The sequence below is a fragment of the Globicephala melas genome, chromosome 12, assembly GCF_963455315.2.
Source record: "Globicephala melas chromosome 12, mGloMel1.2, whole genome shotgun sequence".
In the NCBI taxonomy this organism is placed as follows: domain Eukaryota; kingdom Metazoa; phylum Chordata; class Mammalia; order Artiodactyla; family Delphinidae; genus Globicephala; species Globicephala melas.
The window spans coordinates 3534120-3676574 of NC_083325.1; the positions used below are offsets into that span (position 1 = coordinate 3534120).

The 142455-nt window shown below is 39.9% G+C and overlaps 1 long non-coding RNA gene across 4 annotated transcripts; it reads right to left on the reverse strand.

The window, feature by feature from the left end:
• Positions 1–22601: 22601 nt before the first annotated feature.
• On the reverse strand, positions 22602–115976 carry LOC132598235 (uncharacterized). Of its 4 annotated transcripts, none has more exons than XR_009566220.1 (5): positions 115812–115976; positions 39327–40341; positions 29483–29546; positions 26023–28739; positions 22602–23986 (listed from the first exon to the last, which is right to left on the reverse strand). It is a non-coding gene; the product is annotated as an uncharacterized lncRNA (long non-coding RNA). The 4 variants fall into 4 exon arrangements; XR_009566221.1 differs by adding an exon at positions 40456–40575 and having other exon boundaries at positions 22602–28739; XR_009566219.1 differs by having other exon boundaries at positions 22602–28739; positions 29483–29526.
• Between the last annotated feature and the right edge of the window lie 26479 nt (positions 115977–142455).

Below are 142455 nucleotides of genomic sequence, written 5' to 3' on the forward strand. Positions count from 1 at the left end.
CTATCCCTTCTTTTTAACTTCCTTTTCCATGTAGTTAGGAAGGAAACCAAGAGCAGGTGAGAAACAAGCTTATTCCATAGCTTTTTCATAGCTATGAGGCATGTGAATAATTTCATATTTACCTGCATTTACAAAAATGATGAAGATTGGGCAAGTCTGGGAGAATATTTGGATAGTGGGAGAGAGATAGGTACGTGGGATCTGGCGCACTTCTATTCACAAAATAGACATTTTTCAAATTTTAATAAGGGAATGCATTTTCTATTCTTAAGTTCAAAGCTAAAGAAGGCATAGAGGTAGTAATATTTGCCCGATTTTACATTTATTAAAAGCCAGGACAGACAGGGATAATAACATACCTCAATATTTATGAAGCGGCAGCTTCTGCACAAATATTAAAATTAGACAGTTATCATCAGAACTATTTGTCGTTTATATTTTCTTTCAAATTTTAATGAACACAAATGCTACTTATGTGGTAAAGTTCAATATCTGAAAAAATAACCCGTTTGTCCATTCATGAAGCCCACCAAAGAACTGTCATGGGATAAAGTCATTTTAAAACTAAATAATAATTTGAGGAGGCATCAAAAAATACTTCTGCTTCCGGGAAGATGGAGTAAATGTACTTTTCCCTCCTCCTCCTGCTGAGGGCAATTGAAAACCGTGCACATTATATATGAAACAAACATAAAAGCACTGCAAGGTGGAGAGAAGGCAGCAGACTAGGGCCTGTGGACTGAAAAATGACATGTCAGTGAGTTTTTTGGGGTTTCTTTTTGCCTCATGAATCCCAGACCAGATACTGGAGAAGCCAGCAACCTGGAAATGCCAATGTGTGCATCCGTGAAAGCCCCAAGAAAAGCCACAGGATGGGGAAAGTGGTGTCCCAGCCGAGTCACACACAAACCTTTCAAATAATTAATGTTCTACTTTCGACAAACACCACAGAACATGTGTGGCCCCATCCCTCCCGTCAGCAAAGACTGAGGGGGTATCTAGACTTCCATGCTCATGAGGCTGCAACAAGATGCCCCAACCCCACCCCAGTTGCATCAGACAAGGCTAAGGGGAGCCATGCATTCATCCCAATTGGTGGTAATGAATGACCCCATCACAGACACACTCCCTTCCTCGCGTTAATGACTCCACCCCTACCCCATGCACTGTTGGGAAACTGACTGGGGAGCCTTGACCCCCTGGAAGTAAGGAGGTGCCCATCCCACACTCTCAGGACTGTCATCACCACTTAACAGTAATAAGGCTTTTCCCCCAGCCCCCTTTGGTGTCAGTGGAGGATATGTGGGGAGTAGTAAACAATGGCCTCTGTGCCTCCCAGCCAGGATGGTACCAGCAGAGGCCCAGTGGGGAGCCTGAACGCCCACACTTCTCAGCAGTAAAAAGGAGCTCCTCCTCCCTAGGTGTAATTGGGGGCCCAGTGGGGAACCTGGATGTCTGTACGCACCTACCAGAAATGAGGTGGTGTCAGAGGAGGCCTTCTAAATCCCAGGACTGAAATAAAAAGAAGAGTCTTATAATATCCCAAATTTCCAGGTTTCAATCTAAGATCACCTGTCATAATAACTACCAGAAAGATTACAAATTGAAAGAGAAAAGAAAATCAACATTTTCAAATGCAGAGATGACACAGATGTTAGAATTATTTGACCAGGGTTTTAAAGAAACCATCATAAAAATGCTTCAATGCAGAATTACAGACATGTTTGACATAAATGAAAAATAGTCTTAGAAAAAAATAAGTTGTAAAGAAGAACCAAATGGTATTTTAGAATTGAAAAATATAATAAGTTAAAAAAAACCCTCAATGGATAGAATTAAACTCAACAGCAGATGGTGTGGACAGAGGGAAGAGTCTATTGACCTTAAAGATAAGTAAATAGATAAAACTTAAGCTCAAAAACAGAAAGAAAATAGACTGTGAAAAAAACCCAGAGTATGTGTAACTATAATTAAAATCTAAAACTTGTGTCATTGAATTCCCAGAGGAGGAGAAATAGTCAACACTATTAGGTTTTAATAAGTTAAATATATACTAAAATCTAAGACATCCATTAAAAATCTTATACAAGGCAATATACTCAAAAACACTATAGGTAAATCAAAATGGAATTCTAAAAAAAAATGTTCAAGTAATCCACCAGAAGGCAGGAAAAAATAAACAGAGAAACCAAACACAGACAACAAACAGAAAATGGAACTTAAAAAGACAGATTTAAGCTTTACTATGTCAATACACATATTAAATGTAAATGATCTAAATACACAAATTAAAAGACAGAAGTGGGCATACTGAGTAAAAATACAACCCAACTATACACTTTTTTGTGTGTGTGTGTGTGGTATGCGGGCCTCTCACTGCTGTGGTGTCTCCCACCGTGGAGCACAGGCTCCAGATGCGCAGGCCCAGCAGCCATGGCTCACGGGCCCAGCCGCTCTGCGGTATGTGGGATCTTCCCGGACCGGGGCACGAACCCGTGTCCCCTGCATCGGCAGGCGGACCCTCAACAACTGCGCCACCAGGGAAGACCCCCAACTATACACTTTTTCTGGGAAACACATCAAATATAATGATATATAGAGGCTGAATTAAAAGGATGGAAAAGATATACTATGTAAACTTTAATCAAAGGAAAGTATGAGTGGATTTATTAATAATCAAATAAGTAGATTTTAAGGTAGAGAAATTTGACAGGGAGAGGGACATTACATAACGATCAAAATGATTAAATATCAATCCACCAAGAACATATAGCAGTATTAAATGTATGTGTATCAAAAAATGGAGTGGCATAATACACATCCATAATTATAGTTGGAGATTTCAAAACCTGCTCTAGCTTCAAAACTAGACAGAAAATCGGCAATATAGAATAATTGAACAAAATACCCCATTGAAAGAATCCAACTGACATTTACAGAACACTCCATACAACAGCAGCAGTATATGTATATTTTCCAAGTCCTTCTGGTACATATATAGAGTAGGCCATATACTGGGCCATAAAGCAAACCTCAAAAATTTAAAAGAACTGAAATAAATAAAAAAATAAAATAAATAAAAAGTGTGTCCTCTGTCCACAAGGAAATCAAATAGAAATCAATAATAGATAACAGAAAAATATCCAAACACCCAGAAACTAAACAATACATGTCAATTCATGGGTCAGAAAGGAAGTCTCAAAGGAAACTAAACACATCCATTGAACTAAAAGAAAATTAAAACACAGCATATCAAAATTTGTGGGAAACAGTTAAAATAGTGCTAAGAGGGAAATTTATAATATTAAATAATTACATTAGAAAAGAGGAAAAGTCTCAAATCAACAGACCAAACTCCTACCTCAAGAATCAAAAAAAGAAAAACAGGATAAACCCAAAGAAGAAGGATGGAAATACTAAGTGTAAGAACAAATATAAATGAAATTGAAAAAATAAAAATTTATGAAACAATGCTGATTCTTTAAAAAGATCAATACAAGACAAGATAAACATACAACATGTGGCCTTGCTCAACTCACTAATTAGTTCTAAAAGTGTTTTTGTACACCTTACGAGATATTATGCATAGACAGTCATGTCATCTGCAAGTAGAAAGAGCATTATTTCTTCCTTTGTGATCTATTGGGTTGGCCCAAAAGTTCGTTCAGTTTTTCCATAAGATGGTAGGGAGAAACCCGAAAGAAACTTTGGGCCAAATCAATATATGCATTTTATTTCTTTGTCAATAATTTCTTTTTCTTTGTCACAATAAGTGCTGGTTGGAGTCCCAGTACAATATTGCATAGCAGTGATGGCTCAGAGGTCCTTGCCTTCATAGCAATTTTAGGGGAAAAGTATTGTCTTTTACCACTAAGTATTATATTAGTGTAGGTTTTAAAAATATGTTATTATGATGAGGACATCCTTTATTCCTATTTTTCAGAGAGTTTATATCATACACAGAGCTGGATTTGTCAGATAATTTTTCTGCAAAAATTGATACGATCATGTGGATTTTCTTCTTTAGCTTATTAATATGGTGGATGACATTGATTGATTTTTGAATACTGAACAACCCTTGCATTCCTGGAATAAACCCCACTTGGTCATGGTGTACACTCTTAAAATTCAACTAAAGGCACCTCAAATAATTGAATTATAAAATGGGCTAAAGTCATGAAGAGTCATTTCATCAAAGAGGATAAACAGATGGCAAATAAGCACATGAAAAGATGTTCAGTATACTTAGCCATTAGAGAAATGTAAATAAATACCATAATGAGATATCACTACACACTTACTAGAACAGCTAAAATAAAAAAAAGTGAAAATATCACATGCTTGTGAGGATGCTGAGAAAGTGGATCTCTCACACATTGCTGGTGTAATGTAGAATGTAAAAGGATACAGCCACTCTGGGAGATTAGCAGTTTATTTAAAAACTAAAATATATTTACCATATGACCCAGCAATAGAGAATTTATGTCCATACCAAACAGTGTACACAGTTGTTCATAGCAGCTTTATTTGTAATATCCCCAAACTAGAAACAACCAAAATGTCCCTCAATAAATGAATGTTTAAATAAACTGTGGTTATTCCATAGCATGGAATACTACTCAGCAATAAAAAGGAACAAGTTCTTGATATACATATCCACTTGAGTAGATCTCCAGGGCATTGTGCTGAGTGAAAAAAGTCAAGGTCAATATGTCACTTACTGCATGATTCCTTTACACAATATTCTTGTAATGATGACATTATAGAGATTTAGGATTTAGGGATAGTGGGGGAGAGGAGTGGGTATGATTGCAAAGAGGAAACAGGAAGATGGTGATAGATGAGTTCTCCATCCTGACTGTGGTTATAAGAATATGAAATGGGCAACATGATAAAATGACATAGAACTATGCATATGTGTTGTACCACTGTCAGAACTATGCATATGTGTTATACCGCTTTCAGTTTCCTGGTTTTGATATTGTGATATAATTATGTCAGATGTAACCTTTGGGGGAAACTGGGTGATGAGTACACCAGACCTCTGCAATTTCCTGTGAACTTATAATTATTGCAAAACAAAAATTAAAAAAAAAAATCACAGAAGGCAAAAAGCAAAACAACAAGACCTTCTTAAATCCCTTCAAAATAAAAGTAGAAATTCTATACATGAGCTGACTCTATTTTTACTTCTGGCATTATCATCTCAAATTATAACAGAACCAGAATGGCTGAATGAATGAATGATGGGAGACGGGAGAGTTGTCCTCCTTGTAATTTGCTGGTTTTTAAAAATTTCAGGTTCTGAACACTCATTTTTATTTAATGTCTGTTCAATTTTGATTTCACAGCAATTACAGCTACCAAAACATGCTAAGGAGAGCTGCTAAAAGAGAGAAAGGGGACCCGGCAGCCTCTGGCTAAATGCTCCGAGGGAACATCCAGAAGTGAGATGCACAGAAGCCAGATGAAGCCCATTTGGAACTCCACATAAGGATAAGGAATGTACCACCTACAAGAATAAGGAATCTGAAAACCAGCTCGAGCTGATCGCTGCTTCATCTATGTATGAGGATTCCCTAAAGGGACTGAGATGCTCGTGTCTTCCAAAATACACCTACTTAAAAAGTCTTTTCAAGTGCTGCTCTAAGGCAAACCTTCCTCTTTTATTCCTCTTTCTTCACAGCTATTCCAAAGCCTGGAATGGGCTGCTCATTTTTTGCCACCTACACCAACTCATCTGTATCTGAGACCAGTAGCTGCGCCCAAAGGTCCCACCTTCCGAGAGGTCGCAAATGTTTTCCTGAGCAATTCTGTGTCCCCTTAAAATCACGCCGCCCTGGCTTATATGTTACACAGCCTTCCATCCCAGGGCCGGCCATACCGCCTATCCCTTAAGGCGCACACGTGTACGTCAGCAAAAAGGCCGTTACTCCCTGGGCCGAGACCACCTCCCTGTGGTGTCAATCAAAGAGGCAAGTTCTGGAGGGTCACGTGTTCACATCCTAGAAGGCTTCACGTGTTTCCAAATGGGACTAGGACTCTATTCCCAATTTGTGATTTTTAAAAACGCAAGAGATTCTCCTACTTGATCAACTAGCATTAGCTTGCGAGGCTGCTGTCCTACGTAACAGACAGCATGGGAAGAGGAGGCAAAGGAAGACAAAGCAATGAATTTTGCTAACCACCATCGTCAAGGTTATTGACCACGTACTTCCACCAAGTGGAATACTAAGGTGATGCTCGCAACCTCCGCGAGAGTGAACCCTACTCAGGCTCAACTGGGCAAACTTTACAAAATTATTGTTATTATCAAGGACATGTCACACTTAGGGATATATCTGTGCCACAGAAAGAGCTATGGCATCTTTAAATTACTGGGTAACGGACAGAGCTGGAACTGTGCCAAGGTAAAAGTTGTAAAACTGGATTGATTTTTGCTCCAGCTTGCTAAGGGCTCCCCGGAGTCAGGATGCAAGATTCAAATATAATAATTGATAGCCTGAAAAAATATTTCTGATAAGTGTGCAGAGGTAATGCAGAGCCCTGCCTGAGATGAAGTGAGCCTTTGTGCTTCGGCAAACCCTACAACCAAGGTGATCCCTGGCACCCGTTTCAGCTCTGATTAGAGCCACCTGCTTCCTGCTTTCCTAAGTCCCCCTGCCTTTACTGAGCTTCCTCCAGCTGTAGAGAAAATGGTCTTGGCCTTCAAACAGGAGCGTTTGTTAAATGCTGTTGTGGAAAAGTAATTATCCAACAATCAGACCTGTATGTGTAGGGGAAATCGCATTCGTTAATACCACCTTGGTAATCCCAGGGGGCAGGGAAGGTTCCCGTTAATCTGACCCCTTTTCAGTCGTGCCTTGGTGCGCTGACCACCCCAAGCTGTGAGTGTGTGTGTCTAAATTGCTCGGGATTCAATTGAACACATTAAAATTTAAAAAGGATTTAACTGAATATTTTCAATAGCTTCTGAGAAGGGGGATAATTTATTAGCTCAGAGTAAATTAAAATCTCAAGCAGGGGTAAAGACTTCGAAGATTGCTTTAATACATTTTATATGCTTTCAAAGGAAATGTTCTTTTTAAATGGTACAAAAATCAGCTAATTTTGCCCTATTTAGCAAATTACCTCCTAAAGCCACAATGTTGAAAAAACTTAACAATTATTATTTTTTTTTAAAGGGAAAAACAGAGGAGGGGGGGAGAAATCATACACCTTCCATAGGAAACAACCAAACCCTAAATTGCTACATCTTTTATATGCCGCAGTTAGGATTATTTTTTTTCTTTCTTAATTCAAAAGTCAGTGAAACATTTGCGTTAGCTTCTGCCAGGCCACACACAGGACCTTTTCTCCACTTGGTAATTGTAGGCAGAGGAGGTATGAGGTTAATGGAGGGGCTTGGAAGGTTAAGTCCCCATGTGCTGTGCTGATAATTCGTACCTTTATTTCAGGCCACATTCACCTGTGGAGCAGCAAGCCCACGGAGGTGCGTTGAACTAGATGCCCTGTTCAGCCCAGAGGCGATCCCTGTCCCAACAGGGGATTTCTTGCTCAGAATTATCTGTGTAATAAAAGACTCCTACCCAGCTCCAAGTCACGTCTTGAGGCTGAGGGAGGAGGATTCAATTTTTCCTCATTTCTTTTTCTCCTTCACTGTTCTTTCTTTCTGATGATAACCAATATTTTGTGGTTTGTATTTTGGAGAGTTTTCTTAATGTGCTGCGTTCAGCTCCCGGCTTGTGGTCTACTGGGGGCTGCTTATCTTCCTCTGACGGGAGCAACGAGGCAGGAAAAGAGACCCCCTCTCTTCCAAGGAGTGCCTCCACCGTGGCATTCACCATGGAGCATCCTCTCCACGTTTTGGAGCCCTTTAGACACGGTTCAGTTTGCGAGCATCGCTGTGATCATTTTAGAGGTCTTTAGAGCCAAGACTGACTCTTGTGATTCTATCTGTCTATCTCTCTATCTATCCATCATCTATCTATCAATCTATCTATCATCTAGCTATCTATCTAGCTATCATCTATTTATCTATCTATCATCTAGCTAGCTAGCTATGCATCATCTATTTATCTATCTATCTATCTATATGTATTATCTATCATGTATCTATCTATCATCTATCTATCATTTCCACCTGCAAGACAGAAGGTGATAAAGAAAAAATAAAAGAACATGAAGAAAAAAAAAGGAGAACTGTGAACTATCCAGCCTGTTCTTCCTAGTCAAGAACTAATTATTTAAGTGCCAGGTCTCTATTCTGGGTATATGTGAGATACAGCTTGGAGGTCAGGCGATAAAAACATACACTCTACACAGCTTGTGACTTCCACATTCTTGCTCAGTTGAAGCAGCATCTGCTTCTCTTCAGGGTCCCACCAAGAAGATAAAAGCCCTCAGGATATTGGATCAATTTTGAGGTCTGAAATGATCACCCAGTGGAAACAAGTACAGTGTGCAAATGACTTCTATGGTTGGTTGACTCAAAGGGCATTTGAAAATTTGCATGCTGACAGGGAAGAGAAGTTATATGGATTTCAGGCTTAACAAATGCTTCTTTTTTTAAGAAATTAATTAATTTTTCATTTTTTAACATCTTTATTGGAGTTAAATTACTTTACAATGGTGTGTTAGTTTCTGCTTTATAACAAAGTAAATCAGTTATACATAATTTTCGCAAACAAGGCCTCTCATATTCTGAGTTGCCAAAACATTAAGAAGCGTTTGAGTCATTGGGAGCAAACGCTTCTTAATGTTTTGGCAGCTCAGAGTATGAGAGGCCTTGTTTGAGAAAATTACCAAATTCTCTTTAAATGCCAAGGATTGGCTTACGAAAAATGGTGATTTCCCTCAGGGTGTTTATTTATTTTTTTTAAATTCCCCTCCCCCTTAGGTTTCTTGATTCTCTTTTTTACTTCTATATTTTCTAGTTCGTTAATATCTGTTATTTTTTTGCTTTTGCTTTCAATTTTCTTTGGGTTTATTCCTTATCTCTTTTCAAATTTTTTCAAACTTCCCAGGTGGAATTCAATAATTTTTTTTTTACTGTAATTACTGTTTTATTTGGATATCTTATACTGTGTTATGTTTTCTATTTTCAATGATTTTCCTTTTCTTAGTTTTTCTATTCTTTGATTTTATTAATTTGATAGCATATCTTCAATTAATTTCCTCACTTCCTTCCTGGATTTGAAAGCTTCAGGTTCCAGAAAACCTGGTTCTTCAATACCCCTATTCTTTAACAAGAATTTTTTATGTGAAAAAGTCTGTCAACATTTATACTCTCTCCCAAAGAAACAGAACATTTTAGCTTTAATCTCCCCTGTCTCCTATCTTCTATGTTATTGTTGATCAGTATTTTGAATCATTGTTTTAAAATCTTCCAGGTAAGGTATATTTTAAATTTTTTATGCCAGGTAAATTGGTTTATATTTACTTACATATTTACCAATTTCTTTTGTCATCAATGCTTCTTACAGTTCACTATTTTTCTTCTGTATTCAATTTCTTTTAAATGTGTTCTTTAATATTTATTAAGAATCTATAACTGCTATACTTTCTAAATATCCATCTAAAAATGTCTTTATTTTACCCTCACTTTTTAAAAAAATTTTATTTATTTAGTTGGCTGTGTTGGGTCTTCGTTTCTGTGCGAGGGTTTTCTCTAGTTGCGGCAAGCAGGGGCCACTCTTCATCATGGTGCGTGGCCTTTCACTGTCGCAGCCTCTCTTGTTGCGGGGCACAGACTCCAGACGCGCAGGCTCAGCAGTTGTGGCTCACGGGCTTAGTTGCTCCACGGCATGTGGGATCCTCCCCTTCCGAGGGCTTGAACCCATGTCCCCTGCATCTGCAGGCGGACTCCCAACCACTGTGCCACCAGAGAAGCCTTACTCTCACTTTTAAATATTAGTTTAATTGTCTATAGGTTGACAAGTTATTCTACTTTTGTCTGGTCTCTATTATAGATGATGAGATGCCTGCATTTAGCACATTGTTTCCTTTGTGGATAATGTCTGTCTTCTAACTACTTTCAAGATTTTTTCTTTGCTTCATGTTTTCTAATTTTATTTGGATGGATCTAGGTGTGAATTTGTTTTGTTTTATTTGCTAAGAAATTGGGACATATCTATAATTTGCAGCCTCATGGCTTTCTTCAATTCAGGAAAATTATCAATTATTTTCTCTTCAAATATCCTCTTGCGGGCTTCCCTGGTGGCGCAGTGGTTGGGAGTCCGCCTGCACGCCTGCAGATGCAGGGGACACGGGTTCGTGACCTGGTCCGGGAAGATCCCACATGCCGCGGAGCGGCTGGGCCCGTGAGCCATGACCACTGAGTCTGCGGGTCCTGAGCCTGTGCTCCGCAACGGAAGAGGCCACAACAGTGAGAGGCCTGCGTACCGGAAAAAAAAAAAAATCTTGATTTTTTTAATTGGTGGAATCCTTAGTAGATTAATATGGGGCATTTTCTCTGTTGTTTAACTCCTTTAAAATTTAACCTCTTTTTCTGACTTACTTCACTCTTTATGACACTCTCTAGGTCCATCCACGTCTCTACAAATGACCTAATTTCATTTTTATGGCTGAGTAATATTCCATTGTATATATGTACCACATCTTCTTTATCCATTCATCTGTTGACAGACTTCTAGGTTGCTTCCATGTCCTGGCTATTGTAAATAGTGCTGCAATGAACACTGTGGTACATGACTCTTTTTGAATTATGGTTTTCTCAGGGTATATGCCCAGTAGTGGGATTGCTGGGTCATATGGTAGTTCTATTTTTAGATTTTTAAGGAATCTCCATACTGTTTTCCATAGTGGCTGTATCAATTTACATTCCCACCAACAGTGTGTGAGGGTTCCCTTTTCTCTACATCCTCTCCAGCATTTATTGTTTGTAGATTTTTTGATGATGGCCATTCTGACTGGTGTGAGGTGATACCTCATTGTAGTTTTGATTTGCATTTCTCTAATAATTAGTGATGTTGAGCATCTTTTCATGTGTTTGTTGGCCATCTGTATGTCTTCTTTGGGAAAATGCCTATTTAGGCCTTCTGCCCAGTTTTTGATTGGGTTGTGGTTTTTTATGATATTGAGCTGTATGTGCTGCTTGTATATTTTAATAACGTATATGTGTGGAATCTAGAAAAATGGTATAGATGATCTTAGTTGCAAAGCAGAAATAGAGGCACAGACGTAGAGAACAAATGTATGGCTACCAAGGGGGAAAGGGGTGGGGGAGGAGGAATTGGGAGACTGGGATTGACACATATACATTATTGATACTATGTATAAAATGGACAACTGATGGGAACATGCTGTGTAGCACAGTGAACTCATGTAGTGCACTGTGGTAACCTAAATGGGAGGGAAGTCCAAAAAGGAGGGGATATTTGTACATGTATGGTTGATTCATTTTGTTGTGCAGCGGAGACTAACACAACATTGTAAAACAACAATACTCCAATAAAAATTAATTAAAGGGCTTCCCTGGTGGCACAGTGGTTAAGAATCTGCCTGCCAATGAATGGGACATAGGTTGAAGCCCTGCTCCAGGAAGATCCCACATGCCATGGAGCAACTAAGCTCGTGCTCTAGAGTGCATGAGCCACACCTACTGAGCCTGTGTGCCACAACTACTGAAGCCCACGTACCTAGAACCCATGCTCTGCAACAAGAGAAGCCACTGCAAAGAGAAGCCTGCGCACTGCAATGAAGAGCAGCCCCCACTCGCCGCAACTGGAAGAAAGCCCGTGTGCAGCAACGAAGACCCAATGCAGACAAAAATAAATAAATAAAATAAAATAAATAAAAATTAATTAAAAAATACATACACAAGACATAGAAAGTCAAAAAAAATTTAACCTCTTAATGAATTTATTTTTTTGCGGCACAGTTATTTTCTCGAATTGTTTTCCAGTTCATTAATTCTTTTGTCAGCTATGTCTAATGGGCTGTTTTACACATCCACTGCTTTTAAACATGTTGATGACTACAATTTTAGTTTCTAGAAGTTTAAAAGAGTTTGTTATTAAAAATGTCTGCTTTTTGTATCTCTTGTTCTTTTGTTATGATACATATATACGCATATATATGTACTTTTAAAATTCTTTATTCATTTTCAATACCTATTTCCTAGTCTTTTTCTCATTGTTCAGTTATTGAGGTTGTAAATCTGCATCTATAATAACACTTTTTTTCTTATGTGCTTATGTGGAGTCTTTGTGTTTTATGGGTTTTTTTTTTTTTTTTTTTTTGTAAGTAGGCAGGAGTCCACATGGCCCCTGGGTTGTGTAATTGTCCCTACAAAGCAGTTTTCCTGTTTTTCTTTTTCAGGCTTCTTGGGATTTTATATTACAGATGAAATTTTCTTGTTAGTTTTTCATTTTGGTGCTCCCACAGCGCAGGGATAATAATACAAATTTGGACCTCACATACACCCATGGCACAAGCCTGGGGGTTTTAATTTCTTGTAGGAGATCTTTTCTCTCCTATAGCTGAAGGCAGATGGAAAGTTGCATTTTTTCCCCCCAGGTTGGTAAATGGAGTTTTTAATTCTCCTTGTCATGGACTATGTAACTCTACAACTTTAGGCTTTAAAAAAATGACTTATTCCACCTCTTCACCTTCTGAATGTGAGAGGTTTCCTCACCTGTCCCAATGTGGGTGTTAAAGGACCAGTCCCAGACCCCGGGGTCTGTGTCAGGAATATACTCCAGTGAGCTGTAATGGTGTCTGTTCTAGCTTTGATACTCTCTCAGTTCCTCTTACTTGGAAAGTTCCTTTTGTCCTTTGAATTTGCCTATGCATTAGAACTTATTATATTCTTTTCAACATACTTATATGTTCCCATCAGGAGGGGACCTCTCCCCATCAGCTGGGTCTGCCAGGTTGCTGAAGTCTCACACAGATATTTAGAGAAATTAGAGCTGTTATGTGATGGTCATTAAAAAAATTTTTATGTTAAAAAATTAACAAAGTTTATTATGTTAATTTTTGTTATGTTATGTTAATTTTTGTACGTTAAGTTTATTACCATCTAAAAAGTGGAGAAGAATGGCTGCATCTGATGAGAAACTCTTATGTGATTTTAAGCAGGGGAGGGACCTAAGTGTTGCTTTTTATTAATGATTCAGCAGTTACGTGCTTGTCCACATTTGCTAAACATTTAAAGTGTTCCCGGCATTGTCCTAAGCACTTTGCTGAAATTTCTAATTTAATCCTCACCAAACCCTATCATGTGGATACTATCATTACCTCCATGTGGGTAAACCTAGGCTACCTAGGCCATGACAAGAAGAATTAAAAACTCCAACCTGGTTGGGGGAGAAAGTGTTTTGCTGATAAGGAAACCCAGTTAGAGGGTAGGCAACGTGATTGAGAAGTTTCCCAGTAGGATTTAAACCTAACCAGCCTGCCTGCAGAGTCCATGCTATGGTGCAGGCATGATGACTGTGATTAATAGTCATAGTAGTAATAATAATGACAAAATAGTAGGCTTTTATTAAATGCAACTATACTCTGGGAAATTGTTGGAAGCATTTTATGGATTAACTGATTCCCATCATCACAACAATCCTGTGAGCCAGCTATTTTTACCCACACTTTTACAGGTGAAAAGAGAAACTGAGACTAAAACTCATATAGCTCATAAATGGCAGATTTGGGTTTTTAACCAGGCAGTCAAATTCTAGAGCTCACCTTCATAACTCATCTTCAGTGTTGGGAGGGGTGAAAGACTAGTTAGCTGTGTGTTCTAGTGGTTCAGTGGGGAAATAACCAGGAATTGAGCAGAAGTAGTGGTAATCAGGATGGGGGAGGGGCAGTATGACCGCCACGAAGAGCTAAAATAACACCATTTGGCTTCATGTGGGTTGAAGAAAAGTCTATAGGTTGGAGAGGACCTGAGAATCATTTCCTGACTTCTGGCTTGTGTTGGATCAGACTGCCTTTCCCCAAAGTAAGAATAGTTTGGATGCAAACATAGGCTTTGCTCTATAAAAGAAACACGAAACTGAAAAGTTTTGTTCAATACAACTATTGTTAAAATAACGTTTCATTGAAGATTTGCCAATTAAGTAACTCCAGAACATTTGTGGTTGCTTTTAGTCAAATGAGTTTCCTGCAAACTGAATGCTTACCCTTCTCTATGTCAGTAAATACCCTCAGTTTTGTCTATTGTATTCTTATTCAAATAGTTGACTTACAATGTTGTGTTAGTTTCAGGTATATAGAAGAGTGACTCTCTGTAAAAGTTATATATTCTTTTTCAGATTCTTTTTCCTAATAGGTTATTACAAAATATTGAGTATAGTTCCCTGTGCTAAATAGTAGGTCCTTATTGATTATTTGTTTTAAATATAGTAGTGTGTATATGTTCATCCCAAACTCCGAATTTATCTCTCCCCCCTGCCACCCTTTCCCCTATGGTAACCAGAAATTTGTTTTCTATGTCTGTGGGTCTATTTTCATTTTGTGAATAAGTTCATTTGCATAATTTTTTTTTAGGTTCCACATCTCAGAGGTATCTATGACCCAAAGGCTATGATCTGAGGCCTTAAATCAGGAAAGAAATTAAAGGGGAAAAATGTTTTTACCATAAAACCTCTACTAGGTAAGAAGCCACTCGTCATATTATTATAAATAATGGATGGAAGAGAAGTTTGATGCCATAGGAAATATATAAGAGCATTTGATTGCCTCAGGTCGAAGGTGTAAAGTGCTGCAGAAACAACCACATTACCTGTAGAAGGTGTGAGCTATGCCCCTCTCACCAGCCAGTGGTGGGGAAATGTGATGAGATTTTGTACCTTGGCTCTGACACTCCAGAACTCCATATGAGAGTCACAAAGAGTCAGCAGCAACTGCTTGCAGACTGTGTTCTGGTTTATTGAGAGGTGTTGCTCATTTTAGCCAAAAAAGCCTACTTTGAAAGAAAGGAAAGGGGAAAGTTATCAGAGATGTCCTCTTTCCTCTGATACATATTCTGGAAGATTCCCAAAGGGATGGGAGAATTGGGATGTGTAAATAATCTGGCTAAGCTGGACAAAAATAAGAATAAAGAATGGAAATGAGAATAGCTCTACTTCTAGCAAGTTTGACCCTGGAGGGTACGAGGCCCCTTGTATTATGATCTCACTTAATTCTGACAGCAGCCCTGGGAGAAAGCCCTGTGTTATCATCATACCTCTACAAGTGACATCAAGAGGAGTTTAGGTCATGCAGTCAGAGGTCCTGGTGTCAGGACTTGAACCTACTCTGTCCTGCCCCATAGCCTGTGTTCTAAGCCAATGGTCAGCAAACTGTGGTCCCTGGGCCAATACCAACCTGCTCTCTGTTTTTGCAAATAAAGTTTTATTGGAACATGGCCCCTCTCAGATGCTTATGTGTGGTCTATTGGTGTGTTTGCACCCCAGTGGCAGAGGTGAGAGATTGTGACAGAGGCTGTCTGACCCATGCAGGACCAAGGCCCAGAGCAAAATGAAAATTCAGGGCTTCATGTTCATACATTATTGAGAATTAAAAAATGGTGACAGGGGAGACCTTCAAGATGGCGGAGGAGTAAGACGTGGAGATCACCTTACTTCCCACAGATACATCAGAAATACATCTACATGTGGAACAACTCCTACAGAACACCTACTGAATGCTGGCAGAAGACCTCAGACTTCCCAAAAGATGTGTATATATTTTTTCCTTTATCTCTTTTTGTGAGTGTGTATGTGCATGCTTCTTTGGGTGATTTTGTCTGTATAGCTTTGCTTTTACCATTTGTCCTAGGGTTCTGTCTGTCAGTTTTTTTTTTTTTTTTAGTATAGTTTTTAGCTCTTGGTATCATTGGTGGATTTGTTTTTTTGGTTTGGTTGCTCTCTTTCTTTCTTTCTTTTTCTTTCCTTTTTTATTACTTAAAATTTTCTTTTATTTTTAATAATTTAAAATTTTTTTATTTTAATAAATTTATTTTATTTATTCTTTCCTTCTTCTTTCTTTCTTTCCTTCTTTCTTTCTTTCTTTTGTTCTTTTTTTCTCCCTTTTCTTCTGAGCTGTGTGGCTGACAGGGTCTTCATGACCTGGCCAGGTGTCAGGCCTGAGCCTCTGAGGTAGGAGAGCCGAGTTCAGGACATTGGTCCACCAGAGACCTCCTGGCTCCACGTAACATCAAACAGTGAAAGCTCTCCCAGAGATCTCCATCTCAATGTTAAGACCCAGCTCCACTCAATGACCAGCAAGCTACAGTGCTGGACACCCTATGCCAAACAACTAGCAAGACAGGAACACAACACCACCCCTTAGCAGAGAGGCTGCCTAAAATCAAAATAAGGTCACAGACACCCCAAAACACACCACCAGATGCGGTTCTGTCCACCAGAAAGACAATATCCAGCCTCATCCACCAGAACACAGGCACAAGTCCACTGACCAGGAAGCCTACACAACCCACTGAACAAACCTAAACCACTGGGGGCAGACACCAAAAACAATGGGAAATACGAACCTGCAGCCTGTGAAAAGGAGATCCCAAATACAGTAAGTTAAGCAAAATGAGAAGACAGAGAAACACATCAGATGAAGGAGCAAGGTAAAAACCCACTAGACAAAACAAATGAAAAGGAAATAGGCAGTCTACCTGAAAAAGAATTCAGAGTAATGATAGTAAAGATGATCCAAAATCTTGGAAATAGAATGGAGAAAATACAAGAAATGGTTAACAAGGGTCTAGAGAAACGAAAGAGCAAACAATGATAAACAACACAATAAATGAAATTAAAAATTCTGTAGAAGGAATCAATAGCACAATAACTGAGGCAGAAGAATGGATAAGTGATCTGGAAGATAAAATAGTGGAAATAACTACCACAGAGCAGAAAAAAGAATGAAAAGAATTGAGTACAGTGTCAGAGACCTCTGGAACAACATTAAATGCACCAACATTTGAATTATAGGGGTCCTAGAAGAAGAAGAGAAAACGAAAGGGATTGAGAAAATATTTGAAGAGATTATAATTGAAAACTTCCCTAATATGGGAAATGAAATAGTCAATCAAGTCCAGGAAGTGCAGAGGGTCCCATACAGGATAAATCCAAAGAGAAACATGCCAAGACACACATTAATCAAACTATCAAAAATTAAATACAAGAAAAAATATTAAAAGCAGCAAGGGAAAAACAACATATAACATACAAGGAAATCCCCACAAGGTCAAGAGCTGATCTTTCAGCAGAAATTCTGCAAGCCAAAAGGGAGTAGCAGGACATATTTAAAGTGATGAAAGGGAAAAATCTACAATTAAGATTACTCTACCCAGAAAGGATCTCGTTCAGATTTGATGGAGACAAGCCTTTACAGACAAGCCAAAGCTAAGAGAATTCAGCACCACCAAACCAGCTTTACAACAAATGCTGAAGGAACTTATCCAGGCAGGAAACACGAGAGAAGGAAAGACCTACAACAACAAACCCAAAACAATTAAGAAAATGGTAATAGGAACATACATATCGATAAATACATTAAATGTAAATGGATTAAATGCTCCAACCAAAAGACACAGACTGGCTGAATGGATACAAAAACAAGACCCATACATATGTGGTCTACATGAGACACACTTCAGACCTAAGGACACATACAGACTGAAAGTGAGGGGATGAAAAAAGATATTCCATGCAAATGGAAATCAAAAGAAAGCTGGTGTAGCAATTCTCATATCAGACAAAATAGACTTTGAAACAAAGACTATTACAAGAGACAAAGAAGGACACTACATAATGATCAAGGGATCAATCCAAGAAGAAGATATAACAATTGTAAATATTTATGCACCCAATATAGGAGCACCTCAATACATAAGACAAATGCTAACAGCCATAAAAGGGGAAATCGACAGTAACACAATCATAGTAGGGAACTTTACCACCCCACTTTCACCAATGGATAGATCATCCAAAATGAAAATAAATAAGGAAACAAAAGCTTTAAATGATACATTGAACAAGATAGACTTAATTGATATTTATAGGACATTCCATCCAAAATCAACAGAGTACACTTTCTTCTCAAGTGCTCATGGAACATTCTACAGGATAGATCATATCTTGGGTCACAAATCAAGCCTTGGTAAATTTAAGAAAATTAAAATCATATCAAGTATCTTTTCTGACCACAATGCTATGAGACTAGATATCAATTACAGGAAAAAATCTGTAAAAAATACAAACACATGGAGGCTAAACAATACACTACTAAATAACCAACAGATCACTGAAGAAATCAAAGAGGAAATCAAAAAATACCTAGAAACAAATGACAATGAAAACACAACAATCCAAAACCTATGGGATGCAGCAAAAGCAGTTCTGAGAGGGAAGTTCATAGCAATACAATCCTACCTTAAGAAACAACAAACATCTCAAATAAACAGCCTAATCTTACACCTAAAGCAATTAGAGAATGAAGAACAAAAAAACCCCAAAGTTAGCAGAAGGAAAGAAATCATAAAGATCAGATCAGAAATAAATGAAAAGAAATGAAGGAGACAATAGCAAAGATCAATAAAATAAAAGCTGGTTCTTTGAGAAGATAAATAAAATTGATAAACCATTAGCCAGACTCATCAAGAAAAAAATGGAGAAGACTCAAATCAATAGAATTAGAAATGAAAAAGGAGAAGTAACAGCTGACACTGCAGAAATACAAAGGATAATGAGAGATTACTACAAGCAATTAAATGCCAATGAAATTGACAACCTGGAAGAAATGGACAAATTCTTAGAAAAGTACAACCTTCCGAGACTGAACCAGGAACAAATAGAAAATATAAACAGACCAATCACAAGCACTGAAATTGAGACTGTGATTGAAAATCTTCCAACAAACAAAAGCCCAGGACCAGATGGCTTCACAGGTGAATTCTATACAAACTTAGAGAAGAGCTAACACCTATCCTTCTCAAACTCTTCCACAATATAGAATAGGGAGGAAAACTCACAAATTCATTCTACGAGGCCACCCTCACCCTGATACTAAAACCAGACAAAGATGTAACAAAGAAAGAAAACTACCAACCAATATCACTGATGAACATAGATGCAAAAATCCTCAACACAATACTAGCAAACAGAATCCAAAAGCACATTAAAAGGATCATACACCATGATCAAGTGGTGTTTATCCCAGGAATGCAAGGATTCTTCAATATACACAAATCAATCAATGTGATAAACCATATTAACAAATTGAAGGAGAAAAACCATATGATCTTCTCAATAGATGCAGAAAAAGCTTTTGACAAAATTCAACACCCATTTATGATAAAAACCCTCCAGAAAGTAGGCATAGAGAGAACTTACCCCAACATAATAAAGGCCATATATGACAAACCCACAGCCAACATCGTTCTCAATCATGAAAAACTGAAACCATTTCCTCTAAGATCAGGAACAAGACAAGGTTGTCAACTCTCACCACTATTATTCAACATAGTTTTGGAAGTTTTAGCCACTGCAATCAGAGAAGAAAAAGAAATAAAAGGAATCCAAATCGAAAAAGAAGAAATAAAGCTGTCACTGTTTGCAGATGACATGATATTATACATAGAGAATCCTAAAGATGCTACCAGAAAACTACTAGAGCTAATCAATAAATTTAGTAAAGTAGCAGGATACAAAATTAATGCACAGAAATCTCTTGCATTCCTATACACCAATGTGAAAAATCTGAAAGAGAAATTAAGGAAACACTCTCATGTACCATTGCAACAAAAAGAATAAAATACCTAGGAATAAACTTACCTAAGGAGACAAAAGACCTGTATGCAGAAAATTATAAGACACTGATGAAAAAAATTAAAGATGATACAAACAGATGGAGAGATATACCATGTTCTTGGATTCGAAGAATCAACATTGTGAAAATGAATCTACTACCCAAAGCAATCTACAGATTCAATGCAATCCCTATCAAACTAGCAATGGCATTTTTCACAGAACTAGAACAAAAAATTTCACAATTTGTATGGAAACACAAAAGACCCCGAATAGCCAAAGCAATCTTGAGAAAGAAAAATGGAGCTGGAGGAATCAGGCTCCCTGACTTCAGACAATACTATAAAGCTACAGTAATCAAGACAGTATGGCACTGGCACAAAACCAGAAATATAGATCGATGGAACAGGATAGAAACCCCAGACATAAACCCACATACATACGGTCACCTTATTTTTGATTAAGGAGGCAAGAATATACAATGGAGGAAAGACAGCCTCTTCAATAAGTGGTGCTGGGAAAACTGGACAGCTCCATGTAAAAGAATGAAATTAGAACACTTCCTAACACCATACACCAAAATAAACTCAAAATGGATTAAAGACCTAAATATAAGGCCAGACACTATAAAACTCTTAGAGGAAAACATAGGCAGAACACTCTATGACATAAATCACAGCAAGATCCTTTTTGACCCACCTCCTAGAGAAATGGAAATAAAAACAAAAATAAACAAATGGGACCTAATGAAACTTAAAAGCTTTTGCACCGCAAAGGAAACCATAAACAAGACGAAAAGACAACCCTCAGAATGGGAGAAAATATCTGCAAATGAATCAACTGACAAAGGATTAATCTCCAAAACATACAAGCAGCTCATGCAGCTCAATATTAAAAAAACAAACAACCCAATCTAAGATTGGGCAGAAGACCTAAATGGATATTTCTCCAAACAAGATATACAGATTGCCAACAAACACATGAAAGGAGGCTCAACATCACTAATCATTAGAGAAATGCAAATCAAAACTACGACGTGTCACTGCAAACCAGTCAGAATGGCCATCAGAATGGCCAAAAAATCAACAAACAATAAGTGCTGGAGAGGGTATGGAGGAAAGGGAACCTTCCTGCACTGTTGGTGGGAATGTAGATTGCTACAGCCACTGTGGAGAACAGTATGGAGGTTCCTTAAAAAATTAATAATAGAACTATCATACAACCCAGAAATCCCACTACTGTGCATATACCCAGAGAAAACCATAATTCAAAAAGAGTCATGTACCACAATGTTCACTGCAGCTCTATTTACAATAGCCAGGACATGGAAACAACCTAAGTGTCCATCGACAGATGAATGGATAAAGAAGATGTGGCACATATATGCAATGCAATATTACTCTGCCATAAAAAGAAACGAAGCTGAGTTATTTGTAGTGAGGTGGATGGACGTAGAGTCTGTCATACAGAGTGAAGTAAGTCAGAAAGAGAAAAACAAATACCATATGCTAACACATATATATGAAACCTAAAAAAAACAAACCTAGGGGCAGGACAGGAATAAAGACGCAGACGTAGAGAATGGACTTGAGGGCATGGGAAGGTGGAAGGGTAAGCTGGGATGAAGTGAGAGAGTGGCATGGACATACATACACTACCAAATGTAAAATAGATAGCTAGTGGGAAGCAGCTGCATAGCACAGGGAGATCAGCTCTGTGCTTTGTGACCACCTAGAGGGGTGGGATAGTGAGGGTGGGCGAGAGATGCAAGAGGGAGGAGATATGGGGATATATGTATATGTATAGCTGATTGACTTTGTTAGAAAGCAGAAACTAACACACCATTGTAAAACAATTACACTCCAATAAAGACGTTAAAAAAAAAAATAAAAAGTTTGAATAGCCTAAGGAAAAAAATGGTGACAGCAGTGCCTTAAACCAAGCACAGGGACCTTCTAAGTGTGGGGCATTGTGCACCTGCCCATGAAGCCAGCTCTGGGCCCACAAAGTCTGCACTATTACTAGATGGCAGTAATGGAAAATCTGTGCTGCTCTCCAATGTTTTCATGTTTTCAGCCCATGATCAAGCTTCACCGGTCCACAAACAAGAGCAGTGGGTGAGGTTGCCCACAAATCTAAACCATTTAGACGGATTCAACATAAAAGCTCTCCTTTTGCTTGGGAGTCTATCCTTTAGAAGTTTGGTGTTAAAATCCTCTTTCTGATGAAATGTTAGGAAGGGTAAATGGTAGACATTTATTTGTCTTATGTCCTTGATTGGCAAAATAAAAGTTTATTACTTATGTCAAGAATCTGATTAAAAAAGAATTACTGGTATAGTGGTCATCAGAGGTATATGATATTAAATGGGTAAGTTGAAGAAAACAGGGCGCTGAGTAAAACACAGAGCAAGATCTAAACCACACTATCTTACACACATAAATAAAAATACTGTTTCAAAGATTTATGTATAATAAAGATATATCTATATCTATATCTATCTATCTATAGATAGATATATATGTCAAATAAGGGGTTGGGGAGAGAGGACAGGATTGAAAATGAGGTTAAAGGGAAATCATAAAATAAGACAAGAGAAGGGCCTTTGTGACAAGTGATGTTCATAATATGCCTTAACCGAGAACCCAATTAACTGAACCTTCGTCACCTGAGGTATGCAAGACAAACCGTCCCCCTACTAACGCTTGAAATTCCGGTTGGAGAAGCACAGCAACCTGTGATGGACAGCACCCCTCCCACCCCCGCTGCCCCACCTCATATCACCACAAACCCACTATTCCAATCGCACTTTACAATTTGCAAAGCAATCTCTCATTTATTAGCTCTTTGGATCCTTCCAACACCCTAGTGTTGTTGAAATTATTATCCTCATTGACAGACAAGAAACTCAGAAAGATTAAAGTAATTAACCATTCAACAACAAAAACAAAAAAAACATGGTAGAATCTAGACTCAGAGTCAGGTCCTCTGGCTTGTGTTATCATTCTTTTTTCAGTCAACCCCCAAAGGGGACACCTTCCCAATGGGATGAGGTTCATCACATGTTAGGGGTGACAACAAAATTAAGAAATGTTTGCTTTTCTAAAAAACAATTGCTGGCATCTTGGAATGCACTTACAAATGCAGAAGGTGTTCTTTCCTCTGGTCTCTACCTCTTCCTTATTGTTTCTCTTATCCTCATCACAGAATTATGGAGCCAAAAGTGACCCTCAGAGACAATTCTCATTTTGCTCCAGTGAAAGGACAAAAGTCAAATAATTATAGAGCGGAAATGATTCATGCTTTAAATGATCTAATTCTGCTTCTCTCAGAGTCCTTAGTGTACCCGTCACGTCTACAGCCTTGCAGACGGGCTGGCTTTGCTCACGGCTTCCTTGAATCTCTCCTGGTGCATTCTCATCCTCTTCCCGTCCACTGAAAAACAGCTGCTCCTCTCCCATTGCAGACTTGAAGACTGTCATTAATTTCTCTGTTAGCTGCCTTTCTTTAGGCTAATTAAACCGAGATCCTTTTGCATGTTTTTCACAAAGACTATCTTAAGACGTCATCATTTGGGGTTTTCATTCCTCTTGCACTTCACACTCTCCTGTTCCCCACTTAGATGTTGCATGGCATCTCTGGAGGCCAATGGTGAGAATTTAGATCAATGGTTTTCAGTGTCCTCTCTGGATGGGCAGCGTCAGCACCATCGGCACCACCAGGAATTTGTTAGAAAAGCACATCATTAGGCCCCATACCTACCAAATCAGAAATTCTGGCGCTGGGGCCTTACAATCAGGTTTAACAAATTCTCCAGGCAATTCTGATCCATGGTAAAGTTGGAGAGTTAGCTTTCAGCACTCTCTTTCCCCTCCCTTTGTCGGCAAAATGCTTTTTAGCCCCCTTCATGTTGGGCGTGGCAACGTGACTTGCACTGGCCAGTGGAATGTGAGTCAGTGTGAGACAAGCCTTAAATGTGCTGGCGGGACTTGGGTTGGCTCTTGCCTACCAGTGATTTGTCGTAAGACGAACGCACCCTGGGTCCAAGAGAGTGTGGAGTTACCTGGAACAGAACACTTCAGTTTGTTTCAAAGAGAAGTGGAAGCAGAGATAATTCTTTAGAAGTCTGTCTCTCTTACAGTCTAGACTCGGCCATGGACAGGATATGATACATTAGGAAGTACCGACGTGTCCAGTGAACCAACAGTCTATCGCACATGCTGCTAAAAGCAAACAAACAATAAATAAATGGAGAGAAATGATTAAATGAAGTACAGTATACATTTTAGGCCAACTTTTTTTAAACAATCTTTTGGATTCTTTAGGGGTAAAATAAAATCTCAATCACAGCAGATTAACTAAATACAGCAGATGAAGTAAATAATTTTTTCACCTTGTATGATGTCTGGAGAGAGATGGATGCTGTCATGGGTTCAGTGTGTGGATGATATCAGATCAGCTCGTGTGTGGAGAAGGGGCTGGCACTGAGTTTGTCCCTTTCTAGGTATTTCAAATAGAGGGTGTTTAATAAAGGAAATGACGATGTAAGGGTCAGAAGTGCAGAAAAGCAAATGGGGGGCATGACACGCTCCAGGTATTAGCAGCATCATGAAGGGCTAGAGAGATAAGAAGGGACAATTCTGAGGTGTATTCGGAGATCCCCAGCAGATCTGAGCTCAGACACCTCTGGCATTCTCCTGCTCACAAGTGCATCCTCTATTAACTTTTCTCACTTTCCCACAATCCTACCACTTCTTCGTAGATTACTACTAAGATAACCACTTGCGTCCACATCCTTATCTATAGGTGCTAAAGATCACCCATCATGGTTTCAGAGAACAGTTTTATTACACAAATGGGTTTTGCTTCCACAATGTGTGATTTTTAACAAAATGGTTTGAGGGGTCTTCGTGGGTCCTCCCAGAAGCAAAGCTGAGATAAAGATATGGCTTACAAAACTTGACCAGGAAAATGTAAAGTAATTAAACAATTAAAAAAAAAAGTTGTGTTAGATTACATACAACATAAAATTTTCTAACAACTATTTTGACGTGTACAGTTCACAGTGTTAAGTACATTCACACTGTTGTGCAGACATCACCACCACCCATCTCCAGAACATTTCATCTTGCGAAACTGAAACTCTGTACCCATGAAATAATAACTCCCTATTTCCCACTATACTAGCCCCTGGCAACCACTAGTCTACTTTTGGTCTCTATGCGTTTGACTACTTTAGGAATTTCATGCATGTGGAATCATACACAGTTTGTCTTTTTGTGTCTGGCTTATTTCACTCAGCATAATGTCCTTAAGGTTCATCCATGTTGTGGCAGGTGCCAGAATTTCCTTCCTTTTTAAGGCTGCATAATATTCCATTGTGTGTACATACCACATTTAGTTTATTTATTCATCAATGGACACTTTCATTTTTTAGCTATTGGGAAGAATACTGTTATGAACAAGGTGTACAAGGAATTGAATGGTTCTTACAGCAGCCTTCTTTGAGAAGTGGGTAAAGAAGATAAATTTATGTAGAAAATAGTTGAGTGCAGTCATGCTAAATTTGAATTGATTGTGTCTAGTTAGTTTATAGAGACATGAATAGAGACAACAAATTGAATGCCTTGAGAGAGGTTAAACATGAGAACAGAAATCTGAAAAGTATGAACAAAGAGGAAATTCATAAAATATTTAAGTGATTTTCATTAGGATGGGAGTGGGTTGGGATATAACTGCTGAGGTAAGGGGGGTGTATTGGATTTTCTAGACTCATCCCAAGACAAATAACAGAAGTCTAAGCTCAACAAAATCTTTCTGGTGGGTCACAATATAGAGAAGTCAGATGGAGAAAGCACACGGACTGAAGTAAAAATTGAGAACCAATGTTTCGGGAAGATAATCTATAAAAGAGCAGACTTGGTAGAAGACAGAGCACCATTCAGAAACAGGACAGAATGCAGTTGCTAGTGGAGATTGTGAAATATTGGAACAAAAACAGAGCTCTTTGAAAATTGAAGTTAGAGGAAATCTTTAGTAGGAGAGACAGAGAAATCATTCAGAAAATATTTATTTACTTCTTTTACATTTATTTACTTCTTTTAGAAACAATGCTTGGACATTCCTTGTGGCAGATTCTACTTTCTAAAGATGGACACAGCATTACCTCTGGAAACCAATGCTCTTCTAGAACATTCCCAGTAGGGAGTAGAATCTAATTCTCTTCTCCTAGAATCTGGATAAACTCGGGACTCACTTGTAACTAAGAGAATTCAGTGGCAATGATGTTGTGTGACTCCCACTCCTGGGTCCAAAAAGTCTTCATAACGTCTGCCTTGCAGCAGGAATACTCGGTCTTGGAGCCCTTAGTTGTGACGAAAGTAGCCTTCTATCCTGAGACAGCCACGCTGTAAGGAAGCACAACTAACCAGATGGAGAGAGACCAAACTGAGAGGCTCTGAGCCTATGGAAGAGAAAAAGATGCTCAGAAAGTCCCCAGTTGCTATGTCTCCTGCAACTGCATGGGAGACCCTGAGGCAGAACCGTTGAGACTGTGGGTCAGGAACTAGCCCCTCCCTGGTTCCTGACCCACAGACCCCATGAGAGATAATGAGAATGGTTCTTGCTTTACGCAACTACATTTTGGAGTGGTTAGTTACACAGCCTTAGATGCCAGAGCACTACTTGTGGGCCAGGTGCCATTTTGTGTGCTGAGGGCCAGTGGTTTGAAAATAGAACTGCCTTTGGTTTCATGAGGTGTACACGCCAGGTAGAAACAGAGAAAATGAGGGTGATTAGACTCAACAGCCATCAAAGAGGTAGGATGGAATGACAAAGAAGAATGGCAGAGAAAAACACCAATGACCCCGGCTGGCTAGGACGTTTCTGGCATTGTGGGGTGAAGGAGATGAAAGTACCTTATATGCAAGAGAAGCGCTGTTCCTTCCCCACTTCCTTGCTGCTGGTAGGATGGGAAGTGAGGTGCAGAAAAACCAGGGGGGAGGAAGGAAGAGGGAAAGATAGAAACTTAATGCCTCTCTGGGGCAAGTGTAACCTGAGCGATGCAAGGTGTGGTAAACCAGTTCCTAGAGATGAGCAAAATGCTGTTACAATAATCTCCCTTTTGGGGGCACTCAGGGGTCACGCTTCCTTAAAGGTACTCATTGTTAAGCCGTGGGCAGAACCATGCCTAGCTGTGGGTGCTTTGTGGCCGGAACAAAGGACAAAAAAGGTATACACTCCCCGCTACGCCCCACATATAATTTGTAGCATTTTAATCTTTCTACTTGTCTCCGCTTATGAATTTCTTATAGAATTATTTAATGATGTGAGTTCAATGGGCAATTTGAAAATCTACTTAATTTACCGTTTCTTTCCTCAGTGATGCAGTGAGGCACTGCACGCCATACTGCAGAGGCAGCAGGCTGAATGTGGCCGAGAGAAAAATCATCTGACGCGAGACAATTAATACTTAAGCAGCCTTGGATGCTCAATCCCGGGATCCCCATAACCATGACAGGATGGTGGGGAGCTTCGCAGATCAAAGAAAGAGTGGATCACGTTAAAGAAACAGCATCAAACACATCTCACGCCCAGTCTCGGAACGCCCCCCGTGTGTCTAGACGTCCTGTGATGTGAAGGGAATGAGTTTTACAGGGCAAATGCAATACCAGCAAAGGAGCAGAGGATGTAATCTTAAATTGAGTCAGTAATCTGGAAAAGGAGACATGGAGAATATGCCCAGTAGCAATGCGGGAACGTGTTCCTGTAATAAGCTCGGGAATCACCTGTACAGATCTCTGACATTAGTGAATATATATTAGTAATTTAGGATGACTAAGAATATTCACGATTCTTCCGAATGGACCAAGAACATTGACTGGAGGCAAAGGACAGAGTTTGGGGGGAGGAGAGGCTGCACAAACAGGTGTTAAGAGTCCTCATGTCGCAGATGTATCTGAACCACTCCCATTGGCTTGTCTCTCAAGACTTGTCCTCATCAAAGCTGATGGATACCAAGGTGGATCTCACCCACAGGTGAGGTATTCCACTCCCCCCCACGGGTCAAGTTAGAGCAGCTCATCACGTCTTAGGGCAAATCGATGTCAGAGCACTTGTTCTTTGCATGGGGCAAACGGGTAGGTCTCAGTTTCAAATCCAGGATGTAATGACTGAAGGGCATGACCTCGCCTGGGAAGGTCTTCGACGGCCTCTGCAGGTCACAGCTCAGTTCTTAACAGAGAAATGTCCGCACAGCTCAGCTGATGGTACTGCTGACGGGAGGTAAAGGTAGCCACCACCAGGCTCCCCTTCCCTACCTTGATGTACATGGAGACTGTGCGAACGTGTCTGGTCATATGGAGGGAAAGCTGCAGACATCAAAACCGTCAACGAGTGCTTTCACAAGCATCACATTCAAACTGGAGAGAGAGACTCAAATTAGTAAGCAAGGCTGCCTCTGTTTCCTAATGCTCATTCAGACAGAGGTTCAATGGCTGGAAATTATTGAAATGAGGCAGATGTCAAGGGGATCCTGCAAATGCAGCTCCTTCCCGGCAGCAGTAATTGTGTGCCTACGGTTTCAGGATCCGTGTGAAATCTCCACACTGTGAAGAGTCCTAAAGTACCTGCTGCTGCCACTTTGCATTTTGTTGCCAAGTTGAATGAACACACAGACGGAGTTTAAAGCTCTGGGATGTGCTTGGAGCTGAATCCGAGCACCATGTTTCCAATCGTGAGATGGCGTAAAGCCCCCGTGCGCCATCTCCCATCCCGAACCCCAAACCGTGCACATCATTTCAGGCGACTTCCTCCCTCCTGTCACTGTTTTCCCTCCGTTCCTCCAACTGAGACTGGTCGGTCTGCATTTTCCTTGCTCGGGAAGAGACACAGTCTTGAAATATTAGGTTTCCTCTTGGTTTCTCGGCTGAGCACAGCCGGTCTCCGTTTTTCAAACCAACAGATGTAAAGCATCTAAGAGGTGAGAACATATTCACATTTACGGGGTGGGATGGGGGGAGTTTGCTGTTATGGTTGTTTCTGAAAAGGTGGCCCAAGCCCAGGAATTCCGGGTCTGAAGGAGACAGGAAGAGGGGAGGGGGCTTAAATACAGGTCTTTTTCGGAATCTGTGACCACGTGATGCCCGGCGACATCCCACTGTTGTGAGGACCGCAAAGATGCCAGGAAGGCGGCTCAGCCATTCTCCCCGCTTCAGGAGGGGGCGGGGGCCCATCCAGGTGGCAAACCGAGCTAGACAATGAAACGAGGGTTTTCTTCCCGTGGAAACAGGTCTTTATATTTAGGCTGGATAGGTGAGCAGGTACAACTAAAAGTTGACAAGGAGCTCTTTGTGCTCGAAAATGCCCCGATGGAATCTGGACACTTAGCTGTCTCAGCGTGGCCCCCTGAGCAAGGGCTTGCATCGCAAACAGGAGGGGGACAGGTCCTACCCTGCACTCATCTGCTCCCACGACCCAGCGCCCCGAGAGCCAGCAGCTGGGTGGGGAGAATGCCAGCACCTTGCAAACTCCACCCACATGGCTTTTTTTTTGGGCGGGGCCAGTGTACATATTGCTTTATGTGAAATATTGAATCTAAGTTAAATATTAAAGCTATCTAAGAGAAAAAGCATTTGCCCAATTCAGCATCTGACCTCACCTCACTTTAGAGCAAGGTGGTAAAAGACAGCAGAATGGCTTTCTTAAAACTTACTTACATTGACCTTCATACCTTCATTCCACAGAGAATAGTATGCAGGATCTGTGGGGTGTTTTCCCGTTCTCATCAAACAACACCATCAAACAAACAAACAAAAAAAAAGGAAGAAAAATAAACTGTCATATGTTACCTTATATACACTACAAGAGTTCAGGTATTTTTAAATGTAAAACTTTTAAGTGTAATATAAAAAAATAGTAGTTGAAAGACATAAATATGTTTTTGACTCCACAAAAGAAGCACCTCATAATTTTCACCATCCTTTCTTGAAGAAGAACTTCATCACTCATGAATGACTCGTTTCTCCCCACGGTTAAACATTCACTGTCTATCTGTCTGGTTCATATTTTTTCCACTGAGTTTCAGCACTCAGAAATAACGAACCTATTTGAAACTCAATGCACAAGGAATTTTGTTATAAATTGCAGTAAACTGGCAAAACTCAGAACATGTTAACTTCTGCAAACCAGTGTGGGAAGCTGGGTTGGTTAGTTCACGGAGATGACTGTGACTGCTTCATAGATAACCTACTAGAATCACGTCACTTTAAAAAATTATATCCATTTAACTTCAGTTAGAGAAATATACTTAGAACTTTTTAATCCTGTAATCTGTTAAGATTTAGGTATGTGAAGTTTTTTTTTAAAATCACTACTAAGCTAAAATATATGTTCAAAATTGTATTCAATTGCAAACAACCCCTAAACAATAGTTAGAAGGGCAATACACCATTTCTAGAAGCTTGCCTAGACATGATCTAAGAGAGCCCAAATTGTGAACTTTGCCAATAACTTACACACCGTTTATCATGACTGCAAATTCATGAACTTTGTTAATTCTTCTTTAGTTTTTCTCTATACGTTTCACATACATAAAAACAAAAATAGGTATAAAGATACTCCAAAAAGCTTGGTCTGGGAACAGATTGGAATTTGGTTTTTAGTCATCAGAGATGTGATAAACAACACTGGGCCTTAATGTAGAAAACAGATTGAGTTTTTTTAATGGGACATCAAACAAGACTTTATTAGCATCTATCAGGTTCAACCCAAAGCTCAAGAAATCGCATTAATGAGCATCATATATCAGCGTGTCTGTTATTAGATAATAGTATCCCTGAAAACTAGCAAGCCATAGAGTACTTTATACTTTTTTACCTTTATCTTCAGAATTAGCTGACATTCTATCCTCTTACACTGGCCTTACTATTAGTAATAGGGAACCAATTTATAAACCCATTAGTGACACTTTTTCCAGAAGATAAAAACAGTCAAAATTATCTGGCAGCAATTAATCTTAATGGCTGTATGCAGTAAACAGCAATGGGCTAATTCCAGCTCTGTCAGCCCCATCAAACAATCCCGCATTAGGCAGCCTTTCAGTGATCCATTAAGCATATTCAGAACAACAACAAATTCAATGCTGAAGGCATATGCACTAAACATTACAACAGTGATCTTCTGAAGCCATCATTATCTCTTAAATAGTACTTCCCCCATGTATTATCATTATGCTGTACATTAGAAATACTTTGATTAAACTCCCTTAATTCATAACAGACAGCTGCAGACCATTTATGCAGTTAATCTCAACACAACAGCTACTGAGGAAATATAACAAACGAAGGCTGTAAACTGGAAGTCATTACTATGAAAGATACTGGTTTCCTAGCCCTCTTAGAGCAGAGTGCATCATGAGTATAGGCTTTCGGTCTCCAAGGATGGGGGTGAAGCCATTAATGACCTTCCACTCTCCCTGGAACATCTGTCCTGAGGGTTGTTGTCTTGTAGTCTGGGCGTGTGACCAGTTTAGACAGGGCTGTTTCCTGGGCACTGACTACCCCAAGGGTTTGACCGAGGAGAACCAACGCTTTGGTATCAGCAAAGTCAAGGCTTGGGTTATGTGAATAATCTCATTGATTTCACTGAATTGTTACCGAAAAGCACTGGCAAACCGTTCTGCTTGTGTGGCATCCTTAGCAACAGCTTCCAATTTCCTTTCCAACACGCAGTGTCTGTTCAAGTTTAATTCATAGTACTTGAGTTCACATACTTTCAAAAAAGGAGCCCTACCCAATTTCCCCGGAAGCTTTCTTTCCCACGTGTGTGGTATCTTTATTGAACAATTTAGAAACACCTCCGTGCAAAAAATTCCCACCTCCAACAATTTAAGTAGCCACACCGCAAGTTCATGTTCTGCTGAGTGAAGTATGCACTGGCTTAAGTTGATGTACAAGAAAGCTGTGTAAACTCCCCTATAATACACCTTCACAAACTCTCTCCTTTTCGCAGGTAGAGAAACCATAAACATGCACATGAATGGGCTCTATGTGCCTGGCAATTTTTCCCCTCACATAGGGTTTATTTCAAAGTTCAAAACCACAGACATCGTGTCTACCTTTTGATGAAATGGCCAACTAATTAAAACATAAATTTCGCGTCCCCTTGCCAACTCTGACAGTACGTTCAGTTTTCAGGCTTAGCATCAATGAATTAAATATTGATTCCCAACGTAAAGCACCCTCATTGTGGAGCGATAAGGGTTCAGCTTCACAGGCAAAGACCAATCCCAGTGGCGGTTTACTCTGAATGTCTCAGGGGATTTCGACCTTGCGGTTAAGTTGGCCCATCCCCCCAAGACGTCCGTGAACTCAAGACTGTTCATGCTTGCTGCCCGTTTGCAGAGACTAGACAGGCTGGGTGGAGGTGACTCGACACTCTGGCCCCTCGGTGACCTCTGGTGCCGTAGAGACCCCTTCTTCCCCTCTCCCACGTTCCCACCCACCCCCTCCTAGAACACCATGCTTCTTAAAAAAGGGCAACCCTGGGCTTCCCTGGTGGCGCAGTGGTTGGGAGTCTGCTTTCTGATGCAAGGGACACGGGTTTGTGTCCCGGTCCGGGAGGATCCCATATGCCGCGGAGCGGCTGGGCCCGTGAGCCATAGCTGCTGAGCCTGCGTGTCCGGAGCCTGTGCTCCTCAATTGAAGAGGCCACAACAGTGAGAGGCCCGTGTACCGCAAAAAAAAAAAAAAAAAAAAAAAAAAAAAGGCAACTCTGCAGAACTTTCCTTATTTTTTTCTCCTTTCCCTTAAATTTGTTTGAAAGCAGTGAATATAGTGACTGCTTGCTCTATCCCTTATTTCTCAGACTTGCTTTTGTGACAAAGCTGTGATGAAGCAGCCCTGGGCACCTGGATATCCTGAGGTCAATTTCAGGCCTGAAGTGCAGTTTGGACCAGTCAGGACTTTCATCCATTTTGACAAGTCTTCCCATCCTGAGACCTCACTCCCTGCCACTTCAAGTTCCTGAGGCACAGATCAGTTTGAGAGAATAATGTCCCTCCTTAGAAATTCACAACACCTGTCAGCATAGGAAAGCCTCCAAGTTCTAGAAAAAAAGAAGGCTGGTTTGACTGTGATTAACTCAGCACGCCAATCCTACCCAACGGATTTCTCCTTCAACGGAATAACCGTTAACATCTCATAGGGCATCAATCTTTTATAGTCTATTTCGGGGACATGTTTTTCTAAATTCCTGCTTGTAATATTATTGCCTCAAGATTAATCTGTGATAGGGAAGAGCAAGGCTGTGATTTGATTAATTATGTTTTCTTCTGATTTTTGTTCGTAAGATTTGGTTTAACTTAAAGCTATTCCACCGTTGACAAGTACCAGCAGCGAATGAAAATGTGTTTGGAATTCACAAGTTTTTGGACTTCCATCGAGGTTGCTGTGCATTCCCGGAATCTAAAAGCATCAAACAGTGTTTACAGGGAATTTTTTGTTTTCTGATTGAGGGTAAGCTTTTCTTCAACTAATGAATAGATCTTCGCAACTGATGTTACACATATGGATAATTCACGAACGTGCTGATTTTCCCTGTGCTGTGGAACATTCTCTTGGCTACAACACAATTATATCATGCATCCAGAGTTCTATCTAGACATATTTGCATACATCAATATCTGCGTCTATTCAGGAAACTTCAAATTATGTGCAGGTAACTTCTACATTCCAATGTGAAGTGTGTTGCTTGGGAACTCAGTATACACTTTCCAAAAGAAATGTATTACACGTGGTGTTTATGTTCACGATCTAACCTATAAAAAAGTCTGTTTAATCCCCTGCACCTGCATGGCTGAGAGCTACATAACCGCAATGAGCCAAATATCAGGACGGTTGCTCTGCTGGTAAATTAAACCAAGTAGAAAAGTCATAAGGTGATGAAATTCACTAAGAAATCCTTTTAAAGGTTTGATCGAAAATGCTAAAGCTTGAGGAAATATCGGTTTAATTTTAAAAGATGAGGTTGTAGACGGAGATTTGTGTGCGTGTGTAGCTTCTGTTGCAAATTTCTAATTGCAACATTTCTACTTTTTCTTCTAAACATCCTCTCCTACTCCAGCCCTCCGTTATATAGACATCACAGTAAGTCTCTCTCGAGGAAAAAGGAGTAAGACCCCTGTAAGGAATATAAGTGAAACAAAGAGTTAGAACAGAAAAAAAAAAAAGTTTCCTATGAAATCTAGGTAAGAATTGGCAGTGATAAGGAAAGGAGAAAGTAGCTTTCACACACACACATGCGCACACACACACACACACGCACGCACACGCACGCGCGCACACACACACACGCGCACACGCACACGCGCGCACACGCACACGCGCACACGCACACACGCGCGCACACACACACACACACGCGCGCACACACACACGCACACACGCGCACACACACACGCACGCACACACACGCACACGCACACACACGCGCGCACACACACGCACACACACACACACGCGCGCGCACACACACACAAGAAATCTTTGTTCCTTTGATGGATTTAGGTGAAAGATGAGGAGTGAAATACAGCACACGTCAGGGAACAGCGTGTGTGCAGTGATTCTTCTGAAGGCGGCCGTTTGGAGCGGGGCTCAAGGAGGGAGAATAGTCTTGCACAGGCTCCCGGTGTCCAGTGTGTCTTGGATTTTGCCCCAAACACCTGTATAGCCACCAACCCCCAACTTTTGCAAAGATTCCTGCTGTAGAATTTAGTTCCTGTGACTAAGGTCCAGCTCCCCTTCCTGGGTTTGCTGTCGGGTTCTCCACTGAGCTGGTGCCCAGGCACCTTAACCCTTATTAGTCCTTTTCCCCAGAAAGCTGGCCCCTGCCCACTGTACTCCACCCACCGCCTTGACCTCGATGTGGACCCTTCTCCAGTCCCCACCCCGTTGCCTCCTCCTTTCCCCCATGAGCCCAGCTGCTTCCTTCTGTTCCGGGTCCTTCAAGAGCTTCTCATCACCTGGGCTCAGGTCAGCCTTCCCTGCCGTCCACTGGTCTACTCTCCTGCCTCCACACTTTACACTGTTCTCGGAGTAGCCTTAATAAATGTCAGCTCTGGCTGAACCCTCCGACGAGCATCACCCAGCCTCTGCCTTATGTGTCCGCTCCTGGGCGCCAGCTCTGCTGACCTCCTGGCTGTTCCTCAAATGCACAATGTCTATTCTCAACTCCTGGCCCCCTCCCCCTCACTTCTGCCCTATTAACTGCCTCCTACTCATCAATACTGAGTTCATTTATCATGTGTTTGGAACGTCTCAGTCTCCGGCTAAGATGCACCTACTCACTGAATTATAATTCACGGAACTGTAATTACTTTCTTTTCTCACTTTGACCCACGTGAAAACAAGAACATTTCATTTTGCATCAGGAGCCTGGAGACTATTTCTTGGAACACAGTAGGCACTTAAAAAAATATTCGTCGGATGAAGGGACCAGAGAACATACAGAAATACCGAGTACAGCGATTACTCCTCTTTCGGGCACACTGCAGAGCTGCAGAATTCTTAGATGGGTAACAGTGAGTTATTAGTAGATATGAACTACATTCTATAGAGAAAAAGGTATTCACAGTGTTCACATCAAAAGATTAACAAGTGCCGATCTGCCTGTGGTAGGATTACAAGTGGTTTCATTCAACTTTTACAGGCATGAGTGTCTCGCTTAAATTGTTTTTGAAAAGCATGGGCTATTTTCATTGTGAGAAAAACTGAGAGATAATGAAAAAAGTAAAGTGTCTCCTTAGCATGGTTCATGACTTTGCAAAGAGACAGGACACACAGGGCCCACTGCTGCCTCCTGTGTGGCCCCTGGGCCTCTGGTCTATTCGGCTCTTCTTGCCCCTCTGTTTCCCTCATTCTCTTGCTTTCCCCCGTGGCGTCTGTGATGGGCGATTTGGCCTTGACCTGGTGAGATTTGGCTCGTGTTGGAATGCGGGTGGGATGCTTCTAATATCAGTGTGATTGTCCAGGTTAGTCACCTCTACTGAGATGGACCACTGTGTATTGTTGACCAGCTGATCCCCGTGTTGACATGTCCCAAAGTTGCGATGGAAGGGGTGCTGAGCCTTGCTAGAGGACTCACTTCTCCCGGCATTCCTGGAGACGTGGGTTTGCTCGAAGGGAGAGTTGTGGACCGTCGTTTACTTGCCTCAAGACACGCGGAACCAATTTTTCATAAGGAGACAGAGTGGCTGGTTTACCAAACGAAAATAAAGGAACTCAGCCAAAGGGCCACCCAAGGTCCCGCCAGAAGCTGTGTGTGTCCCGGGCATCCCTCTGGACCATTAAGGCAGCACCTCTGCCCACGGCGGGGCTGAGTGCAGAGCCCACCCCATACGTGCTGTTCACGGGCTAGTCTTTCTGAGTTCCACTGAATGGGCCTTTCATTCCTATGAAAGTGGGTGAATTCTCTTAAATAGCAATGCAATATTTCATGTTTTTTCCTAATACCACATCTACACGCATATTGGGGAAAATTGGTGTGCTAGTCTAATAGTATTAAAGATGATCAAGAAAAAACATAATGATACTTGAAACAGGCCAACCTTCTCTATTCATGACAGCGTCAGGTGACCGGAGGCTTTGTTTAATGTCGAGGTGTGTTGGTATGCTAAATTAATTCAGTTCAACAAACATTTAGTGGGCGTCTCACCCATTCACGGCACCATGCTCCCATGGTAGGGGCTTTGGGGGGATAAACGATACAGGGATTTACAATATGGTGCCTGTAAAAGAACTGAGATATAAATTCTCTCCTCCTTGATCATAGAATAAACATTTTTAGTTACATTTATTGGATGATTTTCTTTTAACTAAGACCTACTCTGAGACCTCCTTGAAAATGTCGGTAACTTACAAACTCCGTTATCCATAACTTTTCAGCATGATTCTATTTGCTCACTGATCCCTTCATTTACAACCTCTCAACAAATGTTTGTTTAATGCTCCTCTAGGCCAGGAACTGTTCTAGGAACTTAGAGATATAGCAGTGACCAAAACTTTACAGACACTAACACACACACACACTCCTTACCGAGAATGATTCCTGGCTGAAGAGAGACAGAGAGCATCTGGCAAGGGTGAGAAGCTCTTCTGAGATGGGGTGTCCGGAAGACTCCCTGAAAAACTGGCATTTGAATGGAGACTTAACAAGCCTGGGGGGTGAGCATACAGGACAGGTGTCCCCGCAAGTACAGAGGCCTGAAGCACAATGAGGTAAGAGTGTCTGCCCAACAGTGAAAAGGGCAAAGCTGCTGAGGAGAGCACGCTGGGTAGGAGGTGACGGCTGAACCGTGATCAGAACTGAGGGGCTTGTCAGCTGGGACGAGGCCGATGGGCCACATCCCAAGTGGAGGGCGTTGAGCTTAGAAGAGTCCTAATTTGACCTTCCCGAAAACTGTGATCACTCTACTGTACACCTGTAACTTGTATAATATTGTATATCGACTATAATTAAATAAAAGGAAGATCCCTCTGACTACTCCATGGAGAAGAGCTTGCAGAGTAAGTTAACGAAAACAAATAAATAGCTACGCCATTACTTTAGTCCTTGGTCCAAACGAATTTGCACGGACATACTACTCTTTCCTGCTTTCCACTACACTGCTAACAACGTGTCAACGCCATTGGTATTATCCAAGAGCAATTTCTACCTAGAAGATTGGGCTCCATGTCTAGAACTTCCCAGCAATGAGGTCCTTGTCTGGAAAGGATCCAAATAGAAACCGGGTGACCTGCTGTCTGGAGCCTTGTAGGGGTGGTTCTTACCCTGAAAGGACACGAACCCGGGTGCCTCTAAGCTCCTGTCCTGCTCTGAGACTTGCTATTACTCGGGATTCATTTGCTCAGCACTTAGTAGTATCCACAGCACAGGAGTCTAGGTTTCAGAGAAGATGGGGAGGGGACAGTGGACGTCCGCAGTGCTTCCCACTCTTGCATTCCCGGAGTGGGTGCGGTGGGAGCAGACTGCTCTCATCTCTCAGCCTCTCCTGAACGCCTCCTCGACTTGAGAGAGCTCTTTGCACAAGGTCATGCTGGGTTACCCCGTGTCAGTGACCAGTCGATGTGGGGTTTTAAAGGCCTGACCCCTTTGCTCCATTCTGAAACAAATATGAAGGGCCATTCTAGCCCCGGAGTCCCCCGAGGTTGCTGGGACATTGTCGACACCGCAGCCTGGCATCTCCCTCTGTCCAGTTCCGCTCTATTCCCTTCCTTCCTCCCACGCTGGGCATTGGTCCCTATACATGTCCCCACTAACCCTCTTGCAGCCTACGTTCCATCCCTGTGTCTGCTTCTTGGGAACCCAAATAGAGAACATCATCGTGTGAGAAAGCAAAGCGCCTCTGATGCAGCTCAGGGTTCCTGGGAGCCTTTTGAGGACGTGCATCTTCACGTAAGCCTCAGGGGGGCCTCGGAGCCAGCCAGGGTCTCTCAAGCTAGAAAGAACACAGGGGTCTCCACGCTCGCTCCAGGGATGGGCAGAGAGTGCAGTATTGGGTTCACAGGGCTGGCTCAGTTAGTTTGTATTAAAAGCCATAAGCACACATCACAAACCTTTACCCCAGTCACGTGTGAGCAAACACTGTGCTCCAGTTTGGAAGGTCCCGAGCATCGCCCTAAGGGCCAGTGTGCGCTGGAGCTGGAGACCTTCAGCTCCTGAAGGCAAAGGGGGGTTCTCCATAGTGCATCCATGAGATGGGCCAGGTGGGAAAGAGGTCAGGACTGTGGTTCCTCCTTGGTGGCGAAGGAGAAAGAAGGTTGTCACATGCTCTGCAAACTGCAGGGGACCCTGGGCCATCTCCCAACATTGAGTGAGATAACAGAGCAGCATTGTAAGAGAAATTCAGAAATCACCTAGACACGGAGAACTTTCCTTTCTCAAAGGTTTTCAGCCAGTACTATAGTTGATAGCTTCACCCTAAATAATTATATATCATCCGCTGACATTTTATTATTCCTTTTACGTCCCTTCCTGAAGTGCTTCAAGAATAAATTTTTTGGCAAGTATCTTTCATATGAATTGGCCCGTTGGCATCGAAAAGTTACACTATGAATTTAGCTACAATACAGAAACATTAAATATAATATATATAGGCATAGATGTCACTGGAACTAAGTCTGTATGTAACTGTATTTTGGTCTGAGGGTAGGAGGCAAATTTTGCGGACCTTAATTTGAATTCTTATATGCGCCATGAGAAAATGGAAGCATCCAAATACAAAGCATGTATTAAAAGGAATAACTAGCTGAGTCCATTCACAATAGGGTTTTAATCAACGTTTCTAACCTTCTTGCTGCCCATAGTCTGGGATGGGTCACTCTGACCAACCACCATTGCTTTTGCAGGATGGTCCAGAGCAGTTCAATGGTCCAAGCTCAGGAAGCCCATTCTGGGTTCAAATCCTGGCTCTACTCTCCAGCTGCATGGCATCGAGCAACTTACCTAGTCTTCATGGCTCAGTTTCCTCATCCATAAAATGGGGATAAAAACAACAATACCTACCTTATAGGGTTGTTTTGAGAAGTTGATATACATCAGATACTTGGAACAGTGCCTGACACCTAAAAGGCTCTAAATAATTGACTATTACTCAAGTGGAGTTCCCCTTTAAAAAAAAGTGTGCCCAAGGTATTTTGAGGCAGTTTGTGTGCTGTGTATCACACTTGACTTCTCCCACCTGAGAATGTTACAAAGTTAGGAAGCCTATTTTGGAATCAGATATGGTGACAAGGGAAGGCTGATACCCTCTACCACCACTGGAAGCGTCTCTGGCTTTTCTCCCATGTCCAGCTCTATAATTCATTCATCACAGCTTCGGAGAAATATTTTACTTTATGCATTTTATGTCTCTCATCTGTAAGATGGACACAAAATACTTAACTCTCTAGAGTTCAGGGCAAAATCCTTGCTGAATAATTAGACTCCTTAGAGTCCAGTAGGAGCTGCTCGTATAGCAAACCAAGCTCATACTTGGTTTTACAAGAATATCTGGGATGAGAGGTGGCTTCTGTTATCGTCCCTTGCATAGCTTCTTCTCCAGCGCCTGCTGCACGTGGCTGAGGCATCTGGATTTGAGCCTTGACTGTTCCCTCTCGTCCCTGGATCATCTCAGGCTGTAAACAAGTCTTGCTTTGGAGTCCATCAGACCGGGGTTCAATCCAGGCTCTGAGAAAGCAGAGAGTTAGGCAACCTCCTGGGGGATCTGATACCTATCTCATGGACAATTGTGAACAGGAAGGAAGCATCAAACAAGGCAGAGGACCCAGCAGTGATGTCTCTTCCTCTTCCTTCTTATGCTCAGGGATGGTGTTCTTATATCTGCAAAGCTCCATGATTGGCACATCACAGGTGCTTCATCCATGACGACAGAATTCGAATTTGTGGTACTTATTTCCAAAGTTCAGTCTAAGAACAATAACACAGTATGTTTCAACACGAGCTTGGATCATGGTTTCCCTGTGGCACACACGTCTCCGTATCAGTAATCTATACTTGTCCCTATGTCTTCATTCCTTGACTAAAACAAACAAACAGACAGAAAAGATAAGAGGTGAGAGATTTGCTCATTTCAATTTCCACCATATGTTTAACTTACAGTGAAGTTTCAGAGGAGTTTTTTGATTTTAGGTACCTTAGTTTTCCATTCTCTGAAATGGGTAACTTGCTAATCAAAGAGTTAGAACTTAGTGCCAAGTCTTTTCTCCGTATTTGAACTGTTGATTGCATTTTGTCCATTTCATTGGTATTAAATCTTTAAAAAACAAATGTATTAATTTTAACATTAGGAATTACATCATCATCTAAGGATTCAGCATGCATGTCTACACAGAGATACTATTAGGGGCTATAGTCATTATTATAGCATCTAAGACCAGTCAAGAAAATGTATAGCCATGCGCTAATTATCCTATTCATTTTTTTTTCTCTCTCTCAAGTTTACATCACTGTGAAAATTCTTCTTTTAGGGTTAGGTAGCATCTCATGTGACTCCTAACTCAGATATTGGGTATGTTTATTATGGTATCTCTACACAAAGTGGAGTGGATACAGATGCTGAGAATACCATATATTCTAAAGGAATAAAATCTAATACGCTGTAATAGTATTTCCTGCTTTACAAGACAGATACCTAAACGCGAAACCACACTTGATTCAGTTTCTTTAAAACATCCCTCTTTAATAACGAATTTTTCCTCTGCATTCCCACCCCCCTCACACTTATCGGACCCATCATGCTGGTTTTCGTGTAAACAGGGCCTTTACACTCTACCAAGAAGGAAACCTCTAGAAGGTTGTGCTCTGAACTGTAGTCTTCTCTCTCAACTCAAACACATTTCTTTCTTCCTTTATTTCCCCAGCTACAAAGCTGCAACAGTGTTTATATTCATATGAAGTATTTCAGCAATTCATAGCCAATTTATCAATGACCACGCAGCTGCAGGCCCTGCAGTCTAAAAAAATATACCAGTTCACTCGGTGTTTACACAGGCCTTGAAAGCCCTGAGTTGAGGCAGGGGGATGGAAGGCATGGGAGTCGTTAGAAAGGTACAGTGGAGATCCTGCCAGTGATGGTGGAGGGATGTTTGCATTATAGCCCAACACATCATTAAGGACACAATTGTTATTTAATGTGGTACAATCATCTTTCTACTCTTTGTGAAACCCACTTACGTAATTACCTTCTTAGCTCATTGGCTCCACAAGCCACCTGGTTAGAAAGCGTTATATCTAAGGAAATATTAAAAACGGGCTTATACAATTGCCCCCTTCAAGCTGACTTTTACTTATTAGCATATTCAAAACGAAGATCTTTTTTCTTACCCTGAGACTCTGGAAACTCCAAGATAAATAAATGCTCTGGGGCATTAGAAAGATATCAAGAGAATAAGAACACATTAGCCAAAGTGTATTCTACCGTCAGGCATCCTTAAAATACAGCTGATACCCACATAATGCCTGACTTCTTTGTATTTTCACGTTGACATCTGTTTTAACCAATCAATTTTTCATTAAAGCCAAAATGCTGTCTTAAGATTTGCCTTGGCTTTCTCCTTTTAAGACAAGCATGAAAGTATGAAGAAAATATTCCTTTACAAAACTCAATGCCAGCTTACCAAGCTGTGTGTATCTTAATAAGTGGCATCATTTTGAAGGCTCGCTTTGAATAGTCTAGATATTAAGACGGAAGATTTAAAGAGTCCACAGAACTTATTTTCAGAGCACATTTACATGTCTTTTAAACAGATTTCTTTTTTTATTATGACGTGTCCAAGATATTTAGCACCATTTAAGAGGAGCAGCGCTGAAGCACAGAACTGAAATTGCTTGATAACACACATCTGCATTTTAAACTTTAAGCTCTCTTTCAAAATACACTGTACCATCCATGTTTACTATAAATACAGCGAGGTAAGTCTGAAATACCTTTATCTTATTTGGTAGCTCTGTGTTGGATCCTCTTTGTTTGAACAGAAGTGTCAGCTGTATTTTACTTTATTATATAAAAAAGTTTCAGAATTTAATTAAGGGTCAAGTACCAGCAGTAGATAAATGCAACAGCTAAAGCATATTTCTGATCACTCTGAAGTCTGCAATCATGAAAATTATTATCATTGAGTAAAACTGGTCTCAATGATGGTGACTGGGAGATGGATTCTGTGTTACTCAGCTGTCATTTACATAATAATGGGTTCCCGTTTTCATCAGCACCTTTTGTTTGTACAGTGCTTACTGCTACAGTAAATTGTCAAAATGTCATTCCTCTCCAATCAGCCAGAAAATATCAACAGTAAACAAGGCACAGGAAGAAATTCTCTGATTAGAAGTGTGGCCGAGGAAGAGTCGGGCTGAAGTCTCCGTGATCGCTGGAAACATGTTATTCTGGTGTCCCCAAGAATACTGCCACACGGCTTAGGAAAATGACTTCTCTCTTCCGCCCCCTCCACCAGCCCTTTTAATGAAGAAATACCACTCTGCTATGGAGGTCACTCTGAAGCCTCAGGGCTATCACTGGGGATTAATAGATTTACATATGTATCTGTCCCTGTCACTCTGTTCCCTCTTCGTGGGAATCAGCCCCACCTTTCTCTGGCAGGGTATCTCCGATTAACCGGGGCTGGATTCTCCTGGTGTTCTCTCCCTGCTGATTCTCTGATTGTTGGCTAGCAGAGTTCCAGGGAATAAAGGGGTCTTGGACACACTGCCATCACATGGGGCTGCTACAGAGAGGCTCCCATCGGCCGACCAACGACGCTCTTCTGTTTCAGACTAAAGAGAGGCTGAGAGGCGGCTCCCCAAGGAGGTGCGTCGGGACTCAGGAGCTGGGGAAGCACCCCGAGTGGCGCCCCTCGACTTTCCACCCGTCCATCACTTGAACTTGGGGACCAGAGATGTGGAAGGTTAAGATGCCCGAGCCCAAAGCCAGTGTCAGCATTTAGGGCGTTGAGTCCCGAGGGCCCAGCTCCAAATTTTCTTTCTCCTTGGTCTGCATCCCACCCACTCTCCCACAGTATTTTAAAGTATGTAAGATACATGAAATAGATGCTTCTTTCTGTTCCTCAATGAAATCTGCCCAGGACCAGAAAAGGATGAGGATGAATTAATACAGTATATGCCTTATAACCATTATAGTTACAAAGTATATTAAAATTAAAGACTTCACATTGTGTTTGAAATAAAAATGAATATAGCAGCGTTCTGCCAAGAGTCCCAGAAACCACTCTTGTGTGGAATTGAAACATTTGGCTCATATAATACTTAATTTATTTTTATGAAATGACAAGTTATATAAATGTATGTTTAAAACAGAGGGGCACAACATTTTTTTTTTTTTTTGGTAAGTTTCTCTGTATTCTGGCTTATATAGCTACACATAGTTAGGACTTATATCTAAATAGAACAAAAAATAATAAACTTTCCCAAAGTGATTTTTTTTTAAGCTACGCGTTCTCCAAATATTTCAAAATGTGATCATGTAGTTAGGTTACCCAGGGAAAGGCTCAGAGTACCTTCTTTTGGAAAGGAATAGGAGGTTTTAAATCTATCGAAATGAAGTGTTGACATCAGGAAATATTTTGTAGAGCTTTCGGCTTTCTTCCCATGCACTTTATTTTGCTTGGCTACTTTTAATTCCCCCCACCCCACTTCTTCTGTTTGAAAATCTGACATTGTCCAAACCCTTTCGATTAAAAACCTCGGCTGAATGAAAGCACTGTGATGCTGTGCTGGTGCATCCGTAAACAGGGGGGCTCGTGACGCTGGGCAGCGTACGGAGAAATAGGGCTGATCTGCCGTAATTACCCTGACACCTCATGCAGTACAGGGAATTAACTCCTAGGACTTTGGGCCGAATGAAGAAGTTGATGTTTCATGTTGTGAATGCATCAGTGCCTGAACCCATTACCAGTTTTAACGGAGATGGGAATTTACTATACTTTTTTTTTTTGGCTGGGCATGTACAGCGATGTGCAGAAAATGAGCCAGGAATTCAGGAAGCTGAAGCAACAGCGGTTTGTATTTTTATTATGGCCTCTACCTTCTGATTCTGTTCCCTATCTATAAAACATAAATAAAAGACAAGACCCATGCGAACATTGTCTTGAAAAGAGGGAGCCTGCTGTCTTAGGGGAGAGGCTAGTGTGTCACCAAAGTAGGTGAAGGTATTCCAGGACAGACCTAGAGGGACGGAAGTGCTTGAAAACACAGAGCAGGAGGGGAAACACAGCTCAAAAGGCAACTAGTTAGCAGCTGGCACTCTGACCTTTAACTGCATCCATGGTAACTGGGCTAAAAGATGGAGTTCCATTTTATTATTCTCACACCCACAATGTTAGGCCCGTGAATCCCCATTGCAATTTAATGGCTGAAATCAGAAGGCAGATCTGTGTTCATTGGACCACTGCCGATACCCTCTTAGCTAATGAGCGCAATAAACATTTTCATGCCAGGAAGCCAGTGCAAGTGGAAATATTATGCCATACAGAAATATATACCCAAACACAAAGAAATGGTCAGGGAAGGCTGTCTTTTATGTGTGTTTGCATATTCTAACATTCAAAGCCAATCATCTTTTAAGGAAAGGATTAAAAAAAGCTGCTAGACTATTAAAAACTGTGGCATACCACAAAGCTTATTGTGAATGAGAAATCTCAAGTTATGAATTCTGGAGTTAATGAGTATTACTGCCTCTTCTATTATTTTCCTTAATGAATCTTATTATTTGTAAATGCACGCTTCCTTTTATGTGTCTCTAATACACTTGGTGCCTTTCCCCTGACTACACACTGTACCGCCAGCGGAGTGGAAAACAGTGCAAAAGCAACCCACACTTTTTCGGTACCAGTGAAGAGGTTTTTGTGATAACTCTGCCTTTGCAGCCGTTTAATCCAGAGTTCTTTAAGAATTAACGACAACTATGTCATTTTGCTCTCGTGGACTCTGCAACCTACAAGGATACATAGATCACACTGGTTTGTTTTGAAAAACAGAAAAAAAAAAGAAGAAGCTGACCACCGGCCGTTGAGCTATTGCACAGGCACTGCCTTTCTGAACGAGTGCTGGTAACACTTTCGATGAAAAGACACAGATGTAGGTTCAGAAGGAGATGAAAACTGAATCTGAACTCCTCAATCCAAGAAACAGCCAGTTGCAGAGGTTCAAGTGTAGGCAACATATTATGTGAATTTCATGTAATTTTTCTGTTGCCATCCTCCCCAAGATTCTCTTTACAGGACTTACTTTTACCACATTAAAGTTTAGCAGTTTAAATGTGCCGCTGCTATCTAAAGGCTGCCGAGAATTATCCTGGAAATGTATCTCATTTGATTCCAGAGGCACAGTCCACGTCCTAAAACTCCGTGAGTACCTGCAGAAAATGTAAGCTATGGAATGTTTTCCCTTGTCTTCCTTCAAAATTTTTCCTCAGTAGTTCGTAAAATACTCTTCAATTTTATTTTGGCTGAATGGTCTTCTGAGAGAAGATGAGGGCTTCATCACTTTCCTTATCAGGAACAATAAATGTTTCTCTTGTGGCACGACGCCAGGGATCCTTCCTAAGTAAAAGCTTGAACTCTTTTGCTAACAGAAACTACTTGTTCTAGAAACGACAAAGGTCAGGGAGAAAATAATTTTGGTGCTTCTTATGCTTTAAGACAATGTCACTTTTCTCATTATCAGAGAGTTTTAGGAGGGCTGGGGGGAAAAAAAAGCGAGACAAAGGATGTGAGAACTCAGAGCCCTGAATAATCACACCTGTTTACTTGACTTATGAAAGGGCAGGATGTGCCTCTATCCATTTAATAAAAGATGTTCTATCAATTTAGACAATTATACCAAAGATTAAGAATGTCATGAAGCCGATGAAATCTCCTAGGTAACATTAAAAAATAATATGCTTTTAGATCACATCATATATTAAATGACAACTGCCAATTCTTTTTAAAGGAGTCCTCAAAATTCTTTCCTGAATGACAATTTGAAGTTAAAATACTTTGTTCTTAACAGTTAACTTCATTGACATGACACTTCTACTTCTTGACTCAGGAGACTTGGCAAAGAAGAGCTTTTTGTTTATCCAAGTAAAAGCAGACTGCAAGATACAGTATTTTATGGCCTTTCTGCATCTTTGCTTAATTAAAGAACAACAAGAAATGTTTTGCTAGCATATTACTCGGTTAAAAATATCTAAATCTGACTTACATTTAAATATTTACCATCCTCTTAACTTTATTTTTTTGGCTTCTGTACAACTGTTTTTCTTATCATTAGCTTAGTAAAATTAAAAATTCAAGCTTTCAGGAAAAGAATCACCATGGGAAAGTTAAGAAGATGAGCCCGCCATGACCTTGGTCAGCCCCAGCTCTGGGGAGGGCAGCTTGCAGGACCAGAGGCGAGTGGGTTAACGCACCTCCTCTGCTGCCTGTCTCCCGTTTGCTCTGGTACACAGATTCTATCGACTGGGAGGTCTGTTCTTGAGGAGGGTTATACAGAGACCCGACAGCCATGAGCAACCTGGTAGACCCTCAACATGGGAGCTACGGAAACACTTAGAATCGTTTAATCACCTTTAGTGTATGTATTTGTATCGTCTTAGAACCTGGGTGGAAGGCATCACCAGTCCCCTTGGCCTCTACCAGCTGAAGCCCCACCCTCAGTAAAGTTCCATCTCTCCACATTGGCCCAAATGGTGAAGGGGGAGGACCTGAGCCCCACCGACCACCAGGCAGACTCGAGGCCTGGAACTTGTGCATTGGTGACAAGTTCTAGGGGACCAGGTGGAGAGCAGAGCTATTATCTGCCAGCAAGGATGCCGTCCTTTTCAAGGAGCTCTGCTGCCGCCGCTAACTCCAGCTTGGATGGTGCTTCCCTTGCCCAGATCTGCCCTCTACTCCTCCTCTACCTGCATCCTCACCTTCTGGCTCCCGGCCCAGTTTCATAATTTAACTCTCTGCCCGGCAAAGCACCGAGTGCTTCTGGCTTGTTTGTGACAAGCTGTAAATAGCCTATTGTCACTCTGCACTTTTCAGCTTCTGGGCCCTGGTATGCAGATCCTTTTGTTTCCGTAGTAGATGTGAAACTACCATTGTTATTATCAGCAGCATCTGCAGGACCAATACTCAGTAAGCTCTTACCCCGGGCGGGCGTGTCATAAGCACCATCTCATTTAATCCTTACAGCAATTCTATGGGGAAACCAATTTGGGGAGGTTAAGTAAATTATCAGAAATTATAGAGATAGTAAGTCATTTAGTCGAGCTGTAATTCTCAGAAATCCAACCTCTGATGACAGAAATCTAAGTTTTGGTTGTATTTTGTGGTGCAGATGCTGTGATCTAGGGATTCTTAACCAGTGCTTCTATCTGTGGAATTGGAGGATGAGGGATTTTTCTGTATCAGATTTTCTTATAAAGATCCTAGAATCCTCATCTACCTGATCGCTTAGAGAGAGCATGCACGTCATTGGACACTCACCCACCTAGATTGTCTGTGCCTCTTGGGTTTGTACTCTGAGCCTTTCACACTGACCGCAAAGCAGTGACAGTGGGGTTTCACTCCAGTGCCCTCCTTGGGCCATTCCCCAGTCCACGACATGCCCGTGAATGACTTCGTGCTGCAGTGTCCACGGGCCATATTACCTCCATGGCCTGGCTTGTGGTTGGGATTCAAAAGTGTATCCATTGGATCACTTGACAAATTTTAGTGGCCTCTTTTAGCAAAAATCATTTTGCAAGATGACTTTAACAGAAAGGGAACGTGGAAGAGAGATGATCACAAAGTTATCAGTTGAGGTAGGATGTTATTTACATGTAATATCACTGTTACTCTTTCCTCCAAGGGGAAAGTAAAAGACATGTAAGATAATCTATCAGAACATCGTTTGAGTTTTTAAGAAGAAAGACTTAAAAAGAAGGTTGTATGTGACATTGGGAAACATCCAACATGGTAATGCAGGGTCCTCACCAACATGGAATTTTGCATCCCACTTACAGCTTCTGTCTGAGTGGGAGAGCAGGGGCCATGTGATGATCTGAACAAACTGGGCAGGGAACCAGGCTTTTCCCAGAGCGGGAAACTTCTCTAGAGAGCATCAGTGAGAGGAACAGCTCTGAATCCAGAAGTGTCTTCTCCAATTTCTCACTGTATTCTGACTACAGGGGAGAAAAAGTCACATCACAAAAGACTTGTGGAAAGAAGGCAGACAAGCAGTAGAAAGCAATTTTCTAACGATATCAGTTCTCAGATTGTGGATGATAACAGAAACGAAAGCAACATGGTTCAAACGTGGCACCGTGATGATCTAACACCAGAGCAATGGAAGAGAAAACGACTGATGGAAAGAAACAAAGGAGAGTTGAAAGTCACAAAATTGGTTTATGGGAATAAGGCAAGTAATGTCAGGGGAATGGAGAAAACACACAAACTAGGGGCCCTGATCTTTGGGCAATAAATAAGGCAATTTGCATGGGTGGCTCAAAATGGAATTGTATGGGAAGAAAATCATGCAGTAATTCAAAATGAAAAATGATTCCATCCTCAAATAAAATCACAACTCTTCTTATCAAGCAGTAGAGCCAACCAATCAATGTAGAGAATCTAGTACCTCTGGTAGAGGGTTTAATTTAAGATTCAAAAGGAATTATACCGGAAGGGTAAAGACGACTTTTCCAAAGGCCAAGATCATGACTTCATATGTTGGTGCTATTAGTATTATCACTATTAGTTTCCTTAATGGAAAAATCAAAAGGGTAAGAGGTCAAAGAGAGCAGAGTATTCCTATGTTAGTTTTTAAAAATATAAATATCACATACTGCTGTTTAGAGTGGGTTAAACATAATGAAATTACAGATAAAGTCCTATCCTCCTAACGTATTTGGAACTTTTTAAATTATAAATCAGGGCTTCTCTAAACAGATGAATAATGCTAATCAGGCTTCTATTTATTTCTGCTATAGCCTGGCAGCAACGCACCATTCGGGTAACACTGATAATTCCAGTAGAGACCAAAATAGACATCCATAGAGGGGAGACTGTCAGGGTAAATGTACTATAAGACCAGAAGCACGGCAGACAATTTGTGTTGACACCTTAATCAGGACATGCTTCCCTTTGGTCAGTCTTTCTGGGTGGTAATTGTTTGGGCTCAGAGATCATCTGACAATCTCACTCTATGTTCCCGTGAATCCAAGAAGAGTCTAAAGCCTTAATTAGCAAGTAGGGTTTAAGAAGAAGGCAGTTTGGATTTTCTGGGTGACTGAAACATCGTCAATTAGGGCCAACAACTTTGGTTTCTTTCCATTTTTACTGATAATTTCCTCAAAAATGTTGTCATGGAGTTTCACATCTGCACACTTAACTTGCTGAAATTCAAGTTCATACATTTCGGAGAGGAAGTATCAGAGAAAGCATTGAAAAATGGCAAGAGCTCAGGCCGAGCTCCCCCCGCCCCCGCCTTGCTCTCCATGAGCATTGCTGTAGGGTTCGGACAATGAGAGGCCTGGTGCTTCTGGTCTTTCAGTGACCACAGAGCTGTCTCACCTCCTCTCTGAGTGGGGTCCTGGGGGTATGGACACAGGAAGTGCTCTTCACACAGGGTGGCCTCCAAACACAAGACAATGGCACCATTCTTTGCTCAGCCTCAGAAACAATGATCTATTCCAGTTTGAGTGGAAAAATAGTCTATAGTGAATTTATGGAGCGTTCGTACCATGTTATTCTGTGGTGGATATAAAGGGTGTTTCTGATCATTTTTTTCACTTTAGCTGAAATCCTCCTAAGTAAGATGTGACTCACCTTACACACATATTTAAACATAATAAATCAAGTTCAGGGACTTCCCTGGCAGCGCAGTGAATAAGACTCTGAGCTCCCAATGCAGGGGACCCGGGGTTTGATCCCTGGTCAGGGAACTAGATCCCACATGCGTGCTGTGACTAAGAGTTCACATGCCGCAACTAATGAGCCTGCAAGCTGAAACTAAGGAGCCCGCAAGCTGCAACTAAGGAGCCCGCCTGTCGCAACTAAGACCCGGCACAACCAAATAAATAAATTAAAAATAACTAAATAAAGAAACCAAGTTTACTACTGGTGGGCTTTACCTTGACTTGGGGCCATACAGTATCATGTAATCTACATGATGAAATGTTTATTAGTAAATTTATTTTATAAATTTTTTGTCATTTACTTCCTGTTCCTAAAATTATAGTTTAGAGCAGTAGCTATATAATATTTGGGGGAAAATGGTATATTGATAAAAAGTTAAATATTATTTTATTTTTAATTTAATTTTTAGTTTATATTGGAGTATAGTTAATTTACAATGTTGTGTTAGTTTCAGGTGCACAGTAAAGTGAGTAGTTATACATATATATATGTCCTCTTTTTCAGATTCTTTTCCCATATAGGTCATTACAGAGTATTGGGAAGAGTTCTCTGTGCTATACAGTAGGTCCTTGTTGATTATCTATTTCACATATAATAGTGTGTGTATGTTAATCCCAAACTCCTAGTTTAACCCTCCCCCTACCTTTTACGTTATAAAGTGATGGAATTCTATATTTTTTTGATTTATTAAGCCACGTTAATCTCTATTACCACATCAGAAATGACTTCTACTTTCTGTTGATTTCAACCACTTGTTTGTTTCATTTGCATTGTATCTTTGCTGTTCAGTACAGTAGGCATTAGCTACATGTAGCTATTTAAATTTAAATTATTTAAAATTAAGTATAGTAAAAAAAAATCAGTTTCTTACTAGCATTGGCCACATTTCAAATGCTCAGTACCTATCTGTGGCTTGTGGCTTCCTATGCATTGTTTTATTCCTGCAACTATAGGCAACTATAGGCAAAAATAGGAAACAGCATTATTGATTTATGATGTGCTAACTCCTCAGGATTTTGTTTTTGCTTTTGCTTTTCTAAAAATTTTTTTGCTCATCTCAAGACTTACTGGTGTTTGAGATATTTAGACACGGTAGAATTTGAAATTGTAGATTCTTTGAATTACATAAACTATTTAAAATACATGGTGCAGTTTCCTGCTTTTTGGAACAGTGAATTAGTCTGGCGGAATGAACCCTCCTAAGGGTAGGATAAAAATGTAAAATCAAAATAAAAAGTAAACTCCCAAAAACCCAAAGAACTTGCAGTTACTTTTGAGAGACGAAGCAGACAGAAACTTAGAGGAGAGGGATCTGACTTTGGAAGATGGGTTACAACAGGTGAGATTTGGGAGTTTATGGCCTTTTACCCGAGGACACTCCCTAATCTGAACATGGTTTGGGTGGCAGAAAGCCATGGTTGGCTTGAGGTGTCAGGAGACTGTTTTAGAAGCTGGCTGAGCAGCCAGAAGCTTAGGGAATAAAACCCAGAAGTGTGAGCATTGCAAAGCAGGGCGAACCCCCAATTTGTGTAAAATCTTTTCCCAGATCTTTAGATTTCTATCAAACAGTATATAAGGGAAGACCTTAGGGAACACAACAAAAAAGCAGCAGATGGAAGCTAAAATAATTGAACAGAGACGTTTGTTGCTACCAGCACTTGGGAGACAGTGTTTGCAGCTTGAATGTAGACAAATACCCAACTATATATTGTCTACAAAAGACACACTTAACATGCAAAGACACAAACAGGTATAAAGTTAAATGGATAGAAAAGATACGCTGTGCAAACACGAATCATAAGAAAGCTGATCTGTATTAAGACCAACGTAGACTTGAAGAAAAGGGATATTACCAGAGATAAAGGGAAATTTCATCACAGTAAGAGGATCAATACATCTGGATGGCACAATTATATTAAGGACTTTATTATTATTTACATGATGATTATTATGTACATACCTGGTTTTATAGCACTCACTTCACAGACATTGCACTTTTTACAAATTAAAGGTTTGCGGCAAACCTGAGTTGAGCAAGTCTGTGAGCTCTATTTTTCTAACAAACAGTATTTTCTCACTCAGTACCTCTGTGCCACATTTTGGTAATTCTTGCAATATCTCAAAAGTTTTCATTATTATTGTATTTGTTATATTATCTTCTCATTATTATATTTATATTATGATATTATATTTTTATTATATTTCATTATTATATATATGGTGATCTGTGATCACTGATCTTTGATGTTACCTTTGCAAAAAGATTATGACTTGCTGAAGGTTGAGATGATAGCTAACATTTTTAGCAATCAAGTGTTTTTTAATTAAGGTATGTACATTTTTTAAAAGACATAAGGCTATTGCATGCTTAATAGACTATAGGACAACATGAACATAACTTTTTTATGCAGTGGGAAACCAAAAATTTTATGTGACTAGGTTTACTGCGATATTTGTTGTATTGCGGTGGTCTGGAATTGAACCTGTAAATCTTTGAGGTCTGCCTGTAATGTGTACATAATAATTATGATGTAACCTATAAGAGAGGTTCAAAACAAAAACTCTCAGAACTAAAAGAAGTGGATAATCACAATCACAATGGAAAATTTAATACTACTTTCTCAGTAAATGACAGAACAACTAGAAGAGTCGGTTGTTTCTAGAACTAAAGTCACTAAAGGCATAGAAGATGTGAATGACACCAGCAACTTGACCTAACTGACACTTATAGAACACAAGACCCAACAATTGCAGAATATACAGTCTTTTCAAATGCACACAAAATGCCTACCAAATTTGGTCATATACTGGACTGCAAAACAAATCTCACATTTCAAAAACATGATATATCACAGAATATGTTATTTGAAAAAAAAGAATTAAATTGAAATGCATAGTTCAACTTCTTTTGAAAATCAGATTTTACTTTTTTACAGAGTGCAAATTATAGTATTCAGACAGAATTCACTAAAGCCGTTTTTATACTTCTACAAATAAAACTGATTTTTTGAAGCTGAGATTTCAAAATAAAAATCTCAGAAGTGGAGGATCACATAAGACTTAGTGCTGAAGCTGAAATGTAAGTCCTCAGTGGAACAAGGTAGCTCAACATACATTCACTGGACAGAAAACTGGGTTTGATATTGCCAGGAAAATTCTATAAGCACTAGTGCCAATAGAGCTGTCTACATTGAAAATATATACAATACTCCTACATTTGGTTAGAAATCCAAAATGAAAACATTTTTGTAACATAATTTGTCAGTATGTTTCATAAGTCTTGGAATAGATGCTGTTATGGCACTTTTCAAAAGAATATTGTCTGTAATGTTCTGATTTGTAACATATCCAGTACAGTGTTATTGATAACCATGAATATGACTATTTTACTCTTATTGTAGAATCTTATTCACGTAAAAATAAGCTCATAATATGCTGCTAGGAAACAAATCAAATTATATGAAAAGTACCTAAAGAATGATACCATTTTATAAAAATAATAAATGTATATGTACATTAGAAAATAATTTAAAAAACCCAGAAAATTAACAGTGTTTTCTCTAGTAATTGTCTTCTTTGGTGCTATCTTTAACACATTATTTGTTAAAAACCTGTAATGTTATACTCCCTCATCAAGACTATGGACTAATCTGTGATCTTTTTTTTTTTTTTGCGGTACGCGGGCCTCACTGTTGTGGCCTCTCCCGTTGCGGAGCGCAGGCTCCGGACGCGCAGGCTCAGCGGCCATGGCTCACGGGCCCAGCCACTCCGCAGCAGGTGGGATCTTCCCGGACCGGGGCATGAACCCGCGTCCCCTGCATCGGCAGGCCGACTCCCAACCGCTGTGCCACCAGGGAAGCCCTAATCTGTGATCTTGATATCGCAGCTGGCATGATGTGACTGCTCACTGTGTTTCAGTGCTTCATGTGAAGCACTGAAACGCAGTGCCTTGAAGTAATAAGTATTTCCATTTTACAGATGAGGAAAGTGAGGCAGAGAGATTGCCCAAGTGCATGCAGGTGGCATGTGGCTGAGCTGAGATTTGATCCTCAGGAGAATGACTCCAGAGCTGCAACTCTTAACCCTTGTGTCACTGAAGCCATCCAGAAGGGAAAATACAAAAAGGGAAAATTGCTCAATAAGATAAGCCTCTCAGCAGACCAGCAAAGAGAGAAAAATGCACAGTGCTGAGGTCAATGGGGTACCTGCTGGGCTTCAGGTCTCGAACTATGTAAGAACAATAAATTTTCCTATTGTGGGTAACAGGGTCCAAAGATGCTTCAAATGGGATGGGGGCAAGAGGTTGGGGTTATTGCTTGAAAACAGATCTGGAGTAGGGCTCCCAGGCTGGTGGGAGAAGACTGGAGACACCTGCCTGGTGCTGCTCTCGTGGGTGGTGGCCTCCGTGAAGCTGTGTGCACAGGACACAGGCACTGCTGCATCCTCAGGACCGAGGCAGACATCCCCTGAATATGTGCTCTCAGTGTCACTACAAGACAGGACACCGAGAACTTCTACAACCATGTAACACCTGCCTCTGGAGTCAGGTCCCCAGTGGGGTGAAGCAGGGTGCCAAAAAGTGTCCTACACAAGGGATGAGCACAGAAAGAGATACACACACACAGTACGATGGAACGTTTCACAGACGAGCCTACCAACCAAAATTTCAAGGTGTATTGAAGAATTCTAGTGCTGAGAAATGGAACCTAAAAGTAAAAAATGCAAATATAAATACCCTCTAGACAGAAATCAAAACAACAGAATAATTCCTTTAAAATGCCTTTAAGTGTGCTTAGGAATCGTCAGTGAGACCAATGATGGCACAGGTCTGCAACAAGAATAATGAATCACAGAAGACAGGAGTTAAACAAAGAGTGATTCATGGAAAATAAGTTGAAAATCTTGGAAGTAAAAAAAAATTGTAATTCATATAAAATACAAAATTGATGAGGTGAATTCTAGACTGGACATATTATAACAGAATTAGAAAATTGAGAGATAGTACTGAAAATTTCACCCAGAATCTCTTTCTCACTCTCACTTTCCTTATCTATAAAATGGAAATATTTATTGCTGCAAAGAATGAATGAGATGATACACACACACACACACACACACACACACATATATATATATATATATCAGAGGATGGTTAGCATTTTTAGCAATAAATTTTTTTAAATTAACGTCTGTACATTGTTTTTTTTGACATGATGCTATTGCACACTTAATAGACTACAGTATTGTGTAAACATACTTTTATATGCACTGGGAAACCAAAAGATCCATGTGTCTTGCTTTATCGTGATATTCATTCTATTGCAGTGTTCTGGAACCAAACTCACAATATTTTCGAGGTATCTGTGTGTATGAGAGAGAGAGAGAGTAGGGAGGAATACTCTTTCTATACATCTATTCTCAAAAGGTACAAACTTCCAGTTATAAGATAAATAAGTTCTAGGGGTATAATGTACAGCATGGTGACTATAGTTAAAAATACTCTCTATAAACTTTAAAATATATTTTAAAGCTGCTAACAGAGTAGATCTTAAAAGTTCTCATGACAAGAAAAAATGATTTGTAACTCTCTGTGATGATGGATGTTAACTAAATTATTGTGGTGATTGTTTCAATATATACATATATCAAATCATTATATTACGCACCTAAAACTAAAACAATGTTATAGATCAGTCATATCTCAAAATATAAAGAAATATATTGATATGTACAGTAAATAAACTATACTTTAATAAAACAATAAGTATATTTATGTAAATATAAACATAAACTTATGGAGGTCAGAAAGATCAAAACGCTCAGACATAGGTCAACTAAGACTTCAGGAGAAAGGAATAGAAGGAATGGTGGAGAAGTCATTAGATGAAAGGATGGCTGAAAATTTGCCAACATTGATTAAAAATATAAGTTCTTAGATTAAAAACGTCTTTCAAATAAGGAACCAAAAACAGAAAAAAAAAAAAAGAAAAGAAATCCACTTTTATACATATCAATGTGTAACAGTATAATATAAAAGAGGCCACCAGAAAGGAAAGACGGTTTACAAGTAAGTCTGACAGAAGACTCCTCATTGTCAATAAGAGATGCCAGAAGACCACAGATAAATACCTTCAGTGCCATCAACCTTGAGTTCTACACCCAGCGAACTTATTATTCATTAAGGAGATTTTTAAAAAAATTCAGAAATACAGAGATAGAGTTTACTACTTGCAGAACTTATTGAAAAAATTCCTGATGATGTACTTCAGTAAGAAGAAAAATAAATGTGGAGAGGAGTGGGATAGAAAAATCATAGAAAAACTGATAGTGCAACTGATTGTAAAAAAGAAACAAAAACAACTTTTTTCTTTTGTTTTTAAAGATGGAACTTAAAAGTGTATTAAGCAACAATAGTAGGACAGAGGAGGTGGTGAGAGACACAGAGAGACAGAGACTGAGAGAGATGGTGGGAGGAGAAGAAGGGATGGGTCTTGTTCAGTACACAGTGTGGGCTAAGACCCTTGTCTTAAGGGGACCAGAGACACCAAATCACCGTAGATCTGGCTAGAAACATTTATGTTAATTTTCTGGGGTAAGTGAACGAAAAGAATACTGAAAACTTTGTATCAAACACACAGGAATCACAGTTAGAAGTAAAGAAAAAATGGGCAATGAAAAAGAATTGCAGTAAAACAAGTTCCAAATGTATCAGTAGTTGCAATAATTGTTAATAGATTAAACACACATATTTCGAGACTGACACCAGCACAGTGGATTTTTAAAAAGAGTATACTATATCCTGTTCATATGAAACAAAAATCACAGAAATATTAAAAATAAAAGAACGGAAACAGATCTAATAACTTCCAAATGTTGGTGTAGCAACATTAATACCAGACAAAAAAGAGTTTATGGCAAAAGTCATCATTACGGTTAAAGAGGGAAATTGTCTGACTGAGGGGATTAGAGGCAAACTGTCCAGGTGAGCATGTTTCAGAATTTGGAATGACCTTGGCAACCAGAAGGTGTGGGAGTCTCCCCTCACCTGCTCCCCAGCACATGTCCCTGACACCAAGGCATTTTGTGAGAATAAATTCTTTTCCTTCTGAAATCCTGGCTATTTTGATGTTCAATCTCTATGAGTTGAAGGCAGAGGTAATTCTTTTTCCAATTCTGTTTTTTATTGTTATAGTTTAACTCTTCTCCCTTCATTGTAGGCACGCTAGAGAAATCAGGGAAAAACATGTACGTGAGACATGGAAAATGAACAAGATACATGAAACGATTTCCTGAGGTGGAAGAGAGGAATATTCATGTAGGAAGATAAGGCAACTCACTGGACAGAGTGCATGGCCTGCAGAAGAGCGGGCCTCGTAGGTGTGAGGGGGCATCCTGGGCTTAGGGGAGGGGCATCCCCCGGACAGCTGTGGGGACCACATGAAGTGACAGCCGCCAGCCAGTCACCATCCTCCTTGCAAGACCCCTTAGACAGAGGAAAGATTCATTCCTTGTTAACGTGCCAAAGATGGAAAAGGAAATCAAATATAGGGTTAAAAATGTGGAAGGTGGGTGGAGGAATCTTTCAAATGTTTCAGGAAAGATGTGAACTGAAGTCCTTCATGGAATTTCAGAGGATTCCAGGCTTCAAACAAAAGAGACATGGTTTGGCTGTAATATATATATATATATATATATATATATATATATATATATATATATATATATATATAATTTATTTATTTATTTTTGGCTGTGTTGGGTCTTCGTTGCTGCACGCAGGCTTTCTCTAGTGGCGGCGAGTGGGGGCTACTCTTCGTTGCTGTGCGCGGGCTTCTCGTTGTGATGGCTTCTCTTGTTTCGGAGCACGGGGTCTAAGCACGTGGGCTTCAGTAGTTGCAGCACGTGGGCATTAGAGCATATGGGCTTCAGTAGTTGCAGCACATGGTCTCAGTAGTTGTGGCTCGCGGGTTCTAGAGCACAGGCTCAGTAGTTGTGGCGCACAGGCTTAGCTGCTCCATGGCATGTGGGATCTTCCCAGACCAGGGCTCAAACCCATGTCCCCTACAGACGGATTCTTAACCACCGTGCCAAAAATATTAAACGTAAAGAAAAGATGTTTGGGTGTGTCTTTAACACAAACCTTCAAATTTAAGTAAGAGTCAAATTCAATCTGAAGCATCACATCAAATGTGCAGTAGACGGGGAATGAGTATTAATATTTTAAAGAGATACTTCCTTACAAGACAAGGTTGCCCACTCTCACCACTATTATTCAACATAGTTTTGGAAGCTTTAGCCACAGCAATTAGAGAAGAAAAAGAAATAAAAGGAATCCAAATCGGAAAAGAAGAAGTAAAGCTGTCACTGTTTGAAGATGACATGATACTATACATAGAGAATCCTAAAGATGCTACCAGAAAAATACTAGAGCTGATCAATGAATTTGGTAAAGTAGCAGGGTACAAAATTAATGCACAGAAATCTCTTGTATTCCTATACACCAATGATGAAAAATCCGAAAGAGAAATTAAGAAAACACTCCCATTTACCATTGCAACAAAAAGAATAAAATATCTAGGAATAAACCTACCTGAGGAGACAAAAGACGTATATGCAGAAAATTATAAGACACTGATGAAAGAAATTAAATATGATACAAACAGATGGAGAGATATACCATGTTCTTGGATTCAAAGAATCAACATTGTGAAAATGACTCTACTACCCAAAGCAATCTACAGATTCAATGCAATCCCTATCAAACTACCACTGGCATTTTTCACAGAACTAGAACAAAAAATTTCACAATTTGTATGGAAACACAAAAGACCTCGAATAGCCAAAGCAATCTTGAGAAAGACAAATGGAGCTGGAGGAATCAGGCTTCTAGACTTCAGACTATACTACAAAGCTACAGTAATCAAGACAGTATGGTACTGGCACAAAAACAGAAATATAGATCAATGGAACAGGATAGAAAGCCCAGAGATAAATCCACACACATATGGTCACCTTATCTTTGATAAAGGAGGCAAGAATATACAGTGGAGAAAAGACAGCCTCTTCAATAAGTGGTGCTGGGACAACTAGACAGCTACATGTAAAAGAATGAAGTTAGAACACTCCCAAACACCATACACAAAGATAAACTCAAAATGGATTAAAGACCTAAATATAAGGCCAGACACCATCAAACTCTTGGAGGAAAACATAGGCAGAACACTCTATAACATAAATCACAGCAAGGTCCTTTTTGACCCACCTCCTAGAGAAATGGAAATAAAAACCAAAGTAAACAAATGGGACCTTATGAAACTTAATAGCTTTTGCACAGCAAAGGAAACCATAAACAAGATGAAAAGACAACCCTCAGAATGGGAGAAAATATTTGCAAATGAATCAACTGACAAAGGATTAATCTCCAAAACATACAAGCAACTCATGCAGCTCAATATCAAGAAAATAAACAACCCAATCCAAAAATGGGCAGAAGACCTAAATAGACATTTCTCCAAAGAAGATATACAGATTGCCAACAAACACATGAAAGAATGCTCAACATCATTAATCATTAGAGAAATGCAAATCAAAACTACAATGAGATATCATCTCACACTGGTCAGAATGGCCATCATCAAAAAGTCTAGAAACAATAAATGCTGGAGAGGGTGTGGAGAAAAGGGAACCCTCTTGCACTGTTGGTGGGAATGTAAATTGATACAGCCATTATGGACAACAGTATGGAGGTTCCTTAAAAACTACAAATAGAACTCCCATACGACCCAGCAATCCCAGTACTGTGCATATACCCTGAGAAAAACATAATTCAAAAAGAGTCATGTACCACAATATTCATTGCAGCTCTATTTACAATAGCCAGGACATGGAAGCAACCTAAGTGTCCATCAACAGATGAATGGATAAAGAAGATGTGGCACATATATACAATGGAATATCATTCAGCCATAAAAAGGAACGAAACTGAGTTATTTGTGGTGAGGTGGAAGGACCTAGAGACTGTCATACAGAGTGAAGTAAGTCAGAAAGAGGAAAACAAATACCATGTGCTAACACATACATGGAATCTTAAAAAAAAAAAGAAATGGTCAGAAGAACCTAGGGGCAAGATGGGAATAAAGAAGCAGACCTACTAGAGAATGGACTTGAGGATACGGGGAGGGGGAAGGGTAAGCTGGGACGAAGTGAGAGAGTGGCATGGACTTATATACACTACCAAATGTAAAACAGATAGCTAGTGGGAAGCAGCCGCATAGCAGAGGGAGATCAGCTCGGTGTTTTTTGACCACCTAGAGGGGTGGGACAGGGAGGGTGGGAGGGAGGGAGATGCAAGAGGGAAGAGATATGGGGACATATGTATATGTATAACTGATTCACTTTGTTATAAAGCAGAAACTAACACACCATTGTGAAGCAATTATACTCCAATAAAGATGTTAAAGAAAAATTAAGAGATACTTCTTTGCAAAAGCTAAAAACCTAGAATACAGTTCTGCTTTGGCTGCAGGGAGCGTGTGGTTTTTGGTAAAGTGGAGGAAGATGGTTAGTGGTTCTCTGTATTCTCTCTCTCCCATTCCCACTTTGTAAAGTCTTTGGAATTTACAAAGACTCACTGCTTTGGATTGGAGTTTCCCAAGTTCTCATTTGAATCTTGCTTAAATAAGATAAACAATGACTGCGAGAAAGTCCTAAAAGGACCTTGAATTCTCACACTGTTTTACGTTTTAAATATTAAGTATTCTAAATATTCTGATGTGGATTAATGTTCAGTTCTGTTTTATGTTTCCTCCTTTTTCCTCAAGTTTCTCTCTACCTCTTTCTAGAAGAATCACAGCCATCGTTGGTGGGGGTGGGCTGTGTGGAGTTTGTCCCCTGGAGGTAAAGGAGGCGCCATGACCAGCCTGTGAAAACTATTCCTGTAACTGCAGGTACCCCGGGGACCACTGGCCGGACCCCCACTTCCCAAAGCCCAGGTGAATATGTTCCCTTTACCTCCACAGCCCTAGAGAGGGAGGAGAAAACCCAACACAACTTGTTTTTCGCACACCATTTTATTTCACATTGTCAATTTTGTATTACTGCTAAGCCATGAAAGTGTCTTTGATCACGTGCTTTTTAAAAAGCCTTGCTACATCTGCAAAATATTTTTTCATACAACAATAATGACCTATTTGGTTAACAGCAATTAGATATAGTTTAATGGAGCTTCTCTGTTGTGTGATAATTATACATAGATTTTTAAAAGCATCTGTTCTTTTGGAGGAATAGGAAGAAATTTACTCTTGCCTTGAACAAAATGGGCAGTGCAAATATTTGTTGTGAAATAAGTAAATGTGATTCAAGTGACTTGAGTTTTGGGATTACTGAGAATTTCATATTTTTAAAATAAATCTTGAACTTCATAAAGGCCCGTGTGGGATATTTTAGGTGGTAAATATATATTTGTATTTTGACCTTGTGATCAATTCCCAAACTATTTTAGTATTTTATTTTTCCCGAGGCAGCCACCTGGGAGTAACCCTTTTTATATCTTTCAGACACTGCGGCGTCTATAAATAGCTTTGTAGCGTTACATTAGGTAAGAGACAGTCCAATATTCCATTGCATGAGCAATGTGGAATTTTGGATTTTGAATTAAAAGTAGTTTAAATGGCATTTTGGTTTCAGTAGTGAAATTAAAAACAAGAAACAAATCATGGATGAGGGACAAACAGATGTTTCTCTGATAGTTGGATTCCTTAGAAAATTGACTATAAATTCAGGAAGGTAATTATTAACACTGGATTATATAATCAGGATGATTTAGCTGGTTGTCTACAAAGTCATTAAAATGTGTCAGAAGAATCAAATGTATGTTGTCTACGAAGCAGGACCTGCGGCTGGTCTTCGCTGAGATCTCTTCTGCATTTCTTTTTGTGTAACTTAATTAGCAAAGTTAAAATGAGATTCCAGTGTGTTTAGATGAAACAATTTCTATGAGAGGACTCTTCGTTAAGGCATTTAATAATGCATTAAACTCTTGGTTATCAAAGGAATCTCTTAAAACTATTTTTTTCCAATGAATATAATTATTCAACCTAAAATATTTGTGCTGTTCAAGAAAATTCCAAATACTGCTCCTGCCATGGGCACGTAAGCTGAGCACTTGTTAGATGCTCTGATTACAATCACTGCTTTCCCGTCTTCCAGTTTATAGCAATACTGTAACTAGAGTGTATCCAACATTGGTTATTGAATGTCTAGTATATACATGACAATATTCTAGGTTCTATGGGAATAGCAGTGAATGGGACAAAGTACCTACTCCCACTAAGCTCACATTCTGAGGAAGACAGGCAATAAACATAGAACCTAATGAGTAACATAGATATTTAGATATTCACAGAGTTGTGCAACCATCATTAAAATCGATTTTGGAAATTCTCACCACCCTCAAAAGAAACTCTATACCCTTTAGCTGTCAGCCCCAATTCTCCTAATCCCCTCAGTCCTTGGCAACCACTAATTTACCATCTGTCTTTATAGATTTCCCTATCCTGGACCATTCCGTAAAAATGGAATTATCCAATATGGGGTCTTTTGCGATTGGCTTTCTTCACTTAGCACATGATGTTTTCAAGGTTTATCCGTGTTGTACCATGTATTGTTACTTCTTTTGGTTGTTGAATAATATTCCATTAAGTGGTTTTTATTTATCCACACATCAGCTGATGGACATTGGTGTTGTCTTCACTATTTTGCAGTTATGAATAGTGCTGCTATGAATATTCAAGCACAAGTTTTTATGTGGACATAGATTTTCTTTCTTTTTTGGGGGGCGTACATGCTTTGGAGTGGAGTGGGAAGGTTATATGGTAACTCTTTGTTTAATGTTTTCAGGAACTGCCAGACTGTTTTCCAAAGTTGCTGCTTCATTTTACATTTTCACCAGCAGTATATGAATGTTTCAATTTTTACACATCCTCCTCAACACTTGCTATTATCTGTTTTTTTTTCATTTTAGCCATGCTAGTGGGTGTGAAAATGCATCTCACTGTGGTTTTTATTTGCATTTTCCTAAGGAATAATGATGTTGAGCATCTTTCCATGTACTTTTTGTTCACTTACATAAATTCTCTTTGAAGAAATGTCTATTGAGATCCTTTGCCTATTTTAAAATAGGATTATTTACCTTTGTTATTGAGTTGTAAGAATTCTTTATTTTATACATATTCTAGATAGAAGTCTCTTATAAGATATCTAATTTGCAAATATTTTCTCCCATTCAGTATGTTGTCTTTTTACTATTTTTATGGTATCTTTTGACACACAACTAAAAATATTTTTCATGAAGTTTGACTTACCTATTTTTTCTTTGGTTGCTTGGGCTTTTGGTGTCATGTATTAGAAACCATTGCCAAATCTCAGGTCACAAAGAATTTACCCCTATGTTTTCTTCTAAGAGTTTTATAGTTTTAGTTCTTCCATTTAGATCTTTGATCCATTTTGACTAAATTTATATGTATGGTGTGAGATAGGAATAACGTCCTATTTTTGACAGTGCATTATCCCCTAGTAAGGAACAAGTTTTTAAAAATAAAAGTAGTGTCAGAAAAATAGTGTTAATTTATTAAAAACTGTTTATGCTTATGCCTGCACTTTGCTGTGAATAAAACAGAAAAATCTCTAGCTTTCAAGGTTACATTGTACACTGACAGATGTAAACAAATAAATACATACAACAAAATTAAGTGGTGTAAGAAGTACAAAAACTACAGAAAGATAAAAGGAGATGGAGACTGCTGAAGGGGCTATTTTTATATCATGTTACCAGAGAGGACCTTTCAGGTAAGGTGATATTAGGGCAGAGACTTGAAGAAAATGAGGGAATAAACCCCTGAAGACATCTGGCAGGAAAGCATTCCAGGCAGAGGGAAGAACATGCATAAAATCCCTGGGGTGGGAGTGTGTCAGGCCTGTCTGAGGAATAGCAGGAGGACAGTGTAACAGAGCAGAAGAGTGTAGGCGTGGAGAACGGGGAAGTACTCAGGAGCTGGAAGACTTGGGGCCCCATGTATCATGGGAGAATCTTTGGATGTAACGCTGACGAGTCTAGAAGACACTGGCGGCGGGGGAGGTTTGGGCAGAGGGATCAAGTGATCTGATTTACGTTTACGAAGGGTCACCTTGCTTGCTACAGATTAGAGAATAATCTGAAACTGATTAGAAAGCAATCATTCAGGCTAGAGAAGATGGAGGATGGAGTGTTGGAGGTCAGAGGTTAGGTATATTTGGAAGATACTAACGAGACACATGAGGTGTGATGGAAAGAGAGAAGGTCAGGATCATTCAGGGTTTGTGGCTGGGCAACTGGAAGCATGAGGTGCCCTTAACTAAGATGGGGGGAGATTACAGGTGTGCTTATCTTAGGGAAAAGATAGAAGTTCAACTTGGGGCATATTAGGATTGAGGTGACTATTGAAACCCAAGTGAAAGTAAGAGGGTAGTTTGATACAATTGTGGCTTTGAGGGGAAAGGTCTGAGCTGGAGGTATATATTTGATGGTTTTTAGCACGGAGCTGGTGTTCTCAGCTTTGGGACTGGATGAGGTCACTTAAGGAGTGAGGAGGACAAGAGAGGGAGGAGGTATAAGCAATGATTCCTGTGGTCCCTTTCTAAGTGGAGAGAGGATAAAGAATTGGCAAAGGAGTCCAGGGAGATGTGACCGGTAAGTGAGGTTACTCCAGAGAGGGTGGTGGAGTGGCCTCGGGAGAAAATTGGAGGAAAAAAGGGTAGAGACAGTGAGTAAGATTACAGTAAGTTATTTAGGCTCGAAAAGCGTTTACTGAGCACTTCCTGTGTGCCAGCAGTTGTTTCAGAGATAAATTGGTGAAGAAAAGAGACCCAAATCTAGCCTTTGTGAGGATGGCATTCTAACAGGGGCAGACAGACAATAAATGATGCATATGCAAATTACACAATACTAGAAGATGATTCCTGCATTGAAAAATAGAGTAAGCAAAGAGAGAGAGGAATCCGAGTAGGGTGCACATTTTTGACCTGAAAAACTACGAGGATTGGGTCTCCACCTAAGATGGGGAGAACATGAAACAGATGCGGGGGGGCGGTTACTTAATAATTCTGTTTGCTCAGTCACTATTTATAAAATACTAAAGTAGTAAGTTTTCAGGGAATCACCATTTAGTCAAATATATTTAGCAATAATAGTCTACTAAACTTAACCTCGTTTTAATGTTTAAGGTCTTTCAAAATTTCCTGATTTTTAATGTTAATGTGGTATTGTCCTGATCCTATGACACAACATGAGGATTATAATTTTAATAATAAATCTTTGGCTTTAGCTAGTAAGAGTTTTGCATTAAAGAAATTATTGTAGAATATGTTTTTAATGACTCTTTTTTGAGCTCCTCAATTTGGATTCTGAATAAACAGGCATCTGTTATGTATCAGTGACCCATGTTTGTGAATGATTAATGCTCTTAAAAAGTAAATATCTTTGGTTTGGGAAAGTTAAATAAGCCTTTTAAATACTCAGGCTATATAGTTCTCTAGGAAATATAAAATTTAGATAACAGAGGAGGTCTTGTCTGTGACATTTTTCACCTATAACTTACGGCTCTGTAGTGTGTTAATAATATATATCATTATTAACCTCGGTTGTATATCCACGTGTTTACCAGCTGAAATAAAACCAATTTCCAATACCCTTCTTCTTTTCAACCAAAGTGATTCTCTGGATGAGAAACCTCCAGCTTGAATATCACACCCCATGAGATTCCTCAGGGCACTGGTGGCTCATTGAGGGGCTCTGTCATAGCGGTTGGTTTATATCTCAATTATAAGCATCATCACATTGTATTTAATTATGTGCTCGCACGTCTGTCCCCTTGGTGCTATCAGGTGCTCCTGACAGCAGAAGGTCATGATCTGTCCATTTCGTAGCCCTCAGAGTCTACCTGGTTCCTGGAGTATGAAAGATGTCCAGTAGATGTTGAATGAATGAAGACATCCATGAATGAGTAAACGCTTCCATACACTGTAACATACAAAAAGGTTGTATTTGAACTCTCCCCTCGAGAAGTTAAAACAATGACAAGCCAAAGGCAGCTTCTCCCCTGTTCTTCACTGAAGCAGAATCACAGACTTGGGGGGTCACCTTCGGTATTCCCCCACGGCTTGCTAAGGAGCCCGAGAAACTCAAGAGGGAACAAGGCAAAGCCACCAGAGCCCAAGAGCAAAAATGAGCAAACCTCGTGGTCCCTTCTCAGAATCCCTTTGGCTACAGGAGTCAAAGTTTCCTTGCTTAGCTTCTAGATGTGCTAATTCTATGACATAACATGCTTAATTTTTCAGAGACTAGATCCAAACTAGTACACACACAAATGGGTTATATCCCTTTCTGGGTAGCAGACTAAGGCTATAATACCACTGCTCCCTGATGCCATAAAAGACAGCCAGTAGTGGGACAAATAGGTCTTTCTAGACAGCATCTTGTCTTCATAGCCACACCGCCCACTTTGATGTCACTCACATCCTCAGTGTTTGGAAGAGTGCCTATTTAGGGCAAGAGAAAATGCAGCGACCTAAGTATTTGCACGGGGCATAGGACTAGTAAAAAAATCCCACTGGTCTAGGATTTCTCCATTGCTTTGAGGGAACCGGGGGATTCTCTAGCAGCCATAGTTAAGGGTCACTTTAGCAATTGGAAACAATGATCAAGCAGCAAATTGTTGGCAGGGGAAATCCAGACAGAAGGTAGCTTAAATTGATGGCTTCTGTGGAAGCCAAGGGAATTTGAAACAGAATTTGCCTGGGATTTTGTTTGCCCAAATCACCTTTATGAAAGAACTGTGATGCCCAAACAATGCCCAGACCCCAGATCAGATTCCCAAGCTGGAATCAAGGGTTTCTAAATAAATAAGAGTTATTCTAGAGGGACAAAATGACCATCTCCCCAAAAAAGGTTTCTCAGTTTATTGCCCCAATTTGCTCTAAATGCATCATTATTCTCCACCTATCCAGGGGCTTCAGTACTTGGTGTTATCAGGCGCCAATCAACTTCAAAGAATCTTTTATAAGATTTCCGTGAATTTAGGCTCTATTTAACTATAGTTGTTTGTGACCTCTTTCGCTGATACTCATTTGACATGGACAGCAACTTAACTCAGATTAAAGATGGATGAGTCCAGCTGGATATACATCTCTGTCCTGAAAAGACTCATATGACAGTGGAGACAACTGTCACCATCTTCTCTCACCATCTCTGTCAACGACAGACCCTACTTGTTCTCTCTTCCTCTAGCTTTTTCAAGTCAAAACCACAGCAGCCTGCATATGTGTACCCACTGCAATGGTTCCCCACTGCCTGAGGGCTAAAACCAAAGACGCTTGGCAAGCTATGCAAGTAGGATTGGACTCATGCTCCCCTCTCCAGCCTCACTTTTTGCTGCTGCCCCGCTATTGGCTCTACTGATCTCTCCGGGTCTCCATGAGGCTCAGGACTCTCTTGTTCTCCACGTGCTCCCTCTGTTTAGCCACTTCTGTTCCAGTGCCAGCCCTCAACTTCCCAGACCCCGCCTCTTGGCTGAATCCTACTCACTCTTCTACCAGCTAGGATGCCTTTGCTGAACTCCAGGAGCCCTCACAATACCCACACCTCTCTGCAGGTGCTTCTCTGTGCCATGCAAAGTCCTCACCCCTTCGCAGCACTCACTGTGCTTTGCTGTGTGGTAATTGTCAGGGACATCGCTTGTTCTCCAAGCTATTCCCAGGACCTAGTTTATTGTAAAGGCACGGTGCACATTTAATAACTAAATGAGACCACCAAAACAGCTCTGCCCCCAAAAAACCAAAAAAGGCTGAGGATTTTTGCCTTTGAAAGAAGGCAGTCTTGGTGTAAAAGAAAAACTAAAACCTGATTTTGTTCACAAAGACATGAGCTTCAACCAGCTCTGCTATCACTATGCTTGCATCCTCAGGAAATCACTTCCGTTCTAGAAGATCCAGTTTGTGTATCTGTAGAATAAGGGTAATGATGCTTTTCTTATAAGGCATCTGTGATAACCAAAGGTTTACTACTGTATGACAGAATGAGTACAGTATTTAAAACATTGCTGGTGACAGTAAAATCATTCATCGTGTCCAGGGATATACTGGATGAATGTTCATGGGCAGTGCAGCTGGGCAAAACCTGTGCCTCTGTCTCCTCACGACCTCATCATGGCTTTGCTGAGTCGTCACAGCTGAGCTCCAGGCTTCCTTGGCAATCATCCCCGGAACCGCCCTACAGGCACACACCAGTGTCACTGCAGAGGAAGCAGCATGAATACCTCATATCCAAACCCACCAAATGAAAACTTCCAGTACACTCGCCAGAGGGGATTCTTTGTGGCCTGTTTATAGGCGATGTTAAGTTACTAAATGTAACAAAAGTGGTATGTGCTTATGGTCCAAGAAAACAATAGATCAAGGAGGAGAGGACTAGGGTAGAAGATGTAGGTTTCAGCACCGAGTCAGCGTTTGGTGCCTGTGTGCATCATTCTTCCTTGACATCATTTTTTCTTTAACAGGTCTTGTTAAAGGAATATTAGCCATGTCTCATAAATTTTGCATCATTTTCAAAGGGTCAAGTGCATTATTTTATTTTATTTGGAAAAGGATACTTTGTCTTTGGGATATGAACTTTTATGGGCGACAATAGTTATAACAACAATAAAAGTAACACCAAGTGAGATCTTATTGTGTGGCAGACACTGTAATAAGAATGGTCCATGTGAAGTGAGTTTGAGATTTGATTCCCCAGTGATATTTGAGAAGGTTTCAGATGTTAAAGGGAAACTATCCAATCCTACTGTTTCCATAGAGAGAAGGAAATTTTTGTTTCACTTTCCAGGAAAGACAAATAAAGGTAGAAATGTCCCACTTTATCTCTGCCCCATCTTCCCTCCTCCCTGATGGGTAGGAGGGACTTTCTGTGAACAGTGAGTTTGGAAGATGAGCTAAGCACGGTGGGTTCCTTACATCCTGCTCTGCTTGGATGCACCTGTCCACTAGCAAGTACATTTTGGCCTGTCTTTGGCTTCAGTAAGCTCGCAGGAGCAGGTTTTGCCCATGTGGGACCCTGAGCAAATGGTAAACTTACCAAGTTGGAGGAGGTGCAAATCTAAAACATATTCTTAAATCAGCTTTAGTAGGGATAAAGCTGATATTTTCATTTCTGTCTCCCGTGTCTTAATTCTTGACGGATTCCAAACCAGGAGGGAAGGTAGAATTTTTATTTGCCACTTCAAATTCCCAAACCAAAATGTTAACTGGAAAACCAAACACTGATGGAGTAACCAGCTTTGCATTACCAACTGATTCCATAAGTCTGTGAGGGGGGCACACAGCACTTGTTTGAGAACGAGACGCCTAATTCAGAGCAGCCTCAAGGAAATGGGATTTGTGAAGATCTGATCCCCAGAATATATATCCTTCTTTTGAAGAGAGAGAAGGGATTGATTTGAGTCATATGGGCGTTGCCAAAGCTTTGCCTAGGAATTTAAATGCACTTTGAGTACACACACACACACACACACACACACAAATCATTACTTCTAAAACAAACATCCTTTGGGACTTCCCTGGTGGTCCAGTGGTTAGGACTTTGCCTTCCAGTGCAGGGGGTGCAGGTCTGATCCCCGGTCAGAGAGCTAGGATCCAACATGCCTCCCAGCCAAGAGGCCAAAACATAAAACAGAAGCAACATTGTAACAAATTCAATAAAGACTTGAAAAAAAACGGTCCACATTAAAAAAAAAATCTTAAAAAAAAAAAATCCTTGTTGGGGAGCAAAATGTGAGTTTTTTAAACAGAATCCTACCATTCACCTTCTCACCTGAATGTCACTTCCATTTATCCTATCCTCACTTCCATCTCCTCCTGCATAACAATAACTTTTCTTACAATTTTAAAATTCAATTTTGAAGTATTAGTAAAATAAAAATATTCAGGTTGTCCACATAGCTCAACGAAGTGGAGGAAAACAAATCCTGTAAGAATTTTTTTTATTATACCTATTGTTAATCTTACCTGTGTCCTTTGGATACAAATGTTTGCTTTGTGCGAATGACACATGGAAACCCGCCCCCCCCTTATGCATTTGGGAAGGTAAGCATGAATTAAATCGAATCCTACCCAATTAATTACTTAATTATTAAGATTAATTTTAATAATTCTAATAAAGAGAGACATGGTTTAATTTGTACAAACAAGTGTTTTTTTAGAACCCATGCATGCAAGACTATTTTACAGGTTATTTTCGCATCTACTCCTAGGAGGCAATGGTGCAGTGCCGTTGCTAAATCTGGGTGCTCCAGGGCTTTTATATTCCCCTGAGTTATAAAATGAGTTTTTCTGGGATAAGATCACAAGAGCTCAAGGTAGAGTGCGTCAACTAGAGCCATGCTTCCCGGCAATAAAACACTGTACAGAATTTTCCTTTTTTCTCTGATGCTATAAAAGGAAGGTTAGATTAGGTCTGAGATCACAAGGAAAATTCCTTGGGAAGTAAACTTTTCTATATGGTAGTGAAAAGTACCACTCATAGGAGTCAAAGAGATAGCCCTCTCACCTCAAAGTCAATAGGAAATTCAAGTCCATTGACATTGTGATTGGCAAAGGGAGTTTTTGGGTGATTGACATAAATTGCTATCTTGGAAGACTGTAAAGAAATGTCATTTCCAAAGTTAAATAGCTCGAAGCTCCGTGATCAGGGCCTGGGTGGCAGGTGGATCCCCACCACACAGCAGGGAGTTCACCTGGCATTTAGCTCAGTTACACTGATGCACTGAACAGGAACATCTGAAAAGGGAAAAAAGACAAGGAAAGGGGCAGAGGGACTCCACTGCTTAGAAAACCAAAGCCTCACTACACTCAAACCAAGCAGAGAGACGGACAGGTCCCTTTCATACCTTGCCTTGCTTTGTATCATATTTTCGTCTTTAAAGAAAGGAAAGAAAAGAGGAAATTTTCTGATGAATCATCTGATGTGACAAGAGAGTGAAACAGGAGCTTTCTCTCGGAATCTCTGCTGAGGAGTGGAGATTACCTGTGTTTGCAGCTCTCTCTAGGAAGGAAGGAGGAGGGAACTCAGAAAGGTAAGTGATGAATAACACCTCAGCATACAAGTTGCCAACTTTCATCCCGTCATACAAGATAGCAGGAAGAAACACAGTACAGGCCGCTTTCCGAGGAGGAAGCTGGTGGCTGCAGAATCAGTGTTGTTCTACTTACACGTGAATTTAGTGCTTTGTTCGCTTGCTAATTGCATTGTGTCAACAGAAGTGATTTCTGCTAGAAAAAACCGAAACGGTGATTTATCGATGATAGTCTGAATCGACGTGTCTTTGAAGAGTGAGAAATGCTATAACGAATTGCTAACATTTAAACTCATGGAAGGGCGCCCCTTTAGAAAAATGAGATGTGTACTTAAATCATCTTGAAGTGTCGATTGTTGAAAGGAACAAAAAATGCCATGAGAAGGAAGAATTTGGTGTCCTGCAATTTGTTTGGGGTTTTGCTTTCATTTCAGATCTTTGGAGGAGATTGGCAGATATTCCGGAGAGTCAAATAACCATCCACTTAGATCGGTGTCGTCCTGCCCTTTTGGTTAGTACTGTGTTGCTGGAGAATGCTGTCCCCGCTAGCCAGCACTTTCAAAATCCTGATTTCGACATCCTATCATCTTCCCTAGATTGACGCCCTTCAAAACTGTTAGGTGAATTTTCCAGTTATCTATGGCTCTATAGCAAATGATTCCCAAACCCAGTCCTTAAAAATAACCATTTTATGATGCTCAGAGTTTCTGGGGGTCAGAAATTCAGAATGGATACAAGGTGGCGGGGTAGGGCTTGCCTTGCCTTCATTTGTCTGGGCCTCAGCTGGGAGGTTTTAAACTTGTTTTTTTTTGGTTGTAATTCCCTGTAGTTTTAAAGGATATTTCACATTTTATTTTACGGAAAAGAGAGTAAGATGTATTCTGGCTCTTTTGTTTTAAAGTTTAAAAATGCAACCATTGAACAATGGTAAAATTGAAAGATTATAAAATGTTAAGGGTGATGGTGGAAGATTTGCCATTTTTGTCCGAGACCTTAGAAGGGAATTTTTAAAACATTAAATAAATGGACATTACATTGGGAATACACACTGGCATTACATGTGAGGAGCCTGAGGCAGGGCTCCCACCTAGAAACGTGGATCTGGAACCATCGGCGGTAGGATCTGGGAAGACACCTGCAGTTTTCTGTATTTAAGTCTATTTCCCATTGCCCTAGCTATTGACAATACTATTGAGAGCATTTGCTTTTGAGACTCAAAAAGAATCATCTGAAAAGGTTACATATCATATGACCCCAACTGTATGACATTCTGGAAAAGATAAGACTCATTTTAGATCAGTGGTTGCCAGGAAGTAGAGTAGAGAGAGAGATAAACAGGCAGAACACAGAGGATTTTTAGGGCAGTGAAACTATTCTGTATGATGTTATAATGGTTACATGTCATTATACGTCTGTCAAAACCCATAGCATGTACACCAAAAGTGAAGCCTAATCTAAATGATGGACTTGGGGTGATAATACTGCATCACTGTAGGTCCAGTGATTATAACAATGTCCCAGTCTGGGGGGGCGGTGCTGTTTGTGGACTTGGGGTGATAATACTGCATCACTGTAGGTCCAGTGATTATAACAATGTCCCAGTCTGGGGGGGCGGTGCTGTTTGTGGAGACAGAGGTAAATGGGAACTCTCTGCGCTTTGTGTTCAATTTTGCTGTGAACCTAAAACCACTCGAAAAAATAAAGTTTATTTTTTTTAAAAGGTACATCAGGTGAATTTGCTTTCATATAATTTGGAAAAATTAGGTGTTTGGGACTAACATAGACACACTACTATATATAAAACAGATAATCAACAAGGACCTACTACTGTACAGCACAGGGGACTCTGCTCAATATTCTGTAATAACCTGTATGGGAAAAGAATCTGAAAAGAATGGATACATGTCTCTGTATAATGGAATCACTTTGCTGTACACCTGAAACCAACACAACACTGTAAGTCAAGTATAATCTAATATAAAATACAAATTAAGTTAAAAAAATAAAAAGACACAGGTGAATTTGCTTTCATATAATTTGGAAAACAAAAGTTTGGTACTCAGCACAAAAACTTTATGTGAAGAAACAGGCTAGCAAAATAAGGGTCCAGTGAGTGACAAGATTCCAACAAGTACATCCTTATTTCGAAGACTGAAGATTCATCAGAGAAAAGGCAACCAATCCCCCTCTCCAGGTGAACTGATTGGAGAACTTCATAAAGAGCCAGCAGATATGACCGTCTGCCAAGGAATGTCGGACTGTGGCGGTTTACGTGAAGAGGTGCTTACATGCAAAGCAAGCTAGCAGTTATTCCTTTGACTTGAGCAGGATGGGCTCCATGTGGAGCCTGGGTTTGGGGCATCCCGCCTTTCACAGACAGAACAAATTAGAGGGAGTTCTGAAGGGAGCATCTGAAATGATAAAAGATTTAGAAAATGTGACCCAGGAGACAAGGTTAAGAGAACTGGACACATTCAATCTACAGAAAAGAAGACCTGAGGGAGACATAATAACTATTTTACTCCTACATAAAAGGATATTATAAAGAAGATGGGGCCAATTATTCTCATTAGTCAAGGGGACAAAATAAGAAGTAATAAGCTTACACTGCAGCAGGGCAGACCGAGGTGAAAAATCAGGACGAGTTTTAACGTTATCAGAAGTTAGGGAAGATGAAGGAGGGTTTGTGTAGGCTTGTCTTCCTTCGAGAAGGCTGGGGTTGAATTTAAAGTGTGATTAACTGGGATGGGTTTGAATTTTTTTAAAATCAAGTTCTCTCTGGTAGATGTAGCTTGGTGTGTCATTTAATCCTCTCCCTCCATTTAAACAATAGATTTTTGTATCGATGTGAATGGGGATGGATATATATGTCTAAGGGTTTCCCATCCTACATCTTTACGTTATAGTGTCAAGAGAGGGAATGCTATTCTTAAATGAGCGTCAAAATACATTTATTACATCTGTTATTAGAGAGTGCACAGTGTACTATTTTCTAATTCGGGAAATGTACAACTTCCATCAACCTTTGAAATGTTTTACAGAAACATAACACTCAATAATGTCTAAACAAGTGTGTGACAAGAACATTGAGACGTGCTTTTTCTATAAGGAATAAAATCGTATTACCGGTAGCTTCTCTCTCTCTCTACCCCTCTCAGTCATTACCTGGTTTCAATCAGGCTTTAGAAAACCCTTGGCACCTGAACCAAGGAACGTAGGGCTCCAAACACTCACCCCCTACTGTGGCTTATTGGAATTTTATCTGCCTAAAGATTGGGCAAGTTTACCTCATTATTTCTCCACTCTCTTATTGGTCACAAAGTTTGTAGCCCTTGATACATCTTTTCATGGAGCCATTAAGTGGAACAGCCAGTAATGAGTGTCTCCATAATGACTCATTTAGTTCCTTCCACTGGAAGTGATGCATATTACTTCTGCAACAGCTCACCTATTCCATTCAAGAAACCAGCAGCCTTGGTTAGCTGCCATTACAAACTTAACTTCTCTTGAAATCATTAGGGCTACAAAATGTTCCTTTAACTTCCCATCCTCTTGATTTTTAAAACATATCTCATTTATTGTGAGAGCGGTGAAACAATTTTAGAGATTCCCATGGTTTTCATATATTTATATATGTCCCAAACTCTTTCAGCTGCCAATTGTTCATTAAAATCAAGTAAACTGGAGTCATTCATAAGTCGACCTTCCCAGGATATCTTTGGGAAAATAGCATACTTCAAAATACTTCTGAATTTCTAAATGGATTGTTTAGAGACAAGCTTTCATTCATTCATAGCTATTGATACTACAGATGCCATGCCTACATTTCCTGGTAAATAGAGCCTAAATTAACACCCAGGCCCTGAAGATGGCCAAGATCATCTCACCAACACTGAGCACCAGTTTATCATGTAAAGAACTGTACCCAGGAGACACACTTGAAACAATTCAATGCTGTATTTCTTGGCTTTGAATATGTTTTCAATATACATTAATGAATAATGGGCTTTGTATTCTTAAAGGAAATAAGTCCTTAAGAAAAATTGGAATCAGATTTTGCTAGATAATACTTACTCCACACTAAAATGTAATAATTCAACATCCTAACTGTATTTGAAATTCTGAGACCAAAATCAGCAGATATTTGAATTTGAAAAAAATTTTTAGGCAGTCTTATGGAAGTTACATTGGGCATTAAAACATAAATAAAACGTGTCTAAATTTCTGATTCATAAAATTAGCCAATTCCAAGTCCTTTATACCTTCTTGGAATTGTAACCACCGCCGACCTCTTGTTCTCAATGATGCCAGGTTCACCTTCTAAATTGCAAACTGACCATCCAAGGTCTCTGTTTAAAAACTCTTATTGCAAACTATTACATTTAGAATGGATCATGAACAAGGTCCTACTGTAGAGCATAGGGAACTGTATCCAGTCTCCCAGGATAAACCCTAATGGAAAAGAATATTAAAAAAAGAACGTATATATGTGTAAAACTGAGTCACTCTGCTGTACAGCAGAGATTGGCACAAAACTGTAAATCAACTGTACTTCGATAAACAACAGACAGACGCCTTACTGACTCCGAATTGCCTACAGAGAAAAGCCCAGAGTGTGCAGGATCTCTTGCTCTTGTCAACATTTCTTTGATTTTTTTGAGCATTAACTCTTTTTGCTTTTGATTATACAAGCAATAAAAGCTTACCATATCCTATTTGGAAAATATGAAAAGCTTAGAGATTAAAATAAAAACCAACCATCACCTCACACTTAAGCAACTTGAAATCCACCGGATGAGTCTGAAATCCACCAAATGAGTCTGAAATCCACCAAATGAGTGAGTCTGAAATTCCACCAAATGAGTCTAAAATCCCCCAAATGAGTCTGTCTCCATGCTTTACCTGTAATGATTTCTGCCGGATCACCTTCCTCCTACTCAGCCATCTTCAGACTGACTTTTTAACCTGAAGATTCAGGTAACATCTTGGTAATGCCTTCTACGGCCCCTGACCCCAGGAGGTCAGATTTCTTCATGCTGTGGTCATTTGGTTTAAACACTCGTTACTCTTCTCCATCGGATGGTGAGCTGCTTCAAGGCCGGGGCTGTATTATGCATTTTTATATTTTTAGCCCTTAGCAACCCTCCTGCATCAAGTGTGTTCAGTACATTTTCCATAAGTGAATAAATGAATCATTGCCTTTCAGTCACTGCAGTGTCACTTCACTGCCATCCGTGCCCTGCCCACCCTCATGGGGAACAGGAAAACCATCCAATACGTAGGTCTGGGTAGAAAACCTACATGATGGAGCCAATTCTCCTCAAACTGGTTCATCTCTTGATCTTGCTATTTAAGTCAGCCTTCTCCGACAAAGTTTGAGCCTATAGTACTCATCTAGTTACTGCGTTATTCGTTTCAAAGAAAATCATTTCTATTGCTGAACACTCTTTCTGCCACTGATGTGGATTAAAAATAGCTGTATTTAATGAAACCATCCTGCCTGCCTTAAAATTTTACTAGGCACTGATTCTAGTTTTCACTAAGTTTATGAGCTTATCTGTTGTAAACTCCAGAAGGAATGCTGTTGTATTCAGTCCCTACAGTGCAAGGCATGGCCAGCACCCACTTATTTGCCAGAAATAAATCCTCACACTGAAAAGTTTGAAGCTGGCATTTCTCATTTGTGATGCTACACTTGTGTTCCACGGCAAGACTGATTCCCTGAATTCAAAGGATTCTAGCAAATGAATGATTAGAAATACATAATTTTAGGTGACAACCGTAGGTCTGCAGGAGAATGCTTTGATATTTGAAGAGAACACTTATCCTGAGAAATATCATTGTGATATGATTTGAACCACAGTAGGTTCAAAAAGAAAGGAAGGGGGGGTATCCTTTGGGAATCTTGAAAAACCACTTTTTTGCAGTAGATTGGTTGCTTTAACTCTGTCTTGAAATATTACTATGGGTGAAGCTTAGAATGAAAAGAAGTTTTAGGTAATGTGTCGTCATTTATGTGTCTTTCCATTGTAGGTAGTCAAGTTAACATACAGTTTAATTGATGAGGTCTCTTTTCGGGACCTCACCTTTCTATTTCTGGAAAGGCCTTGTGCATACACGTGTGGTGGAGTGGTGCACAGAGAACGCAGTGCTGTGGGTCAGGAGACCCGGGCCCTGGCACTGTCTCTGGGCCATGACCTACACAATTTTTTTTTTTTTTTTGCGGTACGCGGGCCTCTCACTGCTGTGGCCTCTCCCGTTGCGGAGCACAGGCTCCGGACGCGCAGGCTCAGCGGCCATGGCTCACGGGCCCAGCCGCTCCGCGGCATGTGGGATCTTCCCAGACCGGGGCACGAACCCGTGTCTCCTGCATCGGCAGGCGTACTCTCAACCACTGCGCCACCAGGGAAGCCCTCTACGCGATTTTGTACAAATGACTCAGCCGCTCTGGGCTTCCCAGTCCCTATTTATTGTCCCTGAGGTCTCTTCCATCTTTACAATTGCATGAGTCTATTTCCCATATGGTTTTTACGGTCCTCCCCCTAGGGATGGTTATTGTTCTTAAGATAATTTCCCATCTTTCTATGCATTGGGTTCCTGTTCTGAGCGTTTGAAGAGGGTCATCCTCACGGATACCTACAACTGTGATGGAAGCGTTTGGACCACCTTGGAGCTTGTTGAGCCATTAGGGTCCAGCGAACCTGTTCGCTGAAATGCGTGATATGCCTCCAGAGAGGCCTGAGAGTACACGTTTGTGGACTCAACAGGGGATGTGCATTCTCAAGGCCCTTGATGCCGAGGTCTCGTGTGCTCTGCGTTCCCCTCACCCCCCGGGGGCCCAGCACGGAGCTTTCTGTGGCCCCTGTCTGCTGATTGCGGGGCACCCGGGGAGTGCGGAGGAAACACAGGGAATGTGGGTTAGAGCTTTAGGTGCAGAAGCCAGGGTACCTTCAATCCAGATGTGCAGAGGCCTTGTGTTATCCAGCCTTTGAAAGAGACAAAGGCTATTGTGTGCTTATGGCTTATTTTCCTCTAAGAGAAAAACTTAGTAAGCGTTTTTGACACATGGACTCAGTATGTCTGCGTAGCAGCTGGAGTGATACAATGGACCCTAATAGCTGTTTCAGGTTTTTTCATACTAGTGCACACTCAATCCCTTCTCTTCCCTCAGAATATCTGCTTACAAACCACTTTACCCTGGGCAGTGTTCAGATTTAGATGTTTATTACGTGAAATGCAAGAGCCAAGCAGCTCCGAAGACCCACCCCTCGAAGGAGGCACGGTGCTCCTCACACACGTTTATTCCTTGGCAAGTCCGAACGCTGCCTACGCGTGAGATTATTTTCCATTTTGGATGGTGACACGGCTCACGGTGCAAAGATATCAGGTCTCTGAAGTCCGTTTTTGTCCCCCCAGTTCTGTTCACTGCCAGGTGTGTATCCCTAAGAGGCTGTAAACGTGCGGTTTTGGTAGCAAGAGCGGCTGCATGGCTGTGATTACGTCTGAATTAACACAGTGATGTTATGAAGCTCAGAGAAAAACACATTTCTCAGACGTGTATTTGTGGCTTGTAAGTTTTGTAAATGGAACAGATGAAACAATGACACACTCTGTCCCTTGTTTCTCCTTGCATATTTGTTGGTTCGTTTGCAGTGTTTTGGATACAGGAAAATGAAAGACAGGTAGGGATGTGTGTATAGATGTTTATCGTTTATAAATAGAGTGTAAATTGAGCACGCCGCCTCTCCATCAGCTGTGATATCAATGCTTGATGTTAGAATGCATTTCTCCACAAGTGATTGTCTCTGTGGCTTTGTTTATACCATCTTTTTCCTTCCAGTTCTGGTAAGAGGAGTGTGTGTGTGGGGGCGTGAATGTGAGATGAGAGAGCCACAGCTTTCTGATGGCCACTTTCTTTTCCAGCAAATTCTTGTCACAAGCCACAGGCACATGACTTTAAATAGATCCATGAGAAAGAGTTAAAAAAGCATTAGGTCTTTTTGTTCTTCTGTGGGCAAAATAACAACTTCCGCTTGTATTTCAAGATGCATATTTGCTGTGTTGGTCCTAAGGACTTAAAAGTGAAGTTGAAATCAATCTCAGATGGATTATCTGTGTGATATAAACATGTGGGCATGAAATGTATGGAGTGTACATATGGCAGCCCCATCTGATATAAACAAGTGGGGCTGAGGAACATACATACATGCCTTGATTGATTTGTTAACTGTGCCTGTAAATGGAGCTGAAAGCCCATTTTCAAGCATGACCTGCGATAAGCAAACGCATATAAACACACAATAAACCAAGATAACACAAGAATAACATCAATTAAAACAATTATGACAACTTCCAGTCATCACGAGGCATTGTTTCAGCTCCATCTTAAAACAGGAAAAGCTTCCAATTGTTCTTAAATCGACTGGTAACTGATTCCACATTTGTGGAGCCTTGACACAAAAGGGTCTTTGTCCTGCGTTTGTATTCACCGAGGACATGTGAGTTCCAGAGCCTCAGAAGGGAAGTTCTGTGTGGCTCTCTGTTTGCCAGGTTAAAGAGATGCCTACCAGGAAGACGCTCCCTTTATTTCATTGTTGGAAATATGCATTTTCTCTTTTCCTACCAAGCTGAAAGGATGTGAGTCTGAGCATTCACATGTTTAATGGTTTCCTTAGAGTCTACAGGCTAACGAATCTAAAACTCACAATTTATACTTTGGTAAATCAATTTGCCTTATTTGGTGATGTAATCAAATTGAATAGTGTGCACAGCAACATACCTAAATTCGTAAGGCAGAGAGTTACGAGGGATCCGTGCTCCCACGACACGAAATTATTTTGTTCATGTGCACGGGTGCACGTCTAGCGTCAAGAAGCAAGTTTTACAAAATATTACAATATTTTGTAATAACCTATAAAGGAAAAAATGTGAAAAAGAAAAAAATATATATAACTGAACCCCTGTGCTGTATACCTGAAACTAACATGACATTGTAAATCGGTTATACTTCAACTAAAGAAGAAAAAAGCAGCAAGGTGTATTGTCACACAGCCAGGGTACCAGCACTGGCTGTTTTATGTATTTGCATCTGGGTCTTGGTGTGGACTTTGCTTCTGAATCAGCTTTTTCTCCACAGTTGCTGAAGAGGTGGTTAAAACACCTGCTCTCTGAAGCCCGGCTGATTCCCCAGGCAGAGGGTCTGCTTCTTCTCACAGCTTCTCCCCTCTTCTCCTCTGCAGCAGAGTCCCCTGCCCTGACCCTCACCGCTTGCCCCTGTGGATCCCAGTTGCACAGGGTTGTTCATGGACCTGTTTCCCTGCGAGGCTGCTGTCTTGGGCGGAGAAAAACATCTCATGTGTCTTACTGTCCACTCTGTCTCAGCATCAAGGTGGTGTCCACCTAGAAGATTCTCAGCAAGTGGATGCTGAATGGCTTACACCATTCTAGGATCTACAAATCTTTGCCTAGACTCAGAATTTCAGATATTTCCTAGATATCCACAGATTATCATCATAGGAAAATCAGAAGTATCTCCACCCGGCATCTACAACTATATTTTATGAGAGACCAGGGCCAAATAACCCTGATTTAGAATCTGCATATCATCTCTGCCTTGGCCTCTCCAGTGACATCTTGAACCCCCATGAGGAAGGTCTGATCATACTGACCCAGCAATTCCTTTCTCCTCGGAGCCCTCCCAGCTCTGAGGCTCCACTGGTCACCTCCCACTCAACCAGTACATTCTAGGGTCGCTATTTGCAGTTGGCTGTCATCTTTCCCCAGGAGAAAATATATTTATGGATTTTTAGCTCCACTTCTGAGCGGTGGCCTTCAATTCTCTATTTAATTTCTTTGGAAAGTACTCATTGAATTACAAAGCCATCTTGGGCATAAATTCTGTTATTCATAGTTTGAATAAAATTTGTGAAATCAGGAGAATTGGTATTTAATTTGAGCTTCTATATGAGATGTGATTCAGTAATTTCTTTTGAAACTCATAGGCACACAGCACAGCCATGCAGGGAGACATTCTGTCTTCTGACTCAGAATCAGACCAATTAGCCCTTTGACACAGATGTACTGATCCCCTGGTGTAGACTGACCACCAGGGTGATTTGCAGAAAAGCTACGGAAGTCTCTTCTCCACTGTGTAGGCTTCTTTTCTCAGTGTCTCAATACGACGTGTTATAATAAGATGAAAGTGGCTGTTGCCGGGGCCGAGGGAGGGGGTCTTTTCACTTCTCTGAGTCTGTTTCGTCCTCCACAGAGCCAGGGGCTGGACCAGGTGATGATTGTGTAAGTTCCTTTCTGACAATAGCAGTGCGTCTCTACAGCCATGAAGGTTACCAACACACACAGCTTTTAATTGTGAATGTAATTCTCCTGTTGGGGTGACACATGTCCTCCGTAGAAGGTCACCTGAAGTCACCGGTCAAAGATGCTTATTTTAAAAGGCAACATCCACCCAGGTTTTCTCAATTGTGACCAAACAGACTGACCAATTTTAAATGATGCTTAGCTACGCGGCTATGTCAAGTGGGAGGATTCCTGCCTCAATTCTGTCAGGGGGGGAGATGTATTTCCTGTGGAATTCGGGGAAAGGACTCAGTTAACCTCTGTGATGATAGCTGTGGCTCAGCTCACCTGGAAGTGAGGGTGGTGCCACGTTGAGCTGGAGGAGTGATGGGCAGATTGACCACAAGGCAGAGGGTGTAGGAGATGAGGGTGGACACACAGGGACAGGGCTAAAGGGAGCATAACTCACTGAGTTAAGGACACATGCTCTTCCCCTAGAGGTGAGGGGCTGTTGAAGCCTGGTGAGCAGGGAGGGCTGTGGTCAGCTTCCTCAGCCCGTGACAATCCGTGGGATGGACAGAGGTAGACACACACTGCCGGGTGCCTGGTCACCAGTCTGGGCTTCAGAAAAACCTACACTAGGAAGGGTTTTGCCCACTGGGCAGGGCCAGCCTGAGCAAAACGTGAAAGAGGGATGCCTACTGGTTTTACAGATCTCCAGTGGATCTGGACAGAACTTTCATTTGTGCTGAGAATCACTATGGAAAATCAAAGGACTGAATGTTTTAGTGAGAAAGCTGTAAAGGGAAAATACGTCATCATTTCTGTGGAAACTTTTGCCCGAACAAGGCCCCTTGTCTGGAGCTCTGAGAAGAGTATCAGTTCCTCACAAACCATCCCTTTATGATACAAAAGCTTCTCTGATAGTCAAGAGAAGAGCGAGATGCACAGCTTAAGACAAAGTTAAGTTGGGATTTGGTTGTGATGCTCCTGCCAGAGTCCACATCTGCAGATCTTCTGGGATAAAATGAAGAGCGTCTTCGGGCGGGGTCTCCAGAAGCAGGTGGGAGGCGAGGAGTGGTTTGCAAAGGATGTACAAGGTAGGGATCCCAGGAGGAAGCCAGCCAGGGAGTCTTCTTAGGCAGTGGTAGCCCCAGTCTGAGCCCCAGGGGAAGCTCTGGGGTATGAATTAAACCTGAGAGGCATCCTGATGGAGGTAAGGGAGTTGTGGGTGCTACACTCCTGCCCTTGTTAGGCTTAGGCCAGGGGAGGCCAGGAGCCCAGGGGCAGTCCTCTGCAGAGACGGCCCCATGCAGGCGTGAGGAGCAATAACACAGAGGAAGGGGTGGGGACCAGACCAACAGCCCCATAAAGGGAAGCAAGGGAGTCTTCCCAGAGCAGGAAAAGTATCCCCACAAACCTTTTACCAGCCGAGGTTTGCATAGAGCCTAGTGGGTACCACTTGGAGTCAGATGTGTGTTCTTTTTCTTGCATGTCTAAGTTTCATACTGGATGTAGAAACTTGAGCAAGGTCCTTAGATTTTTTTCACACATAAGAGCTCAGTTTTTACTTTTCAAAACAGGAATAATGTTATTGCTTCCCTTATGGGATGGTTGTGACACAGAATACATGTAATGCTCTGCTCTGAGTCTGACCCCAACATAATAAATGGTTAATAGATGGGGAATACCACGAGAATTGAATGTCTTATGCTTAAATAATCATCACTGGCTAAATGTTTAATCAGAAAACACACACATAGTGTGGATAAGGGAAACTACAAATAAAATTTGTCCTGATACTTGAGGGCAAACATATCATCTGGCTTTTGAATTCAGATACCTCAGCTTCTTTTGATCTGAATTATTCGGGGAACAAATTCAACTTTCTGCCTTAGTCCTGTTTTGCTTGGAAAACACAAATGCTACTGACATTATGACTCTTTCATTACACAAATCATAGAACTTCTCTGGGCCAAACTTTCCCCTCTATAAATAAGATAGTTTGACAAATGATCTCTAAGTTTCTTTCCAAAGTTTACTATGATTCTATTATTTTGTGCATGCCATTTTAGAGTGAATTAATCATAGGAAAATAAACTTTTCAATTGTACTGAAGGTTTCAAACAAACTCCTAACCTTTACAATTCAAGAACATTATACGAACACTGTAAATAAGACTTCAATTAGAGGGATGAAGATGGGAACATAAACTGTTTTGTTCTGGTGCTGTTTTGATGTTTTGTTATTTTGGATTTGAAAACAGTGCAAGGTAAGAGAAGAGGTGAGGGTTGACTTAAAAAAAGCTCCCACAACTTTAATTATTTCTGCAGAAAATTTGCAGACCAGAGAAAAAGTCGTATGCTGCATTTTGACCTACATGAAAGAAACTGTCAGAATGATAAAGCTCTTTATGACAGAGCTATTATGTTGAAGGCGTTTACTCTAGCAGTGTTTTTTTGAGGTACAAAACACATGGCCTTCGTAAAATACACAGATTCTAAGTTAGGAGAGTTCTCAGTCTAAGATATGCTTATCCTCTTTAAAAGAAACCTAAAAGCAATTAACAAACAGGGTAATGAGATTTGATCATTTAAATTATTCTAGAGAAACTCAAGAGAATATGGAAAGTTACATATATTAAATTATAATTGTGATGATTTAAGAATATGATTCTCGATCCTACTATGAAGCAATATTTTTATGGTAGTTTATTTTACCTTTGAAAGATCCTCCCATGGAGACTTCCCCGGTGGTCCAGTGGTTGAGACTTGCGCTTCCACTGCAGGGGGCGTTGGTTCCATCGCTGGTTGGGGAACTAAAATTCCACATGCCGTGTGTTGAGGCCAAAACACAAACAAAAACAAAAAATCCTCCCGTGGAGGGATATGAAGTAAATAAGAATTTCTTCATGGATTTAAATATTAGTCTTGGAGACGTGAAGATTAAACAATGCTATCTACATTTGGGATACTACATTTATATTCTTAGGTTGTCCTTATATTAATTATATATGTGGAGATACGTTTTATTTTTTTATTTAATTTAAAAAATGTTATTGGAGTATAGTTGATTTACAATGTTGAGTTAGTTTCTGCTGTACAGCAAAGTGAGTCAGTTATACATATACATATCCACTTTTTTTTAGATTCTGTTCCCATATAGGTCGTTACAGAGTATTGACTAGAGTTCCCTGTGCTATTCAATAGGTTCTTATTAATTATTTATTTTATATATAGTAGTGGGTATACGTCAATCCCAATCTCCCAGTTTATCCCTTCCCCTTCTGCTTTCCCCCCTGGTAAGCACAAGTTTGTTTTCTACATCTGTGACTCAACTTCTGTTTTATAAATAGGTTCATTTGTACCATTTCTTTAAATTCCACATATCGACGATATCATATATTTGTCTTTCTCTGAGTTACTTCACTCAGTATAAGGAGTTTCAGAATATGAGAAATTAAAATTTTTTGAAAGCTCAAAATGGGATAGTTTGCCTTCTTCCACAATATATCCTGCAGCAGCCACAAGCATCAGTCTTAGCTAAGAAAGGAGCCCCCTTAGCACAAACATGAACCTTCCCTCTGCAGATTCCAATTAAGATGAGCAAAGGAATATAAAAACAGGAGGTGCGGTGGGGAGGAAATCAGTGCTGAAAATTAAGGTGATGTTACAAAAATATTTAGAAATTCAAGTCAGATATTATGCAGCCGGACTAGATTTAACAAAGACACCAAGAGAAAACTCTTGCTTTTCCTTCCTAGAAAGAAGTGTGCTTCAACAAGATATAAACAGAGATTCTGTGAGAAACCCAATTGCACCAGTTTGGAGGGGCAAGAGCAGGTCACAAACAAGAAGGGGAGTAGCACTCAGAATCTGTTTTTCTAGCTTCTAATGACAGCATCAAAAATGGAGATCAGGCATGGCTACACCAAGCAGCAGAGCATGGTTTGATGGGCATTCCCTGATGCTCGATGCAGCCAAAAGAGGACTTTAAGGCTTGCGTTTTAAAGGCATCAGGTAGTAAAATTAAAATAGGGTATATAACTTCATAATTACTAGAGAAACTTGATCAAATAGACCATAGTTCACACTGCCAAAAAGAGAAAAAGAAAATAAAATAGAAGAAAGAAGTAAAAAGAAAAAAATCATAATGACAAAAAGGGACTAAACATATCACTTAATGACAATAAATGAAAATGAGATAATGTTCCCTATTAATATCTGGCAAAGCATATTTGAAGGCAAATAAAAGCATATGACAAGACCAAGAGGGACACTTTCTTTCTTTTAAAAATTAAGAATATAATCACAAAAGAAGATAATGCTCATGAAAGTTTATGTACAGAATTACCTAGTAGCAAACTATATAAATAAATGTGGTTGAAAACACAAAAGGCGATTGACAGAAAATCAATAGAAGTGAGAGATTTTGATGTATTTTTATGAATGCTTACCAGATAATAGGCAAAAAATTAATGGATATTTAAGATCTAAGTCACGAAGCCAATTTGATGTGATGAAATAAATATGTAGTTATGCTATACATTTCAAATGTCCATGACTAACTTAAATACGATTATATTGTTTACAAAGCCAACCTCAATACAGTCCACAAAATAGAAATTCTCTCACACAATGTCTGACATCAGTGCAAAAAACTAGAAGTTAATATCAAAAAATATAAAAGATACTCATAAAATCATCTCTTTTTAACAAATAAAAAAACATAAATAATGCTTAACAAAGGAACAGGAGAAATGGTGGTTATGGAATATTTAATAGACAAAATAAAAACTCACATATATAAAAATTTATGGGATGCTGTCACAGTTCTAATTAGACATAAATTTACAGTATAAAATACTTTTGATATTAAACAAGAAAGAGTAGAATGACACAAGTTAATTATTCATATTAAGGTTAGAAAAATAAGGGTGAAACAAAAACAAACCAGGAGTAAAAGAGAAAGGATCTATTACTATAAAAGCAGATTACATAAATAAATCTGAGGCTTTCTTTTTAAGAAAATGTTATTTTCAACCCCTAGCTAGTCTTTTTAAGAAAAAAGATCAGAAAACTCATATATTCCTAGATTCAAAGGAAATTAAATTTATGAAAATTACAATGCACTATTTTATACTGTTTTGAAAAAACACTAATTAAATGGTCAGTTCTCCCCTGTTTTAAAATACAACTTTTGTGATATACCAAATACTTATATGTTTTATGTTTTATTTCTGGAGTTTTATCCCATACCTTTAATCTGCCTGGCTATTCTAGGAATAACATCACACTGTTTTAATTATTGCAAGTCTTTTAAGACACTTAAATGGTAGGTAGGTCAAGCCTTTCATTATTTTGTTGTTTCTAAATTTTCTTCGCTATTCTTATTCATTTTTTACTCTAGAATAATTTTGTCTGGTTACAAATTTCATTGAAATTACAGAAAGTGTGTTATTTGATTTTGGAAGTATTAAGTTATTTGCGAATATTTAGTTTTTTGACCAAAATCATAGTATGTCCTGCCGCTCTTTTGGATTTTATTTTAGGTCATTAGAGTTCTGAGGATTTAAAAAGATAAACATATTTATAAGTCAATTCTTAGTATTTTTTTTCTATTGTGAATTTTATATTTTCTACTCAATTTTTCACTGTAGAAATCTGTTTATTTCCATATATTTATTTTATAGCTAGTCACATAATTGAAATATCTTACCAATACACAAATTTGAATTTCTTTCCTTGGTTTTCTAGGAAGTCAATCAGAATATAAGAAGAAAAAGATAAATCTGACTCTTCTATTCCAGGTATGACCTCTCTTGTTTATTTTCTTATCTTATTGCACTAGGTAGAAGTTTCATAAAAAGTTCATTATTAATGATAAAAACATACATTTTTGTTTAAGAGGACACTTTGTGTTTTGCTCTGATGTCTGATTTTTAATTATTTTAAGATATTTTTATTATGCTAGGAGAGTAATCTTTCAATTTTACTTTACTGTGACATTTTTAAAAATTCAACTTTAATAGAATAACCACTAAGAAAGCTATACAAAAGGATATACTCAAAAACACTATAAATAAATCAAGATGGAATCCTGAAAAGATGTACAAGTATCCCACAAGAAGTCAAGAAAAGAGAAACCGAGGAATAAAAAACTGAGAAAACAAACAGTACAACTTCAGACTTATGGCCTGTCATATCAATAATTACCTTAAAAGTGAATGATCTAAGTACATCAACTAAAAGATAGAAATTTGTAAAATGGATTTAAAAAAGAAAGATCCAACTATATGCTGTCTATAAGAAACTCAATTCAAATACAACCTATGTGGGTGGAAAGTAAAAGAATGGAAAAAGACATGCCACACAAACATTATTTTTTAAAAAAAGGATGACCTCATTACTACAATAAAGTAGACATCAGAACAAAGATAATTACCAGAGACAAGGAGGGGCATTACATAATCATAAAAGGATCAACACACAAAGAAGATGTAATGATCCTAAAAATAGGTATGTACCAATTGTGTGAAGCCTCAGTATACATGAAGCAAAACTGATAGAGCTGAAAGGGGAAATAGAGAAATCAACAACTACAGTTACAGACTTCAACACCCTACTCTCAGTAATTTATCAAACTACTAGGCAGAAAGCCAACAAGGATATAGAAAAACTGAACAACAAAATCAACCAAAAGAAAAATATATCAAAAACCCATAAAATATTCAACAAAGTAGACCACATCTTGGGCCATAAAACAACCTTAGCAAATTTGTTTTAATAAAATCATGAAGAGTTTGTTTTCTGACCGTTATGTACTCAAACCAAGAAGGACAACAGGAAAATCTCCAAACATTTGGTAATTAAACAATATACTTCTAAATAAACCATTGGGTAAAAGAGAAAGTGTGATAGGAAATTTAAAAATATACATAATTCAATGAAATGAAAATACAACATATCAAGATATGTGGGAAACAACTAAAGCAGCCCTGAGAGAAAAATGTATTGCACTAAAATCCTTACATTCAAAAAGAGGAAATTTCTCAAATTAATAATGCAAGTTCCTATATCAAGAAATGAGAAAATGAAGAGCAAAATGAACACAAAACAAGCAGAAAGAAGGACATAATAAAGGTAAGGGCAAAATCAATGAAATTATCACAAAAATAGCAGATATAAACAATGAAACAAAAGTGGGTTCTTTAACAAATAATAAAATTATAAAAGTCCAGTAAGACTTACAAAGATAAAACGACAGAATACAAACATCACCAATATCAGGAATGAAACAAGATATTACTACAGAATCTTCAGCCGTTAAAAGGAAAATAACAGAATACCACATAGTACTTTATGCTCATGATTTAAACAACTTAGAAGATTGAACTAATTCCTCAAAACCACAAACTACCAAAACTCACCAAGTTGAAATAGACAATTTGAATAGGCATAAACCATTAAAGAAATTGAATCCATTGATTAAAATGGATTCCCTGGTGGTGCAGTGGTTGAGAGTCCGCCTGCCGATGCAGGGGATATGGGTTTGTGCCCCAGTCCGGGAAGATTCCCACATGCCGTGGAGTGGCTGGGCCCGTGAGCCATGGCCGCTGAGCCTTCGCGTCCGGAGCCTGTGCTCCGCAACGGGAGAGGCCACAACAGTGAGAGGCCCACATACCGCAAAAAAAAAAAAAAAAAATTCCCCCCCAAAAAATCTCAGGCCCAGATGGTTTCACAGGAGAATTCTGAGCATTTAAAGAGGAAGTAACACCACTTCTACACAATCTGTTCAGCAACAGAAGAGGAAGGAACATTCACAACTCATCGTATGAAACTACTATCAATACTAGATAAAAAGAGGACAAAAAAAGAAAAATACAGACCCATATTTCTCATGAACTTAGTCAAAAAACTCCTCAACAATATATTAACAAATTGAACCCAAAAATGTATAGACATAATTATACACCATGTACAACTGAAATTTCTTCCAGAAGTGCAAGGCTGGTTCAACACTTGAAAATCAATGTAATCCACCATTTCAAGCTAAAACGAAAAATGATATGATTATATCAATTTATGCAGAGAAATCACTTGAAAATTCCAATACTCATTCATAATGAGAACTCAGAAAAATAGGAACAGAGGGAAATTAATTTGATGAAGAGCATCTACAAATGATGTATATCTATCATACTATTTAATGCTGAAAGCATGAATTCTTCTCCTTAAGATCAGAAACAAGAAAGAATGTCTGCCTTCATCACTCTCATTCAACATAGTGCTGGAAGTTTTACTGAGCAATAAGAAATAAAGAGCATGCATGCTTAAAAGGAAAGCTATTTGTAGTTCACCTTATCACTTTATTGTCTACATGGAAAACCCCAAGACATCACAAAACTATCTCCTAGAACTGATAAATGATTTCAGTAAAGTTTCAAGGTACAAGATCAACACAGAAAAATCAACTGTATTTCTATGAACTAGCAACAGACCAGTAGAAACCAAAACTAAAACCAAAATATAATTTATAATTATGCCAAAGCAAATGCAGTAGTTATAAATCTAATGTTTTTTATATATATGTTATATATATAATATTATAGATGTATAATCTCTATGCTGGAAATTACACACTGCTAATGAACGAAATCAAAGCAGATCTAACTAAATGAAGAGACATACCTCCTTCATGGACTGGAAGACTCAACATAGTAAAGATATCAATTCTCCCCAAATTGATCTATGGGTATAATGCAATTACTATCAAATTCCCAGCAACATTTTTTGTAGACTTAGACAAGTTAAATTTATAGGGAAGAGCACAGGCTTTAAAATAGCTAAAAACGAATTTGAAGAAGAATAAAGTGAAAGGTCTCACTCTACAATAAAAAGGCCACTACATAGTAATTCAAGACAGTGTGATATGGGTGGAGGGACAGACACATAAGGGTGAGAACCCCAAAATAGTCCTACACAAATATGCCCAATTTATTTTTGACAAAGGTATAAAAATAATTTGATAGAGGAAGGATAGCTTTTTCAATAAATGGTGCTGGAGAAATTGGGCATCAATATGAGAAAAAGACAAACCTTTACCTAAGTCTCCTACATTATACAAAAATTAACTTAATGGATCACAAATTTAAATATACTAAAAGTGTAAAACTTTAAGAAAAAATACTTTAGGAGAAAACCTTCAGGATCTAGGGCTTGCCCAGGAGTTCCTGGACATGACACCAAAAGCACAAGTCATAAAAGGACAAATAAAAGGATAAATTGGACTTCATCAAAAATACAACTTTTGCTCTGCCCAAACTCCGTTAAGAAAATGAGAAGACAGGCTACAGACTGGTAGAAAATATTTGCAAACAAACAAACCAATTAGAAAATGGGCAAAAGACAAGAATAGACATGTTACTGAAGTAGATACGCGGATGGCAAATAAGCACATGAAAAGATGTGCAATATCATTAGCCATTAGGGAAATGCAAATTAAAGCCACAAGGAGATATTACTACACACCTAGAAGAACGGCTAAAATAAAAAATAGTGATATAACCTAATGCCAGCGAGGATTCAGAGAAACTGGAAAACTCATATATTGCTAGTGGGAATGTAAAATGGAAATGAGTATGGCAGTTACAAAACTAAACAGATGCATACCATATGACCCAGCAACTGCACTTAAAAAAAAATTGAAGATGAATTTATTTATTTATTCACGAGAAACAAAAACTGATGCTCACAGAAAAACCTGCACATAAATTTTCATAGGAGCTTTATACATAATAACCAAACTACACTAAACAACTCGTAAGTCCTTCAATGGGTGAATGGTTAAACAAACAAACAAACAAACAACTGTGGTACATCCATACCATGAAATAAAGCTGAGCAATGAATGGAATAAACTATTGATACATGCAACAACTTGGATGAATCCCTACGGCATTATGCTGAGTGCAGAAAATCAGAAAGGTTACGTGATTATATTGATACATATATAACATTAATGATTCATGTATGCAACATTCTTGAAAATAAAATGACAAATCGTAGAAATAGTGAACAGATCAGTGTTCAACATGGGAAGTGTCTGTGGCTATGAAAGTCAGCATAAGGGGTCCTTAGGATGGAAGTGCTCTGCATCTCAACTGTGGTGGTGGTCACACTGGTGACAAAATTGCATAGAACTAAACACATGTAAATGAGTGCACGTAAAACTGGCGGAATTCGAATAAGGTTGATAGATTTCATCAGTACAAATTTCTCAGTTGTGATATTGTACTATAGCTATGCAAGATGTTACACTGGGGAAACTGGGTATATTATTCCCATGTTATTATTCTACATCATTTTTACAACTGTGTGTGAACGTACAATTTGCTCAAAATGAAAAATGTTTAAAAAATAGATCTTTGGTAATGTTTTATGGTAATCATATAGTTTCTCTATTGATTTAATACTAATAGGTTTCCCATAATGAACCATTCATGAAAGCCCAGATTAAAGCCCAACTGGGTATGGCATGTTAAGATTAAAGCCCAACTGGGTGTGGCATGTTAATTTTTCTCTCTATATCTAGATTTGATTGATTTGGTCTTCTAATATGGTTTAGGTATTTTAACATCCATGTGCACAATTGAGATTAGACTGCAGTTTTGTTTTTCAGTGCTGTGCAACCTTTGCAAACGTAACCAGGAAACTTTCCATCTTTTTGTATGCTCTGATTCAGTTTATATAGCATGGAACTTCTTTGAATTTTTTGAAAGAATTCACCCACAGCACTATTTGGATCTACATTTCATGGAGACAATTCTTTGAAGACAATTCCAGTTTCTTCCAGTGTTTATTGTTATATTAAGTTTGTTAACTTTTCCAGCCAATGTTGTCATTTTATATTTTCTTAGATTCTTTAATGTTTCCAAATCTATTAGTACTGAGTATATATTTGATATTATATTACAATTTTAACATCTTGTTTATGTAGTAATAGCTAATATTTCAGTTCCAACTCACCCTAACCAAAATTTATGTGTTCTTGTTCTTTCAGTTTTAGTTTTTCCATGCAACCTTTAAAACCAGTGGGAACCATTTTGGTGTAAGGAATCTTATAGGGTTCTAATTAATTAAATAATTTATATTTATATAAAAGTCCCTGGGGAAAATAGAATTTATTTGGTCTCCGGTTGGAGAAGCCTTTTCTAGGCATAAAAGCAAAAGGGAAACATAAAAAGATTGATATGTTTAACTAAACCAAAAAGTTACGAGAAAAACTGTATATATCAAAACATTGTAGATATTTCAACACATGGTGCAAGAACAATTAGGTATCTATAACCAACAAATGAAGCTTAACCCATATAATCTCATCATATGAAAAAATTAACTTAAAATGTATCATCGACCTAAATGTGAAACCTAAAACTGTATAACTTCTAGAAGAAAACACAAGAGAAAAATCTGTGACTTTGCCAGCGTACAGATTTCTTAGCTACAACAGCAAAATCACTATCCATAGAAGAAAAAAAAAGTGATAAATTTAAATTGGACTTCATCAAAATTGAAAATTTCCTCTCTCCAAAAGACACTATTAATAAGAAGCAAAGCCAAGCCACACACTGAAGAAAATATTTTCAAAGCAAACATTTGAAAAAAGACTTCTTTCTGGAAAGTAAAGAACTCTCAAAATTCAATAATAAGAAAAGAAAAAAAACAATTATAAAAGGGTAAAATATTTGAGTAGACACTTCACCACAGAAGATACACAGATGACAAATAAGCACATGAAAAGATGCTCAACAACATTAATGATCAGGGAATGCAAATTAAAATCACAATGAGATACTACTGCATACATATTAGAAAGGCAAATGGCTAGAATTAAAAACACTAGTCCTCACATATGCTGATGAGGATGTGGATGAATTAGAGCACTGACACCCTCCTGACGGAAATGTAAAATGGTGCCACTCTTTGAAAAATTGTTTAATTGTTATATTTCTTAAAATAGTAGATAAACTCCTGCCATATGATCCAGCCATCTCACTGCTATGTATTTATGAAATACAATGACAATGGAAATATAAGTCCATACAAAAACATGTACAAAAATGTTCATCTAGATTTGTTGATAATATTCAAAAACTGAAAATAACCCAAATATCCATGAAGTGTTGCATGGATAAACAAAATGTAATATATTCATAGAGTGAACTAGTGTTCAGCAATAAAAAAATTATAAACTCTTGATATATGCCACAATATGGATGGTTCTCAAATAATGTGTATTGCTATTGTATGTGTAATATTTAAATCATTCCATAGTTGTTATGCTGATGATACATCTCAGTTTCAAATTCCAAAGTGAATCAAATCAGAATTCCTAAGTAGGAATCTGTTTTGTGATCCTCTACAGTTTGGAAATGCTGTGCTTCTTAACCAAGCTCTTTTTTTCTGATACTGATCCTTCTCTCTGAACTAGACTCTCCTTTCTGCTGCAGGTCACTCCCCAAATGTATTTCTCTGTCCATGGGCATTTCTACATTTTCTTTCTTTACAAAACAAGTATCTTAGTTTCAATATCCTTTCCCCCCAAAATATATGTTTAAACTCAAGCAGTTAAAGTTTCCCCACCTGAAGTAACATTTTCAATATAATTATAAGTGCAGTGCTTTTAAAATCTTGCTTGATTTGTGTTGGTTTCTCTCTGTTGTTTCTACCTGCCTTTCTATATTATTCCTTTATTCAGCAGGCATTCAAAATATCCTTCTTAAAAACGGTACAGATGAACCAGTTTGCAAGGCAGAAATAGAGACACAGATGTAGGGAACAAACGTATGGACACCAAGGGAGGAAAGGGGCGGGTGTGATGAATTGGGAGATTGGGATTGACATATATTCACCAATATGTATAAAATAGATAACTAATGAGAACGTGCTGCATAGCACAGGGAACTCCACTTCGCTGTATAGTCGAAACTATCACATTGTAAAACAACTATACCCCAATTAAAAAAAAAATTCTTCTTATATGCCAGTCATTATTCTGGGTTGTAGAGATACAAAGTGGGGTAAAACATGATCCTATTTCTGAAGATAAAATGGTCTGCTTGGAACAAGAGACAAGAAACAAGGATAACACCAATGCCCAGAGAGCTACAAAGAGGATGTGCACAGAGAGTCCAGGGCAGGGGTGGTGGGGTTCTTGTCCTGAAGTGTTCTACTTTCTAAACTTCGAATTTTGTGGACAGTCAACAAATGCCATTGACCAAATATTCAGATATTGTTTCATAAGTGGAATATAATCCACATGGAAATAAAAACACACATCTGAAATGTATCATTGAATATAGAAATGTGATTGAAAGATAGGATTAAGAAGACTACTTTAGTCTTTGAAAACCTCACTATTGTTTTCATTGTGCACCCTTGCGACAGGGCACCTGGCTAAGATCTGATAAGGGGATTCTAAGGTTTCTGGCTCTAGTAGTACGGTAGATTAGATACCATGAATGTCCTCTGGGTACAAACACCAAAAAGGCAAGATATAATTTAATGAAGATTCTTTTAATGTTCTAAAGTGGAAACTCCTCAGGTGGCAGAATAAAGAGTGGTATCCATTTTTGTGCCAGTACCATACTGTCTTGATTACTGTAGCTTTGTAGTATAGTCAAGGGAACCCTCTTGCACTGTTGGTGGGAATGTAAATTGATACAGCCACTATGGAGAACAGTATGGAGGTTCCTTATAAAACTAAAAATAGGGCTTCCCTGGTGGCGCAGTGGTAGAGAGTCCGCCTGCCGATGCAGGGGACGTGGGTTTGTGCCCCGGTCCGGGAAGATCCCACATGCCGCGGAGTGGCTGGGCCCATGAGCCATGGCTGCTGAGCCTGCGTGTCCGGAGCCTGTGCTCCACAACAGGAGAGGCCACAACAGTGAGCGGCCCGTGTACCGCAAAAAAACCCCCAAAAAACTAAGAATAGAACTACCATACAACCCAGCAATCCCACTACTGGGCATATACCCTGAGAAAAACATAATTCAAAAAGAGACATGTACCACAATATTCATTGCAGCAGTATTTATAATAACCAGGACATGGAAGCAACCTAAGTGTCCATCGACAGATGAATGGATAAAGAAGATGTGGTGCATATATACAATGGAATATTTTTCAGCCATAAAAAGAAACAAAATTGAGTTATTTGTAGTGAGGTTGATGGACCTAGAGTCTGTCATACAGAGTGAAGTATGTCAGAAAGAGAAAAACAAATACCATATGCTAACATATATATATGGAATCTCAAAAAAAAGGTCCTCATGAACCTAGAGGCAGGACAGGAATAAAGACGCAGATGTAGAGAATGGACTTGAGGACATGGGGAGGGGGAAGGGTAAGCTGGAACAAAGTGAGAGGGTAGCATTGACACATATACACTACCAAATGTAAAATAGACAGCTAGTGGGAAGCAGCTGCATAGCACAGGGAGATCAGCTCGGTGCTTTGTGACCACTTAGAGGGGTGGGATAGGGAGGGTGGGAGGGAGATGCAAGAGGGAAGAGATATGGGGGTATATGTATATGTATAGCTGATTCATTTTGTTATACAGCAGAAACTAACACAACATTGTAAAGCAATTATACTTCAATAAAGATGTTAAAAAAAAAAAGAGTGGTATTTGAAGTGGACTGGAAGAACATAACCAAACTGTCAGCATAGACTGCAGAATACAGATAAATAACCATTTGAGACTAGAGTTGAAACTCAAACATTTTCAGACAGAGATTCAGAGTCTACCATTCACAGGCATTATTGAAAAAGGCTACTTCAGGAATTAAAAATTTATACAATGGAATATTACTCAGACATGGAAAAGAATGAAATAATGCCATTTGCAGCAACATGGATGGACCTAGAGATTATCACACTAAGTGAAGTAAGCCAGACAAAGAGAGACAACTATCATGATATCATTTATATGTGGAATCTAATAAAATGATACAACGAACTTATATACAAAACAGAAATAGACCCACAGACATAGAAAGCAAACTTATGGTTACCAAAAGGGAAGTGGGGGGAGGGATAAATTCGAAGTTTGGGATTAATATATATACACTACTATATATAAAATAGATAAACAACAAGGATCTACTTTATAGCACAGAGAAATGTACTCAGTATTTTGTAATTACCTATAAGGGAAAGGAATCTGAAAAAAATTAGATATATATGTATGTATAACTGAATCACTTTGCTGTACACCTGAAACTAACACAACATTGTATACCAACTATATTTCAATTAAAAAAAAGAGTAATGACAATGGCTACTTCTTTTGGAATATATACTCTGGGTTTTGCTAACAAAAAATGAATCTCTAATGATAAAATAAATATTTTAAATAATTAAAAACATGAACCCTAAAGTCAGCAGAAAAGTGAAAGAGGAAATTAAAAATCATGTAGACAAAAGAAATACATTCATAAAAGAATATTAATGGAAAGGAGGAAGACAGGTACTAAGGTTTATTATAAAGCCATAGTGACTAAATCATTGCGTTGCTTGTGGAAGGGTAAACAAATTGACCACTAGAAGAGAATCGGGAGATTGGGAACAGACATCTACACACGTGTGTGTGAGTGTACACACAGGAGCTCAGCATGGTGCCCCTATATTGTGCCGGGATGACAAATAAGGAGAGACATTATGGGCTTGTCAATAAGTGGTGCAGAAAAAAACTGGAAGGAGAAGAAATTGAAAAGATAAAATTAGATTGAAAAGATAAAATCAGATAAAGATAATATTGAGTATAGTTCCCTGTGCTATACTACCTCACACTCTTTTCATGAAAACTATATTCCAGATGGACAAGTGCTTTGAATATGAAAAATAAAACTAAAAATTTTAGAAGGAAATATAAGAGAATGTACTTTTGATACAGAGTTTAAGTATTTCTTAAATGACAACCAGAAAGAACACACTACAAGATTTATTTGCATAGCATAAAGATGCCATAAAATAGAAGTTCAAAATACAAATTTAAACAACTAGCTATATAATCATTAAAGAATTAGCATCCATAATATATAAAGAATAAGTTCAAGTAAGAAAATATAAGCCTTAAAATAAGTAGGTATAGAAAGAAAATTTATTGACAAGAGTAAATTAGGAAAAGATGGTGATGTACTTTAGTGGGTTTTAGGGTCAGGCTGACTTGCAATTCAATGCCATATTAACTGTGTCACCTCACTGGGATAGAATAAGCTTGAATTATGATAGTGGTGTCCAGAGGAGAATTATCATCATAATGATATTTTATTCATTCAACAAACAGTTCCATAGGGCTTACCATGTAACAGGGACAGAGGTACTGTTACTTCTCTCTACCTGGAACATGAAGAAATGCAGGCACAAGGAGCATAAGAAACTAGGACTCAAACCCAGACTGTCCTTGGGGTTCAGAGCTTGTACTCCTTACATACCCTCTCTCAATTCAAAGGATGTATATGTGTATGTATATGTGTATTTGTATGTATATTGTGTATATGTACGTGCATATATGGGTCTGTGTATGTGTATGCACATATATGTGTGCACGTATATGTGTATGTATGCATGTACATGTTTAAGTGTGTGTACATTACATATGTATGTGTATGCATGTGTGTATGTATATTGTATATATGTATATGTGCACGTATACTGTATATATGTGTGTATGTGTGTGTATCTGTATATGTGCATGTGTTTTGTGTATGTATGTGTGTATGTATATTGTATATATGTATACGTGTATGTATATTATATGTATCTGTGTATATGTGTATGTATATGTATCTGTGTCTGTCTGTATGTGTGTGTAACATATACCATCAAATATATACTAGCAAGATTAGTACAAATTTATAGAATAATGAGGATTTTTTAAGTTGGGAGATTTTGGATATTTACACTCTGAAAAGGCTACGAATTTTTAATTTGGAGGATGACTCAGGGTAATTCTGGGGTTTTGCTCTAGCGGTCTAAAATGATTCTATCAAGAAATATATAGAAAATCTCTCAAAAATAGTGTGATCTAATGGGAATCAATGAGAGTTCAGTCCTTAAAAGAAGACTTTTGTTACTGAAGAAAAAGAATTTGGCAATTTACTTCAGTAATTAAGTCGGAAGAAACCCTCTTGCTTCAGTAACAAGCAGAGAGCATACTTCTGAGGTTTTTCCTTTTCATCTTTCTAAATGAACTAGTGTAGACAAAAACGCTCGTGTACACTGAATAGTACGCGTAAAAGCCAATTTCGCATTGGGCAGGGCTGATTTCCCAGCTCTGCCCTCCTCCCACCCAAGGGCAGCTCCATCTCTCTGGCTTTCCCCTCTGGATCACAAATGTCTTAGTGACACCTGAGTGCCCCTCCACCTTCTTACACCTGGGAAATAATTTTGGGTCTTCATTTATACTTTAAATACAACAGGTACATCAATTGTCAGAGCTCACAGATATTTGAATCTTTATGGCAGTAACTCTGATTTTTAGGATGAATGTCTTTTTCTTCCCCCATCAAAGAAAGATAGGCAATTTTGATCTGATGGAGCCTAAATCCGGGGCCTACTCCTAACTCTGAATCTATATGTAAACATGGTTTGTGCAAGGTGTGTGCGTGGAGGTAGGTGAGAATTGTGTCCTTGGAAAATTGAGTAAATGTCTGGACCAGCCCCTCCCACCGATGTAAGCACAGTCTCTCTTCTTTGTGTCCAAGATGCCCGGATGCCAGGGATTTGGTGCACGTGTCTCCAAGATCATGTGTCTCCTGCATTTCTCCATCCCCTCAGCTTCAAGATGGGTCTCTGGGTTCAGGCAGATTTGGGAAAGGGCCGTGGTGACTGGAACCACTTCCTTCTAGGTGCTCAAGGCAGGAGCTCAGGGAAACTGCTGACACTGAGGCTGGCTGGAGATGCTGGGAGATTCCAAGTGAGGAGACAAACCAAACCTCCATTTATAGCTCTTTCTATGAACAGCTTTCCTTCTTCCTAATTACCCTGCAGCACCATCATGGGTATCTGTACCGTGCCCTCCAATGTGTCAGCTTAACAGTTTGGGGGCTTCTGTTTGTCTACACCGGCAAGCAGTACGTGGGCAATCATTGTATGGCATGTCCCACCCTCCCCTCTCCCGTGTGAGCAAGCAGAGGTAAAACTGTTATGCAGCACAAGTTGTCAAGAATATGTGTTCTGAGTCAGAGAGGCCTGGGTTTGCTTATGGTTCCAGCTCTTACTCTTTCCCGTTGGAAATTTATTTCAGCTAGCCCTCACTTTCTCATCTGTGAAATAAGGATAATAGTAGCTACTTCAAAGTGTTTCTGGGAGAATTAATTGGGACAATACATGCTAAGTGCCTGGTACATAGTAAGTACACAATAATAATAGATGCTATCATAGCATAATCATAAGACCTCTCTTTCATGATAACATAAGGCACTCAAAAAAAAACCCCATTCCTTTCTTGAATTATATATTCTGAGGTCTTAGAATGTTATTAAACTATGAACTCATTTAAGGCATCATGTGATTGAATTGGTCAGAATTGGGGGATCAAAAATTGGTTAAAAATATTGAATTTGTAAAATTTAAATTCTGTTAAATCACTAGAGAATACTGAAGAACAGCTAGTAATAGAGGACAGGATAAGTTTAGATCGCAAAGACAATCTAATTCTTAATTTGATTTGTAACAATGTATGCTTCTTGAGCAACTATCTATCGTACCTCCTGCCTTTTTTTGTCTCACCCCATAAAAGGTGAGATTTACAAATGAAGAAATGTTCATTGGGGAGGGAACAACAGAGAAAACCAAGGGTCTGAATAAATCTCCAATTGGATAAACCAGTTACATTCACAGATACGGTGCCCCGTGGTTAGAGAGAATCCATTATTCATGGGTTGTTTATTGGAACAAAGTTTTGGCCGCGCAAGTTTCCCTCATAACTGCCCAAATGAACTATTGTGCATTTTTTTCCTCCCTAAATATCACAATGCAAAAGGAAAGCATAGACAGGACAGGTAAAGGTGAAGTCGGTGTTCAACTAACATTTTTGTTTTAAAAGTAAAAAGAGCAGAGATTTCTGTAGCTTGTTTGAAAAGCCCAACAACCACAGCTGAAACTGACAAGGTCTGACATCTCCCCCTGCTTTTCCTGCTCCCATTTTCTATGAAAATACTGTAGACACTGGATCAGGAAAGACAGCGGAGCCTTAAAATAATCACTCTTTCAATTTGCCCCGTGTTAGTTTCCATAAGAGACAAAAGTGGGAACTGTAGCCGGCAGCGAGCAACTGTCTTGTTAGAACCTCCCTTGTCGATTCAGCTGTTGGCTGAAATCTGAAAGTGGCATTTTTCAAAAGGCCCTTTGGCTTCTGAGTCGATGGAGTTTTCACTTTGGAAAGCAATAAAAACGAATGGAAAAAAAGTGAAAATTACTTCCAAGTTTTCTTATACCTTAGGATACTATTTCTTATGCAAAGAACTTTTTATTTCTCTGCCTGGTAGTTTATGTATGAGAACCCGAAACCCACTTTATAAAAGCGAAAAGATACATCAAAAAATGAAACTGTGCATCTTTGGAAGGTTAAATCCTGGATCTTGGATGTGGGCTACCTTAACTGTAAACCTTATAGTGTGAAATTGCTTACATAAACATTCCATTTCGGGAGGTAGCTGAGTTTCCATCGAATACCATTCTTTGTTCCTTCATATTTTACCAACAAGTTGTAAAGTTACAAAAGCTGGACAGACTTCCACAGAAGAAAGGTAGAGAGGATTTATAGAAAACACAGCCAGCCATGGAATTTAAATTGTTTTAAAAATATATTCACTTGGGAAAGAATATTATTCAAAACGTTACCATTGAACAGAGTTTCAAGCACTAATTCTTATAAAACTTTAAAATACAGAAGCCTCAAATAATCCTCAATACATGATTTTATTGGAGGGGGGGAAGCACTTTACAAACGTTCACTGCTATGAATGTACAATACAGTGTAGTAGTAATTCTTAGATAAAAGTTTTATCAAAAATCTGTGAGGTTTGAAAAATATCCCACAAAAGTAACTCTAAATGATGTGTTCTGGCTTCTCTGCTGCAGTCATCAAATCTCTAATATGTTTCTTTAAGTTGGGGAAAACCCCACTCTATTGTGAGAGAGAAAAGAATGAAAACAATATAAAGAGGAAACATTTATTATACATATTTACACAATTTAAGTGGAAAGTAATCTGTCAGATACACACTTATACCAGAGAGTAATCCATCCAATACATTAAAATACGTGATCTAAATCACGTGAAACCTAAATCTGTGAAACCTTCCACACTTTCACTTTCTCTTTGATTTTTACCTGCAACACCACAAACGACAAGGACCACAAGGAAAGGATGCTGGCTCTGACTTTTTTTTTTAAGTTTAACAGAAAAGCACATTGCAATTTTCACTTTTGACCTTTTTTTTTTAACATTCGAATATTTATATCTAAAAAAATCATGTTCTTCAACTGATTTCTCATTTCCCACTCCCATCACCTGGGGGCATTAGTGTTCACATATCTTGCTTTTTTTTTTTTTTTAAAATCAAAGAAGACGCCAGGTTTGTAGATACATTTATATATTTCTCCATTAGATTTAAGTTTTTCACAAAATTTTTTTTTTTGATATTCGAGGCTCGATGTTGGAGCAAAGCTAAGTATTAGGATTGGGGTGTGAGAAAGATGCTGCAGACTGGAAGTTACAGATTTAAAAAGAACAGATAATTCTGGAGGAAAATTGCTCTGCTTAAATACATTAGGGGTCTGGTGTGCCCTTCGAGTGGTTACTAAACAATTTGTGTGTAAGTAGGATCTCAGTAATGGAAACACTGTTCAGCTTGCCTACTCTTCCTTCATCACTCATTAATGCCTTTGCCATGGGTTCTTTATGGGGCATCCATTAGGAGTGTACGCTAATAACAGTTTAATCCCACTACACCCAATTATATATCCCCCTTAACCAGTGTCTGCTTTCCTTTGCCCTTCTCCCTCGGAATTATGTCTAATAAAATAGAATACGCTAACAGAGAGTACTGAAGAGACAACAAACCTCTCCCTTCCCAACATTAAGAATTACAAATAGTAACTGTAACGCAACAGAAATAGCCAGAGAGTGGGCTGAAGTGCATAATGATGTACAGATGGCCCCTCACCCCATCTTCTATCATTAATAACACCACACCTGACAAAAGACACTGCCCGCTAGAACCAAACTCCATAAACACCCAAGATTTTATTAAACAACCCATTTTAGAACTTAAATCATTAAACCACATCTCCACGGGCTCTTCAGAAGGGCTGTCTGAGAAAAATAATGGATTGTCTGCAAACTTTTATCTTAGCTATTGCCTCTAGAGTTGTGCTGTTTAATTATTAAAATGTGGTATTAATGAAACATGCAATCCTGGAAAGGAAACTACTTTTATCATGGCACATGAAAGGCAAAAGTTTAATATACTGCATATACTGTATACACATTACAAATGTATTTGCATCCACCTTCTAAAGAGCCAGCATCCCCAACTTCCCCCTCCTCTCCTTTACAGCTGCTCAATCTGCAAGAATGTGCAGAAGTAATTTATCTGAAATGGCCACTATTGTTCTTGATTCTGATTTGATTCCAAAAAAGCCAAATAATAGAAACCATTTTGAACATCTATTTTGTGCACCTGTTGTGCTGCATTATGATACTCTGCGATTTCCATTTACGTCACATCTCTTGACGTGCCTTTGATACACCATGCTGCTTTGCTCAACAAAAATCCAGGATGCTAGAAACCAATGCCATACTTATGTGATTAACAAAATGGCAATGGCAAACGCTCCTGAATGGGAGCTCTGGAAGGAAACAGGAACAAGTCCATCTGACTACCAGCCAGACTACATCGAACCAACGTTAAGTAGACTTAAAGTAGTTGAACAGCCTGGAGGGACTGAATAAAAATATAAGATAAATAAAAATATAAGATATTAATATCATTAATGATTCTGTTACTCAGGTAAAACAATAAGACCTTGGTAGTTCCCTTTTTTTCCCCTTGTTGTTTTGGTCCTTGAATGTAATGGAGCTGGGAATCTGAACAGTTTTTCTGCTGGACTCTCTGTGTGGGCTGGTTTCTTGGTTGATCAACTCAGGGAGGCATGGGATTCCGCATTTGCTGCTTTTTAACTTGGCAGCATCATCTTAATTTGCATTTCAGTATTATGGCTTCTTCGACATTTCAAATACTTCCTTAGTAGCTTCTCACCTTAGCTTCTCCATATAATGACACCACAATTATATGAAGATTTACAGTGACCAGAAAGAGTTGGTTGTGATAGCTGTGGGTGAAAGGACCATCAGATTTGCGTAGCACTGGTGGACACATGGATTTTGAAGTCTTGAAATACCCAAGCTGCCTTGGCTGTCTTTCATGTTTGTTAACAAGACTCTTCCATGCTGAGTGGAGTCATGTAAATGCTCATGGAACCCAGATATCTTTGGCTACCTTTACTTATGTCAAATGATCATAATGCCAAGATTTTATGGCATGGAGATTATCCCTTAACAGTGAAAGCGTCAAGAACTTTGGTGTGCCTCCTAGATGGTATTAATGAATCATATGAAATGGTTCCTTTCAAAAATTTGAAGAAGATGAAAATTGTCAGGCTCGTAGCATGAAATGGGACATCTAAAGTCAAGTCTGTCTCTGTCCTAATGTAGGAATCAATCTCTCCTTCAACACCTTTGACAGATGGTCTTCCAGGTTCTGTTTGAACTTTCCACTGAAGGGCAAAAAGCCTGTTTAACAATTCGTGTGGTCTATTTGTAAACAGCCTAATTGTTAGATAGTTTCCCTTCACACTGAGCTGAAATCTGGGCTTTTTGAAGCAGAATCAGATTACACGCAGAAATTCAGTGCCCACCAAGGCCCCCTTCACGGGTCCGTGGGACCTGTGCCTTCACACCTGCCTGGTTTAAGCCTCTGTGGTCATCCTCTTCAAATTCTTAACCATTGTTAACAAGGGCTCCCACAGGTTCATATTTACGTGACCCCACAAATGACCAGTTGATACTGATGCCAATTGTGATTTAAGATGAGAGACCTATAAGATCTCTTACACAACGTGCCCTGTTTCGGGGCTTCTGGTATTATATATGGCAAAATAAAATAAGATCTATATATGTATCTTATCAGTGGAATTACATAATATTTTTTGGACTTATTTGCAAACCAGTTTTTTTTTTTTTTTTTTTTTTTTGCGGTACGCAGGCCTCTCACTGTTGTGGTCTCTCCCGTTGCGGAGCACAGGCTCCGGATGCCCAGGCTCAGAGGCCATGGCTCACGGCCCCAGCCGGTCCGCGGCATGTGGGATCTTCCCGGACCGGGGCACGAACCCGTGTCCCCTGCATCGGCAGGCGGACTCTCAACCACTGCGCCACCAGGGAAGCCCTGCAAACCAGTTTTAATTCACAGATCTTTCCCATTGCCATGTGCTCCCTCCCTCACACCTGCCCTCATGCCTCTTAATTTAGTGGGGTGCCAGGATGGGGTCGGAATATAAAGTTGACGAAGTCACAGTCTCTGAGCTTCAGTATGATTAAACTGCTCTCTCCTTTGCTTTTGAAGTATTAACTCAAACCCTCCCTGTCAGTCAAAGTAGGAGTACATGTTTCGGCTAAGTTAAGCAGGGTCTAAGCTGAGGAACAGCATGAAGTCGGAACACGTGGTTTGAATGCTGATTCGTGCTTGACCTTGGAAGTGACCCTCAACCCGGATGCGTTCCCTTCCTCATCCGGTCTGCCTCTACATCCCACGGCTGCAGCCAAGCTTGACTCAGAGTGCTGGAATGTTGACTAACCCCAGGGCTTTGCCGAACTGGACACAGGGTTTCACAGGCTCCAGCATTGAGCTCTATCCTTCCCACCCCACCCAGATTCAGAGCCCACAGAGAAATGTCTTAGAACCCCCCGCCAGACAGACCTGTGCACAGTGAACTCAGACCTTGTGTTTTTTCTCTTGGTTTTGCCTGATGCTCTTCAGGGATCGTGTGTTATCTCACAGTTGTGGAAGGAATTCTGCAAAATGTTTTCAAGGAAGAGCAAAGCTACTGGAACCTTCTTAGATCGTGGGCCTTGAGCATGAATGCATGAGGGAGTCGTTTAAAGCACTAGCTGTTAAAGTTTGGGAAATGATCTCATCGAGAGGGAGAGAGATAAAGCACAAACCCAGTCCTGCTTCAGCCAGGACTGTCTGACTAGTGTGGAAGTGGGGCTCCCAGATGAATAACTAGAAGCCAGGACTCCAAGAGATTGACTGCAACAGAAATTATCGCCTGAAAAAACCAGAATCTCAACACTCTGCTGATAAACAAAGCAAAGAGTACTACTGGGATATCTCTAATTTCTATTCCCAATAAAAAAAAAATCATCCTTTCTTTCTTTTTTTTTTTTTTTGTGGTACACGGGCCTCTCACTTCTGTGGCCTCTCCCGTTGCAGAGCACAGGCTCCGGACGCGCAGGCTCAGCGGCCATGGCTCACGGGGCCAGCCACTCCACGGATGTGGGATCTTCCCGGACCGGGGCACGAACCCGTGTCCCCTGCATCGGCAGGCGGACTCTCAACCACTGCGCCATCAGGGAAGCCCATAATGGAACATTTCTTAAAAGATAAAATGAAACAATGTGCATGAAAGTGTTTTGAAATTATATTTACATATAAAGTATTATTATCTTAAAAGTAAATTGCAATGTTTGGGTCTAGGAAAAAAAAAAAAAGCATCCTGTAATTGAACCTAAAAAGTGAGCGTGTGGATATTTGAATACGATACACGCTCAGTTTTCAAGGTAGATGTGAGTGACTTTGAACATTTCTCAGAAGTAGTTTTCTGTTGTGAAAACGTTTTGGTATTTATTTCAGATGAATAACATCGCTCAGGTTCCATATTTTGACTTTAAGATACCCTAACTGGCAATTTGGTGATTTATCAGGACACATGCACACGCGTTCCTTACCAGGCTAGACTCTTGACCGGAAACAATCACTTTCATGAAATCACATCACTTATTTCCTTAACTAGAAAGTTTAGCTTTTCATCTATCAACCTCTCTTGTCAGCTTGGCCAAAAGAGAGAAAAGAAAATGGACATGGTGTTTTTGTACCTCCCCTCTAAGTTGGTATCACCTTTCTTTGGCTGGTGAGATAAAAATTGTGCTGCCAGCATCGGCTCTCCAGAGGGGACCACAGTCAGCGGCCCCACTCTCTGGGCCGCGGCTGTAGCCCAGGGCTCAGGACACATCTGCCAATTGCCCAGACTCTTGAGGATCCAGGTTCTCTCCAAAAAGCATTGTTGTTAAATAAGCAGCACATGGATCTATTTCAAACAACAAGTCACAGCAATGGATTGCCTGGAAGTGTCTGAATTTGGAAGCATATATTTCCTCCTGTACAGTCACGAGTTTCTGAAGAAGTTTTCCCCACCGGAGGAAAAATGTCATAATCATTTTTTTTTTCTGGGAAATGTTCATTTCATGTGTGAAACCAGTTGGTAGGAGTGAGATATTTCTATTGACTGACTTCGACTATAGTGATTTTGTAATCAAGTAAAACATTTAACTCATAAACACGGAAGGAATTTACCATGAGGAAGGGATGGGAAACTAGGACAGGGCACGTAATGTGGAAGGTACCCTTTTGATCTCTTTCTCTGAACTCTCTCACTTCTTGCAGGCATCATTTTTGGAAGAGAAATTGAAACCCTCATTATATTTATCTTCCCTCGCCCCAAATTCTCTTTGCTGAAGACCAAGGATAACTTTTTAACTGTTAGTCACTAGAAAGTTAAAGAGTGAAGATGAAGGAAGAGTGGGGTGTGTTGACCTTCTACTCTGTTGGAGAGACTGCCTGTTTTTAAAAAATTTATTTATTTATTTATTTATTTATTTTTGGCCGTGTTGGGTCTTCGTTTCTGTGTGAGGGCTTTTTCTAGTTGCGGCAAGCAGGGGACACTCTTCATCACGGTGCGCGGGCCTCTCACTGTCGCAGCATCTCTTGTTGCAGAGCACAGGCTCTAGGCGTGTGGGCTCAGTAGTTGTGGCATGCAGGCTTCAGTAGTTGTGGCTCGTGGGCTCTAGAGCACAGGCTCAGTAGTTGTGTCACATGGGCTTAGTTGCTCTGCGGCATGTGGGATCTTCCCAGACCAGGTCTTGAACCTGTGTCCCCTGCATTGGCAGGCAGATTCTCAACCACTGCGCCACCAGGGAAACCCAGACTGCCTGGTTTTGCCCAATACAGACTTTCAGGGCAAAAGCTCTCTCTGCTCTCACCTTCCCATGACAGTTAGCCTCCTGTGTTCCACCTCCAGCACTGAGGGATATTAGGCTTTGGATGTCTGATTTTCATCGTTCTGATGGAACACTCTTAACTCCCGCTGTCCACTCGGTTCAGCAGCTTATAGAGAGATGCTTATTATCTTGTGCTTCTCTTCTTTCTGGCATTTGTGAGGCTGGGCATGTTCTTTTTAAGCCAGAATAGAAAGAGATTCTGAGGAGACTAATCCCATGTGGATATAGTCTTCTTTCTTATTTTATTATGGTTGACAGAATGCCTATCAAAGAGTATGAAGTACTATTTCATTAAAATTGGAAGCTATAACTGTATCTTCTCTAACACATTAATTTCCAGAAATGACCCTTTTTCTGAAATGGACTTCCAGGTACCATGATGGGTTCCCAGGGAACAGAAGGCAATAACCATTATTTTCGTGTAATCGTTGCTATCGACTTTCATAGGACCGTGGAACACAGTGCAATGCTCATCAATTGCTGTCCTCTCTCAGTCTCTAGCTCCCTTTCTCATTCCCTCCATCTCTTTGTCTTTCAAGAATGAGGGAACATATACACCCACCAATGTCGTGATAGCCATATTATTAAAGTATTATTTGCCTGGTTGCTCCAAGTTTTACTTTACTGAAAAGTGGAGCACCACATGACACAAGATACTGGCTTTTCTGAGTCTCAGAAAGAAGTCAGCTTCCTACATGGAAAACACATCTCGGGAATGTTTTTGTTGCCAAAAGAGCTGTTTCTATCGAAGTGTCAGGAAGACTGTTGTAGATGAAAAGCAGAAGAAATATTTAAAAATTGTTTCCCCAGTCACTTGGGCATGGTAGATCTGTGTGGGACAGGCTGGGGCTGTTTTTCTTCCCTTCTCTCCCCAGGTCATGTGGAAGCTTGAGCCTATAGAGGCAACCAAGGTGAACTGGCTCATTCCACACAATGGGGTGGATCATTCACCACGGGGTGTCCTTGATGGTGTGCTGTCCACTCTAATTTTAAACTTCTAAGCAACGGGAGTCCCACCACTTCCCTTGGAAGATTACCCTACAGTCTAATAGACCTCAACATTAAGAAGATTTTCAATTGGTAATTGGTAATCAACCTAAATTTCCCTTTTCTTAATTTCATCCCATTACTCCAAACCCTATCCCCTTGTTCCACAGAGCACTTCGCCCTCATTAATGCTTACGCTCTCCAAATACTAATAGACTGCTGGAAAATAAAAACAAAAACAAAAGCACAAACCAAAACCAAAACCCTCTCAGTTACCATTTAGCTAGACCACAGATAGTCACTTCTTCTTTGAAAAATGTGTCAGTTTCCATATACACCGTTCTCCTTAAAAGCATTCTTTAATGGTAAAAGATTTAAGTATTTTTTTTAATAAGCAAAAAAAAAAGTCTATAAGTGAAAAACACAGCAGTCTGTAATAGACTAAAGGGGAATACATGCATTCTTAAGGTGGGTGGGTAGCAATGGTATAGCTAACTTCACCTTCTTTTGCCGTTTACACAGACACAGAACAAACCATTAAGACAATTGGATGAAGACTTTTCCCCCCAAAGTTATCTACTTCTATTCTAGTTCTTTTGTAATAGTATCCTTGCATGTTATGAACTAACAGAGTGTTTTCCTGTTTGACAAAAACACTGATTGATAATGTATTGTCTATCAATAATCATTAATTTAATAAAACCATCAATATTAGTGCGAATAATTTGGGTTACTGCATGGTTATATAAAATATTACAGCAGAGTAATTCTGCACGTGAAAACTAAGCCTTAATTTATGTCTCATTCATACCACTCACTGTTCTTTTCTATATCTAGACCACTTCACCAACTTGATTTACTGGTAAAGTCAAAGACTGTGTTTTAGTAGAAAACCTTCAAAATAATATATGTTTTAAAAAATTGAGATTTCCATTTATTTTCCTCCAGTGTTTGAAAACTCCAGCCCCCTGGTCTCTGTTTAGAGAAATAATTAGATCCCTACTGTATCTAGATCCCTGTAGTAGCAACTTGGTTCTGACTCTATCCTTGAATGCTGTGATACTTCTTGATTCTTTTGGCTTTTATCTTGAATTTTAAGCTAGTTTTCTGCTTACATTTGTGGTCCCTGTTACATGTTTTACCTGAATATACAAGTCAATGGAGCAGAAGGAATATTGCATAACTTTTGGAAAGTTATTCTATACCTTGTACCCTGAAACACTTAATCCTCTAAGATGGCATCCTCGTAATGTAAACTATTGCCATTCCCGAAGATATTTATGTGCCTTTCTAGAAAACTTCTGGTTGACATCATGAACATTTGTAACATTTGTAACTGTTACCAGATTCAACAACATTTCAGTTTCACTACATGGATACAAGTCCAAGACTGAGTGTTCTTCGTTATACTTCTTCCCTTAGGCCACATGGTTGAACGTCTAGGACGTTGCATTGATTTCTAAGAATTTCCTGTTCACATATTTGCTAGCAGCACATAAGATCTCTTTAAGTTGGAAACAAGAGAAATAAACTCTAGAAAACGTAAGCAGAAGAGGGGGATTGGCTAAGATAACACTGTGGCATTTCAAGGCATCAAACGTGAGGAGTTGATGAATCTTGTCTGCAGAAGGAGCACAAAGGTGGCTGAATCTAGGTCTTCTGGAAAGATGCATAAAATTCATCTGTCTTCTGCTGTGTCGGTATTGATGTCACCGAGTTCCAACAGTTCTCAGCAAGTGGGCATTTCTTTTTCCAACGTTAAATTCCTGGGAGAGAGAACCCGGCTCTATGTGAGCTCCTGTGGAGACTGGCCCATGAACTAAGTCAGGGATTTGGACTCAGGAAATTTGCAGGGCACCTGGGACCCCACCCTTCTGCATCAGGGATTCTTCCCAGAGATGGAGAAATCTCTCTGAGAAATCCATGCATAAGAGAGGTCTAACCCTCTGGAGTTGAAGCTATATTGCGTGGCAGGTCCGGAAGAAAATTAATTTGACATATTGCAGCCAAAACTTCTTCAATGTTACTTCCCCCCTTTTTCTGAGATTGGCATATCGAATTTGTAACATTTCCTTGGGTCACTGAGGGTAGATCTTTATGTGAAAATCTAGGATCTTTCAAGTGTAGGTGGTTGCAAAATTTCAGTGAGAATGCAACTTGTATATGAAGTGAAAATATAATTTATTTTCTTTATTTTGGTTGCAGCTCATCTCGGCTTCTTCCTGAGGCCTCAGTTGGTAGTGAGCGAGGGTATGGGAGAGAAATTAATCAAATGTCCAATCAAGTTTGGAGCTGTCAGTCCTGATAATTTAAGCCATCTTTCTCAGTTGGTGTTCATTCTTCCATTTGGATAGAAAGACCAATCTCAGGTATTTACCCCTTCCCTGCTTCTTCTCCTAAGATGACATCCTAGTGATGGGAAAGGTGGGTGCAATTTATGCATCCTGCTGGCCTTGGGGATAAAGTAAGAATTGTATCATATTCTGGTCCTCTCCTGGCTGAGTCCACTCTCTCTCTGGTCTCTAGATGTCTGCTTGCATTCCTGGAAGGATCCAGAGCTGGTGAACTCATGATTCTTCATTTTGTCTTGGGCAGAATGATAGGGGAGGGCACAGGACTCCTCTTGTGGATATGACCTCAGTTTACCTCTCCATCTGGAGAACCCCATGTCCCTGCCCTGAGATCAATCCAGCTCAGTGACCAGTGGTTTGTCCCCAGTCTTCGCCGTGTGGCTGTCTTGCCCTGTGACAGCAGCACCCACCCATTAAATAACCAGGAGCAGCTAGGGAAGCTCAACCACAGGGCTTCCCTCTGCCTAATCACTTGACAAGGCAATGGCCACTGTGATGTGAGATTTGTAAGAAACATTATATCAATTCTTCAGTTGTTTTCAGGACGAGCTTTGTATGGAGAATATCTATTGCTCTACCTTTAACACTCAGGTCCTTTATTCTGGTCGTTAAAATTTGCCGGACATTTTCGTGAGATAAAAATATTGAAGTCTAAGATTATTTCCATGTGCATGAAATCACAGTTTACAGAGCTTCTCTGACCATACAACTTTTGATTTCATAAGACAAGTTGAAGTCTTCTTCCAACAGTAGATTTAGATGTCAAATTGTCCAAGGACTAACCTTGCTTGAATCTCTTCCCCAATCTGTTGTACTGTGGGGATTTTCCAAGGTTACCTAAGTCGTCACAGAAAATCTAAATGTTCACAGCTCTTCATGTAGTTTCTGGATCAGGGATGTCCTTTATTATTATCACATACATTGAAATAGCAGAGAATTTTTTCCATATTAAGATTGATACAGTAAATGGCCTTTCTGTTAAATATAATTAGTTTTATTAAAACAACACAAGTGGTTTTATTCCAGGTCTGGAGTGATTCTTTGAAAAATAAGTCCAAAGGTGTTATTTTCAGTGGTACCTCACCAGAGCCCAGTGTCTGGATTCTGACTTGCATTCTCTTTATTGTTTTGGTTTTCCATCCCCAAGCCTACAGAAATGTAAAATGAACTTTCCACATAGCTGTGTTTTTTTAAAATTACTGCTCTTTTTTAGTCTCTGTATGTTGTATGCTTTCTTTGTAACCAGGGAGTAGTTACGGAGTGTAAATAAATTGAACTTCTTTTCTTATTTTCATACTGACCTTTTCAGAGAATGTTATGATTTTCCCTCTCCTGCCACTTGTGACTGTTCTCTGGCTATATCTTCTTACACTCTTAGATCCTTAACATTTGGGGGTTCTATTTAGACCTGTGTGAGCATGTCATGTAATTTATTTTTTTTGGAAAAATGTATTTTCAGTGGATTTGCATGCCTAGGAAGCCCATGGGCCCCAGGTGGAGAATAGGTGGCTTTCAAATCTCCTCCCTCCATGTGTGATGACCTCTAGGTAGTACGGAGACGGGCTCCAAGGAGTGAAAAAGCTCTCCTGTTTCTCTCCTCCTGTGCTCAACCTGGGTCATCCATTCGCTCATTTATCCTCTCAGGAAAGATTTCTAGGGTACCCACTGTTTCCCAAGAGTTAGGAGGGGTCAGCAGAAAACAGAAAACTCTGTCTTTGGCCACAATTTACATTTAACTCCAGTCGGTATTCTGTCTTTCTCTTACCTGTAGAGGGATCCAGAGAGTGAACTAAAGGAAGGTCAGATTATGGCTAGCACAAATATTACCAAATAAAATACCTATCAACTAAACTCACATGCCAAGAACCACCATTTCGGTCATTATCTCCAATATTTCTACCAATTATAGTCAGGGCTTGCAGACATGTTGAGTTATCATGTTTATGGAAAACATGAGCTGAAACATGAAGACCAACAGGCATGGCAGTCACCAGAAGACTGGGATGAAGAGACTGATGCTGAGGCAGCATCCATTCTCCATTGAGGTCATCTCCCCAAGCCACCTGAGAGGTTAAATCTTACTATAATAATGTGCCTTCCGCAGACAGAGGTCAAGATGAAGACATGAACAAATAAAAACATCCTATGTCTTAACGCTAACCTTTGGTGATTATTACATGTATATGATAAGTTAAACCATAGTGTAGAATTTTGTCTGCTAGATATATTTATTGTTTTTATCCTCAAGATAAGCTTTGTGACTCTCTTTAATAGCATAATTGGTTCAATCTCCCTCTCTCTCTCATCCTCTGCATATATATATATATTTATATATATATGCAAATGCATGGTATAAACATATATTCCCATATGATAGAAACATTTATTTTTATGGAGAAATAAAACCTCCATGAGTAACTTGTTATTCAAAACTAGTGTTCACATTATAGTTTTTTGTTTTGTTTTGTTTCTTTTTTTAAATTTTTACTGGAGTATAGTTGCTTTACAATATTGTGTTAGTTTCTACTGTACAGCAAAGTGAATCAGCTGTATGTATACCTATATCCCCTCTTTTCTGGACGCATGATAGTTTCTTTAAAAGTATTTTATCCTTGCTAAATAACTATTTTTTAAAAAGCTGACGAGGCAACATAGTGGATTTTACTTATTAAAGCGTTCACTTAGTTATCAGAAAAGTCCCTATAACGTCAATAAGTGGCCCTGTGAAAACATTTACAAATTAGACAAAAAGCAAATTTGGGCTTTTTAATCTCATCAACTAATAGCTCTAAAATAACCAAGCGACTCTGATAGTGAGGCTAGAGCAAAAAGACAAGCTCTCCGGTGATACTAGAAATTATACCCCTGTCTAACCAAACACTGCCCATCCCACTGGACACCGCCATCTTCCTTTTTCTAAGGAGGATGGTGCCATCTTTATCAGACAACACTTTGTGCTGAGTTCAGGCTACTGTTTCTTCAATGTCTTCTTTAACTTTTACTTTGTTCTTCAACCTGTTGTACATGACAAGAGGGGGCTCTCAACAACTTATGAAAGCTTTTGATGAATCTCCTTTCCCAAGGCTCTTGGCCAACAGGTGCAAAATAGTGAACTTAGAGATGTAGTGATAAAAGGACAACTTATTGTAATGGCAAAGACCTCACCCATTGAATTTCAGAAATGGCATCGAGAACGACTCTTAGAGGACACAGCACACTGGGGTGGCTGCAACAGGATGGGGCTAAAAAGTTAATTTCTGACCCTCTACAAAGTTACTGACGTTTTGTTTCTACTTCTGGGGGAGTGGGTGGATGAGACCCCTAAGAAGCGAATTAGCATGTGTTTCTACTTCTCTCTCCTCTGTGGAATTACTCATGCTGAACCCAGAGTCAGAGAGCAGTCCCTCCCTGCTCTCCTCTTAAGCAATTTATTTTTTCATTTATTTTATACCCATCTTTACCAACTTGCTATAATTTCGTTTATATTACTACTATGCCAATACATGAACCAGGGAAGATCTTCTTTCGCTCATGGTACCGTATGAATTGGTCAAGGGCAACGACAATTCCAAGGAGAAATTTGGGCTTGCAAACTGAGTTCCTCCCACCGGCAGCCTCCCTGGCACATCGCCATTTGTATCTAAAGCTTCTTCTGAGGAAATCACAGCAGGCTGTTCCCTGATTGCCAATACATTCTCCAAAAGGGGGGGATGAGAGGCTCTGACAAACTCCAGCCTCTCGTGAGATGACTCCGCATGAAGGTCATCTTTAAAATAGAGTCATATTTTGCAGCTCTTCAGGCAGACACCACAACGCATTTTACAGAAACATATCAAGATGGCAAAACAGTTCAGTCCTGTTGGAAGAGTCTTTATTTTCTATTTTCCCCTTTCCCTAAAATGGGCGATCGCTTTTCTGCCAAGGAGGCTCAAAAGGGCCATGAAAACTAAAGTCTTTCAAAGCTGTTCAACGCAGCTTCCAATTTACAATAAAATTCAGCATGATAAAATCTTCCAGGAAAATCTCTGGAGCATCCTAGCCCCATCACACCATTTTCCTTTACGTTCAGATTTTGGCATTCAGCACCTTGAGACACAGGGAGAACAAATGTGTTCAGGGAAAGCAAAACAAAACAAAAACCAAAATAGAAAAAAAAAAAAACCCAACAACAAAGACAGTGAGAAAAACGCAAACAACCACGCGAGCTATTCAGCATATGTCAGAGTAAACCATCGGTGTGGGTTTGCCACGACTCTGCCCTGCAGGTAGAGGCAGGCAGCACGGGAGCCATGGAAGGGGAAAGAGAAAGACAGCAGAGTCTAGGAGCTGGGAGCCCGCCCGAGCAGGATGCAGGATGCAGGACGGCCTGCCCGGGAGCCGCAAGACACACCGTCAGCCATGCAAAACAGGACATACCTTTCTGGCTCGCTCGTTCTGTCGGCTGAGACAAAGCAGTCCCATTCGCAGCGGGAGGCCAAATCAAAATGAAATTTTATTTAGTCTGCACTGTCCCCAGATTGGGTTTCAGAATGACTGCTTTAGGAGATAGCACGGATGGGGCTCGGCATGCTTTGCATATGAAACTGCGGTAGGAAAAGAAATCTACATAATCAAAAAAATCTGTGCTCTGCCTGTGTGACAAAAAACCCGGACTCCAGTGATTTTACTGCAGTGTATGTTTTCAGGCAGGCCCTTCTGGGGTGAAATACGGTTTTTTTTTTTAAATGTCTTATACAATATTATCCACAAATAGTAGTAAATCTGAAATACTCTGGTTTATGAAAATATACAGGTGCCTCATTACAACTCTGCCACGTTGAAAAATGGTGATTTTTCTGTATATTTTTGAATGCATCAAAAATTTGTGTGAGAAAACAAATGGAATTTTAAAACACGTGCAGATTATTTCTGGGGGGGTTGTTCTGACAATGACTCTACCTCTGAACCTCGAAAAAATAAATGAAAAGCTTAAGCCTGATGCAAGATGGAAATAAAGACCCTTTGACTTTTCTCTGGGAAGATACTTAACTCATTCATATTTAGAAGCTATTTTTAAAAATGGGGGGAGAGCCTCACAAAATGCTCTTTAGATGTTGGAAATATTTTTAAAATCAAGAAAAGGGACTGGAAAATAGATCTAGAATGTGCATCAGGGAATCTTTGAAAAAAATATATGTATACATACAGACACAGTGACTATGTTCTTAATACAGGGTTATCACTGGCCTGACCAGGGAGGGAAGACGTGTGCCAGGTATAGGGAAACAAGGGGGCAGAATAGAGCCTGTTGGTAAATATATATTATTTCTCAAAGAAATACTTATCCCAGCTTGATTTTGATAGATCAGTTCCTTGAGGTTGAGTGCTGCCAATCATTTTCTTTAAAGAGGAAAAAAAAAAAAGGAAAAGAAAAAAGAAATCGAAAGCAAGAAAACCTACCTGTGTAAAATGATAGCAAAAAGGCCAGGCAGGCTCTCCCCCCAACCCCGCACAGGGCTCTGAAAAACATGGAGAGTCCTGATTCTGTTTTGCGAAGTATTCCTAAGGACGGCAGGAATATGAAATCTGCCCATTGAAGCTCTGAAGAAGGAGTCTCCAAGCCACAGCCCAGAGCACCAGAAGACTTCTCCCAATAATGAGATACAAACAATGTGCTTCCACACAGCCCCAGCAGAAATCACCAAGGATGGAACCCATGACCCTCAAAGAGATAGGCAAGACTAATTCTGTGATTCGGGTTTGGACATCATTTTCTTAGCAAAGCTCTCCCCTGCTCCAGCTTGGATTGGCGACCAGTCAATAACAATATTTACAAATGTAAAGGTCTCCTTCAATTGATAATTTTGCATTCGGGATGATGGCATCGTGTTCCGCTGTGCACGCCACCAGCATAATTAAGGCCCCCATTCCAAACAGAGCAAAGCATTCGCTTCATCTTATGCTCTGGGACCACCGCATCCGGGTCTCCCCGCAATGAGGGCAGCCCGGTGGGTTCTCTGCTGCTTTCAGGGAAGGCCCTCCTTTGCCTTGGCTTTCTATTCTAGTGTAATTATTCAGAGTTATTAAGCAGGAGTTTTGCCTGCATCTTATTTTTAGTGACAAAACACCCCTTTTCTAAGGAGCGGAAAGATGTTAATTCTTAACAAATCCTATATCCTCCAAATTCAGTGCACCTGGCATTCACCGTCTACCTAATAAGCATCTGTGGATATGCAAATGTTCAGTGTCTCGGTAACCTCATTAATTTACCCCTCAGGCAATCAGAGAAGGTGAACCAGTCCTGGGCCACTAGTGCTGGAAATGGTGCCGATCAGGCCACGAGGACGAGAGGAAAGCTCAGGCTGCTGTAGAAATACTGTTTCGTCTTCCTGCCGTCCTTTGGCACTCAGATTCAAACAAAGACTCTTCCTGTACTTGGCTGACAGCAGAAAGCAAAAGTAATAAAAAGAAAAAAAAATTGCCGAGGCGTAATAACCAAGATCTCCCCTTTGCCACCCAAGACAAACCAGAGTTGATTCACGGTTTGAAGAAAATCTCCGCAACAAGACTGTTTCCCAACTGCCCAAGTTGTCTGACGTTGTGATTTATTGGGGGCTGGGTGGAGGGTGGGCAGAGGGCAACCTGCTTTCCATACTGCAATGCAATCGAATCATCTTTCTCTTTGCCCACATTAAAAGCCCTGAATAATGTTTATGAAATGTTAGGGAATCCCGGTAGGTTTCCTCTTTAACAAGCCATGTATGACAAATCACAGTGTAATGTACTGCGTTCTTAATCTTTAATTAGAATGTGAATATCTGCTAGAGAACGCAGTTAACTTTGACACGTTAAATCTTCTGGTTAAAGTGCCTTACAGGAAGAGCAAAGATGAAACACTGGCACAGTTTCCTGCTTCTCTCCATTCACCCAGACAGTTGGGGAAGGATGATAACATCTTGTAATACCTGCTCTGTAGTAATTAATCGCTGTGGTATTTAGGACCATTCAAGTAGACAAATATGACAGAGACAGGGACAATTAGGAACCTTGTTCAAGCTACATTAACTTTTCCAGCTATTACAGCACAGCAGCTCAAGTTTGCTTGTAAAAGCTGCAGAGGGATTGCTATGCATTAGCCGTGCGATTATTAATGAAAGAAAAGGAGAATTGTGTTTATTGTAGTTTGAAAATTGCAAATAAATTTCAATTATCTGCTATGTCATTTTGTTAAACATGCATTCTGGAAATGCCTTTGTACTCTAAATCATGAGCTACTTATAGCAAACTAATACCAGAAACCCTCGGGGAGATAGGAAGTCAATATTTTTGTGAAACTGCCTTTTTTTTTTTTTTTTTTTTGGTAAGTGAAACCGGAGATGGGCAAAACCACCTGAATGGGTTTCAGGTAGCAAGCTCCCTGGCACCCTGGCATTCATCGGGGCCTGCCATTTATAACAGACCCTGAGCAGGTGTCCCAGGCAGACATCAGGGCAATCAGAACCACACTGTTAAAAGAAACCAGAGAAGCTCTCCTTCCTTTGGGAACAGCCTCAAAATAATTATAAGAAATCAGTTATTACACCTAAATAATGTCTGCCGTCTTGCCATCTAGGCTCCTTCCGATAACGCCCTCAAGTTTTGGGGGGAGAAAACCTCAGAGGGGTTCTCTCAGCTGTAGAGGTGATGGAAAGTCAACATTTCTGGAGGATGACTCAGGCCTACTCTCCTTCACCAGGATAACAGCCAATCACTTTGAAAGGCAACCTTGATCTTGAAAAAAAAAACAACCACCACAACAACGGACCGCACTTGGGAAACAGGAATAAACACCCCCGTGTCTCTGCTGCCTTTTGTGAAACTGTACGTACAGACATCTTTACCCAGCACCAAACCTCGACTCCGTGTTTCCAACCCAAACCAGTGCCATTGGCCCACTTTCAAGGAGCTGATGAGAGGTGTGTCCCGTGGCCCAGAAAACGTCCCAAGTCCAAACTTCTGTGCACCCTGCTCTCTTCCTTCTCATGACCAGCCCGTGGCACACGGCCACCCAGTTTATTATCCGATTTTACTAGCCATCAGGACCTGCAGATGAAAAAATAATTCTGGTGTGTCCCGGAGCTGGGAACCTGATCCAATTGTCTTCTGTAAATCAAAGAAAGACCAGCTTAGCATGGTACAAATCTGCATCCCCACCCCAGAATCTGTTGTCACGCTCACAAAAACAAGCCGTTCAGAGCTCGGGCACAATCTCGCCTCTCCGCCGCGCGGCGATGATGTCAGCCTTCTGATTACAAACTGCTTATTTATGCTTCGACAGCTGCCAAGAGCAGCAAATAAGTGGCTAAAAGAGTGTCTAGACCAGGCTTTCAGGCCTCTATTGTCTGGGGGTTGTTACCTGGTTGACAGCGATGGGTCCAGCTGCCTGGTGTGAAAGGGAGCAGAGCTGGGGAGGAGATGATTGACAGCAGGGCCCTCGGGTCAGCCCGGACGGCCCCATGTCTTTATATTCCCGGCTCCGAGGGGAAAGCCAGGGCCCTGCCTTGAGGTTGGAGGGTAATGAAAAAAATCTTTTGGCCAAATTTGCCATCATGGACACTTCCCCGGGGGAATCGAAGCCAGTCCAAGTGGCCACAGAGAGTGGTAGCCGGAAGTGGGTTCCCGGAGCCAAGAGAGCAGGCGTTTCTGAGGAACACAGAGGCCCCTGCAGTCTTACAGGCATCCACTTTCTTCCCTTTTCTTTTCTTTTCTCATTTTGTCCTCCGGTATGGGCTAGTTCATCTCAAGCAAATGCATTTGTGGCCACCTTTTAAATTCAGCATCCTGATGGTTCCAGAAGCCTTCCCTGTTAAGACTTTTCAATTGAAGACTGACAGAACCCGAAACACGCCAACATTTGGGCAAACAAGGAGCTTTGCAAGCTGATGTAAATGTCTAATTAGAATTTTCCACCATCACTTGCAACCTTAGAATCTTCCTTCCCGTTTGTTTCCAGCCACGCTCTCCATTTGAACACTTCTCAGGGGAGATTTTCACAATTCACTGCTGTGATTGGCACCGAACATTTGTGGCTTTATTTCTGCTCCCCCTGTCACCCCCATTTTAGAGTTTGGGGTTCTTGTGGAGAAAAGAACGCTGCTAAATATGGATCACTGAGAAGCACTCATTTGAATATAGTAATAGTAATACAATAACTTCCTCCACATTGCCCACCCCCTAGTTATTGCTACTCAACTACTCTGTGCCTTCTCGGGAACTGTAGCGTTATTATTTAGACACCCTTGTTCCTGCAGGGACAATTAAGAAGTACAGCTCCCAGGGAGCAGCAACTAAGGCTGATCCTTTCACATTTTTCTTCTGATTTATTTTTTCCCAAGCATTAAAAAATATATATTTTTTCCAACAGTTGGCCATGATCAGTGATGCAAATTGTACAAACCTGATAGTTCTGTAGCCTTAAAAATTGTTGCATTACAAAAAGAAGAAAATGAAGAGGAAGCTTTTTTCCACTCCGTGAAAAACAACATCCATTTAAAACCATGGGAATCCCCAGAAGCTTCCAGATTTGAATGAAATGCAAGGGGGCACCTGAGGAGTCAGAGCTTAATTTGTGTATACAGTTGGCTTTCTCCATAATATCTGATTCAGACTCTGTAACGAAAATGAAATCATGTTAAATTAACTGCAAAAAATAAGTTGATTTAATTAAGCACAGAAAGACTTAATAGATATAATAAAATGTTAAAAAGTCAAATGATGTGCAGTTACATTTCAGTTAACACTGCTCAACAAATGTACTAAATTTATTCCTTTCAATAATGATGTGTTTTGAACATTTAATTAGATAAATAATGTCTAATCACTTCAGCAAATCTGAACTGGAAGAATCCTTGTCATCAGAGGTGACTCAAGCTCATTACATCTACCTTTGAAGGGAAGGTAAAGCGGGCAAACCAGCTCTTTTCAAGGAGATGAGCAGAAACTACGGTAAAGTCTGCCTTTGGAGCCTCATTAAAATTCAGGGTTTGCTAAACAAACTAGTATTTACAGTAAGATGAGTGTTCTTCGGAATAGACTTCTGCTTGTTTGTCTTTTTTTTTTTTTTTAAGCATCAGAAACTATAAGCAGCTGATAAGAAAAGGTATTCAGTGTTAGATGTCCTATAATTCATCATAATACTGTTTCCTTTAATAACTACTTTGCTCAAGTGATTGGCATGATTACAAGAAAATTACTTCAAATTATTCATCTCTTATCTTTCCTCCAAGATGTCCTAAGTTGGATGATAGTTAGCATAATGGGGCCCTATTAATTACTAATGTGGAAAGTCCTTCACAATTTGGATAGAGTTTGTAGCCCAAATAAAGAAAATAGTGCCAAGTGCAACCTTACATCATCGTCTCCTCAAGATGGTGCCACCCACTGTCTATTAAATGGAATGTCAAGGACATTTATTTCTTCATTTGGAATTTGCTACGATGAACCCAGCCTGCATACAAAAAGCAGACTCACCATTAACATCTAGAGATGCAGACACACACCTATGCCTGTGCACACATACACACACACACATGCACACACTAGAGCACACTAGTGCATTGCACAGAAGTATCCATGCACTCTGAAACACAGAAGATGATTAACATAAAATTACCATTTCAAGCTTATGGTGTTGATTCATCCACATCTTTCTGGGGAAAAAAAATTCTTGGTACAGAATCTTTCCATTTATGATATTGCCTCAAATGATTTGTTTTGGGAAATTTACCTATACATCTATTTAGTTCATTCCAAGCCATAACATAGTACGAAATTCTGTTAAACCCTGAGACTATTTTGAATATATATATAGAGATCATTGTTAAAAATATCTTCCATTTCTTCCCTTACTTTGAGAGTGGCTGCATAAATAGAACCCAAGCTAAACATACAAACTCAGAATTTTCATTCATATTCTAAATAGTCAACCTGTTTTAAGTTACATTTCTATCTACATGATGCTTTGTGGAATATTTCTCTTTTAGCATTGCTTATTTTCTATTTTCAAAATCTTTTTTTTTTTTCTCCGATTATATGAGTTTTGTAAACCAAGGCTGAGAATGCAGGCTCATGTAAGGTCAAGCCTAGCAAAGTCAGCAATGGAAATTCAAAGGTTATTTTTGTACTTAAATAACAACACTGGCTATTTGGGACTAATTTTATCTGCCTTAAAGTTTTCACCTTTTTACCATGTACTTAAACATTTAAAGTTGCATTTGTTTTATATATATATATATATATATATATATACACACACATATATATACATATATATATATACTCACACATACACATGCAAGCATAGTTCAACATAAAAATCAAGAAATCATGATCAATATCCATGGAAAACTAGAAAGAAAAATTAATATCACTGGTCCTATTTACTGGATGTAAATGTTTTACTAAAAACCTCACTTCTCTGGGTTTGGTTTCACCTGCAGCTGTAGTTAGATGTCTGTCCATCTTCAAGCCCTGTGCACAGCTAGGGGGCCAGGACATTCCACTGCGATCCCTGACCCTTCCCTACTAGGGAACAGAGGAGGAGACCACAGGGGGATAGCATTTGGCCTAAGGTCAGACTTGTTTTGTGTCAAAGGCCGTCCTCTTTCATCCTGTGTTCCTCGTCACTGAGCTTGTGGCTTTATAGAGACTTTTATTTCTGAGCACAACTTCTTGCTTTTTGCCTGCATTGGCTTTGTAACCATCACTGGGGTTTTAACCCTGGGGGCTACTTCTTGGGGTCTCCTCTAGGAGTCTTGTCTTGCAGCAGGGTTGACCATAGTTTGGCCTGGACGCGGAAAATTGTGGAATGGAAAATGTACTCCAGGGTATACATCATGATCAAACATACCATACGGCAAAACGTTTGGAAAGCTAACGTGAGATGCAAACGTAACCTTAACCTCCTGTTATGATGGTTTGTTCAGAAATATGCGTAGGTAGCATATTTCTAAGAGTCAAGGGTGAGCCCCCTCAGAATCTTAAGTTCTTAATTGAATGTGAAACACATAAAAGGGAAATATTCATACTTTGTTATTTCTTGATTGTGTTGGTGATGAAGACCACAAAACCATACAAGTAAAAATATTTTATCTCCCAACAAGCGAAATGCATCCTACAATATAATTTTAATATTGTAAAGAAGGTGTTTTTTTCATTCTACTCATCATTTTCCTGCGTATTTGTCCAGCTGTGTGCTTATACTATAGGATTTGCACAGTAAAACTTGGAATTTTATGCTTACTTGCAAGCAATTTGAGACTTCTATTTAAAATTCAGGAAAGTAGTCTTGTTTGGGTTGCCTTTTCATGTGTAAGTTGCATAGTCTGGAACTTGGCCCTTCTCTGGAATAAATTAAGTTTCCAAAGTCCACGGGAGCCTGGGCTTAGTCATGAGTGGCCCCGTGTAAATGGCCTCATCACTCCCTACCTCCATCTCTCCATTTACAAATGGTTGTCTCTGACCCATCTTTCTTAGCAAAACTGTTTTTAAAAACTCACACTTATGAAAGAGGAATGTGTCTTGGAAAAAAGACAGTATGTATTGCTAAAGCTTGCTATTTTAGAACATAAGAATCTGGAAAAAATATAGAAGGCAAGAAGGAACTGGATTTTATCTATTCTTTGAATGGGCTGATTTAAACTTCTTAGAGCTTCTGACATGCCCTCCGTGAATTGAAAGAAAGAAGGAAAGAAAGAGAGAGAGAGAGGAAGGGAGGGAGGAAGGGAGGGGAAGAAAGAAAACAAATAGAGTTTGAATTGGACATGATATGGACATGATATGATTTATAGGAGCAGAATACTGGGCTGACAGTCAGAAGCCCAAACCTTCTGCTCTGATACCACACAGTTGGCGCTGCCCGTGGAAAGTCACTGCCCTTCAGGGAAGCCGAATTCCTCCACCTCTACACTCTGCTCCAGGAAGGATATTCATGGTGTCTAAGCTTGAATGAGAAGCAAAACCTAAGGTAACAAAGAGGCATGAATGATGGACTTTTTTTTTTCCAAAATTCAATTGTTTAAAATATTATTCTTATTGCACAAGCTTTCCCAAGCAAGACCACGGTAGGAATATTTTTGCTGCCCAAATCAAGAATATGGAATGTTGAATAAACACAGAATAGCTATGATTCTTACAGACTCTACCAAGAGTACTTTGAAATATCCACTTCAAGTTTGTGGCACGAAGAGGACAATGCTAAGAAAGGCAGAATTTCTCCTCAGAACCTCTTTCAGCCACCTCACCTGGAAAACTTCAGACCATGGCTACAACCTAAAGCCATGATTCTACCAGTATCTATCTAGGTATCCAGGGAGACACTGAACTTCCGCAAAACAAGAATTCAGGGCACATTCCTCCTGGTGGGGATCCCACAGTAAGACTGTCACCTGTCAATGGCACCACTAGTGTGGTAACAGGGATGCATAAAAGACATGGAAACATTTTCAATTATTAAGCCCAAAGGGGTTATAAATTGGTGAAAAATTTTATCTCAATGTTCTTTCTTCAACTGTGAAAACAAGTTTCCTCAAGTCCTCCCTAGGAAATTAATAGCACCCTCAAGCTTTAGAAGGAGTCCATTAGTTTCATTTCCAAGAATTAAAAAAAAAACTTATGGAGATCAAATATTATACTGATATAAAAATTTAATGGGGGGGAGGGAAGCTGGGACAAAGTGAGAGTAGCATGGACATATATACACAACCAAATGTAAAATAGATAGATAATGGGAAGCAGCAGCATAGCACAGGGAGATCAGCTCGGTGCTTTGTGACCACCTAGAGGGGTGGGATAGGGAGGGTGGGAGGGAGGGGGACGCAAGAGGGAGGGGATATGGGAATATATGTATATGTATAGCTGATTCACTTCATTATACAGCAGAAACTAACACACCACTGTAAAGCAATTATACTCCAAAAAAGATGTAAACAAAATTTAAATCTGTGCATTTTACTATCAAACTTATGTCTTCCATTAATTTATTAATTAACTCCTTTGGAGACCCATCTTTTTTAAGATTGATGTATAGTTGATTTACAATATTGTGTTAGTTTCAGGTGTACAGAAAAGTGATTCAGTTATACATATATATTTATATATATATATTTATATATATAAATTTATATTTATAAATATATTTTAAATATTTATATGTATATATATTTATATATTCTTTTCCCTTATAGGTTATTATAAAATATTGAGTATAGTTCCCTGTGCTATACGGTAAGACCTTGTTGTTTATCTATTTTATATATAGTAGTGTGTATATGTTAATCCCAAACTCCTAATTTATCCCTTCTCCCCTGCCCTTTCCCCTTTGGCAACCATAAGTTTTTTTTTTCTATGTCTGTGGGTCTATTTTTGTTTTGTAAATAAGTTCATTTGTATAATTTTTTATATTCTACATATACACAATATCTGGATTACCATCTTATAAGTGGTAAATAAGTAATAGGATTTCCACATATTCAAAATGCACATGATGACTAGGGTTCCACCTAACATTGGTAGTAAGCTGATGTTATAGAATTTATATCTGCAACACACTCATGTGTCTGATTTAAACAGTATTATCTAAAATCAGCCAAAATGATAGATCCAGTTTAAACAAATTTTTATCTGTGTGTTTGGCCAATTAAATAAAGAGATATGAAAATTTTAGGGGAGCTGGTTACATAAGGTCCATAAATCAAGCAGGCTCATTTTCATTTATTCACTCAACAAACATATACTGAACATCTATAATTAATAGTCTCTTGTATATTTTTGAGACTAGAAGTGGCACTTTTGAATTTTCCTATTTTCCTGTTGCTCATGGCTTGTGAGATGGACTTTAACAAGTCTTTATAATATAATGCAATAAGAGTCAAAATAGAGGTATATTTCTGTTGCTATGAGAACAGAGAGAAGGGTTCTGAGCTTTGAGGTCAGAAAAGACAGTCTCCTGGTAGGCAAGGAGAAAAGGGCATTTAGGGCTGAAGTCAAGTACAGAGAGGCTGGCCATCAAAGGGAGAAACAGCTGGGGGTATCTTAGACCTAGGAAAGCCACCCCAGAGTCCAGGATGTCTGTAAATCATGATCCTGGTTAGGAAACTGGCATCCAAAAGCCTGGGCCCGGTGAAAGATCTGGCTTCAAAGAATTAACTCAGGAAGGTCCAGGCAAGAAGGAGATAAAATCTGGGTAATAAAACAGGACTGTGGCTGCCGAGGCACTAACAGGGAGCATGCAGCTTGATAATAACGTACTGGAGAACTTCCTGGGCTGTTCCATCCTCTCAGAAGCTTTCCTCCTGGAAGCCCTGCCTGAACATGTTTGATGGAGATTGTCTACCTAGGGAACCCCCTCTTCTAGAGCAGTGGCAGGAACCTAGCCCAGAGCAATGCTGCTGCTGAAGTGGGTCTTACTTCAACACAAATGTAACCCCAGGAACTGAGTGCTTGCTGGTCTCTCCTTCCCAACCCCACTGCAAGTGGCATTATTGCCCAGAGACAACCCCTCACAGTCAGACCAAAGTTCTTGAAGCCTCCCTGATATTAAAATTTGGTTACTCACCCATCCACATTGCTAAGGATGATCTACATCCTTTGGGGGCCCATCAAATCTGCTTCTTGTCCTCTCCCTAAAAGTTCATAGAGGAAACAAGGAAGGAAGATTCCCTGAAGATCAAGAGACTTGGGGATTATGTAAGAAGCATACAGGCAAATGGGGGAGGCAGGTGCAGAAGACTGGGATGGAGAAAGATGACAGTGATTGTTACTTCCAGACAGTGATGATTGTGGGAAAAACTCTGGCCCCTAAGATGCTATTCTGGGTAAAAATCTGAAAAAATCAGGCAAACATCTGATAAGGCCAAGTAGAGCACACTGCTCTGTGTTGAACTTGGCTAAGGTCCTTTATGACCCAATTTAGCAAGCGCTGCTGGCAGGCTTTGTCTGCGTAAGGGTGATACTTCCTTTCTTCCTACACCACCTACTGTCTTAAGAGTGTCAAAAGATTGGGAATAGGACGGAAAAGACATTTTTGACAGCATAATGATTTTAAGGTAATAATACAGCACAAAAGAGAACAGGGAAGGCAGATAATAAGGTGGATTTTCCAAGGAGCTATGCTTTCATTTCCTTTAGGTAATTTGGTGGCATCAAAGCTATGGTTTTTCCCATACAAGTCACAGAGGTAGGTGCCAACCCCATGTCCCTGCATATCCAATGCAGAGTAAGTCTCTTGTGCTATTGATAATTATCTTCAGCTGGTGATGGAACCAAGTCACGTCATCAGAAAGGCATGCTACATGTGAAGACTATAAAAAATGAGTTCAGTTATCCTGCCAATTCCTTGAAATTGTAAGACATTTCCAAATATTCACCATTTTTAAAGAACAATACTTGAGTATTGTTCTTTAAAACAATTAAATGGCTGAGTATAGAAATACCTGAGTTTTAAAAGCAGCTATTAATTAAAACGTACAAGGTCAAAAGGAAGAAACTTCCGGTTATATAATAAATAAGTTCTAAGGGGGTTGATGTCCAGCATGCAGACTGTTTTAACAATACTGTTTCGTATATTTGAAAGTTGCTAAGAGAATAGCAGTAAAATTCTCATCACAAAGGAAAAAAAAATGTAACTGTGTGTGGAGAAGGACATTCACTACACTTATTGTGGTGATCATTTCATGATATATTCACATATCAAATCATTATGGGGTGTACCTTAAACTTATACAATGTTATGTCAATTGCATCTCAATAGAACTGGAAAAAATTAGCTATTAAAAAAAAACAAGTGGAGAAAAAGGACTAATGAATTACTGTAGTACATTATGGACTTACAAAATGTTTTGGAATAAAATATTTTTCTTCCTGTTCAAATTCAACGCTTTACTATAAAAATGGTCACCTCTGTGGAGGGTGTGTGTGTGTGTGTGTGTGTGTGTGTGTGTGTATGTTTGTATGTTAGGGAGGAAGAGATAGTAGGAAAATACTTGATTCTTTTTATTTTGCTCTATCTGCCCGTGTTACATTAATGAAAACAATTTAGTGTGTATGTTACCTAGCAGAGGTCAAGGTCATAGCGAATATTGGGTTAAATAGAAAACGTGCACCTAAAAAGACACAGATTCTGAATGTTGAAAGGACCTGCTTGGTTTTCAGTTATCTTTCTTTGTTTCTGTGTCTTGGTCATTCCAAATGGTTAACTTTGGTATGAACTTGAAGAAGAATAAACTTAATTTTAATCTTGTTAGTCTAGTAGAGTCTGGTATCTTTCCAGGCCCATAATAGGATAGATTGAGCAATGAATTTCCTAGTCAGAAGAACTTCGGGGGAGCTCGGAAATGCTCTGATGTCACCTTTTGCCTATCACACCTGTCCAATGACAGGAATGAGGGCAACGGACTTGGAGGCCCCTAGGAGGAGAAACGTCTGGAGATCTTCTCCCAACTTCCATACCTGCAATTTATTATGGAGGTGCATGTTTGCGGGTGGATCAAGATGGTTTTAAGAATTTGCAGCGGAGTCAGAAATAACAAAGTTCCTCAAGACATCATCCTAAATTCGAAGAACTACATAATGGACACAAAGGCAAGTGTTTGATAAATCTTACTCCACTGTTCTCTTCCTTGCTTCCCATTTAGTTTCTCACAATGCCTTAGAATTAGCAAAAAGCATGTCCATCTGTGTCGCCTCTCCTTTCTAGACCACCCTTGCATTGCGGGCTGCATCTGACCGGCCATAGGTATGCCACACTGTTCGTGTTACCCCCAACTCGATTTCAGGGTCTTGCATAATGCTTTTTCATACTTTGTTCAATTACCTTTCCCTAACCCCAATACCGACCAAGTTTCAGTGCAGGGCTGTATGTGCAGAGCTCACAACCGAGGCTTGCAGCTGGGAGGCAGGTAGGGCTTGCAATTCAGCCCTACTCCGCTCTCCAGGCTGTAGGCTCTGGTTCTGGAGGAAGGGCTGCCTCTTACTGATTCACATGAAGGGTCCATATAGGTCTATGGTGGCTCCAACTTAAATTAACATGGTGCTCTGCAGCCATACTTTTCAAAGTCCAGCCGAGGACCATTTTGAGGTATGAAAACTTTCTATCTATGGAATAGAAAGTATCAGACTGCTTCCACATAGTAAAACTGTATTGTTTGGGGGAAACATTTGTATCAGCTATGATTACACAGCTGTAATTCTGATTTACTAGATACAATGTATTTCTGTCTTGAGGTCATGGTCCAAAACATTTGAAAGCCATGGTGTATATCATCACAGTAATTGATAGATTAATAAAAATGAATGATGATGCTAATATATCAACATAGTACGTTCCAGGATATTTAAAATTATGCACACGTTATTGTACTTGACTCTCGGGATCTTGAGAATTTGGTTGGGATTATCGCCCCTTCTCAATAGGCAGTTGAGGAAACAGAGTTTCAGATGGGAACAAGGGTTTGCTGCTAAGTTGTTTTACCAGATAGGTCTAGGACCCAGATAGATAAGAAAGGCAGGTGGAATTGTACCTTGTAAAATTCAGTGGTTCATATGTGAGTAGCCATGGATTATTTTGAAAGTTTTACTGAACGTCAAGTTAATTGTCCTCAGATATACAGATCAGATGGTTTTCTAAGAGGAGGTGAGGCTGCATGGCAGTAGGATGCTGCAGGTGACACTATTCAGAGATATATTCAGGGCCAGTGAAGGTGGTTAGATCCACCTGCTTAGACCCCTGAAATAGGAGCCTGGTGGTACCCAGAAGCCAAGGGGTTAGGAATGGGCCAGGAGATGATTTGGAGAGGAGAGGTCTACCTAGAAGGAAAGGGATTAGGCCAGAGAGGAAAAAATTAAATTAAAAATCAAATAAATAATATAATAAAATAAAATACAACAGAACTTCTTTCCTTACATTGTTCTTGTCTTATCCTAGCATCAAAGATGCAGTTTCAGAAAATATAGCGATGGCTGCTACACGCAGTTCTTTCCCAGTTTTCTGTGGATTATAAATCAAAACCTTGAGTTTCTGGATTTTCTGCGTCAACACACTACCTTGTGCTGTGTTCTGAGGCTGTTTCCTAAATGGTGCAGTCATGACCTCAAGAGTGAAGACAGACCCCAGATCATGCCTGAGCTCTGTACCTAACCTTGAACAGCAAGAAGAGAAGTTTTAGGTTAGGCTAGTCCTTGCCTATGTTTAATGGAATCACAGCTAGATCATGGAACACTAGAAAGGACCTTAAGGGTAACACAGCACACTCTCCTTGTTTTACAGAGGAGGAAGCTGAGGGCAAGTCAGGGTGCCTCCTTGGCCTGGCTTTCTCTCTAACACCTTCCTGGAATCCTGAATAAAAGATAAAAATCTACAGCCTCTCTCAGAGCTGAGCACCTCTGAAAGGTAGCCTGTGGAACACTCAGTGATGTTTCAAAGTAAGTCAGAATGTGGCTCCAGAGCTGACTTGCCCTCAGCAAGCCCATGAAGGTCAAGCATCGCACACCTGCCACCTCTGGAGCGCTCGTCGCCAAGGTCAGAGACGGGAGGAGGTGCCATGAAGGGGAATGTGCCCCTGCGGACACACCAGCCACAGCCCAAACCCAGGAGCTGAAGGATGCCAGGGAAGCCATAGTTGTGCCCCTGCGGACGCACCAGCCACAGCCCAAACCCAGGAACTGAAGGATGCCAGGGAAGCCATAGTTGTGCCCCTGCGGACGCACCAGCCACAGCCCAAACCCAGGAACTGAAGGATGCCAGGGAAGCCATAGTTGTGCCCCTGCGGACGCACCAGCCACAGCCCAAACCCAGGAACTGAAGGATGCCAGGGAAGCCATAGTTGTGCCCCTGCGGACGCACCAGCCACAGCCCAAACCCAGGAACTGAAGGATGCCAGGGAAGCCATAGTTGTGTCCCTGCAGACGCACCAACCACAGCCCAAACCCAGGAACTGAAGGATGCCAGGGAAGCCATAGTTGTGCCCCTGCGGACGCACCAGCCACAGCCCAAACCCAGGAACTGAAGGATGCCAGGGAAGCCATAGTTGTGCCCCTGCGGACACACCAGCCACAGCCCAAACCCAGGAACTGAAGGATGCCAGGGAAGCCATAGTTTATATTTTTGAAAGTTACAACGTAAAATAGAAGATTAAAAAAAACCCCACGATTCTGAGACAGAATTCTATTTCAACTCAGCTAAAGATCACTTTGTCAACTTTTTAAAAAGGGTTCCAGATTATTACCTACTATATCTTCATTGTTATTTCCCAGCAATATGTTACAAATAGGTTACAAGTTTTTTTTTTTTTAATGATTTGACCATAGTTGTCTATTATGTTATCATAGGATTAATTTCTTTTTCAGATTAGGGAAAATTTCAGTGACTTCATTAAAATATTGATTTTTGCTGTTGAAAATATGTATTTTTCTCTCTTCTCCACGTTCTTTAAGAACAATGAATTTAAGAATAATTAAGAGAAGAAGAAATAATTAAGTGAAAAAATTACAAGGCAAACACTGGCCATCAAATGCCCATCTTACAAAGCACTGAAGCTTCCTCCTGCCGGTATTTTGGTGAGAACTGAGGACGCCTGTGTCCCGGCTCTGTTAGCTCTTGAACACTGATGAGCGTACTTTCTGATATTGCCTTACTCAAATTAAGGTCACTTTTTATTTAACATTCCAGCATCAAATGCATCCTGGCCTCGAGAGACCCAAAACTCATTTTTAAAAATTAATAAACCATCAGTGAAACAGATACTGCTTTTATTTTAAAAAATATAAGTTTTCTATTATGTCTCCTCTAATGATACCTCGGTCCCCCCGACCCGCTCCCCCTTGTTGGAAATAAAAGCCCGGGGCCCACCCGTCATGGCGCTGAGCAGGCTGGGGGATGCGGGACGCAGCCTGGAGCCTTCACCAAGGATGATAAGCCTGCATGAATTTTACGAGTCTCAGTATCAAGGTTGCCCTCGCCCAGGGGATTTAAGAATAAGGGGGGGAGAAAAGAGAAGGCAGATGTATGAATAACTGGCATTGTAAATCTTCACCGTGGCAACCCACTGCTAGAAAAAGTCTGTGATGGGTTCATGACTTGGGAAGAAAGCGACGCAGCAGAATGTGAATGGATTTTCTTCAGCTACTTAATACACTGCTTAGAGCAGCTTAAGGGGATGCCTGTGAGGGTGTGTGCATGTGTGTGCGTGCGTGTGTCTGTGTGTGAAGGAGAGAGGAAGCGTGTGTAAGAGGAGGCGCTCTCTGGAAATTCGTTAGAAGGAATTACTAGTGTCATACAGCTCGCCAGCTTTGGGGGCAAAAAGAGGACCGTTGAGCCTCGGAATATAAATGACTGGATTTGGCTTGGGGGAGGGGGAAAAAAAGGCCATGGGGGAGGGGCGCGGGACGATGACGCGAGTCACAGTGATCACATTTGACCCTCTGCAACCCAGCGCAAGGTCACGGAGAAAGTCGCGGTGTTGCTGGCGAGGGTGGTTGATAGGAGAAAACGGCTCATGATAAATCGCTGCCCATCTTGCAAAACCTGGCAGTTAATGAGAATAAGATGCATTTGTGTGGTCTCTGTGAACACCTGATCTTTTCCCTCTCTCTGCCTCCCTGCACACACACACACACACACACACACACGAGCACACACGCACGCACATGCAGGGCCTGCTGATGTATGAAAGCAGAGCCCTGGCTCTAATTGTGCAATTATAAAACGGAAATGATGCAGGTTTGGCAACACAGGGAAAGAAGGCAGCTCCATAACGTTGTTTAATAACAAGCAAATGAAGCTCAGAGGGGAAAGAGGTGACTATTTCTGCTTTAGACTCATTAAGGAGCCTGAAACATATTGTAAAAGAGTGATATTTAATTATGGGCCGGACTGATAACAGAGAGCAGGGCCTCACTGGGAGAAAGAGACCCTGTGCTCCTAGGAGCTCAGAGCTCCAAACATCAATTACCATGATTATCTACCCGGTGCTTACAAACTGCACCCGCTCCATGTTCCATCAGCGACCCGTAAACAGGCATTGCGTAGGCAAATTTATGGGCACAAGCAGCCAGGGCCAGGTGGGAAAGCCAGCCTCCCATTGGTGGTTTCCCAGCAAAGGAGGAAAGAGGCAGAGGAAAGAAAAATCTGTCTTCTGCACTGCTGAAAGAACAATTCATTACAGAGCGTTTGCAGAAGACAGCATTTGTTGCCCTGCTGCTTGCTTTTTTTTTTTTTTTCTTTTTCCTCTGTTGCCTGTCTGAATGAGAAATGGATGAATATTCACCAAGTCCTGGTGACAGGGGACCCCGTGTGGCATGGTCCCATCAAACTTTTTGGTACTATAGAGACCATGGGTCCAGACCACCAGAAATTAGGAGTGAAAGGCTGGTCTCTCCCTTTACCCTCAGCTTAGGGGTGTGGGGAGGATGACGTTGCTCGCTTGACGTTAGCATTTGCTAGAATTACAAGTGCGCTGAGGTGGCGAGTGTCTTACTTTGTATACCTTGGGAAGCGTCTTTCCGTTGTGTTGTGCTCAAGCTCCTTTGTAACCACTTTGAATAAGATCGTCCTTGAACAATGTACGCTGAACAGTAGACACTGGCTGATTGGACAGAGGGATGGTGACTCTAAGTGGTGAGTAGGGCAAGTCCTGCCTGGTGGTGCTCTACCCACCATCTGCCTCTGGAGCCGGAATTTCTTGTGCCTTGCAAATTGGTAAGGACTGGGGAGCACGACCAACTGTGAATGTTCTTGTCAGCCCCATCCTGAAGAACAAAGGAAATTTGGGCTACTTTTTAATTCTGCCCTATCAGCTCATCAACACTTGGTTTGCATTAAAATGTAAGAACATTACACTCTACACTCTGCTAATAATCAGAAAGTACTGCTTTGAAGTTTCCCTATTTCTCAGCTACTACCCATGACAGATGTTTGCCAGAGAAAAACTCGGGGGGCATTTTCTTGCAAGCATTTTGGCTGCGAACGGTAACTGTTGTGCCACTTAATATTTCAGCCATCTCTGGAGTAAGCAGGACATAGCAGGGACTTATTTATCTCACGTCTTGCTCCTTGCTAGCCGCGCCCCCCTCCCCACCCCCCGTCACCCCTCACTATGGGCATGACCTCCGAAGACACACATTAATTTCACTTCCGTATTTCCATAGCATCAATTAATAAAAACTGACTACGTTTCCAACAAATGCACATGTCCTGATAAATGAGGGTCCTGACTTAATTGCTCTGTAAATTAAGAGCTCACAATAGATAGTGTAGGTGGTGACAATAGGGAAGAGTTTTAATATTTAAAAACTCATTAAATTGGTGTACTTTGTGAATAATTAAAGTCACAAGACCACTTTAAGCAGCTAATTTCAGTTTCACTCTTCAATGTTATATCACCGGTGAGGACAATTCACATGCTCCAAAAAAGTCAGGCAATTTTTGGAATTACTAAATTGGGTTACTTTTTGTCCAAATTGGTAATGGACTCTGGTTTATTCCTATCCTCCTCCCCCTCTCCCCTCCCCCTCTCCCCTCCCCCTCTCCCCTCCCCCTCTCCCTCCCCTCTCCCCTCCCCTCCCCCTCTTCCCTCTCCCCTCCCCCTCTCCCCTCCCAGTCCCCCTCCCCCTGTCCCGTCCCCCTGTCCCCTCCCCCTCCCCCCTCTCCCCTCCTCCTCCTCTTCTTCTAATTCCAGTGACAATGACTGCATTAAAACACTGTGGACTGAGGATTTTAAGGTCAAGTTATCTGTTTACCCACAGAGACAGGTCGAAATGCAAAAATCACGTAGTTGGTTTTACCTTTTCACTTTTACCTGGACTGAACCTTTTTGTTTCCATTCGATTACTTTCATTTGACGTATGTTCAAATTTTTAGGCCCAAATATTTTTCAGGGACAAAGTCCTGTTGTTTTTGTTTATGAATTACAGCTGGGGAAAGATCTCAACGCTTAAGTATGGGTCATGATGACAAGTCTTGGAGGAGCCTGGGCAGACCACAAATCCTAATGATTATGGAAGGGAAACCCTAGAAAGAGCTCACATCTAAACTCTTGAATCACCACTAAATACACAGAGTGGAGATTTTTTCCCCTTTAAATCAGAAGTTTGACTTTTAAAGGGATGATCTGCCCTAAGAATGATATATGATTCCCCAGCCTGGTGTTAACAGTTGGAAAGCAGTCTAATGCTACATCGGCTGGGGCTCTGTGTCACTCACACCTTTCCCGTTTCTTACTTTTCTGGTGCACGTGTCAACGTTAGTATTGTCATCGATATTTAGTCAATGATTCAGCTGACCCTCATGTTCTGCTCGATTTTCCGAGTTCCCTGAACATTTGTAAGCGTGAACTCTCTGGAGGAGGCAAACATGAGGAACCCTGTCTGGCATTTGTTCGGGGAGGGGCAGGCATTTTCATCTTGAAATGAGTGCTCTTCCGGTCATTGTCTCTGAAAACAAAGAGATGAACGTGGTAGCAATACAAAGTCTGTGTGTCTGTGCTCTTCTAAGAGAAGCAACTGTAAACCTGCAGTGACTATAGGCAAGGAGAGCGCGCACAGGATCCAAAAGGTACACGATAAACCATTTCTTATGCCGTAGATTCCTTAACTCAACCCTGCTTGCTGTCCCTCTGTCTTAGACGAGGGGCTATCATCCTAGAGTTCTCGACTCTAAGAAGACCATTATATTAAAATGCTCTCACTGTGAATCCCGCGGGATTGGGAAAAGCTAGGCTGCCAATGGGACTTTTCACCGTGTGAATTGCCTGTCCCCAGAGATGGTGAAATCCTGTGGCACAGGTTCGACAGGATGTGACTTGTGACAGGGAATGTCACCCCTAAAGATTATTTTTACCTTTGGTAAGAATTTTATAAGATTTCAGAACACAGCACACTCAAAAATACTTCTCTAAGGGCGACAAAAATGGAAATGAAATCCCTCTGGGTGCCATACTATCGTGCATTTATCAATTTGTTCTAATATCGTTTTTATTTTATTTGGCCTGGAAAATACACAAAGACTTTCAATTGCTAGTCCTTCAAAGTCATTCATCTGCTACAAACAATAGTGTAGCCAATGCTATCCTGGCCATCGGAGAGGAAAAGATCAGAAAAAGGAGTAAAATCGTAAAGGATGGATGCCAGAAAAAAATGCAGGGAAGGGAAGAATGGGAGATCAAAGTATCCTTTCTCTTTTTAGCTTCCGTTTTGGATATGAGTGGATGAGAAGGGAAAAGAAACTAATAGGGAGGGAGAGACACATAGTGGAGAAGGCCCCAAGACCACGGTGCACACAGCCACACCCCCCAACATAAATGTCTCTTCACATGTTAAAGGACAGAGAAACCACAGAACTGCCCATATTAAATGGTTACTTTGTTACAAAGCATTCACTAAAAAGAAAATTGGTTAAATCTGACCACATCATAGTTTGCCTTTTTCAGAAACCTACTTTCAGAAATTCATTGATGTCCCCGTTTTACAACTAATATAATGGGCATGTAGAAATGCGTCTCCATCCACCAGGGGGCAGAAAGGAACCCTTTGATTGGCCAGAGGTCTTTGGACTTCACTTTGATTTTTGAAGAGTTGTAATTTGCATAGCCTTTTCACTGTCAGATATCACTCACTAGGGACGGATCCACAGAGACATCGCTAAGAAACGCCATACTTCAGTGTTAAGCTCTGAACTTCACTCTGTGTATAAACTTTCTTCCTTTACACTAAAGAGATTGATGAAGGTGCTGGGTGCTGCATTGGGTGGTCCTCATCTTTCTGTGGATTCGTCTTTTGAGGCACAAGATATATTTCCTCTCTGTGTCTTTTTCAAGAATGCAGAAACATTAATAATTTTAATGCCTACCACTTTATACAGCATTTTTCACTGAAGCTGTTCTCTAAAAATGTCAAATTCTTTGTCCTTCTGTCCTCTTCAGAGGGTTTTGCTCTATTCGTTGGTGATGGATCCTTTCTTGTAGTTTTGGTTGGGATAGAAACAGCTTCTCGGAAAGAAGGGACATACCCCATGTACTGGCGGGCTGTCAGGTCATCTTGTGCTGGTCTCACTCTGTCCAGTATGAGTTGCTGGTCATGGCTTATTTCAATGGCAGAATCAAAGAAAGAGTAGCCATTTCAGGAGAAAGGCTAAATGTTGGAAATAATTAAAATAACTACAACTGATATACACTCCGGGGAGCCATACAATGTAGTTTTCTCTGCTGGTGCCAAATGTGTATCTGAACTGAAATATAATCCTTCAGCCTCTGAACAAGGAAAAGAAAAAAAAAATCCGACTCAGGAATGGTCATTGCAGTTGCTTGTTCACCACATTTGTGAACAGTGTACATCTGTTGACCAGCCCTAAATTCTACTTAACATATGAAATCTGATGAGAGATCACAGTCTGAATTAATAGATGTGAAATGGTTTGAGTTTAATTAGCACATCTTTATGATTCCATGTTGAGGATTTGGCATTTAAAGAGAACTAGAGCAACATTCAGTAGCACAAACACTATAGTACATAGAGATTTAAAAATAAATCATAATAAAAAACACAAAGCCTATTGAATGCCACTAGAAGCCAAACCACGTGGAGGTAGCCAGTCAAAAAATACAGCCCTTGGAATTTACCGCCATGTCTGCCAATACCGCCATGTCTCTACTGCCAAATCACATATGACATCACTGTGATCTTTGCAGAAGAAATAAAATAATAAAGCAAATCCAGGTGATTTCAGAACCATCCTTATTTCCTTCAAAAACAAGCTTTAAAACATATTCTTTAGAATGCTGGTGATATTTTCTGGCAGGGATGAGTTTCTCTGGCCCCAAACTTTAACGCTCTGGAAACGGACCCCATGTGCTTGCACTCAGATTCCCTTTGTGATCCACTGTCTGTCCCTTGGAGGCTCCAGTGACAAGGCTATTCCTTAATGACTCTCTGGGATATGCATGGCATCGATTAGAGACACACTATATGCCTTTAACATGGTGTTCAAGTGGTAAAATCCATAATAAATAAATCCTCCAATAACATATCCATAAGTAAGATGGCCAATAGCTCAATCTTTCTGAAAATTATGTACTCACATACTCAATAAAAGTTTACTTCATTCAGGGCTTTTTCTATCTATCATCATTAATCTCACCTCTATTTTTTCAATATTCTATAATAACTTCATGAATGTATTTCTATGCTGTTATATCTCTTAAAGTTATCCAGCTTTAAGATATTGTTATGAGTAATTGTGTGTGTGTGTGTGTGTGTGTGTTTCCAAATAACAAAGAGGAGTTTCCAAGAGCTCCTGTTTTGTAGATGGAAAGATGTTACCAATTGGACATCAGTAGTCCATTTGCTTTGAGTTGTTTTTCCAGATGGATTTATACTGATTGGTTCATTTGTCTCTTACCTGGTCCTACCTCTCTTCCCCTCTACTATTTTTTCCCAACAATAATAAATATGTATTGCGTTGTCATTAGGCTTTGGAAAAGTCTGAAACTTACAGGCCTCGTTTGATAAAAGGCCTCATGTCTTGGGCCTCCGCTGCCCAGTTCTCTATTCAAGGATCAAGCCAACCACAGGCGCCAAATGTGTCTGGTACTCTCCAAAAGTCTTTTAATTTCATTTGGGTCCCTATTAGATACTGCAGAATTATAAAACTTCATATTTTTAAAAGTTATCTATGTGGTCAAAAACCTATCCGTGGAATTTTTAAAGGTAGTTTCTCGGTCTGGAGGAACAGAACAGGCATGTCAAACCAATTATATGTACAGCTGTCTAATTGCTTGCACATTTTAGCCCACTAGGAACTGTCACTGAAAGAGACAGAAGTAAACCTGGCCTTCGGTGTTCTGTGACTACCATGAACTCATAGCTGATGAGGACAGACCTCTTCAGTCTTACAGTTCCAGAGACATTTGTATCTACTTTAGGGGTAATGCTGGATTCTTGGTGTTGAAATTTAAGTAGCTGAATATTACCAGAATGAAACAAGATTGAAAAACCTCAGAAAAGGAAATTTTTCTTTTATCTAAATACAAATCCTGCTTGAGCTCCAGGAATGTAGATCAAGTCCATTATAATGTAACCAAAAGTGATGTCCTGATGAAAGTCAGAAATTTACAAATCCTATTCAGAGATGGATTTTTACAATGCATCTGGAATCCTTGACATGAAGGAAAGTCCAGGCACCATTTTAAGCTCCGGATAAGTGATAAATAATGCAAAATTCCATTTTAAGGAGGAAGTCTGATCAGCACAAGCTCCCAGTATATGAATGACTTAACTATCTATAATTCAGATAGTAGCAAATGTAATGCTATAGAAGAAACTAGGTGTCGTTATGATAAGTTCTTTGCAAATGTTCAGCAGCCTAGGGTATTTTTCTAAATCTAGAATTCAGATTACAGTGGAATCTAGGAACTCTTTTTCAGAATATCACCCATGACCACATTTTGCTTTTTCTGAAATTATGGTGTGTCCAGTGGCCTTACTCAGCTATCCTTCTCCACTGATCACATACCCTTAACCAAAGGACCACACTTGAAATAACGACTAACAGATTCAGGGCTTATTAAGATCCTAGACTATCCATCATTTATCTTTTGTGTCTTCACTATTCATCTTTTGGGTCTACCATATCTTCCTTTGACAGAAATTTCTGAAGGAAACAGTTTGCAGATTATCATCTGTAATTAACTTAAACTCAAGGATTTGAGTATTCTCCTTTAATTTCTTTTGGGGGTATGATCAGGGAATTCATTAGTAATCAATATATTTAATAAGTGTGTGGTGTGCGTATTTGCTATCACACACAGCATTCTAAACAACATATCATGTAACTCCTGTAGAGTTTCCAAATCTTGATTATTTAAACAAAAGCAGATTTACCTTGCAAATCTTTACAAAGATTTCCAACAACCCAAAGAGAGAAAAAAAAAAGGTTATTTGGTTTCAATCTAACATGTGCATCTATCTGGCCTTAATAATTTCCCTCTGTTTAGTTTCCATTAAAAAGGAGGTGGTTATACAATCCAAAGTGAATATTTATAAAAACTCAGAACTTTGTTTGATAGAGTACATGTTAGTTCATACTGTCTTCAAACTATTCAGATCTGAGGGTTTTCTTATTACACAAACTGTCGTGGAACTTAGTGTAATTCTGAAGCTGGGGGTGTGAAACCCACATCTGTTTCAAAGGGTCTCCTTTCCATCAGGAAATTCCTCTTTTTAAAGATGCACAGATAGAATGTTGATTGCTTAGAAAACCAAGTTGCAATGTTCATCACTTTGCAAGCACCATGACAAATTACAGAGCATTGTTGTTTAAATTAAACGTTAAAGTAGGTTAGTCAAGACATTTATAATGGTGCATGTAATTAGTCCAAACACCGATGAAATATCAACAAATTAACTGTTTTTGAAGAATAAAAAAAGTAATATTCGAAATACTCCAGTATGAGTGCTGGGACCTTTAAACAAATGATGTCACCCAGTCTGGGAGGCTTTGTCATGTTCAGTAAATTAGCACGGCCTAACCACAGCAGAAAATTTCCTTGAGCTGCAATAAAGACTAAATGCTTTCAGACTCCCATGATCCTTTGTAGTCATCATTTTAAAGCACTGCCTTGGTGAGCTAAACCTGTAAAGTTTTCTTTGGAGCGGCTGTGAGTTGATTAGATCTATTTCAGCCTAGTAGTGGTAATAGGCTCCTCTCTGCGAAACAGCTTACCCTCTGCTCCCCCGGCAGCTGGAGAGACTGGAATTAATCAGGTCTGCTGGGGACTTCCGCCGCGTTTCCGCAGGCCAGCGACTCTGGAATCATTTACCACAGACTCTGACTGTCAACTCTTTGTCATTTAGGCTTTTGATTATGCCTTCTTTCTTTCTCTCGTTTTCTTTCTTTCTTTTTTTTTTTTTCCTCAGGAAAGAAAATGGAAACGGATGCCAGATTACCCTAATGCAGAATTTTACATGTGACCTATACAGGTATCCGCAATCACCCTTGATCCATCCTTTAAAAAAATAGAGGCGTGTGATAAGGTAGTGAGGATCTGCTATTAAAATTAACTTTTTTTCTTTTTCCCTATTAAGATGTACCTCCAGCCGTAAGAAGGCAGACACTCGTAGGTACGTTGTCTTTGAAGGACGGTGTATTTGGAGATCTCGTGTCTGAAGGACCTTTATGATTTCCTTCGGCAGCTTTCCCACAAAATGCCTGGTCTGTGTCTCTAGCTCAGATTTGTCTGTTTCAACGTGTGCAGATCACTACCTACAACACACAGCATATTAACATTCATGGCAAAACACTGCCAAGTACCCAGTGAAATGACAAAGAGACAGATTCAAGTCCACGTAAAAATCTATGAGTCTAATCTCAGTACTTGATTTTCTCAGATGCAAATATCTTGATAATTGAGTTGTACGATTTTATGCTTAAAATTCAAAAAAAAAATCCCATAATGTCATAACACAAATAAACCACCCAAATCAGAGAACAATTTTACATTAAGAATTTTTATCTTGGGGCAACTTTTTCTCCAATTAAGCAACCAAGAATATTTTCTCTTATTTCAGCGTTCTAATTGTTTGACAGGGTACTCCTTCCGAGGGAAACATATACCCAACAGATAGGGTAAAGACATTTAAATATCTTCTCTAGGGAATAACCATAATAATTATATGTAAATGCTGAGACTTAATGTTTCTAAAATTGTGATACATAATATTCTAGGATAAATGTAATCCCCCTAAAAGCATTTTCACAAACAATATTTTCTTTCACCTAATTGTATGAAGGCTGTAATGAGTCAAACAGAGAAATACTGTATGTTGTACATGCCAAGATGTAATGAATACATCAGGATCACGTAGCCCAGACCAACAAAAGTGTTACAGAAACAGACAACAGACTAAATGTGTTTACCTTACGACATGAATGTCCTGCTTTCTGTACGAGTTTTCAGAGCAGGGAATAAGGAATTGTGGATTACATAGGGCTTGTGGACCCTACATAGGACGTAGTCTTCTCATTTGTCCTTCTGACACTGTTTAGGTCTGGTTGAGC